This window comes from Symphalangus syndactylus, chromosome 5 (assembly GCF_028878055.3).
Source record: "Symphalangus syndactylus isolate Jambi chromosome 5, NHGRI_mSymSyn1-v2.1_pri, whole genome shotgun sequence".
In the NCBI taxonomy this organism is placed as follows: Eukaryota; Metazoa; Chordata; class Mammalia; order Primates; family Hylobatidae; genus Symphalangus; species Symphalangus syndactylus.
The window spans coordinates 111576638-111720816 of NC_072427.2; the positions used below are offsets into that span (position 1 = coordinate 111576638).

The 144179-nt window shown below is 39.4% G+C and overlaps 1 protein-coding gene across 5 annotated transcripts; it reads left to right on the forward strand.

Moving 5' to 3' along the window:
* Nucleotides 1–42379: 42379 nt before the first annotated feature.
* Nucleotides 42380–73674, forward strand: C5H21orf91 (chromosome 5 C21orf91 homolog). Of its 5 annotated transcripts, none has more exons than XM_063640655.1 (5): nucleotides 42380–42687; nucleotides 43938–44071; nucleotides 65485–66021; nucleotides 67335–67397; nucleotides 69046–73674. In XM_063640655.1, exons 1-5 carry the CDS (start codon nucleotides 42413–42415, stop codon nucleotides 69207–69209), a joined length of 1173 nt encoding a protein of 390 aa, XP_063496725.1. In that variant the 5' UTR covers nucleotides 42380–42412; the 3' UTR covers nucleotides 69210–73674. The 5 variants fall into 5 exon arrangements, with proteins under 5 accessions (XP_063496725.1, XP_055135308.1, XP_055135307.1 ...); XM_055279333.2 differs by having other exon boundaries at nucleotides 42595–42797; nucleotides 69043–73674; XM_055279332.2 differs by lacking the exon at nucleotides 42380–42687 and adding an exon at nucleotides 42826–42959 and having other exon boundaries at nucleotides 69043–73674.
* The last annotated feature ends 70505 nt before the right edge of the window (nucleotides 73675–144179 follow it).

Genomic DNA, 144179 nt, shown 5'->3' on the forward strand with positions numbered 1-144179 from the left:
TCCGTCTCAAAAAAAAAAAAAAAAAAGCTACCAAGATTGAGAGCTCTTGATGGGCCAAAATCCAAGAAAGGAGGATATTGCTGAGAGGTGAACCCGACAGTCAGGGTGACTTTTCCTCTTAGAGCATTTACTAATTCTAGTTGTAAGTTCAGAAGATGAGCAGAGCTTGCTATAGAGTGATAGAGCTGGGGAATAAAAGTTAAAGACTCATGAAGTGGCTAGGCACACTGGCTCACCCCTATAATCCCAACATTTTGGGAGGCCAAGATGGGAGGATCCCTTGAGCCCAGGAGTTGGAGACCAGACTAGACAATATGGCAAAACCTAGTCTCTATTAAAAAAAGAAAACAAGAATTAGCCAGGCATGTTGGCATGTGCCTGTAGTCCCAGGAACTCAGGAGGCTGAGGTGGAGGATCGCTTGAGCCTAGGAAGTGGAGGTTGCAGTAACCCACAATCTCTAAAAAAAAAATTAATAAATAAATAAAAAATGAAAAAAGTTAAAACACATACACACACACAAAGAAAGGGAGGCTTGGATGCTTTGATAAACTCCAAAGCTTTCAGTTGAGAAAATAAGGTACTTATGACTGCCCTTCTCCATTACTTATTGCATGTGCCTTTGTCTTTAACCAGCGCTCCAGATAGTCGTGGCCCTTCAACCAATAGGTGACTCAAAATCTTAGTCCTAATGTATAATACCTGAGCCATAGATTATTCTGCTTATAAAGTGATGTTTTAGCTTTTGTTAAATTGTACTATTGGGCATGGCTGTACTAGGAGGAAATTCAGAATATTATTTTAGCTCTATCATGCCTCTCTCTGTACCCACTGTGTAGTAAAATCCTTGACAGGATTAATTAGTTAACAACAAAACTTCCTTTTGCTCATTTACTCAGTGGCATGAAGAACTCTGAATGGGTAAGCTATAGTCTAAGCTTCAAATTTAAAGGAATCATTTGCCAAATATTCCAGAAGGAAACATTCTACTCTTCAATACTAAAATCTTCAAAGTGTGAAAGAGTGAGGATGGGGGGTAAAACATTTGCAAATAGATTATTAAGTGATTCACTTTCTCCTATTTAGGGAGAAACTCTACTCTCACTTCCAGCCTATTGTCTCCAAATGCATGTATTCAGTCTGTGGGAGATATAATACTGTATATTGATCCTTGGCTAAAAGGATATTACGAGACAGTCCTCTACTCGCAAGGGGTTGTGTCTAAGCTCTCCTATATGTGAGACTCCAATCGGCCATAGCTGTTTCTGAGCCTTGGGTATCTTAGACTTGTCAATCACCCTTCGCCTCACTTTTTTTTTTTTCACTGTAAAATACACTTCCTTGATCAGAGAAAGGCTGGGTGGAATATCACAACTGTGTATAAAATAGTCATTCCATGTACAGTGGTACTGAAAGAAGCAAAATTAGGAAGAAAGGCAAATTAAAATCTAAAGTGTCATAGCCTCCTCCTTGACAGAAGTCTCGCTGGCCTCCCTAGGGCATGGTATTGTATTACAAGCTCAGGGTTAATTGCTGTTTCTGGAAAGTACGCAAGGTCAGATTTTTTAGAAAAAGTCCATGTGTTAATGTCTGTCACCATATCCACTTTAATCAAGTACTAAGGAAATGGGAAAAAAGCAGACTGACATAAATAGTGAGTCATCTTGTCCACCTGATAATTAAAACCCTCATTCACTATAGCCTTTTGTTGGTCAGTTGCATAGACTATATTTAGTCACACTTAGAAACCCCATTCAGAGGGGTCCATACATAAGTGTCTTCCCCAAACACTTTGTGATCAATCTTACAATTCTGCTTCTTTTAGGTCCCTGACAATCTGATTATACCATTAACCACTGCCCATCAATCAGTACAGATACCTACCTCGGGCTTTCTACTACCTGACAAAGTGGACAATAAGATAAATTGTTTACATTTCTTTTCACTGGGAGAATTTCCATTTTGACTGTCCTTCAGGACCACTCCCGAGGGTGAAAGTAATGCCTCAGCAATCTATTTCTGGCTGGTACACAAATATGCAGAGCCATCCTTTTAAAAGAATCAAATGTTTTCCTCTTCAGTCAACTGATATGAAGAAATCCCCCCACAAGAACAGTGGCAGCAGGAGGAGGCAAGGTGAGTGTTCATAAAGTTATTTACGTAACTTACTTCTGCCTTCACAATTGGCGTGGACCTAATCCTGGATATTAGTGGAATCCACTTCCACTTGCTGATGAAGGACTTCTGACTGTGTCTAACTTCAGTGTTGGTTTCTAATTTTCCACTGCTAATAATTCTCTATCTTTCATCTTTGTGGGAAATAATCCAATCAGGCTCCACTCTATACCTCTGACTTCATCTCCTACTAGTATCACCCTGGTTCACTCCACTCCATGTGGCCAGTTAAGGTCCCAATCTTTTCTCTGGTCCTTTCTGCCTAGAATAGTCTACCCTTGGAGATGCACAAGGCTACTTTAATGCCTCCTTTCAGGCTATTACTCAAATGTGACATTCTCATTGACATCATCCCTGACAACCATTTTTTAAATTGTACCCTTCTACACCCTGGCAATCCTGATTTAAGCAGATTTGTTTTCTTCTTACTGTAAACAAAAATAAAATTTTAAGCCCCACCCCCAACCATCTGAATAGACCTCTCCTCTTGGCCAAGGGCATTCCAAAATTCACCTGAAAAACTAGCTCAGGCCATGATGGGAAGCAGGGGTCGAACATGCCTCATTAGTTCTTCCTCCCTTTTGGAATTCAGGAAGAGCCAACCAGAATTAACATCAACACAGATCTTAAGTCTGGTAAGAAATATATACAATCGATTCTCTCTGAAGCCTGCTACCTGGAGACATCATGCTGCATGATAAAACCTTGGTCTCCACAATCCCTTATCATAACCCAGACATTCCTTTTTATTGATAATAATTCTTTCAACCAATTGCCAATCAGAAAATTTTTAAATCTGCCTATGACCTGGAAGCCATGGCTCCAAGTTTTCCCACCTTTCCAGGTCGAACCAATGTAAATCATACATGTATTGATTGATGTATTATTTCTCCCTAAAATGTATAAAAGCAAGCTGTACCCCCAATAACCTTGAGTACATGTCATCAGGATCTCCTGAGGCTGTGTCACAAGTGCATGCCTAACTTTGGCTAAATTGAGACCTGTCTCAGATACTTTGGGGTTCATATTACATAGATAACCTTCTAAAATATTGTATATTTTAATGTATTTGTTCATTCTCTTTCTCCACTATAAGTTACATGAGAAAATTTTAATTTCCCTAGTTTATTGCTATATCTCCAGTACCTAAAATACTGTGTGTGAACATATTAGACATTTAATGAACATTTGAATGAATGAATGAATGAATGAAATTTTCTGTTCAACATCCTACCAGATTTTAAATTTTATTTAAGAGTATTCCATTGTGTGAAAAACCAACAATATTGCTTCATGAATTATATGCCTGATCTTATTCACTTACACTATTGAACATTCCCAATTTATTTTCTTCTCCACTTTTCTACATCTTTCCAATCTATATCTACTACAAAAAACTTTTGAGTGAGGAGAAATTGGTTCAATTTGCTCTTCTTTTCCAACATCTGCTGTTTTTTAGAATAATAATGCCACTGGTTGTTTCTGATTCAAACACAAAGTAAGGCTTTGTCTCCAAGACAAGTCAACCAAGCAAACAAACAATTAGAATTACTCTCAGCTCGAAGAGGCACATTGAATCCAGAATCTCAGTGAGTTGTCCCCATGATGCTAAAATCAGCCTGATCTAAAATCATCAGTTCCCTCTTTGGCCTACACATTCGGAATACACACACATACACGCAAACCTACAAGTCTGATATAAATTAACAAAGTTTTGCAATTTTTAGTGGGTATTCTGTCATCTTGCAAATTTGCGTTTAAATTGGCTCCCAGAACATGTTGGGATCTGACAACATTTAAGGCCTTAGAGACAAAGAAGAGGGTATGGATAGAACGAAAGACAAATTAGGGTCTCTGGTCAGGTAAATCTCTTAGATGAGCCTGTTTAAGGGCTTAAGAGTCTTTAAGCAAAGGGGAAAGAGCATCATCAGAAAGAGAAAGGTGGCTTTAGTTGCCAATAAAACTCATCGAGGAGTTGAAGTTCCTCCCATATAAGACTTTCATTCTCAGCATTCTATTTCTTCTTGATCAATGCGCAAACTTTATTTTTTTTGAGAGGTGATAAACATATTCTATATCTTGATCATGGTAGTAGTGATCATTACATAACTACAAGTGTTTGTCAAAACTCATAGGACTACACATTCAACAGGGCATATTTTATTGTATGTAACTTGTAACTCACTTTTTTAAACAAGAAAAAGTAAAGATTTTTTTAAATTTAATTTGATTTTGAGTTCCAGGATACATGTACAGGACGTGCAGGTTTGTTACAGAGATTAATGTGTGCCATGGTGATTTGCTGCACCCACATGCATTAGCTATTAAGCCCCACAAGCATTAGCTATTTATCCTGATGCTCTCCCTGTCCCCGTTGTTCCTCCGACCCACAGACCCCAGTGTTCATTGTTCCCCTCCCTCTGTCCATGTGTTCTCATTGTTCAGTTCCCACTTACAAGGGAGAACATGTGGCATTTGGTTTTCTGTTCCTGTGTTAGTTTGCTGAGGATAACGTCAATGCCCAAACTTTGTATCAGACACATGGCAAGGCTGTAAATTCAACTGACATTGAATTTTGGCAAACCAAAGACTCAGTTTTTGTGTGTGTATATTTTGGCTCTCTCAACCCAGTGACTGAAAGAAATGTGATGTTTCTTTAGCAAAAAAAAAAAAAAAAGTCACTGATTTTCAATCAATGCCTTAAGCAGGAAATGGTACAATGGCAAATTGTACAACTATAAATCTATTTCTTTAAAATATTTGGAAATTTTAACAATAAATACTATATACTACAAGTCTTATATAACTCATTTTACTATCCTCTAACAGAAGCTAATTGGTTCCTCAAAACTTTGCTTCGTTAGCACTACATTCCAGGGTGAATAATTTAATATACTGTGTCTCCTCTGCATACCATGTTAGAGACTCACTGTTTACTAGCTATAACTTTTGCTACCTTTAGTTCTGTTTCAGTCATCCCAACAATAATGCTACATAACATAACTAGATGGCTTAATATAATCACTTACGCTTTTTCTTTTAACTTCAGATTGACAGAAGTTGGCTAATCTAGCTTGAGTTTAACTAGGTCTTCAAATAATTTCACATACCTTTCATTTTCCTTTACCCACCAGCTAGCAGAGGCATATTTTCCTCATGGTGACAGCAGAAGTACAAGAGGCCAGGAAACCATTGCACAAACACATCTCAGCACTTTGCCCACATTATATCCACTAACATCTTACTAGCCAAAGCAAGTCACATGGTCAACTCCAACATCATGAAGCAGGGTAATATATTCTACCCACAGGAGGAGGAAAAAGAAAATGAATATTTGCTGAACAGTAATCTAAACTATCATAATTTCTAACAAGGCCAGATACACAATCCCAGATCTCCTCATTTCTTTGAATGTCTGTGCCTACAAAACTTCTCATTGAAATTTCTATAACAATACGGTTCTTAGTTGCAAACAACAGAAACTTACCTAGGGCTGATTTAGGTAGAAATGAAAATATGTTAAATTGCTAACAAATGCAACCAGGGAATTGAAACACTAGGCTTAGAGACTCAAAAAGTAACAGTGCATAAATCACAGCACAGTACAGATCTAGTCTTGTGTGAAGACATGGCTGCCCACTGCCTCTCAGCTCTAGGCCTACACTGCCCGATATGGGAGTCCCCAGCCACAATCAGCTACTGAGCATTTGAAACATGGCTAATGCAAATTCAGATGTACTCTAAGTGCAAAATACACACCAGATTACTAAAGTGCAAAGGAAATGATTATAAAAAAGCTCAATAATTTATTAAATGGATTACATGCTAAACTGATAGCATTTGGGATATTTGGGTGAAGAAAAATACATTCTTAAAATTAATTCTACTTGTTTCTTTACTTTTTTTAAAAAAAAATTATACTACTAGAAAGTTTTCAATGGCATGTGTGGCTTATATTACATTTCTTTGTTGTTGTTGTTGTTGTTTTTTTTTATTGAGACGGACTTTCACTCTTGTCACCCAGGCTGGAGTGCAGTGGTGCGATCTTGGCTCACTGCAAGCTCTGCTTCCCAGCTTCAAGTGATTCTCCTGCCTTAGCCTCCCCAGTAGCTGGGATTACAGGGATAAACCACCACGCCCTGCTAATTTTTGTATTTTTAGTACAGTCAGGGTTTCACCACATTGGCCAGGCTGCTCTTGAACTCCTAACCTCACATGATCCACCCGCCTCGGCCTCCCAAAGTGCTGGGATTACAGGCATGAGCCACCACTCCTGGCCTTATATTTTATTTCTGTTGGGCAGCACTGCCCTTCACACCGCAGCTTGTGTTGCTCACCCTGTGGACACTGGATTCTAGTAATTGCCATGGTCACTATCACCAATGTGGTCTCCAAAAACTGGAAGTTGTTAAAACAACTAACACCAACAGGCAAGAGTCTTCCCTAACTTGTCTTCTTTGCATTTCTACCTCCCAAACATAATCTAGGAAAGATCCATCTGCTTAGCCAAACCTGAGTCATATGTTAATACTATAGTTTCCAGAGGCTAACAGAGTGAATATATGGTGTTTCTATCTTCTAAGAAAGAGACAAACTCTTCCCTCCCACCAAGACTTATAAAGTGGAATTCCCCAGATACAGATGGTGGTTTTGACACAGAGAACTCAAATCTCAGTTTAAAAAAAAAATCACTTTTTGAACTAGTATTTCCTTTTTCATGACTATAAGAAACAGAAATATAGGCAAGATTTCTTTATAAAGATTTTTATCTTAGCTGGATTCCTCCAAAAGTAGACACAGAAATAGGTAGTTTATTTGTGAGATTATCCCAGAAGCATCAGTAGGGAGTTGTGAAAAGCAAAACAGGAAAGAAAATCCATTCAAAGATGCATTAATGAAGAGAGCAACTGGGGTTTGGTCCCTCTGGGACCTTTGGGACACTGTTTACAAGACACTTCAGTGTTGTGCTACCCTGAGGATGAAGATAATAGAAGGAAGGTTAATCCTGGGAATGTTAACTTCCTGGCACTTTCAACCCGCATGCGCATGTCGGAGCCAATAATAATCCCAAAAGACACGATCCCCAGTGCCATAGTCTCAAATGGAAAGCAATTAGAGTTATTTAAAGTTCATCCAGAATACTCTGTTGAGAATAGACTGAAGGGTAATCAAGCTGGAGCTGGAAGGCAAATTAGGAGGCTGTTGCAACAATGTGATAAAGAAGTGAGAGTGATTTGGATCAGGGTGGTAGCAGGGGAGCTACTGCAGACAGGGAGTGGGGACACTATTTTGAAAGCAGAGCAAACAGAATTTGCTGACAGATTAGATATGGGATGAGATAGAAAGAGAGGAGTCAAGAGCAACTCTGAGGTTTTTGTCCTGAGCAACTGGAAGAAGGGAATCCATTAATTGAGAAGAAGATAAGAGGAAAAGCAGGCTTAAGGTTAGGGGTGTGAAGTGAAGGGGAAAGTCAGGAGTTAGGTGATGGACATGTGGGTGGGCAATGAATGGGTCATGTGGATCTGGAGTTCAGAGGCAAGTTTGTGAGACTTCAGTATAGAGATGATATTTAAAACCATGGCCTAGATGCCATGCACCAATGCAGTGAGCACCAATAGAAGAATTCTAAGCCACTCTGGAAAATAGTCTGGCAATTCCTCTATACATAGAGTTACCATATGATTTGGCAATTCCCCTCCTAGGTATATATCCAAGACAAGTGAAAACATGTGTCCACACAAAATCTTGTGCATGAATATTTACAGAAGAAGAATTCACAGTAGCTAAAAGATGGAAACAATCCAAATTATCATCAACTGGTGAATGGATAAAGTATGGTATAGCTGTTCAATAGAATATTATTTCATAATCAAAAAGAATGAAGTAGGCCGGGCGCGGTGGCTCACGCTTGTAATCCCAGCACTTTGGGAGGCCGAGGCGGGCGGATCACGAGGTCAGGAGATCGAGACCACGGTGAAACCCCGTCTTTACTAAAAATACAAAAAAAAATTAGCCAGGCGTGGTGGCAGGCGCCTGTAGTCCCAGCTACTCGGAGAGGCTGAGGCAGGAGAATGGCGTGAACCCGGGAGGCGGAGCTTGCAGTGAGCCGAGATTGCGCCACTGCACTCCAGCCTGGGTGACAGAGCGAGTCTCCGTCTCAAAAAAAAAAGAAAAAAAAAAAAAAAGAATGAAGTACTTGTACATACAACAACGTGGATGAACCCTGAAAACACGTTAAACAAAAAAAGCCAGTCACAAAAACTAGAGTTGGGCCATAATACCAAAAGACATAATTCTAAGCACCATAATATCAGAAATCACAATCCTAAAAATTGAAAATTCTAAAAATATAATTCTGGAAAAAAATTTAATTCTTTAAAAGACATTTATTTATATTTGTAAAAAAGATTTATTTGAGCAACATATAAAAACATGACAGAATACTTCAAAATATACAATAAAATACATGATAAAGTTGTATAAAGTTGCCACTTTATACAATAAAATAGGCAACAATAACATTTTTATAAGCATAAGAACTCAGATATACTAACAATGGAAACATGGGTACAACAGTTATGGGCAGATGAACCATATTCATAAATAGGTCCAAAAGAAAATGTATAAACGCATATCACTATGGTTGGTAACTGTGCGCATCCAGTTTTATAACTGTGGTCATCTGAAATACCATGACAGATGACCTATGTCTTTTGATGAGATCGATAAGAAACCACAATGTGTCACCACTACATATGTAATCGCCTAGAGAGTTGAGATCTCAAGAAGTTTATCTTTCACAAATGCAGATGTACAAAAAGGACATCTCTTCATTTATTGAGGAATTTCAATGTTTTTATATACACGTGCAATGTTACACACAAGGTCAACATTGTGATAATGCACTTTCATGCAGTCAAATTTGCAAAAAAAAATTGCATAAAACAAATTAGAACACTCTAAAGTCTTTACACAAAAGACCACATATTATATGATTACATTTATATGAAATGTCCAAGATGGGTTTAAGGGGGATAATGAGAATGTTCTAAAATTGATTATGGTAATGGCTGAATAACTCTGAAATGCACTAAAAGCCCTTGAATTGTACACTTCAAATGGTTGATTTGTATGCCACGTGAATTACATCTCAATAATATCATTTTAAAGAGGAAAGTTCTAAGATTTGAGTCCTAGGGCCATTGACTATTTAGAGATTTGTGATACTTATTAAACATCCAAGATGAAATTCTGAATAGGAGTTTCAGTATGTAAATTTGAAGTTCAGGAGAGAGGTCTGGGCATAAGAAATCAATTTGAGAGTCCTTAATATATGGATAGTATTTAAAACCATTGTACTAGCTGAGATCACCTAGAAAGTGAGTGTGGAAAATACATAGAAGAGACCTGAGACATTGTTCAGGGCACACCAATGGTTAGAGGTTAGAAATAGATAAAAGGACAAGCAAATAAGCCTTAAAAGGAGGGGGCCAGTAAAGCAGGACCTTGACAGAGATCACCTCTGTCAAATGCTGCCAACAGTTCAAGTAAGATGAAAACTAACAACCATCATTGGTTTTAGCTATGTGAAAGTCAACAGCAATTTGACAAGAGCTGTTTTGTAAGAGGCACAAGAATGAATGCCTGATTAGAAAATGAGAGACAAGCAAATTGCAGATATCAAGTAGATATAACTATTGAAAAGAGTTGCCTTTTACAGGAGCAGAGAAGTGATCCAGTAACTGCAGGGGAATAAAGAGTCTGGAAAATTGTCTTCTCTCTTAAGATAGGAAAAATAATAGCATTTATAAGCTCATGGAAATGATCAAGCAATAGAGAAAACATGATGTTACAAGAAGAGAGATGCCTGCTGCTGATGTGATGTCCTCGAATACATGAGAGAGAATAGAAACTGGTGAAGGAGTGGAGAGGGCTGGAGTGTAGAGAGCTTGCTGCTAGTGAAAAGCAGAGTATGTGGGCACAGAGCAAGCGGGTGGGTAGCTATGCTGGCAGCAAAATGCAGGACATGTTTTCTAGTGGCTTTTATTATCCCAGTAAAATGGGAAACAAGGTCTCAGCAAAGAATAAGGAATGGGGAGGAGGTACTGAGGAAAGAGGAACAAGAAGAAAATAGCTCCGGCCAGGCGCCATGGCCCATGCTTGCAATCCCACAATCCCAGCACTTTGGAAGGTCAAGGTGGGCAGATTACTTGAGATCAAGAGTTCGAGGCCAGCTTGGCCAACATGGTGAGACCTTGTCTCTACTAAAAATACAAAAATTAGCCAGGCATGGTGGCACATGCCTGTAGTCACAACTATTGGGGAGGCTGAGGCACGAGAATCGCTTGAGCCTGGGAGGGAGAAGTTGCAGTGAGCTGAGATCGCACCACTGCATGCCAGCCCGGGTGACACAGTGTGACTGTGTCTCAAAAAAAATAAGAAGAAAAGAAAATAGTCACTGGGCGATGGGCAAGTGGAGGACTAGGAAAATGCAGTATGGTGCCAGGCATCCACTTGTGATTAATAACAATGAATTCAAAATTCAACCAGTCAGCAAGGTACTATTTTTTCCCAGGCACATTTAGTCACACAGAGACAGACCTTAATAAACTAAGAGTGAGATTTACCAAAATTGGAATTAACAAAATATGAACAAGTTCATAATTTTAAAAAGATAGGAAATTTTACATAGAGGTATATTATAGCATTCCCATAGAATAAAAACACACTAAAGACATGTATGGGTGGCTATGGTTTTACAGGCAGTTTTTATTTTCTTCCATATTCTCTAAATTTTTTTGCAAAAATCAAAATTAACCTATCTTAAGTCAATTAGTATTCAGGACTATCCCATATAACTAAAGAGAAAGTAGTAGAGCCAGGTCCCACAAGAAATTTAAATCTGAAAGCAATAAAACATGGCAATTCTCTTCATCTTTTCTCTCACTCAGTGTGTTGTCTCCTATGTATGTTTCCTTCTGGGCATCTGCATTCCCTTGGGTCCTTGTGCTTGACAAACAATGCATGGCCCTCAACATGGCTGCTCGTCTTAGCCCATATTCCCAGAAACCACCATCGCCTGACCGAATCTTTATTCTTCTTAGATAGAATCCACAAGAGACAAGCTAATTGGCTCAGCTTGGATCAAGATTCCCTGTTTTGTTCAATTAGCTGGAAACAGGAGTAGGAAGTCAACTAATCAAAACATGGCAGCCACTGGCCACTCAACCCCATTACTTCAGCCAAATACTGGGGAGAGAGAGGCAATTCCAATAAAACAGGCCAAGCAAGATCCCAAAAAATGTCTTATTATGACTTTCATAATAAGAACAAGTATTTTTAAATACATGAATAGATCAGGGGAGATAATAAAATATTAAAAACTTAGTTTCCTCTGGTCAAATATTTGTTCTCTGTTTCAGGTAGCTTTTCATAATTGTGATTTCTAGAAAGCTTCTGATGAGGGACTGTTAGTACAAGGCACCATATCTTTGCACAGAAGGAGTCTGGCAGGCATAAAATAATATTTAACAGTAAAATTTACATTTTTAGAAAACACGGAGAAGCCGAAATATATCCCTGACTGCAAAATGAAACTGTGGATGACATCAAAAATTCTGAGGATTTCCTCTTCAGTGAATGTCTAGTGAATACTTACTGTGTGTTATTAGACTTGTAAGTTAGATTGGAGGCAAAATAACAAGATAAAACTGAAAACTCAGTCTATTAGTGGCTCTTTATTTTTATTTATTTATTTATTTATTTTTTTTTTTTAATTGAGACAGACTGTCACTTTGTCACCCACGCTGGAGTGCAGTGGCATGATCTTGGCTCACTGCAACATCTGCCTCCCAGGCTCAAGCAATCCTCTTACCTCAGCCTCCAAGTAGCTGGGACTACAGGTGTGTACCACCATGCCTGGCTAATTTTTGTATTTTTTGTAGAGACAGGGTTTCACCATGTTGCCCCAGGCTGGTCTTGAACTCCTGAGCTCAAGTGATCTGCCCACCTTGCCCTCCTAAAATGCTGAGATTACAGGCGTGAGCCACACACCTGGCTGGCATTTTAAGATTATTTTTAATTGCACAAATCGTACACGATACATGTTTGTGTATTGAAAAATTCAAGTAAATACAGAAGCAAACACCCATGACTATCCCCAATTCTAAAGACTTTGCAGAGGAAAATATGGTTAACAGTTTGGGCTGAACTTTTCCAACTGTTTTTCTAGCTTAGGTTTATATTCTAAGTTCATTCTTAAGGCTTTTCTTTTTCATCTTTAAATTTGCCTTTCTTTATTTATGCTGATGACTTCCTGTCAGCATTCTTGGTAAGTTATATACTCCGGTGGCCTTGCATCCAGACCCTATAAAGATATTTTTAATAATATCCCAAAGATCCAATCTCTTAAGGCTCTCATATTTCACCTGTTTTTTAAAAGCAGACATTTTATGGACTGGTGAAGCAATCATTTAGAAACATACATCTCTGAAGCCATAATCATTTTATAATTTGTTCTGCCTCACAAACAACTGCAGCCAGTCTTCCAGGAGGACAATCCTTTAAACTAAATCTCCAGCATTAAAGCCGCTTACGGCTATTTCAGATAATGGGAGCTGTCCAGTCTGTGATGTGTTCAGTCCCTTTCATTTAGGGAGAATCTGCTGTACTAATATCGACTTGAAAATGAGCTCTGCACTAGAAATTCAGCAGTGAATGATGGAAATAAGTGAGCTTACAAAATTTATTGGAAATTTCTTTCTGAAGGTCAGAAAATATAACAAGCACAATAGCAAATGTGTATTTTTTTAAATATATATGCCACATTCTTATGAGACCCTGTTTTATGGCAGTACCCTTTCAAAAAAAAAAACTGATTAAAGATAACTCAAACAAAACCTACTTTGTAGATTTGTCTAAATTTCTGAAATAATAAATAAATACACAAGCCAAAAAAAAATCTCTGGACATTTCCCCCAAAAGGAAAAAAAACTCCCAAAAAATATGTTCTTTGTGGACCTCGTAATAAGTCATATTTGTGAAGAAACACACTCTGTCACTTAAGAGTATATCATCTTGAATACTATTGGAATTTTTATTATATTGTTTCCTCTTTAAATTGGAAATCATAATGTCTGTTTTGCAAGTATTGTTGAAAAATATGTTTGGGTTCCCCCAAAATTTATATGTTAAAAAGTAATTCCCAATGTGAAGGCATTAGGATGTGGGGCCTTCGAAAGGTGATTAGGTCATAAGGTTGGAGCTCTCATAGGGGGATTATGCCCTTTTAAGAGTCTGAAGAGACCAGAGATCTTCCCTTCCACCATGTGAGAAAACAGCAAGAAGGTACCATTCTATGAAACAGGAAATGAGCCTTCACCATATATCAAATGTGCTGGTGCCTTGGTCTTAGACTTCCCAGCCTCTAGAACTGTAAAAAATGAATTCTTGTTGTTTATAAACCACCCGATTTATGGGATTCTGTTATAGCAGCCTGAACAAAAGAAGACAATTGTACAATGTATGCATAGCAGAGGCTTTGCCATGTGCCTGGCCCATCACTGATTCCAGTTCCAACTGGTGACAGACAATTCCCACACATACTGGAAAAACTTTATGCCAGATGTTTGCCTTATTGCTCAGCTTTTCTGCCTCAGGACTCGTTCTGAAGCTATAAGATTCCTCAGCCTTATATAGGACAGTCCAGAAATGTTGCGGCACTAACATCCATGGGCGCAACCCTCAGCCAGTGAGAAATTGGGGTCAGTAAATAAATGCCTCCATCTTCTGTTCTTCAGAGGAACAATTCTGAAACTCATTCTATATGGCTCCCTGAGGGGTCCTTGGAATTGAGCTAGTTCTCCATAGCAATAACTGGCTCAATAATATATCTTTAATTGGCTTCCTGGAATCATTCCTCAAATAAATTATTTTCACCCAAATGCGTGTCTTAAGCTCTGCTAGAGGGAGAACCCAAACTAAGATATTAGTTAAAGTGCTTTTAATAGTGCCCTGTGGCCAGGTGTAGTGGCTCACGCCTGTAATCCCAGCACTTTGGGAGGCCAAGGCAGGTGGATCACGAGGTCAAGAGATCAAGACCATCTTGGCCAACATGGTCAAACCCCATCTCTACTAAAAATACAAAAATTAGCTGGGCGTGGTGGTGCACACCTGTAGTCCCAGCTACTTGGGAGGCTAAGGCAGGAGAATCGCTTGAACTCAGGAGGCAGAGGTTGCAGTGAGCCGAGATTGCGCCACTGCGCTCCAGCCTTCCAGCCTGGCGATAGAGCAAGACTCTGTCTCAAAAAAAAAAAAAGAGTCCAGTATAAAATTCATGGTTAGTACATGATGGTTTCCTTTCCTATGCCTCTTCAGTAGTGTCATTCTTTACTTGTGAATCAGATATCCAGATCTAAGCAATGACTCACTCTGGGAAGAAACAATGTCCTAAATATGGTAGCCTCCTGAGGCCACTGAGGACTTGAAATGCGGCCAATTCAAATTGAGAGGTGCTGACAGTGTAAGCTTTACAAGAGATTTCAAAAACTTAGAATAAAAAAAAGTAAAGTATCTCATGATATAATAATTTGTAGATTGATTAGTTGAAATAACACTGTGGATATATTGGGTGAAATAAAATGTAGTATTAACATTAATTCCACTTGTTTCTTCTCATGTTTTAAAATATGGCTACCCAAATTTTTTAAGTTATATTAAGGCTTGTATACACCTATTGGACAGTGCTGCTCTGAACATTACAGGAAAGAGTCATGGTGTGGAGAGAGAGAGAATATATGTGTGACTCAGAATATTCAACAAGATGTTTAATTGGTAAGCCACAGAAACAATTTAGGCGGATGTAAGAAAGACTTCATTAAAGATTAAAGGAGGCTCCAAAACCTGGCCCAAAGAATCAAGCTTGGAGGCTGCACAGTGGGTACAATTGTATAGAGATAGTCTGCAAAATACCTGCCATCATTTTTCTTCCTGAATCCACATCTCTTAACAATGTGACTTTGAAGTTCCTTCCATCAGGAGGTAGGATGTGTTTCTCTACCCTTTGATTTGGTGCTGGCCTTGTGACTTGCTTTGGCCAAAAGAATGTGGCAGAAGTGATGGTTCTATCAGTTCTGAATGTAGACTTCACAGGAGCTCTACTTCTTGGAACCCTGCTGACCTGTCATGTGAACGAGCCCAGGCTGGACTGTTTGGTGATAGGGACATGTGGTCTAGTCATTCCCATAGCCTCAGCTGATAGTCAGCCAAACCACAGAAACAGAGCTGCCTCAATGACCAGCAGCCAACTCTAAACACATGAATGAGCCCAGAGCTGTTCAGTTAAACCCAATTCAAACTGCTGTTTTCACAAGATCATAAATAAGCTAAATATAAGTTACTAAGTACTGAGATGACTTGTGTCAAAGATAAATCCAGACACTGGTTAAAGCACTAAGGATAAACTTTATTCAGTAATTATCATTGCAAAGGGAAAGAGGTTCCAACATGAACTGAACTTTGATTTGTGCAGAGGTGACTGGGCATATTAAAGGGACAATGAGGGAGTAAGGAAGGGGGAATGAGCAGGGGCTTAAGCAGAGACTGGTCTTGTTAATTGGTGCTTATCTAAAGGAAAAGCAAACTTCTTATACTTATATGGCAGAAGGCAGTGGTGTAAATTAGAGGCAAAGTGCCATGGGGCTGGGCACCAGCGGGGGAATTATTTCCCTGAATGTTAATTTTGGGTGGTAGAAGATCTACATCTCAAAGGGGAAGAGAAAGGAATTACAACTGCAAGCTTCCTAAACTACAACTGCTCTAAGAGGGGAGGGTTCAGGGTCCTGTTTATTACTGGTTTGGATTGGATCAGTCTTGAGCTTTCCAAGGTGAGCAGTTTAAGGGGCTAGGGTCATTCTACGAATGTAGCTTTGAGCTGCTAGAAACTGTATTAGTTTTTGCTCAAATATTTTAGTGTGGGAGTGGAGTACGGAAAATAGACAAAAATCATTTATGCTGAGAGTCTGCAGTTTCTATAAGCCTACACTGGGGCATGGTCAAAAAGAGAACTCAGAAGAGCTTATGTAAAGTTCAGTCAAGAAGAGAGTCTTTGCGACTTACCACTTATTTATGGGATGATCAGTTATGCAGCAAAATCTAAATAATACCATTTTTCAAATCACGCCACAGAACTGGTGCATTGGAAACCCCACCACCCCTCCTGCTAGACCCAGAAACTGCAGCTTGCATGGCTGACCTACTGATACTGAACATGGCACCACTACTAGGGTCTCTGAAAAGGGCATGTATCTCCCACCACGGCTGCCAAGCTCACCAGAATGGATTGTGTTTTGTTTTGATTTTTTTGGTATCACTACCCTCAATTCAAAGTCTAGGGAGTCTCCATCTAATTAATGGAACCTAAGTCGTGTGCTCATGCCCTAGTTTCACATTGGTATCTTTGGTTTCTACAATGGAAATCATTTCCCTTTAATAAAATAGAAAATTCTCCACTGCAGGAAGGGTGTTCAGATGCTGGGTCATCAAACCAAAAAACAAATGCTATTATGTATACTATAATATTTCATACCTTCATTGTTTACTGTTGCTGAGAACCATACCTAAACACTCTCCTTATCTTTCTCTATTTTAATAATTCCTCTTCATCTTCCCGGGGAAATTTTCTCTGGCTTCTGCCTTCCCCAGCCCTGGTTATATTAGAAAAATGCACAGAGGCATGAAACCTAGCAAAGTAATTAGGATTCCCATTGTTTCCCCAGTTCCTCATTGGTTCTTATCATCAAGAATCTTTCAACCTGAGTGACTGAAACCTCTCATTCATTCCCCAGTGCCTGGCATGGTGTCTGAAACATATTAAGACCTCAGTGTTTATTTCTACATAAATAAACTAGAGATTCATGAAATGAGAGGTCACTCTTATAAAATAGGTTGGTGTCAGATTATGCAGGATATAAATGCAACGTATCTCAGAGGCAACATAATGTCATTAAAGGTTTTTGTACTATTTATTAGAAAGATTCACCTATATTCAGTGTGTAGGATGCAAACAAGAGAGTGAGGCCAGAGCCCAGCCAGCAACCTACTGCAAAATGTAGTAGGCTGAGAGTAGAGGGGGCTAGCCACACTAATGGAAGAGAAGAGCCAGATGCATGAAATAAAATTAAGAAGATGTTGGAATCTGACTGGTTCTGAGATGGAGGGAGAGAAAGGAGTATGTTCATATATCATGACAAAAAAATTGAAATTTTTTTTTTAATTATGGTAATTTTCTTGTTTCCCAAAGACCTTTCCTTCATCCTGTTTATTCTAAGGTATTTTCAAACTCGGGAAAGGAAAAATTACTGCAGAACAGAATAAAAGGGATGCTGCAAGCTCCGCCTCCCGGGTTCACGCCATTCTCCTGCCTCAGCCTCCAGAGTACCTGGGACTACAGGTGCCCGCCACCACACCTAGCTAATTTTTTGTATTTTTAGTAGAGATGGAGTTTCACCACGTTAGCCAGGATGGTCTCGATCTCCTGACCTTGTGATCCACCCTCCTCGGCCTCCCACAGTGCTGGGATTACAGGCATGAGCCACCGCACCCAGCCCAATTGTATGTATTTTTATTACTGAGAGGTGAGTTCTTTCTAGACACTGGATACAAGTCCTTTGTCAAGCACATGTATTGTGAACATTTTTCTTCAGTTTGTGATTTGCTTTTCATTATTTTAACCATGTGTTTCAAGGAATAGAAGTTTTGAATTTTATAATCCAATAATTCAATTGTTTCTTTCATGGTTAGTGATTTCTATGTCCTGTTTAAGAAATATTTTCCTACCTCAAGGTCACAAAGTTATCGCCGTGTTTCTTTCTTCTGAAGGTTTACATACTGGAATGGCTAAAAATAAAGTTTGACAACACCTAATGCAAGCAAAGATGTGTGTATTAGTGCACAAAATGATATAGTAAAACGGAAACTACTTTGGAAAATTGTTTGGAAGGTTCTTACAATGTTAATCATGTACCTACTCTATGACCCAGAAATTCCACTCTAGGTATTTACTCAAGACAAGTGAAAACATGTCCACAAAAAGTTCATACAAAAATATTTATCACAGCCATATTCATAATAGCTTAAAACTGGAAATAGCATAATGGTCCAACAATAGGTAGGAGATTAACAAATTGTGGTATATTCATACATTGATGAATGAACTACTGATGTATATAATAGATCAATCACAAAAACATGTTGAGCAAAAGAAGACAGACACAGAAAAGACCATACACTTTATGATTCCATTTACATGAAGCTCAGAATAGGTAAAACTAATTGATATTGATGGAAATTAAGAGTCGTTATCTCAGGATGAGGAGAAAAGAGCCCAGGAAGGGGCATAAGGGAATTTACTATAAAGTGTTGGAAACGTTTTATATCTCAACAATGATGTAGCTTACCTTGTTACTGACAATGGTGTGGGGTTATATTGCTATTATAATGTTATGGTATATTCATTTTGTTATTGAACAGCATACTTAAAATCTATGCATTTTATCACATGAAAATTATACATTAAAAAATACATACCACATCACATTTTATAGGCACAAATATAAATTTGTCCTAAACGTGCATCGGCTAAGAGATGTGTACACTTTATGAAGTTCAGATATTAAGTCACAAGGCATTCTGATGGAAAAATGTCAAACTGGGAGAAATACTCTTAGGGTATGCCTGTATTTTCTGTATGCCTGGAAAGATCCGTCCTCATCTGCGCCTTTTTAGATGTAAATGGAGAGTCAAGATTTCACATTGGAGGTTGTTTCACTCTGGATTACATTTTAACTCACTAGGAATTCCTAACAGTGGGGCTGCATTCTGCCCTACAGTTGATCTGTTCTATTAGACAAATGCCAAGAGCTAATTCTATCTCTTCCTATAGTCATAAATACAAAATACAGTACAACAGGATTTTATTTATAAGACAAAAAGGTTGGAAAATAATTTTGTTAGCTAGTAAATTAAACGTAACAGACTTCATTTTATCAAGAACCAAAGAAAATGTGTCAATTGATCAGTAACTAATAAGATCTGCTAAACCTGTGACCTAGTCCTAATAGTATAAAAAAGACTGCATTATCTGTGGTTAAAGCATTAACAAAATCTTTTGTCCTATATGAACAAACTTGACCTTGGGTTAACTTTATAGCACTGTTTCCCTGGAGATCTGAAAAGGGTAGGATGAAAATATTGCTACTAGGCAATATTTCTTATGATAAAAAAATGACAAATTGCATCTGACAGGAGAGAAACTATATATAAACTATAAATACCTAGTGGGAAACCATAGCTTTGGGATCCCTGAGTGTGATGAATCTCACAGCTGGGCAGGCTCACTGCAGGGACTCTGGAATTGATGCCTCAAACATTGTAAGAAATATAGGATCTTATTGGAGACATGAGGCTTCTAAGCCAAGATAGACCATATAGATTTGCTTTCTGATTGGTGTGAGGACTTCTGCAAGAAGTCTTATTAAAAAGGGGTGCCTGATGCTGTCATTCTGGCATGCTGCATGGCTTGCCTTATGCTTTTCCAATTAAATCTGATGCGAAGTGTGCCCTATAGAGGTCCTGTGGGTCAGAATTTTCAGAGACTCCCTTGTGGGTATTGCAGTAACTCAGTACACAATAGGATCCCTAATACAGAATGGTGGTGAATAAATATGTCTTTCATGATTGATGGTAAAGTCATTGCTCTCAGAGTCATGTTCATGTCTGCCACCATGGAGATGAACCTTCAATGCCACAAGATAAAGCAGATATACAATAGTAAGAATGTCATGAACATAAGGTAATACATGAAATACTTGTGATCTCCTTAGAAGAAAGTGAGAAAGAAAAGTAGCTCAGAGCAGTCTGTGCTATGTAAGGTATGTAAAATTAATCAGGCCCAGAGAGACATGAGTATGAAACTTCAGCATGCTCCTGGTGCACCCATTCCCAGGGGCAATTATTTAAAGGCATTTTGTTCTTTCTTTGCTTCTCTGTAGTTTCCAGACTAGCTGATAAATTACCTAAAATGTTATCACAAGTTGCACAATGTGACCCTCACTATCTTTATGGTTCTAGAATTTGTGATACAAAGAACAATATGTGGCCGGGCGTGGTGGCTCACGCCTGTAATCCCGGCACTTTGGGAGGCTGAGGCGGGCGGATCACGAGGTCAGGAGATCGAGACCATCCTGGCTAACACGGTGAAACCCCGTCTCTACTAAAAATACAAAAAATTAGCCAGGCGAGGTGGCGGGCGCCTGTAGTCCCAGCTACCCGGGAGGCTGAGGCAGGAGAATGGCATGAACCCCGGGGGGCGGAGCCTGCAGTGAGCCAAGATTGTGCAACTGCACTCCAGCCTGGTTGAAAGAGCAAGACTCTGTCTCAAAAAAAAAAAAGAACAATATGTATAGCCAATCACTAGCTTATGTTATTTTAATGAACCAATGTAAGAAACACTCCTTTTTTCCTTTAAAATCCACTTGTAACTGCTACTAATGAAAGCATAAGATAAGGGCAGCTTGAATCTGTGACTCATGGGTTACGGTCCCCAAATTTGGCCCAAATAAATTTTCTACTTATATTAATTTTTCCCAAGTTTCTTTCTTTAGGTCAACATATCTGGTGTAGCTGTCAGGATTCAGAGCAACCTCCTTGCACCCTGGACCACCTAATGATCCCTCCTGGACTCAGCACTCAGCACTAGCACAAACCCACTGTCTTTCTCTGTCTCCACATCTTTCCCTGAGTACAAAAGGTGAGTCCTACTGAATCTGAACCTCTTTCTTCTCAGTTGAGGTCTAGGCTTTATTTGGGCTGGGCTTTTTTTGTTGTTGTTGTTTTTGTTTTTGTTTTTTTTAAAAAGACTGAAGGCTTTGGTCTCCATCTGTGAATGGGAGCTTCATGTGAAAACCTCTGCAAAGAACTACCTTCCCTACCTCTGCCCCATGGTAGGAGGTTCAGGTCATGGTGCAGCACACCACTCTGCAGAGAATTTCTGCCTTCTCTGCCTCTGCCTCATGGCAAGAGATTCAGGTTATGGCACTGGCAGTCTAACACTGCCAGTTTCCCTTTTTTTTGCCTGAAATTACATAAATTACATTCTTTTAAAATTGTAGCTGCTTCTTACTGCTTGTGATTCGCAATTGTCATTTTATTTGTTACCAATTCCTGCTAGTTTTAAGCCAAAAGGTGCATGAGGTTGAGCTCCCTCATCCTGAAATTTGAGAGAAACTTGCTACCTCCAAACTCAATTGGGTGCTATAGGTGACTAACGACTTTATGAAGATTCAGAACATTTGTTCAAAATGTATCACAGTATCATGGGTCCTGTCTGCAAGAACACTTGTGACGACTTTCAGCTCAGCCAGAAGGTATGTGCGAGGGCTGGTTGCCTGGCATCTTGAACACTCTGCCACCATAAGGTGATCAGAGATTATAAGACACATAAAAAGTAAGTCATGACTCTCTGGTGACTCTTTGAGAAGTGACACTCACAAAACAGCACACTTCAACCTGATACACTATCCTGGCCTTGGTCACATTTGAAAAGGAATTTCTAAAATTATGGGAAACTGCTCATCAAAACTGAGCTTTCCCTGAAGGGACAATCCCCCTTGCAAACACTAGCTGGATTTTCATGTAATACCTATGAAGCTCCATTTGGCAAATACCTACGTAAATGGACCCACATGACTCAAGATGACCCCCAAATGGCCATCACAATGGCAAAAATGAGGGTGATTTAAAATTCCTAATATATTTGCACACACAATTGAAAAATAAATCACATTTTAGAACCAAACAAATTGAACGAGAGGCCTACTTTCTGTCTGTCCTGGCTGAAATTTGATTATAAAGGATTTGAAAGTTTTTGTTTGCTAAACATCTATGGTTTAAAAGCAAGGCATTTCTGCTCCCTTTTAGATCCATTTCCAGGAATTTTTCCAGTCAACTAAAACTCCTAAAACTCGTTTTGTTTTTTGTTTTTTTTTTGTTTTTTTTTTGAGACAGAGTCTCGCTCTGTCGCCCGGGCTGGAGTGCAGTGGCGCAATCTCGGCTCACTGCAAGCTCCGCCTCCCGGGTTCACGCCATTCTCCTGCCTCAGCCTCCGAGTAGCTGGGACTACAGGCGCCCGCCACCGCGCCCGGCTAATTTTTTGTATTTTTTAGTAGAGACGGGGTTTCACCGTGGTCTCGATCTCCTGACCTCGTGATCCGCCCGCCTCGGCCTCCCAAAGTGCTGGGATTACAAGCGTGAGCCACCGCGCCCGGCTAAAACTCGTTTTTAATTGGATGCTTGCTCCCTCTGTTTGCTTCCTTTCTTGTTGGCATGATTTTTGCTGAGAAAAACATAAAACTTCATTGGCCTTTTAGAAAGTTCTCCCCAAATTGGCTCCTCTAAGACTTGCTCTTCCATTTCCTTCTACTCTGCTCCTCCTTCCCTTTACCATCTTTAGTGCCACATGAAGAAATCTAGAAGAGCCTTCTAACATCCCTGATATCCCTTGAGAAACACAGAAAAAAGGTGCCATGCGCACCCCTCGCTTGGACATTTTCTGTCATCCTTGTGGAGTTCTGAGAGTCATAGGAAGGTTCCTCTCAGGTCTAAAGCTTTGTTCTCTTCTGCATTGAGTTACCTGATTTTTTTTGGCTTTTGGAGTAACAGGGATTACCTTGTACTATCAGATGAAACTTGATCTTTCTGTGACCTCTTTGTAGCTGGCAAGTCACTGGCAAGAACTGCAGTTTTGGAAGTGGCTGACAGCAGTTACAATGAATGGTTATTACTGCAGAGGGCCACTCATTTCTTTGTGTCTTTAGATAAGAAAGGTGCAGTTTGAACATTTGGAAGATATAGAAACCCTCAACACCAAGGGATAAAACTCTTTTGGGAAACGGGCTGATCACAGAGGGGGCTGATGGCATTGGGTAACCACCGCCCCAGCCCCGGGAGAATGTCCTTGTTGAGAGTAGCACTGTGGAAACATTGTGTACCTCCGTCCCAAGGCACTTCCCTCTTTAGGGGACCCAGGATTTCGTGTAAAGATGAGATCCTTGATTTTTAAAGACCTTGATGCTCAGCCTCCTACAAACTGCTAATTTTTGTCAGGACTGTTTGTTAATGAGCTCCTCCTGGAGCTCAGTGGTCCAGTTAGAAAATGGAGACTAAATTAGAAGCTACCTATCTAAATGAAATTGTCCTCTTATAAAGTCCTGTGGTGAATGCTTATGCTTTTATGTTACCTTGGTATCCATTTTTAATCTTCCTCTAAGTAATATATCCAAACTCCTTAAATAATAATAAAGTTTAAATTCTCTCCCTGTGTTTTGAGATGTAAACTTGCTACCCTGGGGACCGATTAACTTGTTCCATTTACAGAGGTATAGTTTAATCCAACTGTCCTTTTAAACTGGAGAATTTTACCAGTCTCATGGCTGGAATTTTAAAATCAAAGTTATAAGATTTTATTTGTGTGTATCTGTATTTTTATGTGTACATGTGCACATGTCTGTGTTTGCATGTTGTCCACATGGTACCAAACTGACTTATAAAGAAATGAGTGTTCATAAATTAAGTAAATAAGACTAAACACTTTTCAAATTTGTAAGACCTTAGTAATCTTTGTAAACAAAACTAGTCTTTAAATTGTTGGCAAAACAGAATAGAAATGTCTTCAAGATTGACGAAATTAAATTTAATTTTAGATATTTTTACCTGGGTCTACAGGTAAGACAAATTTATACTGTCTTTGCTAGATGTTTTAAACATCCTAAAATGGTTGCTTCCATGATCTTTTTAAATACCTGCTTAATTGTTTGTGAGCCTATGTCTTTGGTTTTGAGCCTTTAGATTCTGAAATCTAGACAGGTGGCCATGGTGATGCCTGAAAACATGTGTATGTTGACAGCACTTAGGCCACCAGCTGCATGTCAGAGCCCAACCCAATGTGTCTTCCCTGGCCCAGTTGTGTCTTATAACCATGCTGGAGCAGGGTAAGAGTCTCTAGGTATTGTCTTCACAGCTATGTCCTTTGCCCTAGCTTCTGCACCTGATACGTAATTAAAATTTCTTACTTACTAGGTTTTTCAATGAAAATTAGAGTCACTAAGAGGTAAAATTATAGTTAATATGTAACTAAAACTACTAGATACAAAAGAATACTTTTGTATACACAGTACGTAAGAAAAGAAGGATGTGTTTTTTGGTAAAGAAGGTTATAAGAAAGGCAGGAGAATATGGTTTTGATTAAAGGAAAAGTAATTTTGCTTAGAGGTTATTTGAAGGTTATTTTAAATTAAAGGAATAAAAAAGCCAAATGGATATAGAAAGTTTGCGAAAGAAAGAATTAAATTGTAAGAGGTTATAAAAGTTTTATAGAAATCTTGTGTGGTTAAAGCTGATTGAGATTGGATAGATTTGTTTGTAAGGTTTTATTAAAATTACTTTCACCATTAATAATACAAAGGTAGAATTTGGTTTTCTCTTGTGAATAAGATTTTTGTATAGTATTAATAAGAGGTAGTAAAAGGATTTCATCTTTTGAGTAAACTGCAAAAAAAAAAAAAATAGGGAGAGAAGGAGAGAGAGATCCTATTGGTCTCATGCTGTCTTATTAAGTCTTGATGTTTAGAAAACTGAATCTCCTCTACCAAAGATAACGGATGTTTGTTTCATTTTGTTTTTTTGCTTTTTGAAATATTTTAATCATCACTTTGGCTAAATAAATGATTCCATTTTGATCCAAGGTTTTAAACCTTTAATATTTAATAAACTTCTCAAAATCAAATTTCAAATTCTAAATTAAGTCTTTTCATCAGGAACTAACTTCCCAAAAAGAATCCCTGGAAGTTCCAAAGAGAGATACTAGGCTTATTCAGTATGTAAAAAATCATACAGAAAACACCGTCAAATAAGAAATGACATTTAGCTTTGAGTTATATATGTATAAATGTGTTAGTGTGTCCCAAAATTGTATGAGATTACTAAAAATCTAATGTACCTTGGTATATGTTATCAGTCATAATTATGATTAGTATGTTGAATTGTAGGCAACAAAAAAAGAAAATGCACAAATTTCCTTGTCAATTGCATCTTTAACCATGGCCATTTTAATACTTATCTTATTTTTTCTTGGAAAGTTCCTTCCAGTCTTCCCAGTGACCAAGGAACCCATTTCACTAGACAAATAACTCAGTCCATTTGTAACATATGGTCAATTTTTCAGCATTTCCATTGGGCATACTACCCTCCATCTTCCAGACTAGTAGAACACACAAATGGGATAATAAGAAAATAAATTGACAAAGCTTATAGAAACGTTTAACTTTCCCTGGCCTAAGGCTCTTCCATTGTTATTGCTTAACTTACATTCTACCCAACTGGAAAACATCAGCTTTTTCCCTTTGACATGATACCAGGAAGCCCCATGTGCCTGGATGAAGGAGTCTATAAACCAGCTCTCCTTAAAGATGATATTCTTCATTATTGCCAAGGCATTAAAAAGCATTTCACTAAAAATTCTAAATTAATTGAGGATTCTTTTAACAGGAAGCTCTTGGGAGTTTATGATATCAAATATCATGGCTTCCAACTTTGAGATTTTTGGATTCCCTCTAATCATGTTGGAAGAAGCTATATCAAGTATTGCTTATCAATACTTGTGCAGCTAAACTCAAAGGCATTGACTCATGGATTTACATTTCTCATTTTAAAAAGGTAGCCCTGCATGAGTAGGCATCTTCCATCATCAGAGATCTCCAACTGAAGCTGACCTGCAGCCAGTCACCTGGTTCTTCAGACCAGGACAAGAAACTGAAACTCAGTTGAAAAAGATCACTCAAAAGGCTAAATGGCTACAAGACAACCCACGGTTGGAAAGACAGTCCCCTTACATGATTTATTTGACTGGTTACCTTCAGGTATAGGAGTATTTCTCACATTTGGATTTCAAATTGTTTAATTAGTAATTGTCCTTATTTGTGTCATACTTTTGATTCTTAAATCGATTATGCTTTGCATTTCTCTGTCTAAAGTGTTTGACAGAAACTAAACTCATGATAGCTAGATGCATAGAAATTATTCAACATGCCATACTTCCTTTATAAGTGGATGAAATCCTGAGACCCAATTCCTCTGTCCCTTTGTGTTGCCAGTTAATTTAGCCTAAGACTGCACTAAATTCTTAAGCTGTAGTGCCTCTCCTCTTTCCCGCCAACGTAGAGAGAGATTACCTGGGAATGAGCCTTCCTAGCAATGTGGGGAAAAGCTACATTTAAAATGTTGATTATCAATGCTTTCAGAAAAGGAAGATCTCAATCAAAAGGGGGAAATGAGAAGAAAAGTAGCTCAGAGATGTCTGAGCTATGTGAGGTATGTAAAATGTATTAGATCCAGAGAGACATGAGTATAAAACAGTCATGCCCCTGTACCCATGCCCAGGGGCAATTGTTTAAAGGCATTTTGTTCTTTCTTTCCTTCCTTGTAGTTTCCAGACTAGCTGACAAATTACCTAAAATGTTACCACAATTTGCCTAATATGACCCTCACCCATTATTTTCACGTTCCTGGAATTTGTGATACAAAGAACAACGTAGAGACAATCAATCACTTATGCTATTTTGACAACCCAATGTAAGAACTGCCCTTTTTTTTCCTTTGAAAGCCCACTTGTAACTGCTGCTAATCAAAGCATATATTCACGGCAACTTGAATCTGTGTCTCCTTGGTTGCAGTCCCCAAATTTGGCCCCATTAAATTCTCGACTTATGTTAATTTGCCTCAGTTTCTTTCTTTAGTTGACGAAAGGCACTATGAAAATCAAAATATTCTTTGGTATAGGCAGGGTTGCTAGATTTATTTCCTCTGAATTTTAATAACCTTTTTTTATTTCTAGATATGAGATAATCTATTTTTTGTTTCATCACAGATATATATATTAGTAGTTCCTCTTTTTAAAATTATAGGTTTACATGTATTAAATGTGACAATTTCCCCTCTATATCTGTTAAATATATTTATCCATAATATGTCACAGATCAAAACAAAGGGAACTGTCAAATACCATTAGAGAACTTGGTAATCACAAAGTAGACAAGAACAAAAAGTGGAAATTCCAAAATCATTCTAGAAAAGAGGAAAAAAATAGGGATACTTAAGACTTAAAGATATTAAAACAAACTTTAAATACATAAAGCAAACTAAGAGTAGCTCCTGAACAGCTTCCACGTGCATATAAATTAAACTACATTTATGCCTGTGGGAAAACAGTATATTACCTTTTCTTCCCACATAAACTTTCTAAACTTTTTTTGGCCCTTTAAATGGAATATATCATTTTCATTATTTGCTTATGAGATATACAGAAGGTACTGGGGAAGCGACAATGCAAGAGGCAGAAGCATTCTTGGCCCTCAGGAAACTTACATTCTACCAGGCAATACCAACATTGAATGAGCAATTACAAGTACAATACAAAAGGAGCTTATACTTGGGGAGCTAACCTCTCATGGAGGGATGAGATTTAAAACTATTTTTATTGCCATCTTATGTATTATTATTTATTTTTTTTTTTCCTTGAGACGGAGTCTCGCTCTGTCGCCCAGGCTGGAGTGCAGTGGCGCAATCTCGGCTCACTGCAAGCTCCGCCTCCCAGGTTCACGCCATTCTCCTGCCTCAGCCTCTCCCAGTAGCTGGGACTACAGGCGCCCGCCACCACGCCCGGCTAATTTTTTGTATTTTTAGTAGAGACGGGGTTTCACCGTGGTCTCGATCTCCTGACCTCGTGATCCGCCCGCCTCGGCCTCCCAAAGTGCTGGGATTACAAGCGTGAGCCACTGCGCCCGGCCCATCTTATGCATTATGAAGGAAACAGGGAAAGCTCAGGAAAGAATTACATTAAAACAACATTTGAAGAAGGGTAAAGCAGAAGGGGAAAACCACAGCTTTAGACTTGAAATAGACAACCTATTCCAGTCCAAGATTTCAGGTGCTTTCAAAAAGTAACTGAAATTTTATTTTCACTTAATTCCTTTATTTATATATATATATAAACCTGAAATTAAGCCAAAAAGCATGCTATGATACCCAAAAAAACTCACATCCTACTCAACCAACCAAAAGTGTTTAGGACTTAAATAGGACAAAAGATTTCAATAGCACTAACAGCTCAAGGAATGTATGTTAAACCTTTCGTTTTACATCCAGAAAATTAGAAAACTGGGCTAAATATTGTACATATCAGGTTTTAAAAATAATTTGTATGATTTAATTTTACCAAAGAAAGCTTACTCATTTAAAGACGTTTTTATACCAGCCCTTTATATCATCAGTGGAAACTGTTATTAAGAGGGAGTAGTATGGGGGCCGGGCGTGGTGGCTCATGCCTGTAATCCCAGCACTTTGGGAGGCCGAGGAGGGCAGATCATGACGTCAGGAGAACGAGACCATCCTGGCTAACACTGTGAAACACCATCTCTACTAAAAATACAAAAAATTAGCTGGGCATGGTGGCGGGAGCCTGGAGTCCCAGCTACTCGGGAGGCTGAGGCAGGAGAATGGCATGAACCCGGGAGGCGGAGCTTGTAATGAGCCGAGATTGTGCCACTGCACTCCAGCCTGGGCAACAGAGCAAGATTCCGTCTCAAAAAAAAAAAAAAAGAGGGAGTAGTATGAGATACAGAAATAGGATAAACCAAAATCTCACACTTAATCCTTTAGTGTTCATTGGATTTCAGAGTGAGTAAACTATTACTACAAACCACAGCAATGGGACAAAACACTGCTTTCTTTTAAAACTGCACATGTGCTTTGTTCCCTGAGAACCTCTGGTTTAGAGTTTTTGTACGGTAAGCCATTTCATTAAATGTGGTTAGATTCGCAGTCTAAGATCTTAAGTGACACACTCGATGACAACATTCTTATAAATTATAGCCAATTATATGGCAAGATCTCAGCTCACTGCCATCTCCGCCTCCCAAGTTCAAGGGATTCTCCTGCCTCAGCCTCCCAAGTAGCTGGGACTCCAGGTGTGTGCCACCATGCCCAGATAATTTTTGTATTTTGAGTAGAGGCAGAGTTTCACCATGTTGGCCACTCCTGACCCCAAGTGATCTACCTGCCTCAGCCTCCCAAAGTGCTGGGATTACAGGCGTGAGCCACTGCGCCTAGTCTTCTCTAGATAAACTTTCGATGAGCCTAATATGAAAAGTAGTCCAGTGAACCTAGTATTTTATGACATACTTTTTCATCCTAAGCATACATGTATTTGTCATTTGAATTCAAAGTATCAAAAAGGGGTGGGGAATACACAACATCTCTTACTCAGTTTGAGTTATAAAGCCCACATACTCATTTGGCCACTAACATTACCATTTGCAGATATTGAACAGCGTTGCAAATAAAATTGTTCAATATATCAATGACTAGGTAGGTGGCTTGGATTGATAAAGCTGTAGGGTTTTGTTTTTTTTTTAAAGACATACACACACAAAACTGTAGTTTCCCACAGGATAAAACTAAAATATTTAACAACCTGCAATTCTAATTTATTTTCCAGGCATACACACAAAATTGATCAAGAGCCTGTAGGAGCATATTTAAACAGCTACAATTCGATGTATGCATTCTAACCACAGTCAGAGTTCTACTTTTCTAAGTATTTAAGAACAACCTGTAAGTGGGCATAGAGAAGAAAGAAGCAAACTAGCAAGCTATCTTGCATTTAACTCTATATAATCTTCTCCACCTATGAGTTTATGTCTCAATAGATAGGAACTAAATAATATGGTCACAATTGCCTACATTGGTGCCACTTCTTCTGTGGCAACAGAAGAGAACCTCCCTCAAATGGTGAAGGATGGATAGGTGAAATCCATCTTCATATGCCTAGAGGACAAATTATCTGTCTAGGACACTTATCACAGAGCAAATGCTTACCATCATTCAAATTCAGTAGAACTAGTGGAACTCCTGTACAACTACTACTTGTTTACTGAATTTGTAATTGTTCCACTATTGTCAGTTCCATGAGGACATGCACAAACTGCATCTTTATCTTTTTACCTCTAGGTTTTGCATAGAGCCTAGTATATAGAAAATTTACTCAATAAATGAATGAATGGACAAATGGTTGAATGAGTTGCAGTGTGGTAGCAAATTAGTCTCAGTAGCTACTGAAAATACTGCTGCTGTATCAGGATGTTTTCAGGTACATCAACAAATGACAGAACAGTAAGCATATTATCTCATTTAAAAAGAAAATTATTCCAACATCAGAACAGGGATTCAATTATGTCATATGGGTTGAGATTCTTTCTGTCTTTCCCATCATTAAATCTCGGAATGTTAGCAATGTCTGCCTTCATGATCATAAGACAGGTGCTGAAGTTCCAACATCGTATCATCATAAGAATAAAAAATACTCACAGAATCCCAGCACTTTGGGAGGCTGAGGTGGGTGAATTGCCTGAGCTCAGGAGTTCGAGACCAGCCTAGGCAATGTGGCGAAACCCCATCTCTACACAAAATACAAAAATTAGCTGAGTGTGGTGATGCACACCTGTGGTCCCAGCTACTCGGAGGTTGAGGCAGAAGGATCACTTTAGCCCAGGATTTTGGGGCTACAGTGAGCTACAGTGATGTGCCACTGCACTCCAGCCAGGGTGACAGAGTAAGATCCTGTCTCTATCAAAAACAAAAACAAAAACAAAACCCACAGCAGAAAGGAAGGAGGTGAAAAGAAAACAAAATTTTTTCCAGAGATCCTTCATGCTACCATACTTTTGCTTATCCCTCACTGGCCAACATGCTTCACTTGTCCATTGTTAGACTGATCACCAACAAGAATAATGGAATTTCCATAATTGGCATAGAATAGGTCTCTATGGAGAGAACAGAGAAAAAACAGATGCACTCATCCTGCCCTACACTGCCAAATGAGCAAAGTAAAAATTCTATGTGCAATAGGAAAGAATAACTGTAACCTGCAGTATTTGCATAGCTGACATGTAGCACGATATATAGCAGATTCTGAAAAGTCAACATACTCTCAAATTATTCATTCACTCACATTACATAGATTTGTTGAGCACCTACCATGCAGCAGGCACTGTTCTCTATACCTGAGAGACATCAGAGAATATAACGTAACTTCTAAACCTCATGGAGTTTACATGCCAAAGGAGGAAGACAGATGATAAACAAATTAGTATAATAAATAATTATATGTTATATATCATTTCATATATATATTTATTTATTTATTTATATGAAAGTGACAAGTAGTGTTTAAAAAAAATCACGGTAAGCTGGGTCGAGGTGGAAGTTTCAAATAGGGTGATCAGAGAAGACCTCCTTGAAAAGTGACAATAATTTCAAGGAGAAGGGGCCAAAAATTAAGACACCCTCTCACCTGAAAAGCTGACTGATTCTGGATTTTAAATGGCAAAAGGTCAGATTATCGCCTTCCCAGTAAAGCCTAATTATCCAGATAGCCTCAAGATAGCTACTGTTAATGTGAAAGAACATGTCAGAGAAACAGCAAGGAAGCAAAAGCTGAAATACTATCTAGAACACATCCAGAAAATGTTTTGCTTGTGCTTACAGGCACCTTGGAAGCAAATAAACTTAGAATTTACTAAGATTGAGGAAACTGTGTTGCTAAAGAATCTATGAGCCAAGAACCAAATAGCCTTGTGACTCTATGGTCCTACGAACTAAGCTGTAAAATATATGCAGCTTTCAAGAGGAACAAATTCTCCAAAGCCCTCTTAGATCTGATCAAGAAGAATAACAGGCAAAGAAGTTACTTCCAGAGAGCACAGCAGGGGGCCAGAGACCAATGGACAAGAAGTTACTCCCATAAAGCAGAAATAAGGCCCAATCAAGGAAGTTCCTTCACTACTAAGACAGAGGTCTTTGACCCCCACCCTGTCTGGCTGGTTTCTATCAGTGCTATGGACCAGTGACTGCTGTGTTTCTCCTTCTTCTCTTTTCTGAATAGGAGTTTTAATTGCAGTTATCCTGTCTCTGGTCCACCATTTATTCTGGTGGGAGGAAGGGATGACAGAAAGAGAGGAAAAGTATTTTACCTTCAACTTATAGGTCACCAGATAACTAGGAGCTACCTATGGATGAGTGAGAGGACTGATCATCACCAATCAACGTACCTATGGATGCTGAGCTGGATGCAGCGGCTGAATATAACCTTGAGTTGTCTCCCTGGGGGAAGGGGTGAATGTGCTCCTTGGGGCTTGCCCAGAGAGAGGATGAGTATGAGAAGGATATACACAGAAACTTGGCAGCCAGAGTTTCAGGCTGTGGGAGAGACAGCTAGTCATCTACTAAAAATCATCCACTCGTTATTCCTAGGCACAAAAATAGGTTACATTTCCCCGTCTCCCTCACAGACTGATATAACCATGTGACTAAATTCTCAATAATGAAATGTGAAATACGAGTAGATGTGGTATGTGCCTGCCTCTTCAGGAATGGGCTTGTTAAGACAGGTGTGCTTCCTCCACACTACCCCACTTTCCAGTGGCTGAAATCTGGATGCAATCCTGACCTTGCACCAGATGACAAGGTCCTAGGGGATGGAAGAAACCTGGGTCCTTAAATCACCATGTGAAGGAGGGCTACTACCAACCTGGGGTATCTACCTTCAGTTATTACATGAGGGAAAAACCATTTCCTTGTTTATTAAGTCACTGAATTTCTAAGTCGGGGTTTATAACAATTTATCCTCCGCTAACACAAACATTTTGCTAATGTATAAATTATCTCCTATATATTTTAAGATGGCAAAAAAGAATATAATACACTTTGGAAGCCTTTCTTTCAAAATAGCTAAAATGTTTTCAGTTTTGAAACCTACATTTTCCAGTTATTTTGAAAACAAATACTATGGTGGGATCTCTTATTACAGACTATGGATAATGAATTATTAATATGCTTAACATATAAGATTTAGCAAAATAATGAAAAAAGCAAGAAATAAAAGTTATTGGCCAATGTGGTACTTAGACATTTTCATGGTGCTACAGCAATTGAAATGCAAATGTATTCCATTGCCATTAAAAACTCCTTTCCAAATGCAATTACTTAATGCCTTTCACTTATACTAAGCAGTAAATTTCTCAAGAGGAAGGACTTTGTTTTACTCTCTACTTTGTAACTAATACCCAGCACAGTATCTCACATATAATGTGCATTTAATAAATAATTACTGAATGAATAAATCAATGACTGATTGAATGAATTTCATTTTTCATTGGTTTTAGCTTTTGTGAAAAAACTGTTTAGTAGAAATTCAAAAAGCAGAAAAGCAAAAAAGTTGTACTTTTTTTTACTATCCTTAATGCTGTTAAATGGAACTAAATATGGCCTGAGAAAGCCCTCTATTTCCATACTTGAGTCCTATTGGATAAACCATAACCTAACATAGTAGGTAGACAAGACTGAAAACCTAACTTAGAAGAATGCTTCTGTAGCAATAGCTGAATCTCAGCCAATCCCAGCAGCCATACTTTGGCCACTCACACACTGCTTAATGTTCCAACTGTGTTCAAATAAGGCAAATGCCAAGCTGTAACCAATCCAGCTGTTTCTGTACCTCACTTCCATTTTCTGTATGTTGCTTTCTTTTTTTTCCTTTTTTTTTTTTTTTTTTGTCTATAAATTGCTCTGACCACGAGGCATCCCTGGAATCTCTATGAATCTGCTGTGATTCTGGAGGCTGCCTGATTTGCGAATCATTTTTTTCTTGCTCAATTAAACTCTGTTAAATTTAATTTGTCTAAAGTTTTTAACAATGCTATAATTCTCTCGTCATCAAACTTCAAAATTGTATCTCATTCAATGGGTACACCAATAGTAAACTCAGAAACATGTCTGGATTTTAATTTCTAGCTTGAGTATTCTGTACCCAAAGCCTGATACTTATACGATGGAATATAAAAATAAACCTCTGGTAAATTATGAAACAGACTTTTCTAACTTCAGACATCAATACTAAACTTTCCTTTTATCACCTTGAATTTAACAGGGGGGACTGTGCACATTACTGAAGACTAGATTTGGCTCACAGCAGAAACAAAAAAAATCGATAGCTTGGTAGTTAACTCCCAATCTTCTCCCAGAAATGCCAACACAGAATTTATCCACAGACTAGAAATATGTTTGCTTTGTTCTGCTTGCAAAACAAGACAATGGATCAGCAGACAGCTTACCCATAATGTCAGCATTACTAAAACTATAGGTAATAAATCCCTTTAATGCAAATATCTGTATCTCAAACTTTCAGAGGGATGCTTGTCTAAGCTTAAGAGGAGCCATAATTTTAAGAGTGATATTTTCTTCAGTGTTAAAGATTCCAAAAGAGCAGTGCTAGACTCCCTGTGTAGAATCTTATAAGGATTACACTTTTAGAAAATGGATGAATAAAACTGAAATAAGCCTGCCAGATTGTTCAATTTCAGTGGAAATCAAAAATAATTTTTAAGCAAATTATTATTATTATTTTTGAGAAAGAGTCTTGCTCTGACACCAGGCTGGAGTGCAGTGGCATGATCTCGGCTCACTGCAGCCTCTGCCTCCCAGGTTCAAGAGATTCCTCTGTTTCAGTCGCCCAAGTAGCTAGGACTACAGGTGTGCGCCACCACACCCAGCTAATTTTTTGTATTTTAATAGAGACGGGGTTTCACCATGTTGGCCAAGATGGTCTCCATCTCCTGACCTGGTGATCTACCTGGCTCAGCCTCCCAAAGTACTAGGATTACAGGTGTGAGCCAACATGCCCAACCTCAAACATATTCTTTAATCCAGCATTTCATCTAAGATTAAAAATTTAATTGTCAGTGTTTATTAATCAATTTTAATTTTTAATGTGATTCATTCATTTAAAAAATATTAAGCACTGCAGTAGAGATTGCTTGCGTAAATTGCAATATCTATGCTCCCTCTTTTAGAAGCCCTGACTTTTAGCTGGCCATATGGTCATCTGGAATAAAGATGTGGTCCCCAAGCCCCCACCTCAGTTTGAGTCTAGGAGATGGAGATTGCAGTAAATCAAGATTGCACTACTGAACTCAAGCCTGGGTGACAGAGCAACTCTGTCTCATGGAAAAAAAAACAAAGCAAAATGCACGCCTAAGAACTTTGAAGATCAGAGTCACCACACTCACCCTAGCTGCTCAATTCTAGACTTCAACATAAGAGAAAAAAATAAAGTCCAACTTTTTTTTTTTTTTTTTGAGACAAGGTCTCACTCTGTTGCCCAGGCTGGAGTTCAGTGTCATGATCCCAGCTAACTGCAGCCTTGACCTCCCGTACTCAAGCAATCCTCCCACCTCATCCTCCTGAGTAGCTGGTACTACAGGGCTGCGCCACCACACCCGGCTAATTCTTTTGGTATTCTTTTGTAGAGATGGGGTTTCACCATGTTGCCCAGGCTGGTTATGAATTCTTGGGCTCAAGTGACCCTCCTGCCTCAGCCTTCCAAAGTGCTGGGATTACAGGCATGAGCCAGCATGTCTGCCCATGTCCAACTTTTTATGTCACTGTTACTTGGGGATTTTTATATTACTTGCAGTGAAACTTAATCCTACTGGATTCAAACACAAATTATAAGATATTATAATTTGTAAGTGTTAAATACAAGATGAGTAAGGCAGAGTTGCTGCATACAAATCAGCTTAAAATTTAGCAATAAATAATGATGTAGAAAGAGTACCAGACTAGATTATGACAGACAGATTTTTCCTGTTTAATAGGTTTCAAACCAATTCCCCTCCTCTGGTAAGAGCAACCACTTTCCTTTTGGGAAACTTGTCTTCCATATCTTGAGATCAAATTTTAATTCCTATACCCCCACTCCTGAGCCAACTTCAATTATCTGGGAATGGAGGAAGAGCTGGAAATGTAATAGAGCCTGGCCAATTAAAGTACTAGCAATTGTGATTGATTCAGAGACAAGCATATGAATCACATTTGGCCATTCAGAATCCCGCTGTATTAATCAGCTATCACTGCAAAATGTTGCATAATTGTACAACCCCCAACTCAGTACTTGTATTAATCTGTTCTCACATTGCTATTAAAAACTACCTGAGACTGGGTAGTTTATAAAGAAAAGATGTTTAATTGACTCACAGTACCACAGGCTGAACAGGAAGCATGGCTGGAGAGGCCACAAGAAACTTACAATCATGGTGGAAGGTGAAGGGGAAGCAAGCACATCTTCACATAGTGACAGGAGACAGAGAGTGCAAAGGGGAAAATGCTACACACTTTCAACCATATATCATGAGAACTCACTATCACAAGAACAGCAAGAGGGAAATCCACCTCCATGATCTAATAACCTCCCACACGGCCCTTTCCCCAACATTGGGGATTAGAATTCAACATGAGATTTGGGTGGCGACACAGAGCCAAACCATATCAGTACTTTAATAGCCAACATCATGGATCTATAGGTCAGCTGGGGCAACCCAGCGTTAGGCTGCAAGTTGGACCCTTCAATCTGTTTGATCTCTACATCTCTCTCATCTTTCTTGGACCAGCAAATACCTGGATGAAGGTCTTCTTGTGACATATGACAGAGATAAAGAAGCCAAGCTAAAGCACACAAGCACATTTAAGGTCTCTGCTCATTGTCATGCATTAATATTTTTTTGGGATGGGGAAATATATTCTGCTCACTACAGTGAACTATAAGGTCATATGTAAGAGAAAGGGGGTGAAGAAGTGGAAATAATAATTCAGTCAATCAGTCACACCATCTTGAATTTCCAGTAGCTTCAGGATCATGGTACCAGAAGGCTTTGAGCCTGGGGCTACATATGCCAATCTTCCTGGCTAAATGGAAAAAGCACCTCTCTAATTGGAGAGAATTAGATAACATAGGAGGAGAAACAAATAGGTGAGAGATGGGTGGATGGATATATCGAATATACTAAATCCTTTATTTTAAAAATGGGGCCATGTCAGAAAAACATACTAAAAATAGTAGTGGTATGAGCAAGCATTGTGGGAATTCAGGAAAGTAAAAGGATTAGAGATATTTTTGTAGCAGACATTCATTTGAATTGGACTTTAAATGATGAGAAAAATGTTCACCACTGTAGAGGTAATGCAATGATTTTCAGAAAAAAACATTATGCGATCTCTCTAACAGACATTGTTGGTCTCCCTCACGGAGACCTACTAGGGCAGCGCAGATGGGAAATGGGGGGTTGGAGCCCCCACACAAAGTCCCCTCTGTGATACTGCCTAGTGGAGCTGTGATAAGAGGGCCACTGTCCTCCAGACCCCAGAATGGTAGATCCACTGACAGCTTTCACCTTGCACCTGGAAAAGCCATAGGCACTCAAAGCCAGCTCATGAAAGCAGCCTCAGGGGCTGTACCTTGCAGAGCCGTGTAGGCAGAGCTGCCCAAGACCTTGGGAGCCCACCTCTTGCATCAGCGTGCCCTGGATGTGAGACATGGAGTCAAAGGAGTTTATTTTGGAGCTTTAAGATTTAATGGCTGCCCCGCTGGATTTCAGACTTACATGAGGCCTGTAACCCCTTTATTTTGGCCAATTTCTCCCTTTTGGAATGGGAGTATTTACCCAAAGTCTATATCCGCATTGTATGTTGGAAACAACTAACTTGCTTTTGATTTTACAGGCTCATAGGCAGAAGGGACTTGTCTCAGATGAAACTTTGGACTTGGGCTTTTGAATTAATGCTGGAATGAGTTAAGACTTTCGGGGACTGTTGGGAAGGCATGGGTGTGATTTTAGATGTGAAAAGGACATGAGATTTGGGAGGGGCCAGGGTGGAATGATATGGTTTGGCTCTGTGTGCTCACACAAATTTCATCCTGAATTGTGATCTTCACATGTCAAGGGAGGGGCCTGGTGGGAGGTGATTGAATCATGAGGGTAGACTTTTCCTTTGCTGTTCTCGTTATAATGAGTGAGTTCTCATGAGATCTGGTTGTTTGAAAGTGGGTGGCACTTCCTCCTTTGCTCTGTCTGTCTCCCCTTCTCCACCATGATAAGACATGCTTTCTTCCCCTTTGCCTTCCGCCATAGTTGTAAGTTTCCTACGGCCTCCTATTCTATCCATGCTTCCTGTGCAGCCTGTGGAACTGTGAGTCAATTAAACCTATTTTCTTCATAAATTATCTAGTCTCAGGTAGTTCTTTAGAGCAGTGTGAAAATGGACTAATATAGCTGTTATTACAAAATAGTCAAAATATTTAAAAAATTAAAGTTTATTCATTAAAAAAATTATAGTAAGCTAAGGTTAATTATTGATGAAAGAAAAATTTATAAAATAAACAGTGTAGTGTACATGTACCGTGTTTATAAAGTCTACAGTGATTTTTAGTAACGTCCTAGGCCTTCATATTCAGTCACCATTTACTCACTGACCCACTCACAGCAACTTTTACTCCTGCAGGCTCCATTAATAATCAGTGCCTGATATACCATTTTTTTCTTTTATACAGTATTTTTACTATACCTTTAGTATGTCTAGATACATAAATACTTACCATTGCCTTATAATTGCCTACAGTATTCAGTACAGTCACATGCTGTACAGGTTCAAAGCCTAGGTCTTTGAATAGTCAAGGATTTTACCTTTAACTAACTACAATTCTTACTAATTTAGTAAGTCAGTGAAGTGTGCAAAAATGTGTTATAAACTATAAAGTGATATACAATGACTAGTTTTGTAATTAGCTCTTGGCCTAACCAGACATTACTTTGACTTTAGGCTTAGTTAGGAATCTGTATTAATCTGTTCTCCCACTGCTGATAAAGACATACCCGAGACTGGGCAATTTACAAAAGAAAGAGATTTAATGGACTTAACAGTTCCAATTGGCCAGGGAGGCCTCACTATCATGGTGGAAGGTGAAAAGCACATCTTGCATGGCAGCAGACAACCAAACTCTAGAAAATATGAATTCTAGGACACTGAAACACAGACAGTACAAACATCTGATCCATAATAAGAAAGAAACAAATGAGAGGAGACCTATGATTACCCTGATTTTACACCTGGAAGTACTTTCGGACCGTGGTCCACATAAGGAAATCCAAGCAAAGTTGCTCTGGGGAGAAAAAGATTTGAGTTTGGGAAGTCTAAGACGGGCTGGAATTTGCAATAAAGAGTGACAGAAAGGAAAAACTATACCTAGAAAGAGTTTCAGAATACTCTTGAAGTCTTTGGCTGAATACTAAGCTGTGCATGTATAGGGCGAGACTTTACAGAAAATTTAAATACCAGGGCAAAAAAATAACTATCCCTGAAAGAACAATTACCGGGGAACTACAAACTGAACACCTGCTGGAACTCACAGGGACAGGAGTCATTTGAGTTTTAATCAACTAGAGTGCAGAATCTTTGTTAAATACCCATGACACACAATAGAGGGTCTAAGAAGCCACTCTTCAAGGACTGGACTAAGATATCCATATTACAAAATGATAGTGTAGACCCTCACAAGGTTTACAAACAAGTCTCTAAAGACGCAAGCTGATCAGCCACTAGAGTAACATCTTCCCAAAATAAATCTCAATCTTCTTTAAAAATTTCGACATTCAATCTTTTCAATGCTGGCATAACTAATACAAGTTTAATGGCTTGAAACAACACCCATTTATTATCTCACAGTTCTGTAGGTAAAAATTCCAGTACAGCATGATTCACTGGAATCCTCTATTTAGAATCTCATAAGGCTGAAATCAAAGTGTTGGGAGATTGTTCAAATGAGCTTCCCAATCCATGCATGCTGTTGGCTGAATTCTGTTCCTTGCAGTTTAAAGACTGTGGCTCCCATTTCCTTGCTGGCTACCAGCTGGAGACCAGTGTTTGCTCCTAGAGCAATGGTGGGTCAAGTCCCTCTCATGCTTCCAATCACTTTGACTTTCTGTTTGCTACATTTCTCTGAGATTACTTGGAGAAAGACCTCTGGTTATAAGGGTTCATGTGATTAGATTGGGCTCGCCCCAATAATCCAGGAAAACCTATTTTAAAGTTTATAACTTTAATTATATCTACAAAGTCTCTTTTGCTATGTTACATACATATTCAAAAGATCCAAGAATTAGGGTGTGGACATCTTTTTCTTTTTCTTTTTCTTTTTTTTTTTTTGAGACAGAGTCTTACTCTGTCACCCAGGCTGGAGTGAAGTCACACTATCTCAGCTCACACAACATCCACCTCTAGGACTCAAGCCAGTCTCCCACCTCAGCCTTCTGAGTAGATGGGACTACAGGCATGCACCACCATGCCTGGCTAATTTTTGTGGGGTTTTTTGGTAGAGATGGGGCTTCACGATGTTGCCCAGGCTAGTCTCGAACACCTAGACTCAAACGGTCAGCCCACCTCAGCCTCCCAAAGTGCTAAGATTACAGGTATGAGCCCCCATGCCCCACTGATCCCCAGCGTCGGAGGTGAAGCTTGGTTGCAGAGCGGGGAGCAAGGGGTTGGAGCTCAGTTATGGATCCCTGATGAATGGCTTGGTGCCATTCTCTAGGGTGTGAATCAATTCCCACTCTTAATTCCCAATGGAACTAGTTTTTAAATAAAATAAAATAAAAAATAAAAAAAAGAGAGAGCAAGCTTGGAATTTCCTCCCCTCTCTCTCTTGCTTGCTCTCCGGCCACATGATCTCTGCACACACTGGCTCTCCTTTGCCTCCTATCATGAATAGAATCAGCCTGAGGCCATCACCAGAAGCAGATGCTGGCACCATGCTTCTTGTACAGCCTCCAGAACCATGAGCCAAATAAACCTCTTTTCTATATAAATTATCCAGCCTTAGGTATTCCTTTACAGGAACACAAACTGACTAAGACAAGCAGTAAAAAGAAACCACTGTTACAAAATACCATCATGAATCTCAAAAACATGCTGAATGACAATAGCCAATCACAAATGAACACACACTGCTTAATTCTATGTATATGAATTCCTATAACAGACAAAACTAAAACACTTAGTCATATAAATTAGATCCCATGTTGAAGGAGCTTGACCAGGAAGGAACAGAAAGAAATGTTGGGGCGGTGGAAATGTTCTGTATCATCACTGGGGTGGTGGTTACTCAAGTGTATATATTTGCCAAAACTCATCAAATAATGCTTTTAAAATGGGAGCATTTTATTTCTGTAAATTATTCTTTGATTTTTAAAAAAAAGCTAACAACAAGAGAGAAAAGTTTTAAGAATAGCAAGTAAACAATGTGAAATGCCATAGGAATGAAGACGATTCTGAGAATTGAAAAGAACTTGTTTCAATTTTTAAATTTTAGTGATTTTAGAACACTTTTATTGAATCCCTTTAAAAGAGTCCTTTTTAAAAGAATCCTTTTTATTGAAAAGATGGGTAGAATCCAAGATGCAAGATATTTTAGTCGTAGTTACCTAGAATGAGAAATTCGAAGAGAAAAAGCACAGGCTTTTCATTTCAATTAGTGCATCTCAAACTTCGATGAACATAGGAATCTCCTGGGGGTCTTGTTAAAGTGCAAGTATTGATTTAGGAAATCTCGAGTGGGGCCTGAGATTCTACATTTCTAACAGGAAACCAGGTAATGTCAATTTTGCTTGTTCATCTACTACAATTTAGGTGGCAAGGACACAGATGGCTCCTGCGAGGCACAAATGCCATAATTGGAGTGCTAATTTGGCCCAGAAGTTTCCAAGATCTAGAGAGTCCATTCTTACCATCAGTTCAAGAATGCCTACATGTAGATTGACAGGCCAGCTCTCTTTCTATGTGAGTGCAACCAGAACACATACATATGATGCTGTAGAAAATAACATGGATCTTAGGTCAGTAGCCTTGGGTTCAAGTCCCCTTTTTCTAACCAACTGTGATAACCTGGGTCAATTACTCGTAGGCTGCAATATGAGAGAACAGTTCCTGTTTCTCCTCTGTAGGTTACTGTGAGGACTACAATAGAAAATGTAAGTGAAAGTACTGCATGAACCATACCCTAAAAAAACCAGAATAGCTTAAACAAAAGTCAAGCAAAGAATTTGAGAACCAAGCAGGACCTAAAAGTAAGAGGTGGGGCTTCGGGATTTTCCCCGTGGGCGTTGAGGGATGTACCATATTGGGGGCACGGGCGCCCCACAACAAATAATCTATTTAAAAAGCTTCTGTATTTGAAATTATGCCTCTATCATGACACCTGAATATGAACTTTTCCTTCGTTGGATACTTCAACTGGCACTTACCTATAAGTTCAGTGGCAGTATTCTGCTTCTTTCTCCTGAAGTCAAAGTGCCACCCACGCACCTCTCCAGTTCTGCCATCCACCCGCGGCTTTCCTACCCCCGCCGCCTGCGGCCCCCGCCCCGGGGCCGTAGTTTGCACTATGCTGAAGGGAGAGGTGGAACGGATTCGTCTATCTACGCACCTCGACCAGGGGGGTGTGAGGAGCTACGTTCCAGAGAACGGTAAGAAACTCCGGCCAGGACACACGGGATCACAGAAGAACTCGAGGCGAAGGTGCGGCGTCGGTGCAGGAGCGGAGGGGCGGGCCCACAGCAGCCCTGCGAGCGCGCAGGTAAGCCCGCGGCCGCGCCACCCTCCCTGCAGCCTTTACGGGATGGCGCCGGCGGGAGAGGGCGGGGCCAGGCGCGCGGCGGCCGCCTCTGCTGCGGCCGGAAACAATAGTGGAGGAACCCGAGCCGCGCGGAACGGCGGTGGTGGCCCGCGGAGCCGGACGGTAAAGACCCCGAAGCCCTGCTCCCATCCCACCTGAGCCCCGACCCCCAGTCCCATCGTCCCGCCTCCTTCGAGTTCCCAGCCCCGTGGCCCCTCGCGCTGCTGCGCTCCAGGCGCCCCGACGGACAGACCGACGGAGAGACGGTCTTGGGTCCGCGACTCTCTGGGGGCGGCCGCGCGCCCCCAACGCCGAAGGCCGGGCCAGGATCCGGCTCCTCGAGACGCTGAGGCTGGGCGGACCGGCCGCCGTGGCCCTTGGACGCTTTCTTCCCTCTGGGAGGAATCCCGGAGCGATGGGACGAGGCTCTCCCGCCCGCCAGGCTCCAGGATGCCGCGGCTCTCCCAGCTCTGGCTTGGGCCCCTCCGGCGGTGCCCGGCCGGTACCGTGAAGCCACCGCTCGGCCTTCGGTGTAGTTGCCCCGGACACGGCGGGACGCTCTCCCCGGGTATTCGGTACCCACGTGCATTTTGCCGCCACCAACCTCCGTTCGATGCGAAGCTTCGCAACTCCGAGTTCGCGAGGCGCATCTGAGGTTCCCCCAATGAAGTTAGCAAAGCAATGTCCCGTGCAGATCGTTTTTCCTGTTTCTCACAGCGTTAACTAGGTTGACAGAACCTGGTAGCTGAAAAGGCCTCGCTGCTAAGCCCTCTGATTATTCGAGGTTGGGGGACGAAGGAGGAGGACTAGAATGCCCGAAAACCTCTTTCTTTCAGGTTCCCTTAACCCAATCAACTATAGGACAAAAAAGACACGGACATAGTGTCACCTATGGCCTGGCTTTAAGTTTTACTACTCTTTGTGTCTTTCCACAGGAAAAGTGCAATGTTGAAGTGCAAGTATGGCGATGCTTGTTTGATGGAGCTTTTGCTTTAGATGAGCTGAACAGCTTCCTTATTTCCTAGAAGTTCCCAGTAAAGGGAACTACTCCAAAGGCAGGTTCTTGAAATGGTGTAACTTTCCTTTTCTGTTTCTTAATAGGGGCACTATGAACGAAGAGGAGCAGTTTGTAAACATTGATTTGAATGATGACAACATTTGCAGTGTTTGTAAACTGGGAACAGACAAAGAAACACTCTCCTTCTGCCACATTTGTTTTGAGCTAAATATTGAGGGTAAGGACACAGTATAGTTTTGATCTTATGGAATGAATTTAACATAGCTGCTTTATACTGATTGTAAGGTAAAACTAAAATATCTTCAATGATTGGAAATTGTGCTAAGTATGAATAGTGTAGAGATTTGTTAAAGATAAGGTTTCTGGAAATGAAGGTGCAGTTAACAGAGTTACAAATTTAAGAGAAATCTTTTTTTTTTAAAGACCCCTGCAACAACCCCATTTTTCCTAATACAGAAATAAGTATGAGTGTTGACTGGGAAACGTGTTTTCTGGTTTGAGAGCTTATTGAATTGTCAGATTTTAACAGACGTGTGTGTTTTTCATAAAAAGTAACAACAATTTTTTCATTCTTTCGAGCCTGTTATGCAAGTATTTGAGTGAGATGAGCCCGAACTCTTTTCTCACCAGTATGATCTTATTATCTGGAAAAATACTTTAAAATTTTTAGATTAACCTCTTTTCAGTGATCACACACACTGTTAGTAATTTTTAAAAACTGCAAAGGTTTTTAAAATTCTTTTAATAATGTCCCTAAGATATATGAAGAAAAATTCTCCAAATCCAAAAAGAAACCCAAGAAAAAAACCCTATTGGAAGGATTTATTTGGATTGGTGCAGTTAGTGTTGTCATATTAAAATTGATTTTTGGTTTAGATATTTATGAGTCATACTAAAAAAAAATCCTTAATATTCCTGCAAAAAAAAATTTGGCCTGTAATTTGCGTTTTGAGTTGTAACATATCAGTAGAGAGACTTTATTAAACCTCTAGATTTTGGACAGTTTCAAAATAGTTCTTTCCTTTTTTCTGTATTATATATTTGAAGTTTTTCATGATCTTTATTTTCTATTTGCTAAGTATGGGGTATGAAATGTTTTTATTGTTTAAAAAAATATAGTGGGGGATTATATAACTTGAAATTCCTGTTAGGACTTGTTATTCAGAAATTATTATGGTCACCAAACAGTATGTGATGGAAGATTATGGATTTCTTGTGGATTACATAGAATATCTATAACTTTGGCTTTAATAAATGTAGTGATTATAGCTAATTTCAAAAGATGACATAACAGGAACAGTGGTGTATTCCTACAATCTCAGCTACTCCAGAGGTTACGGTGAGAGGATTGCTTGAGCCTAGGAGTTCAAGTCCAGTTTGGGCTACATAGCAAGACCCCATCTCTAAAAAAATAAATAAAAATAAAAGGATATCTTAAAAATAAGTTTCTTTTACAGTACTTAAATCATGCTAGGGTGAAAATCCAAATTTATGTTCTTTGGAAATAGAGTTGGCTTGTATATTGTTGATACGTTGTAGAATTTTAATTTTAGATGGGTAAAGACATTAGAAATTATCTAGTCCAAACCCTGTATTTTACCTTTAAGGAAACAGCCAAAAAGTTGGACTGCCCGGGGTTGCTGTAGTGGTGATGGCAAGCTGTTGTTATGTGCCAGGCACTGTGCTACACCCCTTATATGGATTGTCTTATTTAACTCAAGATAGCTTTGGAATGACTACTGTCATTTTCTATTTTAAATGTGATAGAACTGAACCTTGGAGACCTAAGAAATACAGTTTGAAGTCACAGAGCTCATAATTGACGGTCCTGGACTTTAAAGCCTGGCAGTCTGGTTCTAGTATATGTGATCTTAATACCATTGATCTACTGTCAATAGTTATTTTATATCAATAGGGCTGATGTTCTAATCCTAATTGGTTATCCTTGCTATTCTCTCAGCCAGCTTTTTCTAACCAGTGTTTGCTGGCAAATCATCATTAACGGAGTTCATGCCATGATCGAATTTTTCCACAGAAACCTAAATTTTCGTAATTGCTTTTCTAGCTTTTTAAAATAAGCCTTTTAACTGGTTCTCAGTCATTATATGGAGAATATACAAATATTACCTCAGGTACTGTACATCTCTTAACATTTCAGCTCTGATAATATCTCAGCATGTAAGCATGGAATAAATCCTTTGTTTTTGAAACCATAGTTCCCTTCAGTGTAAAAGACAATTCTCAATTTGAATTAGAACTATTTCATTTAATACTCTATGTATATTCAGGGTTTCATATATTAAAATCCCAATTTAATCTTTGTAAGAAAAATTGGAATCAAATAATTTCTTCTCTATCTGGTGTCAGTTCTCAGCTCTCACAAATACACATTTTCATTTTCACTACAGCGATCAGCTAGTGTATTACAACTTTTTTGTTTGATAGAAGATTATTGTAGACTGGCGCAGTAGCTCACGCCTGTAATCCCAACACTTTGGGAGGCCAAGGCAGGTGGATCACCTGAGGTCGGGAGTTTGGGACCAGCCTGACCAACATGGAGAAACCCAGTCTCTACTAAAAATACAAAATTAACCAGGCGTGGTGGCACATGCCTGTAATCTCAGCTACTCGGGAGGCTGAGGCAAGAGAATTGCCTGAACCCAGGAGGTGGAGGTTGCAGTGAGGTGAGATTGTGCCATCGCACTCCATCCTGGGCAACAAGAGCGAAACTCCGTCTCAAAAAAAAAAAAAATTATTTTAGAAAAGAGGAGGGAAATGAGCATCTTGAATTGCACAAAATTTTAGTTTTTATATCAGTATACAGGTCTTTAGAAATCAGTGGGGGAAAAAAGTCATAATAATTACATACTAGAAAAATAACAAGGTATATTTGTTGTCGGTAAATCTTTTAAAATGTTTTTGAAGTTTTCTTTCCTCTACCAAGTTCCCAACACGATGCCTGTCAATAGACTAGAATGTAAGAGGGGCTTTTTAAAAATGACATTTAACTTTACTAGTTTAGTGTAAATTTTTTTGTAGTTTGGTAGTATTGCAGTTGCCTGATTTCTTAGCTTTATAATTGCTAACTTTGGTCTAAAGCACTCTTCTCCGAGAAGAGGCTGAGTAAAAATAAATTCTCTTGAGGAATAATAACAAGCTAGTTTTGAGTACATACATTTGTGGTAAACAATAATAGTATTTTCTACTTTTTGGATTGTTGGTTACATCAAATCAACACTGGTTTCCTAATCAACTAGCCTCTTGTTTAAAAGCTGTGTGCATGCATACGTTTATAAAATGAAGACAAAGGAAGGAAGAAATAACAAAAGACAATCTAATCTTGTTGAACAGATTTTGTATTGTATTGTGGGCATGGCTCTAAGTTGGCTTTTTCTCTGACTTTACAATAATGAAAAGGAAAGAGGAGCCTAAATTTTATATACTTCCAAGCCACAGGTGATATGCTTTAAGGACCTGAGAAACACACTTTGAGGACTCAGATATTTTTAAATGTTCACAAGGTTGATTTTTTTTTAACCTATGCTTCACCATTTGATATGGTTTGGATTTGTGTCCCCACCCAAATCTCATGTTGAAATGTAATCCCCAGTGTTCTAGGCAGAGACTGCTATTAGGTGATCGGATCATGGAGGTGGAATTCACATGAATGGATTAGCACCATCCCCTCAGTGCTGTTCTCATGATAGTCAGTGACTGAGTTATCGTGAGATCTGGTTGTTTAAAAATGTGTAGCACCTCCCCCCCTCACTCTCTTCCTCCTACTCTCTAGCCAATTGAGATGCTGGCTCCCTCTTTGCCTTCTGCCCTGATTGTAAGTTCCCTGAGGCCTCCGCAGAAGCTGATGCTACCGTGCTTCTTGTACAGCCTGCGGAATTGTGAGCCAGTTAAACCTCTTTTCTTTATAAATTACCCTGTCTCTGGTATTTCTTTATAGCAATGCAAGAATGGACTAATACACCATTAAAATAAATTGTCTACTTCTCAGATTAGGAGACAGATGCATAAACTTCCTAAATACTTACAGCCTTGACCCTAAGACACTATGAACTTTTTCATACATATTAGTGATCAAATACTCTAAAATGCATCATAGTTCAAATTGCTAAAATCTCTAAAGATATTTAATGACCAACTCACTACCATTCCCTAAGGAATGGCAAAGAGGAAGGCAGCCCAGGGTGGTTAGGAGCCAGTAATGAAACTCAACTGTAAGGTAACAAAGCCCAAAGTGAGACCTGAGCAGGAAAAGATCCAGGGTTTCAATACTGTTGGTTCATACTATCAGTTTTCATCTTGTACCAAAATAGTGTACAAATAATTCTTAGAGCATTTCTCTCTTCCTATAATTGGCTTGCTTTCTTTTCCATAGAGAAAAACCCCCCTTTTTTTAAGCTAGCTTAGCTTAGTTTAGTTTTTTTTCCTTTATTTTATTAAAATAAGGGTTTCACTATGTTGCTTAGGCTGACCTCGAGCAGTTCTCCCACCTCAGTCTCCCAGGAAGCTGAGATTACAGGTGTGCATCACCTTACACCTGGCTAAAACTTTTTTATGAGATTGGACCAATTCCTGTTATACAGGTTGAGCATTCAAAATCGAAAATCTAAAACTTTTTGAACACCTACATAATGCTCAAAGGAGATGCTCATTGGAGCATTTCGGATTTTAGATTTTTGTTATTTGGAATCCTCAACCAGTAAGTATAATACAAATATTCTAAAATCTGAAATTGGAAACAGTTCTGGTCTCAAGTATTTCAGATAAGAGATACTCAATCTGTACTAAACAAAGTTTTCAGTGTAAGTTGACCTTGCTAGTTGATGAGTAAGTATGTATCTGGCTGCTCTCTCTCTAGTGCCTCTTGGACTACTTTCAATTAGTTCTTTCTAGAACCATTCTAGAAGGAGACCCAAAGTCAGCTCCTTAGCAATCTTTCCAGCAGGAAAAATCTGTAATCTTGGTTAAGTCGTAGGTGAATTAGTGCCTACGTTTAATCTTACTGTTCCTTGATTCTCCATGTCTTTACCATATGCTGTTTGTGGTCAGTAGTCAGGGAACAATTTGAATCTCAATATGAAATTCTTGATTTGGTTTGGAAGTTAGAACTCGTTGTTTATTACTCGAAGAGGACATAAACTGTTCCTCTATGTCCTGCTTCTGACACACTAACTTTTTTCCACTTAAATAAGGGGCCCCACCACTCGTGATCAGGAAGCTGTAAAGAGCTAATTCAATCTGGCATTAGCCTCTTTCTCATTTCCCATCCTGTAATGGCAAACATCATGTATTAACTAAAAGTTGCACTTTGAAGTATAAAGCCTAATGGGAATTCTGAACTTTAGCTTGGTGATCTTTAATATTCTTATCTTAGTCTATTTTGAGCTGCTATAACAGAATAGCTGAGACTGGGTAATTTATAAAGAACACAGATTTATTTCTTAGTTCCGGAGGTTGAGGGCCCTGTATTTGGGCAAGGGTCTTCATGCTGCATCATCCCATGGCAGAAGGCAGGAAGTCAAGAGAGAGCTAAACTCACTTTTATGATAAAAGTGGTTTTTTTTGTTTTCTTTTGTTTTTTTTCCAAGATGGAGTCTCGCTCTGTCACCCAGGCTGGAGTGCAGTGGTGCAATCTCGCCTCACTGCAAGCTCCACCTCCTAGGTTCACACCATTCTCTTGCTTCAGCCTCCTGAGTAGCTGGGACTACAGGCGCCCGCCACCATGCCTGGCTAATTTTTTGTATTTTTAGCAGAGACGGGGTTTCACCATGTTAGCCAGGATGGTCTCAATCTGCTGACCTCGTGATGCGCCCACCTCGGCCTCCCGAAGTGCTGGGATTACAGGCGTGAGCCACTGCGCCCGGCCAACAGTGGTTTCTTACGAAAGTTATCTCAAGATAACTAACCCACTCCTACGATAATGACATTGCTTCATTCATTTGGTCAGAGCCCTCATTACCAAATCACCTATTAGACCCCTCCCAACACTGTTGCTTTAAGGATTGTTTCCAAAACATGAACTTTGAGGGACACGTTCACACCATAGCAACTTGAAAATAAAGGCTTAAGGTTTTTTTTTTTCTTAACTTCCTTTTAGTATCATTTAGTTTGAACACTTTAAAAATGGCTCTGGTAGTAATACTTTATTTGAACAGGAGTAGGGATAGGTGAGAGTAAAAGTAGGCTTAATTGGTGATAAGTTTAAATAGTAGAATATTTTTAAAGAAAAATCATTGAAACTAGGCTAACAATATCTGGTAAAGACTTGTGATTTAACTAACAACCCATATATGAGGAGCCAGTTTCCAGACTTTTATCCCTGTCCTGTTGATGGTAGCCTCATTTTTTTTTCCTCCCGCCTAACTTTATTAGGGTGTCTAGGGTGCGTTTAAAATTTAGATCACACTTAAATTTTGGTTGTGAAGATACTTCCTCTGCAACAGAGGAGTATGTATGTTCATAATGATGATCTTGAGTGCTTTTTAATTCAGTGATAAAAATATGTTATGGCTGGGCGCGGTGGCTCACGCTTGTAATCCCAGCACTTTGGGAGGCCGAGGCGGGCGGATCATGAGGTCAGGAGATCGAGACCATGGTGAAACCCCGTCTCTACTAAAAATGCAAAAAAAAAAATTAGCCGGGTGTGGTGGCGGGCGCCTGTAGTCCCAGCTACTCAAGAGGCTGAGGCAGGAGAATGGCGTGAACCCGGGAGGCGGAGCTTGCAGTGAGCCGAGATTGCACCACTGCACTCCAGCCTGGGCGACAGAGCAAGACTCCGTCAAAAAAAAAAAAAAAATGTTATTTTAAATCAGTGATTTAAAATTGAAAACAAGCAGAGTGTATAAGCCAGAATATCCTATTAATAAGAATATCATAATTACAAATTAAAATGATTAGAATACATAGAAATGACTTTCTGGTTCAGAGTCATAGTTCATTTATCCCAATAGTCTGACAGATGAAAAGAAATGTTTTATGAGATATATGAAAACAACTTAAATCTAAATTGAACGTCTTTACTACTTGGATCAAAAATATTCTCAAAGATACAGTTTTTATGTTGAAATAACTTACAATAACTGTTACTGAAAAACTAATAAAGAGACATCACCTGTCCAGAAAGGATTATTTGCCTTTATGAAGTATAATAGACACTAAAAGTGTAATTTTTCTTATTACATGCAAATAATAATGGCCTGTAAAGAAAGAAGACAAAGATAGATTTAGCTCTACTCTAGCGGAAGTGAAGTGTCACCCTCTAGTTGGAAGAAACTAGTCCACCTTATGCTCAGTAAATATTTAGGGAATTTATGCTTTTAGGTAAGTCTCTTATCTAAATAATAGTTGGATATTATTTACCAGGTATTGTACACTTTACATGCAGCTTAAAATTTTATTCTTAATACAACTATATGAAGTAGGTTCTGTGTTATCCCAGTTTGATGAATAAGGAAAGTGAGTAGAGAGTCTGGGTAACTATTCCAAAAATCACAAAGGTTAGAGACCTAGGGTCTCTGATTCCAAAATGTCCAGGTGCTTAAATTTCTGCTTCCAAAGAAAATGACATGGACTCTTGGGAATTTAGGAGCTATTAAGTAACTTTTAGGCAAGATTGGAAATGAATTACACAAATGTGAATATTCAAGCAAGGACTAAAGTTTGGGTCCTAAGACATGCTTAATTTTTAAATAATTTCTACTCATGATATTTAATGAATACACATTCTGTGGAATAGCCAAAAATACTCATTTCTGATAACCTAAGAGAGTGGAGTGATGCAATTTCCATATAGATTGTAATCTAAACAGTAATATGCCAACATAATAGTTTTGAGAAATTTTTATTGGATTAGTGTTAATCAGATGGGAGGAACTAGGAAGAAAAAGGACACACAAGACAGTCTTGTTGCTGGACCTTACCCAGAAGAAGTATGCGGATGTCAGCTGGTAGTGAAACAGTGATTCTAACACTGCTGTCTGTCCTTCCACCATCCAAGTAAAGCAGACTAGCATATTTATCCTGATTAGCCGTTCTTTCAAGAGAGAGAACAGGATTATGGGTGAGTGGAAGCAGACAGTGTGAGCACAGGTGAAGATGTCAGCACCAATCCTGAAATTGCGTAGCAGCTCCCTTTTGCTTATCAGCCTCAATAGCTGATGCTGGGACAACCAGAGAGAAAAGAAAGTGTTCATTAATGTTGAGCTTCCTAGTTTCTGAATTTTAGAAGATAATGAGCATTAAACTTAACTATGTCAACAGAACATTTTAGAAATATTTAGAACATATTTAGAAATACTGTTCCTCTGTTTACAGTTCAAAATTAAAACTTAAAATTTTTTCAATGTTTATTACTGAATATAAATTAAAAACAACATAATTATATTTGTATAGCACTTTAGAGGTTGGAAGGTGATTTTGCTGTTACATTTAATCACCATATTATGGGAAATGAGCATTAAATGTGAATTTTAAATAAGGCAAGACATGAAAAATGTATGAGTGATTGAAATCAAAGTAGCTAAGTTGCAGAGTTATCAAAATGTTAACCACAGTTCTGGTTGGAGTGAATTTAAATTATTCTAATTCAATTTGTCATACCATCTGTTAAGAATCTGATAAGGAGAATAAACCCATTAAACTCTGAGCTTTGGATTTATCGTTTTAACAAGGGGACAGTGTCTCTTCTTTATAAATAATTTTCAATTAATATATCTATTTCTGGTAGCTCTTTGCTCTTACTGTCTTGAGTTGTACAACAGTAAGGCAAAATGATGATTTGTGTGTACCCATAAATCTGAATCTCAAAATGAAAGCTCTGTGGTTGATTTCACCATAATTTTAAACATATTCCTTCAGTAAATACTAACTGAGCAACTACTAAGTGTCAGAAATTCTCTAGTAGCTAGAGATAATGGAGTTAGCAAAAATAAACAAATCCCCAACATATGAGGCTTACATGAGAGGAGGAAAAAGACAATAGAATAAATAAATTGTATGGCGTATTGGAATGTAATACAGGATTATTTGCCACTATGAAGTATAATAATAGACACTAAAAGCGCCTTCCAGTTTCTGAAGTGCTATACAAATATACTTAACGACATTTTTAATATCTGTCCTAAACATATTACTGGTGGAATAATATCTACCATGAACTTAATGAATGATAATTGCTACTCTGTTTTGAAAATTAGAGCCCATACATTGAGGAAATCTGGTTGTGTTATTTGGGAGGAGTGTTTCAAGATTAACATGGAATACTCCTTCATTCATACGTTTATACTGCTGTCTTCAAATATTAAAGAGGATCTTCAGTATCTTTAAGTATTTTAGACAGTAGAAAATACTTCAAAGTTTTTATATTACTGTTTACTCTGAGGACATTTGCTTAATATCCTTCATAATTTTGACCATGTTAATTTGGCTGAACTAATTATTTTCCATTTATCCTGATAAATCAACATTTTCATTATTGTATTAGTTCTCACATTGCTGTAAAGAACTACCTGAGACTGGATAATTTATGAAGAAAGAGGTTTAATTTTCTCACAGCTCTGCAGGCTGTACAGGAAGCATGGCTGGGGAGGCCACAGAAAACGTAACAATTATACCAGAAGGTGAAGGAATGTCTTGATGGCCAAAGAAGGAGGAAGAGAGAGAGAAGAAGGTGCTACATACTTTTAAACAACCATATCTTGTGAGAACTCACTATCATGAGAACTGCAAGGGGGACATCCGCCCCATGATCTAATCACCTCCCACCAAGCCCCTCCTCCAATATTGGGGCTTACAGTTTAACCTGAGATTTGGGTGGGGACAAATCCAAACCATATCATTCTGTTTCTGGCCCCTCCCAAATCTCATGTCCTTCTCGTATTGGAAAATACAATCATCCCTTATCGACAGTCCCTCATAGACTTAACTCATTTTAGCATCAATTCAAAAGTCCACAGTCCAAAGTCTCATCTGAGACAAAGCAAGTCCTTTCTGTCTCTAAGCCTCTAAAAAACAAGTTAGTTACTTCCAAGATACAGTGAGGTTACATCACAGACTGGGGTTATGTGCCTGCAGGTTTTCCAGGAGCACAGTGAAAGCTGTCAGTGAATCTAGCATTCTGGAGTCTGGAGTACGGTGACCCTCTTCCCACAGCTCCACTAGGCAGTGCCACAGTGGGGCCTCTTTGTGGGGGCTCCAACCCCACATTTCCCATTTGCACTGCCTTAGTAGAGGTTCTCCATGAGGGCTCCACCCCTGTAAGCAGACTTCTGCCTGGACATCCAGGCATTTCCATACATCCTCTGAAATCTAGGTAGAGGCTCCCAAGCCTCAACTCTTGCCCTCTGCACACCTGTAGGGTTAACACCATGTGGAAGCCCCCAAGGCTTACAGCTTGCACTCCCTGGAGCAGAGGCCTGAGACATATCCTGGGCCCTTTTAGCCATGGCTGGAGCTGAAGTGGCTGGGACATGAGCAGTGTCTCAAGGTTATGCAGGGCAGCAGGGCCCTGGGCCCAGGCCATGAAACCATTCTTTCCTCCTAGGCCTCTGGGCCTGTGATGGGAAGGGCTGCAACAAAGGTCTCTGAAATGCCTTCAAGGCATTTTCCCCATTGTCTTGGCTATTCAGCTCCTCTTTACTGCAGCTAGCTTGAATTCCTCCCCAAAAATGGGCTTTTCTTTTCTACCACATGGTCAGGCTGCAAATTTTCTGAAGTCTTATACTCTACTTCCCTTTTAAATATAAGTTCCAGTTTCACATCATCTCTTCGTTCACATTTATGACCATACTCTGTTAGAAGCAGCCAGGCCACATCTTGAACACTTTACCGCTGAGAAATTTCTTCCACCAGATAGCCTAAATCATCACTCTCAAGTTCAAAGGTCCACAGATCCCTTGACCAGGGGTACAGTGCCACCAGTCTCTTTGGTAAAGCATAGCAAGAGTGACCTTTACTCCAGTTCCCAATAAATTTATCATCTCCATCTGAGACAACCTGGACTTCATTGTCCATATCACTGTCAGCATTTTGGGCACAACAATTTAACAAGTGTCTAGTAAGTTCCGAACTTTGCCTTATCATCCTGTCTTCTTCTGAGCCCTCCAAACTGTTCCAACCTCTGCGCATTATCCAGTTCTAAAGTCACTTCCACATTTTCAGATATCTTTATAGCAATGCCCCATTCCCAGTACCAATTTTCTGTATTGGTTCTTGCATTGCTATAAAGAACTACCTGAGATTGGGTCACGATTCCGCAGGCTGTATAGGAAGCATAGCTGGGGAGGCCTCAGAAAACTTATAACCATGACAGAAGGTGAAGGGGAAGCAGGCACATCTTACATGGCTGGAGAAGGAGGAAGAGAGAAGGGGGAGGTGTTACACGCTTTTGAACAACCAGATTTTGTGAGATTCACTATCATGAGAACAGCAAGGAGGAAGTTTGCTCCCATGATCCAGTCACCTCCTACCAGCGCCCTCCTCCAACATTGCGTATTACAATTTGACGTGATATTTGGGTGGGAACACAAATCGAAACCATATCAATTTTATTTCTACTACACAGTAGAATAAATACAGTATAGATAAAATATAATCCCTACGTATTAGAAAGTTCTCCAGAAAAGTCAGTTTTAGATTACCAGGTTATTTATTAACAAAATTGTATTAGATAAATATCAGTCATAGATATTCTGGGAAATCTCAGTTCTCAATTGAGAGTGAATATGGACCAATTTAATTTCTTTCACACTTCTTACAGCCTCTGTCTTTTCTGCCTCTCACTCTTTTTTTTTTTTTTTGAGATGGAGCCTTGTTCTGTTGCCCAGGCTGGAGTGCAGTGACCAATGACAGGATCTTGGCTCACTGCAACCTCTGCCTCCCAGGTTCAAGTGATTCTCCTTCTTCAGCCTCCCAAGTAGCTGGGATTACAGGTACCTGCCACCACGCCCAGCTCATTTTTATATTTTTAGTAGAGATGGGATTTCACCATGTTGGCCAGGCTGATCTCAAACTCCTTATCTCAGGGTGATCCACCTGCCTTGGCCTCCCAAAGTGTTGGGATTACAGGCATGAGCCACTGTGCCCAGCCTCCCCCTCTTAATTCATCTATTTACCCTCTCCTCCGTTTTTTTTTTTGTTTGTTTTTTTTTACCAGCTCATCAGCTTGGCAACCTACAGTTATTTTCTATGTAACCTGGCAGATTGGCCAAAAGAATGATTAGCATATCAGAAATGTTCATGTCCCCCATTTTAAAAGAAAAAGTCAAGGAAAAAAACTTTTCCCTTTTTTCCTTAAGCCATAGTTCTTTAAAGAGAAGTTCATTTAGGGTCTCTTATTTCTCCTCCCAGTTATTATTCATGCCCTCTAATTTGCCACCCTCTTTTGCTCTCACCAGCAATCACCTAGCTATCTAGGCAATAAACAGGTTCGTGTTACTGTAATTTTCAAAGTCTGACGTCTTGTTTCTAAGAAAATAGATCACTTTCTCAGAACTTAAGTTGAGCAGGTGGCAGTTCAGGAGATGAAGGGCAAAGAGACAGAGTTATCACATTTCTTGCTTTCAAACCCTAAATTTGCTTTGTCATAATTGTGTGCCTTCATTCATCTGGTTATTATTATGAAGGCATTTTTAAGGCTATCTTGTTTAAGTAACATCTTTTTAACCTTGTCTATCATTAGGAAACTTTGTTGTTTTTGTTTTGCTGTAAGTTGTTGTCTCTGTATGCCCCATGTAAGTGGATATTTAAAACTAGTAATTCAGTTACAGTTAATTTGAATAGCTTTTTAGGTGTGTTATGACAATTTCATGCACAAAAATTTTTTAAGAATAAATATCAGTACATTCACTTAAATCCTTTAGGGGAATATGGAACAAGTAGAGGGTTACTTGGGTCCATTGAATTATTGGCTTAAAATTTTTTCTAACATAATATTAAACCTTATAGTCCAAATTTGATTTGTTTTACCAGAAAAACAAATTTACCTTTCTATATCGTGCTATTGTGAGTGTAATATCCCATATTAATATATCAGTACACTGGCTGGGCATGGTGGCTCACGCCTGTAATCCCAGCACTTTGGGAGGCCGAGGTGGGTGGATCAACTGAGATCAGGAGTTTGAGACCAGCCTGGCCAACATGGTGAAACCCTGTCTTTACTAAAAATACTGGGAGTTTAGTAGTTTACAAAAACTACCCATGTGTGGTGGTGGGTGCCTGTAATCCCAGATGCCCAGGAGGCTGAGGCAGGAGAATCGCTTGAACCTGGGAGGCAGAGGTTGCAGTGAGCCGAGATCGCGCCATTGCACTCCAGCCTGGGTGACAAAAGCAAAACTCCATCTAAAATAAACAAATAAATAAATAGATATATATGTATACACGTATACATATATATATACACACACATATACATATATACGTATATATGTATACGTATATATATACGTATATATACGTGTATATATGTATACGTGTATATACGTATATATACGTATGTATATATGTATACGTATATATATACGTATGTATATACGTGATACGTATATGTGTACGTATATATATACGTGCGCACGTATATATATATACGTGCGTACGTATATATATATACGTGCGTACGTATATATATACGTGTGTACGTATGTATATACGTGTATATATATATATACACACACACATATATATGTACGGTTTTAAAAGAAATGGTGATAGCTTGTATCCATGTTCTCTTTCCAAGTACCCTTTTGCTTAGTTACCTGTGGACAAGCTGCCTTGTCCAATTCAGTAGCCTAGCCACATTGAATTCATTTAAATTAAAATTAAAACTAGTTCTTCAGTCAGACTAGCTACATTTCAGATGCTAAATAGCGATTTGTGGCTACTGGCTACCTTATTGCATAGCTCAGTTATACATACAACTTGTCCATCATCACAGAAAGTTCTGTTGAGCATTGCTGTTAAAAAACAGGTAGCTACATTAAGGAGTAGAATTGAGTTTGGATTAGTTTTGTGCCTTTTTAGTAATAAACAGTTGTTATGTATGTGTGTTTCCCCAACTTTCCAACTGTTAGAATAAAAAAGTAGAATTCACGGAGAGATGTTTTATTTTTGAAAAGTCATTTGCAATGTATACATCTATCAGTAAAAGATCTCACTTCTGCTCTGGTCTCCTTGGTTGAGGGTGAGGTTTATCATTGTCTCCCTGAACTCTTAGCTCATTGAAATTTTCCTTTACAATTCATTTATTAGATTAAGCTGCTTTGATTAACTGCTTTAATCCTTAGCACACACAGGAACTTTAAAATGGCATGCACATCTCTAAGCTGAAATCTGCCATCTAAAGGCCACCACCTGTTGATAAATCTTTCTTTAGGGCAGTAATTCTCAAAATGTGGGAAAGCAAGTTTCTGAACCCATCTGTATGTTGGCTTCATGTGGTTGCCAATATTCCATCGGCTACCAAGGCAGAGATAAGCAGTTACCTTTTACTTTTAAACGGTATGTTGCGTACTTTGAATATGGCAGACTCTATTTAGTTATTTAAGTGGCTCCTGAGTTAGCTAAAGGCATGAGGACGAGGAAATGAAGTACTCTTTATCACAGTACTTTCTAAGGCACCTAGGACAACTGATAAAAAATTTTAAGAGGCAGAAGCCTGTCTTTTTGTGGGAAGTAGATACTCCAACTATTCATCCTTGCCTTCCCACTTTTAGTCTAATCTTCTGCCTTGGTCACATGATAGGATAGACAAACTGAGCATCCTCCCACTCAGTGGCAGTGCTTGGCAATAGATATAATGGTAACAACTTCTTGAATTATGGCTTGGCTACTGCTTGCTCATCAAATGCGTAGTAGTCTAGTCGCATTGAGCACGAAACCATCACTGGGGCAAGTAGTATTTACACTGCAGCAATCCAGCCTAGTCTCAGTACAGTACAGGACATGGATTTGGAGCCTGCAGGGTCACAGGTACAAGTGCTTTCATTAAGGAAATAATAAGAACTATTTGGAATTGAAGAGTACATACCCAGTTTAGCAGCCAGTTCCTGCCAGATCCTCTCATTTTGTTTTTAATTTTTCTCTTTAAAATATTTGTGGGCTAAACAGAACTTAACCTGCAGTATGGATCCAGCTCTCAGCCCGTGGGAGTGCCACTTCTACCCACAGGGCTTTTCCTTTATTCCTTTTATCAGGAATGGTTGTCTGCGCCTCAAAAACAAGTAACATTTTAATCCATTGTCTTTCCTAATAAGATGGAATTTGGCTACCCTCCCATTTTTACAGTGAACACTTGCTTAAAGAAGCACAAGATTACTGTTACTTAATATGGACAACACATACATATTCAAGTACCTATACTACGTTTCTTAGCATCCAGGATAAGATCATCACAAAAAGAAAAACACCTTTAATCTTGGAAAATTATTTGGGCTGCGCCAAATGTGAGCCTCCATAAAAAACTTTTTTTTCTTTTTTTTAAGGCACAGGGTCTCACTCTGTTGCCCAGGCTAGATAGAGTGTTGAGGCGCAGTCGCGGCTCTGCGCAGCCTGCGCCTCGCTGGCCCAAGCGATCCTCCCACCTAAGTAGCTGGGACTACAGGTGCATGCACCATGCTGGGCTAATTTTTGTATTTTTTCTAGAGACCAGGTTTCACCATGTTGCCCAGACAACTCTCGAACTCCTGGGGTCAAGCAGGCCCCTGGCTTGGCCTCCCAAAGTGCTGGGATTATAGCCATGAGCCACCACACCTGGCCAAAAAATATTTTGAAGCAATACTGCATGTATTGTTGCACAAATACATTTATCATGTTTTAAGGCAATGTGCTTAAAATTTTTTCACAGCATATTAACTGGAAAATTAATTTTTTTGCCTTATTTAAACATTAAGAAAGAACACATAAACCCACCATTTAGCAAACCTGTACTCCCAGTTCCCTAATTCTGCTCTAAGTTTGAGGTAAAAGTTGGAGTGCTTGCTTTCTTAATGCTTTCGAATCTCCTCCTGATGTGATACTGCATATTACAACTTCACATCCACTGATGGTTGTATTATATTTGCTCTCCTTGTGGAGCACCAAATTATGTAAAGCCAGTCCTTTGGTTGGGAAATGGAATATGTAATCAAATTCAAAACATAGTCTAATTGACCACAGAAAGTGTAAGGGAGTCAGATGACATGATTCAAGAATGTGTGAAGTATAAAGGCATTCAGCATCAGAGTAGACAGCTGAGAGACAGTGCTATTTGACAGGACCAGCTGGTGAATCATCAGGAAAAGATTGCCTAGCTTACTCATTACTACCAAGTTATAAATCAAGTCTTCTTCAAGAGGCTAGGGGTAAAAGCAGAGGATCATGGGACGTGGTAGAAATTTAAGCATTTTGATATTTGTGGTTATTTTTTTAGTGCCATTTGGAGTATTATTTTTGTTAGAAAAAAATTGTTCCTACAATCGGTGAATTAAGTACAATCTAATCATTCTTTTAAAAGAGTAACAGTGGGCCAGGCACAGTGGCTCACGCCACTGTGATCCCAGGATTACATGCCACATGTAATCCCAGCACTTTGCTAGGCTGAGGCAGGTGGATCACCTGAGGTTGGGAGTCTGAGACCAGCCTGACTAACATGGTGAAACTCCATCTCTACTAAAAACACAAAAATTAACCAGGTGTGCTGGTGTGTGCCTATAGTCCCAGCTACTTGGAGGGCTGGGGTATGATGATTGCTTGAACCCAGGAGGCAGAGGTTGCAGTGAGCTGAGATTGTAACACTGCACTCCAGCCTGGGCAACAAGGCGAGACTCCGTCTCAAAAAAATAAGAGTAATGATGGTAACTAGAGCTAAACATCTAAACATTTGAGTAGTCTTTGCACTTTTAGGATGGATTTAACCAAGTTTTCTTAAAGCAATTTATTTTAAAGAGGAACTTAAAGGATAGAGGTGGGGATAGCATGCCAGATGGGTTAGAGGGAGGATTTCAAAGTATAGAATAATAGTATAAAAACTCAGATAAAATGGGAAAAGATAAAAGAAAAATAAAATTATTGAATAGGAACAGCTTTTTAAAATACTACTATTCATACAGAAATATAGCCTATATATATTTCTAAATAGCCTCTAACGAGAAGAAACCCATACTTTTTTTTTTTTTTAATACTTTAAGTTCTGGGATACATGTGCAGAACGTGCAGGTTACATAGGTATACACATGCCATGGTGGTTTGCTGCACCTATCAACCCATCACCTACATTAGGTATTTCTCCTAATGCTATCTATCCCTCCCCTAGCCCCCCACCCCCCGACAGGCCCCAGTTTGTGACGTTCCTAGCCCCCTACTTCCCGACAGGCCCCAGTGTGTGATGTTCCCTTCCGTGTGTCCATGTGTTCTCATTGTTCAACTCCCACTTACGAATAAGAACATATGGTGTTTGGTTTTCTGTTCCTGTGTTAGACATGAACTCATCCTTTTTTATGGCTGCATAATATTCCATGGTGTATGTGTACCACGTTTTCTTTATCCAGTCTGTCTTTCATGGGCATTTGTGTTGGTTCCATGTCTTTGCTATTGTGAGTAGTGCTGCAGTAAACATACGTGTGCATGTGTCTTTATAGTAGAATGATTTTTAATCCTTTGGGTATACACCCAGTAATGAGATTGCTGGGTCAAATGGTATTTCTAGTTCTAGATCCTTGAGGAATCACAACACTGTCTTCCACAATGGTTGGACTAATTTACAATCCCACCAACAATGTAAAAGCGTTCCTATTTCTCCACATCCTCTCCAATATCTGTTAAGAAACCCATACTTTAAAAAAAAATAAGATTAAGACTTCTGGTTGCCAATTAAGGTCTTGGTTCTCTAATAATGACTTTATGATTTAAAAAAAAGTGACATGGATATCTTTGAAGTATCTTAAAGATGTTTTTATAATAGGAAGTTAATTACGTTAGCCTTCAAAATTTTTATTAGCAAGCAAGTTGTAGTACAATCTTGGTTGAACTGGTGTGGAAATTCTTGTAACTCAGCTCCTCAAAAGTATCAACTGATTGTGTTGCATTTAGATTTATTCCCTTTCAAAAGCTGCTTAGGAAACAAATTAGTGCTCAGAGCTGTTTACGCTTATAAATGCAGTTAAAATTGAAAAGTCAGTTGGGAAACTCACTGGGATCTCTTGAAATAGCAATGGTTGTTTCTGCTATAATAATTTGAACTGATGAGGTAGAAAAAACAAATCACTTCAAGAGTTTATAAAATGATATGTATATTACTGATGCAAATTAAGTGAGCTACTCACATTATTTTCTAGATTAAAAAGTCATTTTTTTCAAGTATATGAAGTAGTCAGTGTATTACAGAAGTTTTTGTTTCCTATGCTACTGCCGCACAGGATATTTTAAAATATGTTTATAAAACAAATGTTTCTAATTGAACTTTAAAACTCAGTCAGGTTTTTAAATTTTAGTATGACTGATGTAACTAAGAAATTAGAGGTATGTATCTAGATGAATGAGCTACAGTTAACATAAAACCATCTTCTTGTATATTTTCTGTATGTAAATTTCTATTTAAAAATATATATTTGAGTAAAAATTCATTATTTTCTTTGACAGATTGAATGATGCCACAGGAATGCCATTTCTGTATCAGTGCCACTGATATGTTCTTTAGACTAATAGCCCATTAGACTAAATATAGGAGTAACTTCACTGAAAGATGCCTTTAATTACCCGCTGAGCAGCCTGGCAGAATGCAAATTCTAGTTCCCTTGCTAGGAGGGACCTTGCAAGGGACCTTGAGTGATAATTGATTTGTTTTTGGTGTTTTAAAATATATTTTTAATTTTCTTTTATGCATTTAACTACTTTTGAGTACCCACTATGTGCCAGGCATTTTGACACTGAGAATATACGAGTAAGATAGACATGGTCCGTATTTTTCACAGAACCTACATTTTGTCGGGAGATACAGGCCACGAAAGAGGCAATTGTAAAATCTAGTGTGATAAACTAACCCAGATGTTTGGGTTAGATAAGGCTTCTTAGGGGAAATGAGAACTAGACAGGAGGTGATGATGATCATGACCCACATTTGTAGTGGGAGTGGTGCTGGAGTGTAGCAGAAGGATTTCAGATGTTGTAGGTGCTAGATTTTATGGGGGAGAAATCTGTCAAGACGGTCAGCAAAACCTCTGGGATTGCGGGGAGTGAAGAGCTTTCAAGGAGGACACCCAGGTTTCTTCCTTGAGCAGTTGGTGATGCCAGATTCAGTAAGGGGATCAGCTGTGGAGTTGTGTGGTGAGAGAGATAAAGGAGTTAAATGTTCAGTAAGGTGAGTTCAAGGAGCCAATAGGTACATCTAAGTGGAAATTATATTACATGAATCATTAAGAAGAAACAGTAGATAAACTTTACAAGTCCTCATTATTCTTCAAATAGATATCTATTATATTGACCTGTTGTAGCTCTCTAGAGCTATGTACTCTAGTACATCAGAAAATTAGTTATTTAATGTAATTACTTTTTCAACTTGTTTTAATATAATTTCTGGAGTTTCTGTATAAATACTAAAAACCCCACAAAATTTAACAATAAATATTAATTACTTTCCATAGCCTAGTTCACAACCTTTTTTATATGCTAAAGAATTTCATTGCTACATAGAGCTGAGGCAGTGCACTGAGAATGAGACCATTTACGGTTTTGAGGGATTAGCTAACCATCTGTTGGCAACAAGACCTAAAAGAGTTTGCAGAGGGTAGGGGAGCTCTTTAATAAATGTTCCAGTTAGTAATAGGCAAGCTTCAGGTTCTCTCTGCATACCAGTGTTTCCCAGAAAACTAAGCATTGGAATCAGATAGCAGAATGGAACCATTTTTCCTTTGGTGTATAACTTGTGATAACTACTGTTTTGTCTTCTTATCTAAAAAGCGTAATAATAAAACTTTTAATAAAGCAGGGCTTGTGAGCTTCCTTTTTATATCAATTTCCCATTTTTAAAGATGTATACTCTATTATCAAATAAAGCTTTGAGATTTATAATTTACATATTCTAATGTTGCTGGAAATTTGACCTAATCAGATAACAACTGGTAGAAATGTATACATGCTCACAATTGCAGTACAAGGAGCAAAGTGATAAATAAAATGTATATTAAATTCTTTTTAAGTTTCTAGCAATGGTTGTGCTCATTGGAAGAAAGAAGGCTCAGATACTTGAGTTTACCTCATGAGAGCAGTTGTTTACATGTGCTTATAATATTAATGTGTTTTAGAGATGTGTTCACATAGCTTACAGTAACTGTTGAGGGAACTGATAACCAATTTAACACTTGGTTTTGACAGTCTCCTCAAGTCCCACCATTGGCTGATATTATATATATTTTTAAAAACATTAATATTCACAAGTATGTGAATACTTTATTTCATACCATTAAAGTACAAATGTTTCATTATCTTTCTTTTAGCCAGACTTTGGAGTTCAAATAAAATAACTATGAGTTCAATTTTCAAAGCAAAGGATGAATTATGAAATGTATTTTTTTCTGATGAATCAGCTAAAACTTTTTTAAAACTAGCTCCTGAGTGGCTCTCCGCTTACTCCATTTAAAAAGCTAAGCAGATTTAAACTGGTTAGTTCTGGCAGACATAAATTTTCGGGTCCACATTCCTAATTCACCTTCAGTATAAAAGTAGCGCTGTTTGACTTTAATAATATGGCTTGACCTTATAAAAATGTGTGAATATATTCTGTATTTTGAAATGTATTAGATATTTGAAAATGTTTTATATTTTTATAATTTTTATATTTTTAAAAAACAATTGAGGTAGCATACTTACACTCTACTAAGTTGAGAGATATAAAAATAATATTTCTGTTATTTATAGTATATAATGAACATTTGTGAGTTGAGGAATTACTGGCTGTTGGATCTTGGCAGATTGAATTTACTGCTATATGAAAAATGTGTATAATGCATTTCTTTTAGAAAATAAAATTATCTTGATAAGGTTTTAGTAACTATAAAATGGAAATGTGAAAAATGTTAGATGCTTTGATTTTCTTAAAAAATAAATGTAAATAGCTTATTGAATTTTTGACTTATTTATTTGCATTTTTCTGGTTCTGGTTTTTTTTTTTTTTTCCAATAAACATAACATAATTTAAGAACATGATTTACTGTGTTTTAGGGAGGAAAACTTGTTGAGTATTTCTGTTATTGAACCTCATAATATTATAGATATTTTTGCAAGTGTGTACTTCAGAAGGTTTCATGAAGAAAGCACTATAATGTAAAGGCCAAAAATCTGTAAAGGTAAATTTCTGGGTTCAGTAGTATTTTTTTTATATTGTGCAGTAACATCTCTGGACTAGGATTAAAATTGAATAATTCAGTTCTTAGAAAGATTTTGCTATCCATAAGAATTTAATATTACTGAATATTAAATTGAAGCAGAAATTATTAAGCCACATTGTATACTAATACTAATATTCTTTAGCATTTTTCCTCTAATTCACAGACTATCAGGGACTCTGTGATTTTACTAAGATTTGTATGTTCTTAAAATGACTTATAGAAGACAAAATTTCTCAAGTCTTTTGTTTCTCTTTTTTTTCCATAGGGGTACCAAAGTCTGATCTCTTGCACACCAAATCATTAAGGGGCCATAAAGACTGCTTTGAAAAATACCATTTAATTGCAAACCAGGGTTGTCCTCGATCTAAGCTTTCAAGAAGTACTTATGAAGAAGTTAAAACCATTTTGAGTAAGAAGATAAACTGGATTGTGCAGTATGCACAAAATAAGGATCTGGATTCAGATTCTGAATGTTCCAAAAAACCCCAGCATCATCTGTTTAATTTCAGGCATAAGCCAGAAGAAAAATTACTCCCACAGTTTGACTCCCAAGTACCAAAATATTCTGCAAAATGGATAGATGGAAGTGCATGTGGCATCTCTAACTGTACACAAAGAATTTTGGAGCAGAGGGAAAATACAGACTTTGGACTTGCTATGTTACAAGATTCAGGTGCCACTTTATGTCATAACAGTGTATTGTGGCCTCATAGTCACAACCAGGCACAGAAAAAAGAAGAGACAATCTCTAGTTCAGAGGCTAATGTCCAGACCCAGTATCCACATTACAGCAGAGAAGAATGTAAGTAAAATGGGGAGAAAAGTAAAAGTTGGGTGGTTTGGGATTTTTGTACATTTGTATAGATGTGTAATGGGTCAAGAATTTTGCTGTGGAATCGTAGATTTGGGAAACATTGTATTTAACAGGTTCACCTTAGCAAAAATAAGACATCTTAAAATTTTTCATTAACTGGGATTCTGTCTTCTAAGCATTGAAGTTAAGCAATTTCCATGTTTGTTTTGCCATTTAAAATGATTACACTAAATGGAATCAACAAACTGTGAACTGGAGCATCTAGGACTCGTATAGTTTTTAGAAGTACAGCTTCGTCTGTTGGCTAATACACATTGTCATGTTGCTGATCCCTGCAAGACTAATTGACTGGTGGTGGCATTTCAGAAGCAAAAATCTGACATTTTACTAAAGGCCAAAGGTAATGTGTGCACTTACTGTAAAGTTAGAAAAGGTGACTCATTCTCTCTACATCTATTTCTACAAAAATTTACAGAAGCTGAGGTGATTTAAATTGTCTTGAAATCATGTTTTCAGAGCCAGAAGGGACCTCTGGTATCTTGTTATACAACTTCTTGATTCTAAATGTGAATTATTTAAGATTGTATATCTAGATAGACAAATTGATTTTTCAAACTGCAGGTTATAAACTGTGTAATGCTTAATCAAAATAAGCTTAATGGGTAGTGACTAACACTTTTTAAAAACTGAAACAGAATAGGAGATATCAGAATTCATTGGACTTACTACTATTTTTTGGTGAAACTTTTGTTTCATTGGAGGGTGTTGATGTACTGGGAGTGATAAAAAATATGTTTCTGGCCAGGCACAATGGCTCACACCTATAATCCCAGCACTTTGGGAGGTCAAGGTGGGAGGATCACTGGAGCCCAGGAGTTCAAGACCAGCCTAGACAATACAGGGAGACCCCGTCTCTACAAAAAATAAAAAAATTAGGTGTGGTGGCACATGCTTATGGTTCCAGCTCCTAGGGAGGCTGAGGTGAGAGGAATCACTTGAGCCCAGGAGGTTGAGGCAACAGTGAGCCATTGATCGCACCACTGCACTCCCACCTGGGTGACAAAGTGAGACCCTGTCTCAAAAAAGAATAAAAATAAAATTTTCTTACCATGGGTTGTGGTCAGGGTTTGAAAACTTCTACTCCACACTTAACAGCGTTCATGGTTGAATACTGGAGTACTGCTGAATGTTGTGTTGGCAGTTAAGTGCTGATTTTTAAAAATAGGATATTGTGTTGGTGATGTAAGCAGCATGTTTTCCTAGGTTGTTGTGGTAATAGTGAATACATTTTCATGTTTCAGTGAATTCGATGACTCTTGGTGAGGTAGAGCAACTGAATGCAAAGCTCCTACAGCAAATCCAGGGTAAGAATCACTGTCAATGCTTTTTTGTGTGTGAAAAATTTTGACATAGAAAATCACCTATGTTAGGACACCATTGGCTTTATCTACATTTAAATTTGGAAATGAGATATTCTAACCTGTTAGAGTTTCCAGAGCAAAAAGAATAAGAAACAACTTTCAATTGCAGAGGAAGTACATTTTTCCTTTTTTTTTTTTTTTTTTTTTTTTTTTTTTTTTTTTTTGCGACAGAATCTTGCTTTATCACCCTAGCTGGAGTGCAGTGGTGGTCCTCCCGAGTAGCTGGGACTTACTGTCATGGTGCGCCACCAGCTAATTTTGTATTTTGTTATAGGGACGGGGTTTCATCATGTTGCCCAGGCTGATCTCGAGCTCCTGGGCTCAAACAGTCCTCCTGCCTCAACCTCCCAAAGAGCTGGCATTACAGGTGTGAGCCACTGTGCCTGGCCACATTTTTCTTTTCTAAGTGAAAATGGAAACTACAACCTCTTACTGACATTTTATTGACTACCCACTATTGCACCAGGCACTATGTGGGAGTCCTCCCAAACAGTTCTTTAAGGCATGTGATATTAGTCTTTTTTGTTAAATTATAAACAATTTCAAACATACATAAAAGTAGTGAGACTAGTATAGTGAACCCTTTAAGCCATCTTCACCAGCTTCAACTGTTATCAAAGGCATAATAATAATCATCTCTACTTGCATCCATTCCCATTGCACTACCCGTAGCATGGATTATTTTCAAACAAATCCTAGCTAACACATTGTTTTTTGTCCATAGATAGTTAAGGATTTCCTCTAAAAGATAACTTTAAAAAATAGTCACAGTCTCATTATCACACCATTTAAAGTTAATAATTCCTTAACATCATCAAGTATAATGCTAACACTAACATTTAATGTTCAGATTCCCCAGTTGTCTCCTTTTAAATTTATTTCCTTTTAGATGAGAAAATTGTACTTCAGAGATGTTAAGTTGCCTACAGAGATCATGAATCCAATCAGTAGCAGATCAAGGATTTAAACTCCAAAGCTTAACCACACAGCCTCTCAGAATAATAAAAATAATCACAATAATAGTTGTAGTAGAAATTTATGAGTACTTTACAAATATGATCTCATTTAATTTTTACAGTAGCCTGGTGAAGTGCTTACTATCATTATTAATGTTACACAGAAAAGGAAATTGAAACCAAAAGTTGCTTGCCTGAGCCACGTAAGAGTAGGAACAAGGATTCAAAACTCTTGGTAGTCTGATTCCAAAGCCTCTTAGAGGGGGTTCCAGACCTGAATACTAACAGGCACTTCTTGTCCATAAATCACATTATATACTAATTGAATCTGTTTATAGATTCTGATTGAGAAAAGTAGCTCAGCTACAGTAGCAACCACCATTTTTGCTGTGTATCTCTGTAGTCACTTGATGGAGAAGAGCCAAATTCCATTTGGCTATGTAAAGTATACAGATGCCTAGGATGATCAGAACTGATATGCTTTGTAGAGAACAGAACTGTTTCCTTGGTATCAAATCAGTTTCATTGTGACTCTTTGCCCAATGCATAGATTTCAGTTAGAGTTCTTGAAATATAAATCATAGCACCAGCTTTCTGCATACTAAAAATGAAAGTTTTTAAATCTTTTACAGAAGTTTTTGAAGAGTTAACACACCAAGTGCAAGAAAAAGATTCTTTGGCCTCACAGCTCCATGTCCGCCACGTTGCCATCGAACAGCTTCTGAAGAACTATTCTAAGTTACCATGTCTGCAAGTAGGGCGAACAGGAATGAAGTCCCACCTACCCATAAACAACTGACCTAAACAGACTTACTTTGTATGCCCTACCCTTTATTGGTCTCCCAGACATGCAAACTTTGAAGAAGTTTGAAGAAAGTTGTGGTCCATTTTTTTATGGTCATTAAATTTGCCAAACATAAGGCAGTATTTAACATCTCTGTCAAATAAAGCAGATCATTATACTCTAGTCTTCTAGGGCTAATCATTTTGGCTCATTTGGGGACTCTTTTTTCCCAGAATTACTAAACAAATTTTATCACATGTGACTACTTAAATATACTGTTATAGTGTCATTTTATTAAACATTTTAATGTAATTCACCTGTCAAAACAACAGATTAACTCCTTAGTCTAAACTACTAGAGATAATTTTTAAGAGGGAAATGGAATTCATATTACCTCTTATGAGCAATATTTTAATATAAAAATTTTATATGTAAAAATGCTATTTTAGGTACTTTGCCATTCTCTTTATAAATGTGTATTTGAGTGGTTCTGTATATTTATTTCCACTATCATGTGTGAATATGTTCACCCATATTTCAGGTCACTGCATTTTATTCTCTTAATACAATGTTTTTACAACGGTTACCTTGCTTTCCAAAGATAAATGTATTTTGGATTAGAAATCTAGTTGAGTTTTAATTTCTAATACCTCTTATAAAAGAGGAATTAATAACTTTTTAAAGCAGTATTCAAATAAATAAAATACATTATTTTGTTTTCTAACAAAAGCAGTTCTTAGTTCAGGAAGAAAAGACTAATCTGGCTTCTCTATCAGTTTGTCTCCATAGAAATGAAAGCCTCCTCTGCTTCTTTCATTATTAGCTTCACACCAATGACTGATGCATTAGAATTTGGACAGAGTAAGTCAAGCCTCACTTCCAATTCAAATATAATGTCTATCTTCAAATTGAATGTGCTGTGAAATTGTTCTGTCTTTGAAAAAAAAAGTAAGATTATTTTGTGTGCCACTTTGGGTAAAGTTTCAAGAATACTTAAACTGTCCAAATTGTATTATCACCATCATTGAACTTAGTACACAAACAAAGCATTGTGAGGTATTTTTCTAAACTTTAGACTCTATAGAGAAATACAGGATTGCTTGACCGAAGAAAAGCAAAACTCCTAATTAAAAAAAAATAAGCCTATGTATTAAGAGAATGTTCTCGTAAGTTGCCTATGATGCTTCCAAAGAGTTTTTATCTAACAGATTGTCCCAAACAGCTAGATAAGTTTTAATAATGTATTATAGTAAAAGCTATAACCAATGCAGAATTAAAATGGGCTCTAAATTCTGTTTTTAACTCATGTTTAGAATGTATTTATGAGGTAGATCCTTGCTTAAAAGTATCTGCAGAAAAGCCCAGTAACTTGGCAGCTTCATGCATAAAGATATAAATGACATTTGCCTTAAATTTGGCAGCCTACCCTGGCTTGGGTCAGATTTTATTCTTGAACACAAGAAAGTATTTAAGCAAAGAAACACTTCAATTTAATTGAAAACAACTTTTTGTAATGCTAACATGTTAAATTGGCCTGAGGGTATTAATTGATGTTTCTTGATTTTGTTTTTTCTTTGAAGTATAGCATTACCTTTTGGAGGGAATTTTTGAAAGATGCTTTCGATTTCTCTCAATTCTTTAAGTCATGCAAAATGAATTTAAAATCCAGGGAGTATGGATGCATTGCCTTAGTTTTGATGAGCTTTAAATTAAATGTGTGCAATATCAAAATATTCAAACTTACAAGTTGGGTAAATACATTTCCTGATTATGCCAGTATCTTAGTGCTTAATTGTTGCCACATTTTCAAATTTGAATTTACTCTTTTTTGGCGTAATTCAGTAAGATTGTTAACAGCCAGTGTGTTTGCACACATTTGGGTTTGTGTTTAGATGGGTTAGGGACAGTCATAAAAGTTGGGGTTATGTTGCATTTGATATCAGTAGTAGCATATTTCCAGAATATGAGCCATAAGTTGCAGTCCTGAATACAACAGTGTTATCCAAAGAAAGGAGTTTCTGACAAATACATAGCTTTACTAATGAGTACGGAACAAGTGGATGAAAGTGTGCATGTAGTAAGGTCTTAAGTGGGGACTCTGATTTATTCCATTTAGATATTTCTACTTAAGCTCTAAAAAGGAGAGGTGCTCTTAAAAAAAACTTTGTGGTGCTGGTACTCACACTACTTTATTTGGATGAATTCCTAGTAAAAAAATTTTTTGTTGAAGTATTTTGCACAGCAGTTTATCCAAGTATTTGGTAAACTTATAATTTAGTCCTATGTAAGTTTCCTGAATCGAATATGCAATTACTGTGTATGCAAATATAAGTATCAGGTACAGAGTTGAGTTCTAACAAGAGAACATGAAATATCACAAATATTGTTTTCCACACTTGGCTGTTCTCTACAGTTGTTAGTAATTTTTGAGAATGTTTTGAACCATATCTCATGTACTGCTGTTTAAAAAGTGGCAAAACAGACTGCCAGTCATCCATTACTAAATTTTCAGAGCTTATATGATTAAGGGGAGTGAGATAAGACTAATCTTTTTCACGTTCAGTTTTATAATTTGACACGTTAAATTGAGTTTTAAAAATGAGAAAAGTGTTTTTGACCGCACAGTTTATTCTCTTTAAAGTTCAGCCTTATAATTAAGCTAAAAATCAATTATGTTTTACTTTGAGATTATCATCTTACCCTTTGATCCTCATATTAATATCTAAATTAGTCTTTTTTAAAAGGCATGCACTCGAGACTCCAGTAATAGATGATTCAGGCAGCAGAATAGTGTTTTGTTGTGTCATTGACTATGCACAATGGTGGAACAAAGACACGTTCTTAGTTTTTCAAAATACATGTTCATTTTACCACAAAGTGCCCATTTTTATATACATTTAAGGATTATTTTTTCAATGTCAAGTTCATGTTAGTGATTTCAGAAATATAGTCAAAATATATAGTCAAATATATCTGGACAGGCATCTGGAGATTTGGTTTTTCATTTTACCATATTCTTTATGACTGAAAATGGTTTTGTGTTTTCTTTATGTTGTTTATATATAATTTTTTACCTTAGTGTTTACACTGGTAAGGCTTGTTAGTCCATTTTTGTGGTTTTTTTAAAGTAAGCTTTTAGATCTATTATTTTTTTAATGTTTCCCAGTTTGGGTTTTGTTTTGTTTTGGAAGAATCTGCTTTCATTATTAAATTATAAAATGTAAATGCTCTAAAGTAGGAATTTTTTAAGAGTAAATTATTTGTGTAGCTTATTAGGAGGTTCAGGTTAGTGACCATAAAGTGGTTTACTTGTACCTGAAAATTTTAAATGGTACCATGTAAAATTCTTGTATTGTCACTTTTTCTGACGTATGCCAGTTCATTTACAGACAAATGTTGTTACTAAGTGCTTATTAAGAAGTGTAATACGCTATAAAAAAAGTTAATACTTTTTGTTCAGATGTAAAGCAAAGATAATTGATGTCGTTTCAGTGTATGATTGTATTTTTAACTTTACATTGGTGGGAGTAACTATTTGAGGAAATTTGTGGTGAAAATTAGTAAGAGATAAAACCCCCAACAGTTTATTCTTACCAAGTAAAGTTTTGTGGTCATGGGGCAGGGAAGAGTGTTATTTACCAGAATACTAAAGCCCTCCCACAAAATAAAGGTAACTTGGAGGAGGGTTATAATGCTTGCATCTCAGTATTTTCATTTCACTTCATCCTTTCATAATTGCCCTTATTATGGTGCAGTCTAACCTATTAAGCAACTTCTGGCTATGGTAACATTGATATGAACCATATTAAGTCTCCAAAACATCTAGTTTGTAACATACACTTTCCCTGTTCTTTTTAGTTTGAGTCCACGTTACTAATACATTTTAATAATATTTAATTATTTCACAATTTTAATTTACCAAAGTAAACAAACAAAAAATCATGAAGATGAGTATTGCCCTCCCCCTAAAAATGTTTAAAGATTAGTTGAACTTCCCTCAACTACACCTAAAGCAAAGGGGAATTTTAGTAAGTGTGTGTACGTTGTTTCTTTCAGACACATCTAGAATGTTTTTCTTTCACCGTACCTCCAAAAGAGGCAATTTAGAAAGTATTAAGAAGTGACTTGTTCAGTTCCATTTTGTGTGTGTGTGTGTGTGTGTGCACGCGCACGCACACGCGCGCACGCGTTAACCTTGCTTTAAAACAGTAGCATATACTATGGTCATTGAACTTAATCTCTCTGGTGTTAGAAATTTACTTTACAAAATTGTGTTGGCTTTTGGAAAAAGAAAATGAAACTGTTGTGGTAAAAACCAAGTTCGTTTCAAAAAAGTATTTAGACAATTATTTGGCTGTTATATTTTCTTTGAAAACTGCAATAATTTATATATTTGTATTGCTCTGCTTGGGAACTGTATATATGCTTGTCTACTATTTTTAATTTTACAACAATAAAATAAGTATTTTGTTATCTGCTAGCTTAAGTGGATGCTTTTAAAAGTAGCTATATTTTTTTAAATAGTAGGTCTATATGAAGGGTTTTGCTTTGCAGGTTTAGGGAGTCTATAAATGATCTTATCTGACAATTTCTTGTAATAATCTTATCTCTGATATTTAATATTCTCTGTCTCCCAACAATACAGAAGCAGGAAATAAGATGCCTGTGACTTACTAGATGTGTATGCAATTTTTTTTAATTGGGGTGTAATTTATATATAGGAAGCACACAAGCGTTTTACTGTATTGTTTGAGTTTTAACAAATGTATGCAACTGTATAGCCATCACTTCCTTTGGTTCCCTTCACAGTCACTTCATTTTCCATTTCCCTTCCACTGATTGTTCTGATCCTTTTTTTTTTTTTTTTTTTTGAGATGGAGTCTTACTCTGTTGTCCAGGCTGGAGTACAGTGGCACGATTTCAACTCACTGCAACCTCCACCTCCCAGGTTAAAGCGATTCTCCTGCCTCATCCTCCTGAGTAGCTAGGATTACAGGGTGCACACCACCATGCCTGGCTAATTTTTGCATTTTTAGTAGAGACGGGGTTTTGCCTTGTTGCCCAGGCTGGTCTTGAACTCCTGACCTCAGGTGATCTGCCTGCCTCAGCCTCCCAAAGTGCTAGGATTACAGGTGTGAGCCACTGCGCCTGGCCTGATTGTTCTGATCTTTATTACTGTACTTTGCATTTGCCTGCATTAAAAACTTTACATAAATGTAGTCATATAGCATATGCTCATTTGCTCCAGGCTTTTTTCATTCCATTGGATGTTCTTAAAATTCATCCATGTTAGCTCAAAGACCAGTAATAGTTCATAGTTCATTTCCTTTTTTTTTTTTTTTGGCTGAGTACTGCTCCTTTGTATGAATATATCATAATTTAATTATTCACCTGTCGATGGACATTTGAGTTGTTTTTAGTTTGGGGCTTATATGAATATGAATATTTTTAAATCGGCTTAAAAAATATTAAAATAGGAATACAACAAAATATTCAAGGTCACTTTTAGTTAGCATTACGAATCTGAATATTACATTACCAGTTTTTTTTCCACAAATGATTTTTAAAGTCATTTATATGATGCTTTTATGGCAACAAGCAGTTTAAAACTAGGAAACAGATGATTTTACAAAAGATCAGAGGCAAATTACAAAATAAGGACTGCTTGAGAATTGAAACATTTCGTGGGGTACTAGAAGAATCTGTCGTTTTTGAAAGTCTCTTCAAAGTCTAATAGTCATACTGCTTTGTTTTTCAGGAGAGGAAATGGAGACCAAGAGTCTGGTTTGGAACGAGTACCAGACTACAAATGAAGTTCTCCTGTTTAGCTTTAACTAAGTGGCATCAAGAGAAATTGTAACTTTTCTAAGCCTGAATTTCTTAGGCTTTGCTCATGCTCAGTTTCCCAGCCTTCTTGGGAATTTTCAAACTATTTGTAAAATGGTTTGCTCTCCCCTAATTTTTAATGTCATCATAGGACCAGAAATTCTTTGCAGGTGTCTCAGAGGCTGACAAGTCATACGTGAATGATGGATAGAATAGGAAGGGGAGCTGCAGGCAGAACAAGGCCTGTTTTATATATTGATACTCTAAATTCATAAAAAGCTGTTCGAAAGGTTTTGCTTTTAGAATCTGATAAAAGTGATGCATTGGATCCTTGCAAATTTACGTCTTTGGGTTTTATTTTCTATTTTTGATTTTGGTTTTGTGGTTTTTTGCTGTTCTTCCACATCTGAATCCCTTTCTAGTGTTTGGATGGCACAAGTCACCACCTCTAGAAGCAAAAACTTCAACCTCCTGTGTATCTGAGGCACCTCGCCCTGACTGGTAAAGCAAAGAAACTGGATAGGAGAAGGCCTGTGTTGAGGGCATCAATGGCTAACTATCAGCAGGGACAACAGCCGTTACCCCATATCCAGTAAGTACAACAGGTAAGTTCCTGACATCTGGTGTTTGAATAGCCATTGCTTTGTGTACATTAGACTGTGATCCTAGTAGTTGATTACATCACCTTTGTTCCTGCATGGTTTCCCAGCCTTCTGGGTGATCTCTCCCCATTGAATAAATTCCTTTATAGCCTAAGTCAACCAGTTGCTTTCTCTAGCTTGCAACTCAGAACTCTTGTTAAAACTAACCTCTTCCACTGGGTCTATGTCCTGTGTTCTACTCTGAGATCTTATCAAATTCATTTCCAGAGGTGAACTGCTAAGAGCCAATGCATATCTAAACTAACCCTCTGCCACATGGGCTGCCTTTTGAGTCACCTGAATCTGATGGGAAGATTCTGAAGAGAAATTAAACCTCTTGGTAATGCAGATGTCAGTTTTCCTGTTAAGAATGTGCTTTAGGATGGGCACGTTGGCTCATGCCTGTAATCCCAGCACTTTGGGAAGCCAAGGCCGGTAGATTGCTTAAGTCCAGGAGTTCGAGACCAGCCTGGGCGATGTAGCAAGACTCTGTATGTACAAAAAATATAAAAATTAGCCTGGCATGGTGGCATAGGCCTGTAGTCCCAGCTACTTGGTGGGGCAGAGACTGAGGTGGGAGGATAGCTTGAGCCCAAGAGGTCAAGGCTGCAGTGAGCCGTGATTGTGCCACTGCAGTCTAGCCTGAGTGACAGAGCAAGACCTTGTCTCAAAAAAAAAAAAAAAAAAAGAGAGAGAAAAAAAGGAAACCACTGCTCCAAACCATAAACTGCCCCGGAATTTACTTCCCAAAAGATGTGGTAATGCTACTTTCCTGCTGAGACCTTTCTAGATTATCACTGCCTACAAAATAAAAGCCAGTCCCCACAGTTTAACATTTAAAGCCTTCACCATTTGGCATCCATTTATTTTCCATTTTAAATCTTTCATCAATTTTCAGATTTCGTTATGTTGCCAGAAACTCCACCAAACCCTGTAAGTCTTTGGGTCTAAGAGATATAAAATCCAACAAGACTCTGTTGGTCAACTGGAAAGTTTTCTGCCAAGAGATTGAAAGAATAAGGATTGAATAATGTTCATTGTATCTAGCAACCAGAAATTCATGGAGTACAGTTTTAATGGACCTGTGGGAGCAAAAGTAGATCAACACAGATTGTAATATGGATGCAAGGTAGTACCATGATTTGAATGTGTTCCCTGAAGTTCATGTGTTGGAAACTTAATCTCAAAAGCAACAGCATTGAGAGGTGGAGTCTACTAGGAGGTGATTAAGTCATGAAGACTCTGCCCTCACGGATGAATTAATGTTATGGACGGAGTGGGTTAGTTATCATGAGAGTGCCTTTGTTATAAAAGCAAGTTCAGCCCCCTCTTGTTTGCTTGCTCACATCCTCTTTTGCTCTTTCCACCATGTTATCACACAGCATGAAGTCTTGCTATCTTGCCAGATGCTATCACCATGTCCTTGGACTTCCCAACCTCCAGGACTGTAAGCCAAATCAATAACGGTTTGTTATTAATTATCCATTCTGTAGTATTCTGTTATAGCAACATAAAATAGACTAACATAGGTAGGATAGTGGATTTGAGGTATGACGTCTTTAAAATTTTATGAAGTGAAGTTGAGGCAAAGAGGATGTTGAGTCCAAGGTTATTTTTTTAAGGTTGGGAAGTACTTGAACATGAATAAATACTAAGAGGACAGAGCCAGTAGAAAGGCTAACGATAGAGAGGTAGCAATAATCAAAGGAGCCCGGTTTGAAGACACAGAACAGAGTATCACACTGAGAATGACTTGTCTTTGAAGAGGTTTAGGATTACCTCAGGTTTTGACACTAGAGAATGTAAAACTACAGATGAACGTATTTGAATCAGATTTGTTGGAGAGTAAGTTGAGAAAGTACTTAAATGGCTGCCTCTATTTTCTATGAGAAAGACAAAAAAGATAATGGGGTCAGAGACTCAAGGGAAGTGGTAAAGTGCTGAATAGCTACTACTTGAGGAATGAGAAGGGTCCTGACCATCAGAGGAGGGGTTCAGAAGAGGTGGAAATGAGGAACCATGACTCACCATTGGTTAAGGTTGCCTGAATTTGCTTTCTGATTTTGTTGCTGTAAAGAAGAGGTGCTTAGAAGAGTGAAAATGAGCGACCATGACCGTTTAGAAGAGGTGGAAATGAGGGACCATGACTCACCACTGGCTGAGGTTGTCAGAATTTGCATTTGGATTTTATTGCTGTAAAGAACAAGAGGGAATATTTTTGAAATGGGAGTAAACTAAACTGAAAGCACTACTGAAAATAGATTAGAATCTGAAACTGAGATAAATTTGTGGCTCAAAAATAAAATTTACAAAACCAATAGATGAAATTTCTAGTGTGGGATAGATGAGAAATATGAAAAGCTACTGCAAATGGCATGTGGGAAAAATATGAATACTACAGTCTTAGTTTTTTCAAGCAATAATTTTATTTGTTCTGTCAGTATTTGGTGCGATGGCAAGGGTGGACTAAGACTCTTGTGAAAACCAAGCCCTTATAGGTCAGTTGGTATCCAGCTTCACCAGAGGGAAGTCAAGAAATCTTTAACCTAGATAAGAGGTTTATAAGAGGATGGTCAGTACAGTGTACAGAACGTAGAAGAAAACCATAGCATAGCTAACGCAAGAGTTTCCGATCTGTAACTTAGCAAAGAAAAGGCAGTGTGAATAGAGAAGGGCTATTGTAGAGGAAAGAGGCAACTGAACTGAAAAGTGATTAAGGCAGAAGAGGAAGTTGTAATGAGCAAGATGATTGCTAAACCGACATGCAGGAACTTCTAATCTTCTGCCACAACTAAGCACTTCTTTACCTCTCTTAGCCTCTGTTTTCTCATCTGTAAAAAATGAAATGGAACTTTATGATCTTTAGGGGACCTTCCAGCTCTAACATTCTACAAGTATAATGAATTTTAAGAAAGCTATAGTGGAAAATCTCCCAAGCCCCTGTATGAACAGCAGAACTGAGCTGAAAGGGCACAAAGAAAATGTGGTTTCATTTTAAGAGGAAACTGTGAGGTGCTGTTATAGCAAAGCTATTTCTGTGATCACCTGTGACAAAAGAGAAAAGAGAGCTGAGTCAGCCTGGCTCCTGTTATAAGCAGCTACACAATCCTCTGCATACTGTTTAAGAGCATCTATGTTGTAGAAAGAAAAAGAGGTCTATATATTTTGGCATCTTGTTACTCTCTCACATTCCATATTAGGGAAACTATTGGGAGAGAATGTTCTCTTAGGAGTAACAGTGGGATGGTTCTCCCACACAATCAGAAGTTGGGTCACCTCCAGCACAGTTCCTAAAGGCTGGCTCCTGTGTGTGGAAACAGAGACACATAAAGGCAATGTGGTAAGCTAGTTAATAGGATAGAATTTATTCATCAATAAAATTGTTCTTTGTTCTGAGATTATGTCTTTCCTATGGGAATAGTAAATTTTTCTTTCTTTCATGAAGTGATGACAATAGATGGTAGATTTTCATTTTTGTTTATTTGTTTAGTTTTAAGTCCTTGGTGAAATTAAAACCACAATCTTGTATTGGTCTATTAGGGTTCTCCAGAGAAACAAAACAATGTATATATGTGGAGAGAGAAAGATTGGTTTAATTCCCTAAACCAGCTCTGGGGGCTGGCAAGTCTGAAACCTGCAGGGCAGGCTGGATGGGTGGAAACTCCGAGAGTTGATGCTGCAGTCTTGAGTCTGAAGTCAGGTCAGAGGCAGAATTCCTTCCTCTTCAGGGGACCTCAGTCTTTTCAGACCTTCGACTGATAGGACAAGGCCCACCCACATTATAGAGAGTAATCTGCTTTACTCAAAGCCTACTGATTTAAATGTTAATCATATCTAAAAACTACTTTCAAAGCAACACCTAGACTGGTTTTGACAAAACAACTGGGCATCATATTTTCCATTTTATTTCAATTTTATTTTAATACTCCATGAATTTAACAAGTCTGGAAACCATGAATCTGGCACTATTTTATCCAAACAGTTGTCTCTGAGCAGCACAATCCTAAATCCTCTACTTGGATCATCACAATCTCCAAAGAAAGAAGTGCATGTAAGAAGCTCTTCCACTATTCTGAAGTTTGCCATGTGTTCTAAAAGGGCTTAGAGGAACAGCTTATTATTTTTTAGAATAATCCTTTGTATAACAAAAATACAAGTTATTTCATTTGTGGTGTTATTTTTTTCCTGTTAATCTAGTGTTCAATCAGAAATTATTTGAAGACTGAGTGTCATACAAAAAGTAAAAGACTCAATGCCTCTAATAATTCAATATCCAATAATTTTAGATAAATTATTAAAGAGTGTTTGAATGTTGAACATTTGGCTTGTTCCTCTCTTATTCTCCTTGCTCCCTCCCTCTGTACCCCACAAACACCTATCCAGAAAATCATCTGGTATAAGAGAAGGATCCTCCTGAATCCCATCTACCACCAACCCACAGCATATGTTTCCTTGAAAAAGTTTAAATAGTCCCATCTATTGGAAGAGCTCTAGGGTTCCCCAAGACTAACTGGGTAAATAACCAAGTTGCTGGCCATCTTGCTGTGGACAAGCTTGTTCCTTTTTGTCCTGATCAGATAGCTCTGAAACTAGAAAAGACAGCACCTGGGCCTCCTGCTAAGTTTCTCTTCACTGTTCCTGCCTACTGCTTCTCACAAAAGCCCCAGAAAAATGTGGGGACCCAGTGAACTGCTGTTGTCCTATAGAGACAATGGGGCACCTCCCTTGCTTAAAATGCAGAGGGAGTTGAGCTAGTGACATGCAAAACCACATTTCCTTTGCTGCCTCCATCTCTTCTCATCTTCATACCTGTGTGAATAAAGTATGGGGAAATAGACTCACATCTTGCAGGACTACACTGCTTTTCATCAAAGTATGGAAGAAATTTCTATCCCAGATGGACACAGATTGGTCTCATCTCAGATGACAAAGTGAACCAGCATGTGGGATATATAAATATCATAGGAAAGTACTAAAAATGTAGAGCTAGAGGGACCTTCAGGAGTCTTGTAGCTTTTATTTGATTTGATTTGGTTTGGTTTGGTTTTAGCAGAGGTCTTTGTTTTTTAAAAAAAAATCCTTCAAGAATTAAAAAATGTGAAATATATAGGAAATAGAGCTGCTGCTGCTCTGCTCGAAAGACAATGGAGATTATTCGACCACAGTCCCCTTTGTATCCCTCTCAGTGACAATCCCCTAGTTTCCCAAACCTTCTATCATGAGCCTCTGAGGCAGCTATGAGAGACTAGCAGGCCCCTGGTTACCTGCAAAGCACCTTTTAGAAACTGCTTGTTTACTCTGATACCTTTAGGTGGCCTAAGTCAGTTTAGAAACTTCCAAACATTCTATACCTTGTTAGCCACAGAGGCAAAGACAAGCACCAAATCTCCTGATTCCATTTCCAAAGCTCCCATGACCTGACACCACTCCCAACTGGGCTTCTAATTTTTATTTTTATTACATAAGATCTTCTTTCTAATGGAGTTGTAAGCTATTTCTCCACACTCTGCCGGACCACAGAAACAGCCAGGAGAGGACTATACGGTTGGAAAAGAATAGGCAGCACAAGTTTTCTAGGGAATCCAGAAGTAGCTTAGATAATCTTCATCCTGAAAGTCAACCAAGACTATGGGAAGAGTAATACCAGTAGAACTTGCATGACAAATGCTGCTTTACATCAAAAAGCCAGTTTCAGCAATATTTGTTTATAGGAAATTTCAAAGCTTACATCTATTGCGATTATCTGGTGGAGGGTGTGAGAATAGCTTACCCTGCTGCTCCTGACTAGATCTCCAAAGTAAAGCAGCTCAAGTTATATATTATAGTCATATGTTCAAGGGCCTGTGGGTACTGTGTGGCTAGGATTTTCTGGTCAACAGAAGAAAATCACAGCAATATGTACAAAAGCCCCCAGATGTCCCTTATCAGATTAGCATCTCTTGTGCAGAAATATAATTTTTGGCACTGTATCCTAGAACCAAAGAGAAAGCTAAGGTAAATGGAATAGCAGATAAGCTCATAAGAAGCCAAATTCCAATCTCAGACCTGAACGAATTTGAAATGGAAGCTCAGTTAGATACAAAGAATTTTAGAACAAGATCTGAAACTTAGTTAAGTAGCCCTCTTAGTCATTACCACTAACTTGGTGCTTATTAGAAGTAAAAGGAGGACCTATCCAATTACCGGTGCTTGGTTTCCTGTTGTGCTAATGAACAGGAAAACAGACTACCGCTAAGAAAGAATCCATGCGTGTGAGCAGCCTGCGGCTTAGCCACATGTCTGGGTATGCTGAATTGTTCTGATCAGTCAACTTAGGTAAAATCTCATTACTGGTAGATGCCAGAAATAGCACCAGCAAAATCCCCTAAGAAAACCCCAAAATGGAGTTTATGCTATTCCTTCCCCTTTCCTTCTGGAACAATTCCATCCTAGAGCTATCAGGTGCAACAAGCAAGGTTAGGGTTAATCCTCATTCACAGGGGCATGGTGAGGTGTGTTTGAGCTGGAGCAAACCAGGAGGGCCTAGCATGGGGTGGGTGGGGAGGTCTGATGCAGGCTGTCAGATCTGGAGTGGGAGGAGGAGGGCACCCATGGGGGTAGCAGGGAGCGGGAGATTGGGGGTGGGGTGCCAGAGCCTCAGTGGGCGGAGGAAGCATCAGCAGGGGGAAAGGTTATAAACAAAAATGAGGCAGATGTCTCAATTAGTAGAGGTTTATTAAGCCAAAGTTTGAGGATGACCCAGGAAAAACACAAGTCACAGGAGCATCTGTAACCTGGGCTTTCCGAAGAGGGTTTGAGGAACTCATTACTTAAGCGGAAAAAGCAAGCAGGGGGGGAAAGGGAAGATGGGTAGGCAGTGAAACAAATAGTTACATCCTTGTGAGGCTGTAACTAGCACTAAAGGAATCTATGTTTTACATAAAAGAACGTGAACATTTGAAAAGAGAAAGGAAAAAGTCAATTATGCATCCATCTCAGAGTAGGCGCAGGAGTGGTTCACGTCTTGTACTTGTTCTGTACCTTGGAAGATAAGCTCGTAATTGACATGGTCAGGGTGAGATTTAACAGAACTCGGTTTTAGGAGTTAAACTTAGGTGGTAGAACCAAGGTTACAATTGGCATGTGTTGGTTTTATAGGGGAATATGTATCCTGAAAGATTTTGGAGCTAACAAGGAATTTCCTTGAGAGCAATCTGTGAAGGGGGCCATCTGGGGAGGTATATGGCCTTTTGCCGTGTTGGGAACCTGGCTTACGTACAATGCTATAACATAGGATTGTGAAATGACAGCTATCTGTTTGAGGAAAAAGGAAGGCAATATTTGCATGACTCAGTTCCCAGGCTTAACTTTCCTTGTGGCATAGTGAGTTTGAGGTCCCAAGATTCTGATTTCTTTTTCAGGGACAAAGTGGCAACACGGGGTTGGTTATATAGGAAGGAATTTAATTAAATTAAATATAATAAGAATTTGGGCAGTTAGTTTCTCATTCCTCAAGGAGTTACAAATATGAAAGAGAAGAGAACCAGAATGAACCCTGTGAGTCTGGTTGCAATTGAAGATAATGGGGTAAATGCATGATTTTCAATAGATAGATAAGATGCAAACCTAGATACACACAGATGTAAATGTGCCTTTGTGCTTGGCCATTGAGAAGGGGGTCTGGGAGAGTGACCCCAACAAAAGCGATGAGTAACAACTAGAGCCCAAATACTGCTTTCTAAAAACCGTTCTCCACTAAATCTGGGCCCCTTTTGGAGAAACGATTGACTTTGGGATACAAGATAAGTCGAATATGTTTTTGTTCCAGAAAGCACAGAAAGTACTAAAAAGTCCAGAAGTACTACAAAAAGATGGGGACATGTCAAAATAACAGAGAACTATATTGAAGGAGTCCCCACTAGCCAAATCAGAGGCAATGTAAGCACCCAAATACTTAGTGAATCCATTGAATAAAATAGGAAAATCTGTGTGATGAAATGAATACATAAATTGAGTTTTTCATAAGAGATGAACTATTTACATAATCTCAAAATACATCCTTCCAAATAATTATTAATTACAAAAGGGAAAGAATTACTTTTTGGTGGAGAAGCCTGACAGACCCAACTCTAATCAAGTGATCAACGTTGATGTTAGGCAGTGAGGATGAGGACGGGGTAAGAAAAGATGTGAGACTGCTAAATATTTTCCTTAAGAAAATACAATTTGGGCTGGGCATGGTGGCTCATGCCTGTAATCCCAGCACTTTGGGAGGCCAAGGCAGGCAGATCACCTGAGGTCAGAAGTTCAAGACCAGCCTGGCCAACATGGTGAAACCCCATCTCTGCTAAAAATACAAAATTAGCTGGGTGTGGTAGTGGGCACCTGTAATCCCAGCTACTTGGGAGGCTGAGGCAGGAGAATCGCTTGAACCCGGGAGAGGGAGGTTGTAGTGAGCCGAGATTGAGCCATTGCACTCCAGCCTGGGCGACAAGAGCGAAACTCCATCTCAAAAAAAAAAAAAAAAAAAAAAAGATACAATTTGACCTTTAAAGACAATATGAATGTATAACTGTGGTAAAATATATATATATAAAATATTTAAAAAATTTTTTTAAATCTTTGTTATTCTTAGGTCTTACTCATTGAAAGAAAACAAATAACAAATATTATCAATTAGGACTATCCAATCATAACACAGTGCTTGAAACAAAATATAAATGGAAAAGCTTTTACTAAGAAAAAAAATCATACAATGGCTCCCAAATTGAGAAATCCTTGATCCTTCATCAAATGATTGATCCTTAGAGTTTCAAATGTTAGCAAGTTGAAAGAAGCTACTTTAAATTGCTAAAATAAATACTATCATTAGTATTCACAAATTCTTGATCCTTGATCATCAAAGTTTCAAATGTTAGCAGTTTGAAATCATTAGTTATTATAAGTGATAAAATACTCTCTAGCATTTGTGGAGTTTTACTCAAAGGCAAGCTTTGTTCTTTATGTTTTGTAGACATCATGACATTTAGTTTTCACAATTTCTTTATGAGGTAGGTACAATTATCTCCATTCTACAGATGAGGAAACAGGTGCAGAGAATTTAAGAATCTAGCCCGTCATACTATTAGAGGGGTGAACCCAGGTAGTTTAACTCTTATGCCTGTGTATGTAATCGTTACACTGACTATTTTAATCCTTAATTCTAACCCTTAGTTCTATTCCTTCTCACATGGAATCAATCATCTATGATCTATTAATGTTGTCCCCCAAATCATCTCTGGGACCTCAGTCCCTGTGTACTTTGGCTGGAGTAATAGATTATTTTTAAAAGTAGAGGTTTATTTTAGAGATAATCTTGCTTATCTAATTTCCGCATATTGCAGACTTGCTGCAGTTTTACATCCAGTTCACTGATCAACTATCAAACTGAAGGATAGCTTGTCACTGCATCTGCAGTGACTCACTTGCCTTGGGGAAAAATACATGTCACACATTTACATTTTGTCTTTTAAGTGAGGAAACTTCATGGTCTACAGAACACAGTAAGATTCTTGAAAACTAAAACAATAAATCCAGTGCTGATTGTGATCAGTGATGAATACCTTGCATCACTTATGAAAATGTACAGCTTCTGGAGGTGTTTTCCTGGTCTTGGGGCTGGTGATTGTGATCATTATAACTACTGATGAGTTACCAAATTCCAAAGTCCCCCACAGATGGCTTGTGTAAACAGAGCCTGTAATAAGCTATCCTGTAGAGACATTTCTTTGAGAAGGTTTTTAACTGCTAACTATAGCACCAGTGATCTTAAAACTTTCACTAATAGAGGCTTCAACATTTGAATGAGAGGTCACTCTGGGACAGTGTGGTGAGAGTGGTCGCTAAGGAGAGATTAATTGGGAGCCACCTACAATGGTCTAAATGGCCCCTCCTCAATGAAGGGAGGCAGAGACATTTCTGTGAAGTGAGACTGCCCATATGTAGACATATATACATACATACATACGTTTGCCAAAATGATGTATTTGAGCCAGCATATTAGGTTCTTTTTTTGCTTTTCTGGGTGGCAGTAGTACAAAAGAAGGAGCAACTAGACTAAAAGTCCAAAGGACATGGGAATAAATAATAATAATACATAATAATAAAATGCTATACAAAAACCACCAAGTGCCATGAGTTGTTCTAATACTTTACAATCATTAAATGAGTTCATCCTCTTAACAAACCTCAAAAGTGGAAACTGTTACTTTACAGATGGGAAACAAAGGCACACATTTGCATTGATGAAATTATTCTATTATAAGGGGTGGAGCTGGGATTTGAGACAGCCCTTCTGGCTAACAGAGTCTAGCTCCAACTTCCAGTAAGTCTAGTATCTATTGACAAAATGTACTGTTCTTATCGCCTCTTATGACTTATCCCATTTGTTTGGGTTTTTAAGCATCAGCAAATTTGCCTTGCAAGCTGCTCTTGTGCTAAAGAGTTATCTATATGAAAGGAGAAATTATACATTCAAATAGTCATGTGATATTAATTAAACAAACCAGATCATAGATCGAATTTGCTGTTCATAGATGATCTTTTAGTTTAAAAAGTAGGAGACTATAAAAGTGCTGTTTCTTCAGCTATCATTCAAAGGCCTATTCATAAATCTATCCCTGGGTCATAAAAACTCCTATTTTATAACAGGCACATAAACAGATGCCTCCCATAATTCAATGGTTCTGCACCCCATTCTATTCATTACCAACAGTGTAAAATGCTTCTCTTAAAAAACAGACAACAGGAGTGGCTGGCAAGATGGCCAAACAGGAACAGCTCTGGTCTGCAGCTCCCAGAGAGATCAGTTGCAGAAGGCAGGTGATTTCTGCATTTCCAACTGAGGTACCCGGCTCATCTCATTAAGACTGGTTAGACAGTGGGTGCAGCCCACGGAAGGCGAGCTGAAGCAAGGTGGGGCGTCACCTTAGCTGGGAAGTGCAACGGGTCGGGGAACTCCCTCCCCTAGCCACAGGAAGTCATGAAGGACTGTACCATGAGTAACAGTGCACTCTGGCCCGATACTACGCTTTTCCCATGATCTTCACAACCCAAAGACCAGGAGATTCCCTCTGGTACCTGTACCACCAGGACCCAGGGTTTCAAGCACAAAACTGGGCGGCCGTTTGGGCAGACACCAAGCTAGCTGCAGGAGTAGTTTTTCATACCCCAGTGGCACCTGGAATGCCAGCGAGACAGAACCATTCACTCCCCTGGAAAGGGGGCTGAAGCCAGGGAGCCAAGTGGTCTAGTTCAGCAGATCCTACTCCCACAGAGCCCAGCAAGCTAAGATCCACTGGCTTGAAATTCTCACTGCTAGCACAGCAGTCTGAAGTCGACCTGGGACACTCGAGTTTGGTGGAGGGAGGGGTGTCCGCCATTACTGTGGGTTCAGTAGGTGGTTTTCCCCTCATAGTGTAAGCAAAGCCTCTCAGAAGTTCAAACTGGGTTGAGCCCACCACAGCTCGGCAAAGCTGCTACAGCCAGCCTGCTTCTCTAGATTCCTCCTCTCTGGTCAGGGCATCTTGAAAGAAAGGCAGCAGCCCCAGTCAGGAGCTTATAAATAAAACTCCCATCTCCCTGGGACAGAGCACCTGGGGGAAGGGGCGGCTGTGGGCACAGCTTCAGCAGACTTAAACATTCCTGCCTGCTGGCTCTCAAGAGAGCAGCGGACCTCCTAGCACAGTGCTCAAGCTCTGCTAAAGAACAGATGCCCTCCTCAAATGGGTCCCTGACCCCTGTGCCTTCTGACTGGGAGACACCTCCCCGCAGAAGTCGACAGAGACCTCATACAGGAGAGCTCCAGCTGGCATCTGGCGGGTGCCCCTCTGGGACAAAGCTTCCAGAGGAAGGAGCAGACAGCAATCTTTGCTCTTCTGCAGCCTCTGCTGGTGATACCCAGGCAAACAGGGTCTGGAGTGGACCCCCAGCAAACTCCAGCAGACCTGCAGCAGAGGGACTGACAGTTAGAAGGAAAACTAACAAACAGAAAGGAATAGCATCAACAAAAAGGACATCCACACGGAAACCCCATCTGAAGGTCACCAACATTAAAGACCGAAGGTAGATAACTCCATGAAGATGAGGAAAAAACAGTTCAAAAAGGCTGAAAATTCCAAAAACCAGAAGCCTCTCCTCCTCCAAAGGATCACAACTCCTCTCTAGCAAAGGAACAAAACTGGATGGAGAATGAGTTTGACGAATTGACAGAAGTAGGCTTCAGAGGTGGGTAACAACAAACTCCTCCAAGCTAAAGGAGCATGTTCTAACCCAATGCAAGGAAGCTGAGAACCTTGAAAAAAGGTTAGAGGAATTGCTAACTAGAATAACCAGTTAAGAGAAGAACATAAATGACCTGATGGAACTGAAAAACACAGCACAAGAACTTTGTGAGCATACACAAATATCAATAGCTGAATCCATCAAGCAGAAGAAAAGACATGAGACTGAAGATCAACTCAATGAAATAAAGTGTGAAGACAAGATTAGAGAAAAAGGAATGAAAAGGAACGAACAAAGACTCCAAGAAATATGGGACTATGTGAAAAGACCAAACCTCCATTTGATTGGTGTACCTGAAAGTGACGGGGAAAATGGAACCAAGTTGGAAAACACTCTTCAGGATATTATCCAGGAGAACTTCCCCAATCTAGCAAGGCAGGCCAACATTCAAATTCAGGATATACAGAGCACACCACAAAGATACTCCTCGAGAAGAGCAACCCCAAGACTCATAATTATCAGATTCACCAAGGTTGAGATGAAGGAAAAAATGTTAAGGGTAGCCAGAGAGAAAGGTCAGGTTGCCCACAAAGGGAAGCACATCAGACTAACAGCTGATCTCTCTGCAGAAACCCTACAAGCCAGAAGAGAGTGGGGGCCAATATTCAACATTCTTAAAGAAAAGAATTTTCAACCCAGAATTTCATATCCAGCCAAACTAAGCTTCATAAGCGAAGGAGAAATAAAATCCTTTACAGACATGCAAATGCTGAAATATTTTGTCACCACCTGGCCTGCCTTACAGGAGCTCCTAAAGGAAGCACTAAATGTGGAAAGGAAAAACCGGTACCAGCCACTGCAATAACATACCAAATTGTAAAGACCATTGACACTATGAAGAAACCGCATCAACTAACGGGCAAAATAACCAGCTAGCATCATAATGACAAGATCAAATTTATACATAACAATATTGACCTTAAATGTAAACGGGCTAAATGCCCCAATTAAAAGACACAGACTGGCAAATTGGATAAAAAGTCAAGACCCATCGGTGTGGTGTATTCAGGAGACCCATCTCATGTGCAAAGATGCACATAGGCTCAAAATAAAGGGATGGAGGAATATTTACCAAGCAAATGAAAAGAAAAAAAAACAGCAGAGGTTGCAATCCTAGTCTCTGATAAAACAGACTTTAAACCAACAAAGATTTTAAAAAATGACAAAGAAGGGCATTACATAATGGTAAAGGCATCAATGCAACAACAAGAAGTAACTATCCTAAATATATAGGCACCCAATACAGGAGCATTCAGGTTCATAAAGCAGCTTCTTAAAGAAATACAAAGAGACTTAGACTCCCACATAATAATGGTGGGAGACTTTAACACCCCACTGTCAATATTAGATCAACGAGACAGAAAATTAACAAGGATATTTAGGACTTGAACTCAGCCCTGGACCAAGCAGACCTAATAGACATCTACAGAACTCTCCACCCCAAATCAACAGAATATACATTCTTCTCAGCACCACATCGCACTTATTCTAAAATTGACCACATAATTGGAAGTAAAACCATCCTCAGGAAATGCAGAAGAACGGAAATCATAACAAATAGTCTCTCAGACCACAGTGCAATCAAATTAGAACTCAGGATTAAGAAACTCACTCAAAACCACACAACTGCATGGAAACTGAACCACCAGCTCCTGAATGACTACTGGGTAAATAACAAAATTAAGGCAGAAATAAATAAGTTCTTTGAAACCAACGAGAACAAAGACATGATGTACCAGAATCTCTGGGACACAGCTAAAGCACTGTTTAGAGGGGAATTTATAGCACCAAATGCCCACAGGAGAAAGCAGGAAAGAACTAAAATCAACACACTAACATTGCAATTAAAAGAACTAGAGAAGCAAGAGCAAACACATTCAAAAGCTAGCAGAAGACAAGAAATAACTAAGATCAGAGCAGAACTGAAGGAGACAGATACATGAAAAGCCCTTCAAAAAATCAATGAATCCAGGAGCTGTTTTTTTTAAAAGATTAACAAAATAGACTGCTAGCCAGACTAATAAAGAAGAAAAGAGAAAAGAATCAAATAGACACAATAAAAACTGATAAAGGGGATATCACCACTGATCCCACAGAAATACAAACTACCATCAGAGAATACTATAAACACCTCTATGCAAATAAACTAGAAAATTTAGAAGAAATGGATAAATTCCTGGACACATACACCCTCCCAAGACTAAACCAGGAAGAAGTCAAATCCCTGAATAGACCAATAACAAGTTCTGAAATTGAGGCAGCAATTAATAGCCTACCAACCAAAACAAGCCCAGGACCAACCACACAGATTCACGGCCGAATTCTACCAGAGGTAAAAAGAGGAGCTAGTACCATTCCTTCTGAAACTACTCCAAACAATAGAAAAAGAGGGACTCCTTCCTAACTAATTTTATGAGGTAAGTGTCATCCTGATACCAAAACCTGAGAGAGCCACAACAAAAAAAGAAAATTTCACACCAATATCCCTGATGAACATCGACATGAAAATCCTCAATAAAATACTGGCAAACTGAATCCAGCAACAGATCAAAAAGCTTATCCACCATGATCGAATCGGCTTCATCCCTGGGATGCAAGGCTGGTTCAACATATGCAAATGAATCAATGTAATCCATCACATAAACAGAACCAATGGCAAAAACCACATGATTATCTTAATAGATGCAGAAAAGGCCTTTGATAAAATTCAACACCCATTCATGCTAAAAACTTAGGTATTGATGAAAAGAATCTCAAAATAATAAGAACTATTTATGACAAACCCACAGACAATATCATACTGAATGGGCAAAAGCTGGAAGCATTCCCTCTGAAAACTGGCACAAGGTAAGGATGCCCTCTCTCACCACTCCTATTCAACATAGTATTGGAAGTTCTGGCCAGGGCAATCAGGCAAGAGAAAGAAATAAAGGGTATTCAAATAGAAGAAAGAAAGTCAAATTACTCTGTTTGCAGATGACATGATTGTCTATTTAGAAAACCCCATCGTCTCAGCCCAAAATCTCCTGAAGCTGATAAGCAACTTCAGAAAAGTCTCAGGATACAAAATCAACATGCAAAAATCAAAAATCACAAGCATTCCTATACACCAAAAATAGAAAAACAGACAGCCAAATCATGAGTGAACTCCTATTCACAATTGCTACAAAGTGAATAAAATACCTGAGAATACAACTTGTAAGATATGTGAAGGACCTCTTCAAGGAGAACTATGAACCACTGCTCAAGGAAATAAGAGAGGACACAAACAAATGGAAAAACATCGCATGCTCATGGATAGGAAGAATCAATATTGTGAAAATGGCCATATTGCCCAAAGTAATTTATAGATTTAATGCCATCCCCATCAAGCTAACACTGACTTTCTTCAAAGAATTAGAAAAAGCTACTTTAAATTTCATACAGAACCAAAAAAGAGCCCACATAGCCTAGACAATCCTAGGCAAAAAGAACAAAGCTGGAGGCATCACACTACCTGACTTCAAACTATACTACAAGGCTACAGTAACCAAAACAGCATGGTACTGTTACCAAAACAGATATATAGACCAATGGAACAGAACAGAGGCCTCAAAAGTAATGCCACACATCTACAACCATCTGATCTTTGACAAAGCTGATAAAAACAAGCAATGGGGAAAGGATCCCCTATTTAATAAATGGTGTTGGGAAAACTGGCTAGCCATATGCAGAAAGCTGAAACTGGACCCCTTCCTTACACCTTATATGAAAATTAACTCAAGATGGATTAAAGACTTAAACATAAGACCTAAAACCATAAAAACCCTAGAAGAAAACCTAGGCAATACCATTCAGGACATAGGAGTGGGCAAAGACTTCATAACTAAAACACCAAAAGCAATGGCAACAAAAGCCAAAATTGACAAATGGGATCTAATTAAACTAAAGAGCTTCTGCATAGCAAAAGAAACTATCATCAGAGTGAACAGGCAACCTACACAATGGGAGAAAAATTTTGCAATCTATCCATCTGACAAAGGGCTAATATCCAGAATCTACAAAGAATTTAAACAAATTTTAAGAAAAAAACAATCCCATCAAAACGTGGATGAAGGATATGAACAGATGTTTCTCAAAAGAACATATTTATGCGTCCAATAAACATATAAAAAAAGCACATCATCACTGGTCATTAGAGAAATGCAAATCAAAACCACAATATGATACCATCTCACTCAAATTAGAATGACGATCATTAAAAAGGAAACAACTGATGCTGGAGAGGATGTGGAGAAATAGGAACACTTTTACATTGTTGGTGGGAGTGTAAATTAGTTCAACCATTGTGGAAGACAGTGGTGATTCCTCAAGGATCTAGAACCAGAAATACTATTTGACCTAGGAATCCCATTACTGGGTATATACTCAAAGGATTATAAATCATTCTACTATAAAGACACACGCACAGGTATGTTTACTGCGGCACTATTCACAATAGCAAAGACTTGGAACCAACCCAAATGCCCATCAATAATAGACTGGATAAAGAAAATGTGGCATATATACACTATGTGTACATGTGAATACTATACAGCTGTATAAAAGGATGAGTTCATGTCCTTTGCAGGGACATTGATGAAGCTGGAAACCACCATTCTCAGCAAACTAACACAGGAACAGAAAACCAAACACTGCATGTTCTCACTCATAAGTGGGAGTTGAACAGTGAGAACACATAGACACAGGGAGGGGCCTGTCGGGGGTCGGGGGCTAGGGGAGGGATAGCATTAGGAGAAATAGCTAATGTAGATGATGAGGTCAATGGGTGCAGCAAACCACCATGGCACGTGTATACCTATGTAACAAACCTGCACATTCTGCACATGTGTTCCAGAACTTAAAGTATAATTTAAAAAAAAAAAAATGAAAAAAACAACAAAAAAAACTATGCTGCAATCACTGTATACTTAACCCCACTGGTATCCAAGAGTGTTTTCTCTCCTTTGAGTAAGCTCTAGAAGCACTGTTCAACTCAATCATAACTCTTGCAATGTTGTATCATGTGACATTAACAATCAACACAAATAATATTCAGAAATTAAACCGAGTGAAAGCAGTGGAGTGTGCTGAATGAGACAGGCCCCAGGGCGTTTGCAGAGCTTGAGTGTCTAGCACCCTATTCTCAGCAAAAATGCCTGTAAAGTCAATTTGCCTTATAATTTCACAGCTCCACTTCCACCAAGGTTCAACTTCAGGATTCCATTTCTTAACCCAGAGCGAGAACATATCCGACCGTAGCTGTTTCTCTGCCCGCAGATTTTATGGGGACAGTGAACAAGAGTATATTATGCTATTAAATCCCAACCAGGCAGTAAATTACAGGGAGGAAAACAAAAGCAAATTCTGCTGAGTAGGAAGATTTTTTTTTTTTTTTTTTCATAGGAAGAGGTAAGCTGGAGAGATCTTTTTATTTTTATTTTTATTTTTATTTATTTATTTTTTTTATTATACTTTAGGGTTTTAGGGTACATGTGCACAATGTGCAGGTTTGTTACATATGTATCCATGTGCCATGTTGATTTCCTGCACCCATTAACTCGTCATTTAGCATTAGGTGTATCTCCTAATGCTATCACTCCCCCCTCCCCCCACCCCACAACAGTCCCCAGAGCGTGATGTTCCCCTTCCTGTGTCCATGAGTTCTCATTGTTCAATTCCCACCTATGAGTGAGAACATGCGGTGTTTGGTTTTTTGTCCTTGCGATAGTTTACTGAGAATGATGTTTTCCAGTTTCATCCATGTCCCTACAAAGGACACGAACTCATCATTTTTTATGGCTGCATAGTATTCCATGGTGTATATGTGCCACATTTTCTTAATCCAGTCTATCGTTGTTGGACATTTGGGTTGGTTCCAACTCTTTGCTATTGTGAATAGTGCCGCAATAAACATACGTGTGCATGTGTCTTTATAGCAGCATGATTTATAGTCCTTTGGGTATATACCCAGTAATGGGATGGCTGGGTCAAATGGTATTTCTAGTTCTAGATCCCTGAGGAATCGCCACACTGACTTCCACAATGGTTGAACTAGTTTACAGTCCCACCAACAGTGTAAAAGTGTTCCTATTTCTCCACATCCTCTCCAGCACCTGTTGTTTCCTGATTTTTTAATGATGGCCATTCTAACTGGTGTGAGATGGTATCTCACTGTGGTTTTGATTTGCATTTCTCTGATGGCCAGTGATGAGGAGCATTTCTTCATGTGTTTTTTGGCTGCAAAAATGTCTTCTTTTGAGAAGTGTCTGTTCATGTCCTCTGCCCACTTTTTGATGGGGTTGTTTGTTTTTTTCTTGTAAATTTGTTTGAGTTCATTGTAGATTCTGGATATTAGCCCTTTGTCAGATGAGTAGGTTGAGAAAATTTTCTCCCATTGTGTAGGTTGCCTGTTCACTCTGATGATAGTTTCTTTTGCTGTGCAGAAGCTCTTTAGTTTAATGAGATCCCATTTGTCGATTTTGGCTTTTGTTGCCATTGCTTTTGGTGTTTTAGACATGAAGTCCTTGCCCATGCCTATGTCCTGAATGGCATTGCCTAGGTTTTCTTGTAGGATTTTAATGGTTTTAGGTCTAACATATAAGTCTTTAATCCATCTTGAATTAATTTTTGTATAAGGTGTAAGGAAGGGATCCAGTTTCAGCTTTCTACATATGGCTAGCCAGTTTTCCCAGCACCATTTATTAAATAGGGAATCCTTTCCCCATTTCTTGTTTTTGTCAGGTTTGTCAAAGATCAGATAGTTGTAGATATGCGGCATCATTTCTGAGGGCTCTGTTCTGTTCCATTGATCTATGTCTCTGTTGTGGTACCAGTACCATGCTGTTTTGGTTACTGTAGCCTTGTAGTATAGTTTAAAGTCAGGTAGCGTGATGCCTCCAGCTTTGTTCTTTTGGCTTAGGATTGACTTGGCGATGCGGGCTCTTTTTTGGTTCCATATGAACTTTAAAGTAGTTTTTTCCAATTCTGTGAAGAAAGTCACTGGTAGCTTGATGGGGATGGCATTGAATCTATAAATTACCTTGGGCAGTATGGCCATTTTCACGATATTGATTCTTCCAATCCATGAGCATGGAATGTTCTTCCATTTGTTTGTATCCTCTTTTATTTCATTGAGCAGTGGTTTGTAGTTCTCCTTGAAGAGGTCCTTCACATCCCTTGTAAGTTGGATTCCTAGGTATTTTATTCTCTTTGAAGCAATTGTGAATGGGAGTTCACTCATGATTTGGCTCTCTGTTTGTCTGTGATTGGTGTACAAGAATGCTTGTGATTTTTGTACATTAATTTTGTATCCTGAGACTTTGCTGAAGTTGCTAATCAGCCTAAGGAGATTTTGGGCTGAGACAATGGGGTTTTCTAGATATACAATCATGTCATCTGCAAACAGGGACAATTTGACTTCCTCTTTTCCTAATTGAATACCCTTTATTTCCTTCTCCTGCCTGATTGCTCTGGCCAGAACTTCCAGCACTATGTTGAATAGGAGTGGTGAGAGAGGGCATCCCTGTCTTGTGCCAGTTTTCAGAGGGAATGCTTCCAGTTTTTGCCCATTCAGTATGATATTGGCTGTGGGTTTTTTGTAGATAGCTCTTATTATTTGGAGATACGTCCCATCAATACCTAATTTATTGAGAGTTTTTAGCATGAAGGGTTGTTGAATTTTGTCAAGGTCTTTTCTGCATCTATTGAGATAATCATGTGGTTTTTGTCTTTGGTTCTGTTTATATGCTGGATTACATTTATTGATTTGCGTATGTTAAACCAGCCTTGCATCCCAGGGATGAAGCCCACTTGATCATGGTGGATAAGCTTTTTGATGTGCTGCTGGATTCGGTTTGCCAGTATTTTATTGAGGATTTTTGCATCAATGTTCATCAAGGATATTGGTCTGAAATTCTCTTTTTTGGTTATGTCTCTGCCAGGTTTTGGTATCAGGACGATGCTGGCTTCGTAAAATGTGTTAGGGAGGATTCCCTCTTTTTCTATCGATTGGAATAGTTTCAGAAGGAATGGTACCAGTTCCTCCTTGTACCTCTGGTAGAATTCAGCTGTGAATCCATCAGGTCCTGGACTCTTTTTGGTTGGTAAGCTATTGATTATTGCCACAATTTCAGAACCTGTTATTGGTCTATTCAGAGATTCAACTTCTTCCTGGTTTAGTCTTGGGAGGGTGTATTTGTCGAGGAATTTATCCATTTCTTCTAGATTTTCTAGTTTATTTGCATAGAGGTGTTTGTAGTATTCTCTGATGGTAGATTGTATTTCTGTGGGATCGGTGGTGATATCCCCTTTTTCGTTTTTTATTGCATCTATTTGATTCTTCTCTCTTTTCTTCTTTATTAGTCTTGCTAGCGGTCCATCAATTTTGTTGATCTTTTCAAAAAACCAGCTCCTGGATTCATTAATTTTTTGAAGGGTTTTTTGTGTCTCTATTTCCTTCAGTTCTGCTCTGATTTTAGTTATTTCTAGCCTTCTGCTAGCTTTTGAATGTGTTTGCTCTTGCTTTTCTAGTTCTTTTAATTGTGATGTTAGGGTGTCAATTTTGGATCTTTCCTGCTTTCTCTTGTGGGCATTTAGTGCTATAAATTTCCCTCTACACACTGCTTTGAACGTGTCCCAGAGATTCTGGTATGTTGTGTCTTTGTTCTCGTTGGTTTCAAAGAACATCTTTATTTCTGCCTTCATTTCATTATGTACCCAATAGTCATTCAGGAGCAGGTTGTTCAGTTTCCATGTAGTTGAGCGGTTTTGACTGAGTTTCTTAATCCTGAGTTCTAGTTTGATTGCACTGTGGTCTGAGAGACAGTTTGTTATAATCTCTGTTCTTTTACATTTGCTGAGAAGAGCTTTACTTCCAACTATGTGGTCAATTTTGGAATAGGTGTGGTGTGGTGCTGAAAAAAATGTATATTCTGTTGATTTGGGGTGGAGAGTTCTGTAGATGTCTATTAGGTCCACTTTATGTAGAGCTGAGTTCAATTCCTGGATATCCTTGTTAACTTTCTGTCTCGTTGATCTGTCTAATGCTGACAGTGGGGTGTTAAAATCTCCCATTATTATTGTGTGGGAGTTTAAGTCCCTTTGTAGGTCACTGAGGACTTGCTTTATGAATCTGGGTGCTCCTGTGTTGGGTGCATATATATTTAGGATAGTTAGCTCTTCTTGTTGAATTGATCCCTTTACCATTATATAATGGCCTTCTTTGTCTCTTTTGATCTTTGTTGGTTTAAAGTCTATTTTATCAGAGACTAGGATTGCAACCCCTGCCTTTTTTTGTTTTCCAGTTGCTTGATAGATCTTCCTCCATCCCTTTATTTTGAGTCTATGTGTGTCTCTGCACGTGAGATGGGTTTCCTGAATACAGCACACTGATGGGTCCTGACTCCTTATCCAGTTTGCCAGTCTGTGTCTTTTGATTGGAGCATTTAGCCCATTTACATTTAACGTGAATATTGTTATGTGTGAATCTGATCCTGTCATTATGATGTTAGTTGGTTATTTTGCTCGTTAGTTGCTATAGTTTCTTCCTAGCCTCGATGGTCTTTACAATTTGGCATGTTTTTGCAGGGGCTGGTACCGGTTGTTCCTTTCCATGTTTAGTGCTTCCTTCAGGAGCTCTTTTAGGGCAGGCCTGGTGGTGACAAAATCACTCAGTGTTTGCTTGTCTGTAAAGTATTTTATTTCTCCTTCACTTATGAAGCTTAGTTTGGCGGGATAGGAAATTCTGGGTTGAAAATTCTTTTCTTTAAGAATGTTGAATATCGGCCCCCACTCTCTTCTGGCTTGTAGAGTTTCTGCTGAGAGATCAGCTGTTAGTCTGATGGGCTTCCCTTTGTGGGTAACCCGACCTTTCTCTCTGGCTGCCCTTAACATTTTTTCCTTCATTTCAACTTTGGTGAATCTGACAATTATGTGTCTTGGAGTTGCCCTTCTCGAGGAGTATCTTTGTGGCGTTCTCTGTATTTCCTGAATCTGAATGCTGGCCTGCCTTGCTAGATTGGGGAAGTTCTCCTGGATAATATCTTGCAGAGTGTTTTCCAACTTGGTTCCATTCTCCCCATCATTTTCAGGTACACCAATCAGACGTAGGTTTGGTCTTTTCACATAGTCCCAAATTTCTTGGAGGCTTTGTTCATTTCTTTTTATTCTTTTTTCTCTAAACTTCCCTTCTCTCTTCATTTCATTCATTTCATCTTCTATCAGCGATACCCTTTCTTCCAGTTGATCGCATCTGCTACTGAGGCTTCTGCATTCTTCGCGTAGTTCTCGAAACTTGGCTTTCAGCTCCATCATCTCCTTTAAGCCCTTCTCTCCATTGGTTATTCTAGTTATCCATTCTTCTAATTTTTTTTCAAAGTTTTTAACTTCTTTGCTATTGATTTGAATTTCCTCTCGTAGCACAGAGTAGTTTGATCGTCTGAAGCCTTCTTCTCTCAACTCATCAAAGTCATCCTCCATCCAGCTTTGTTCCGTTGCTGGTGAGGAACTGCGTTCCTTTGGAGGAGGAGAGGTGCTCTGTTTTTTAGGGTTTCCAGTTTTTTTGGTCTGTTTTTTCCCCATCTTTGTGGTTTTGTCTACTTTTTGTCTTCGATGATGGTGATGTACAGATGGGTTTTTGGTGTGGATGTCCTTTCTGTTTGTTAATTTTCCTTCTACCAGACAAGACCCTCAGCTGCAGGTCTGTTGGAGTTTACTAGAGGTCCACTCCAGACCCTGTTTGGCTGGGTGTCAGCACCGGTGGCGCAGAACAGCGGATTTTCGTGAGACCACAAATTCAGCTGTCTGATAGTTCCTCTGAAAGTTTTGTCTCAGAGGAGTACCCGGTTGAATGAGGTGTCAGTCTGTCCCTACTGGGGGGGTGTCTCCCAGTTAGGCTGCTTAGGGGTGAGGGACCCACTTTAGGAGGCAGTCTGTCCGTTCTCACATCTCCAGCTGCATGCTGGGAGAACCACTACTCTCTTCAAAGCTGTCAGTCAGAGAGGGACATTTAAGGCTGTGGAGGTTCTTGCTGAGTTTTTGGTTGTCTGTGCCCTGCCCCCAGAGGTGGAGCCTACAGAGGCAGGCGGGCCTCCTTGAGCTGTGGTGGGCTCCACCCAGTTCGAGCTTCCTGGCTGCTTTGTTTACCTAAGCAAGCCTGGGCAATGGCGGGCGCCCCTCCCCCAGCCTCGTTGCCTCCTTGCAGGGTGATCTCAGACTGCTGTGCTAGCAATCAGCAAGACTCTGTGGGCATAGGACCCTCCGAGCCAGGTGCGGGACACAATCTCCTAGTGTGCCGTTTTCCAGGCCCGTTGGAAAAGCGCAGTATTAGGACGGGACTGACCCGATATTCCAGGTGCCGTCTGTTTCCCCTTTCTTTGACTAGGAAAGGGAACTCCCTGACCCCTTGCGCTTCCCGAGTGAGGCAATGCCTCGCCCTGCTTCGGCTCACGCACAGTGCGCTTCACCAACTGTCCTGAACCCACTGTTAGGCACTGCCTAGTGAGATGAAACCGGTACCTCAAACAGAAATGCAGAAATCACCCGTCTTCTGTGTCGCTGGGGCTGGGAGCTGGAGACTGGAGCTGTTCCTATTCGGCCATCTTGGCTCCACCCCCCAGGAAGATTTTTTTATGTGAATGATTATACCTTATTCTGAGTGAGCAAATAAAATATTGAAACATTACTTAAGAATTTGTCATCCTGATTCATTTTTATTTTGCCTTTAGTTTAGCAATAAAAGGAGTATTTGAAAGAAATAGTTTCCACATGGGGGAAAGTAAGTTGACAGGACAATAGTAGCCTAGGAGTTATAAGAGTTGCCAAATGAAACCTGTTTCAGTAACTACGGATTTTTTTTAAATCCATGGACAAACATGCAGAGGAGAGAATCAAACTCAAATATTTCAACATTCTCAGTGTTCCTGAGACTATGGAGTGTTGGCAGCATCGTCTCTTCAGCAACATGTGCTTCAAATTTTTCAGGGGGTGGCAGTGAGGAAGGAGGCAGGCAGAGCAATGCTATAAAATAGACAAAAATCAGTCTTTGCCCCATTTGGGGGGTGACCAATGATGGTTCTTGGGGACACTGAGAGTGTTTGCCTCCCATCAAACCTATTTCTATGATTTTTCCAACCCACTCCTCCCAAAATGGGAGCAGAATTTGGCAGATGAAGTCCACAGCATCTTTGTACCAAACAGGAAAGCACAGAACTCAGTAGTTTTCCTGCTTTCTTTGATAATGACACAAGCTATCCACCATTGCATGTGTCATGTTATGGAAACAAACAATAAACCCATGCCTGTGATATTCCCAGACCTACCCACCCACTCCCTAATATTCAAAATAATCTTGAGGGAATAAAATGGAAGCAATGTCATGAGATGGGAATTAATGTTTTAATTTGGTAGATAGAGAACTTGAGGTTCTAAGAACTTGCTGTTTTCAAGTTCACAGAAGTTCAAGTCCTTCAGGGGTTCTATTGTAGCGATTTTGAGAACATAGGAAAGTTTTTCAAGGTTAGGGACATTCATTTCAAGAATTCTAGATCTTAGGGAGCCTCCCTCTTTAACAAGTTCTCAGACTCTGAAGAATTGGAAGGATTAAACTTTACACCTAATTTTTTTCTTTAAAAAAGGTCAAATTAAAATTTTCCTAAAATTGTAACAGTCATAGAAGTCCTCAATGTCACATGGTTTCTTTAGAAACAGATTCCCTTCCACCCTCTAGAGAGATGGTTAGGGAAGCTGTTTGCATTACAAATGACTACCAGCAAATATTTTCATCAGAAGACAAGGGAATCTCACTAGAAATTCAGGAAATCAGGGATATGGAAAGGTCTATATGTTTCCAAGATAGCTCACCTTTAATTTTGTGGAGAAAACAAATTTGCTCTTGCTCAAGAGAGTTCTATAAAACAAACCTTTCCAAGGATTTTTTTTTTTTTTTTTTTAAAGAAAGTGGAAAAAAAGCAGAAACTAGTATATGGGGACAGTGAGGACAGAAATTGTGTTCCTTAATTAAAATATTAATGAGCAGTCTGCTCACCACAACAAATGTAACTATGCAGTCAAAACAGACATGTCTTGAAGTGGGAGACAGCCAAGCATCTGAAAGGAAAAAAAACAAAGCAGGGAAATAGAAACATGTGCTGCACCCAAACATTTCTTAGGCCATCTCCTAAATCCCAGTATTTTCATCTGCCAGGTCTGGAGGGAACATTAGAGATTCTTCCATTCTGACCAACACGCTCAGAAGTAGTGTGAAGCTGTTTTCAGGGAGCCCATCCACCACTTCTGGAGACACTTGCTTTTCAGGTGCACCCTCTGTGTGGAATCTGTGTCAGCTCCCCAGGCAGAGAGCAGGGGCTCCTCGTCTATGTTCCAGAGCCCTTCTTCCCAGCGCTCTTTTGCTATGTGCCGCAATTGCATTATTATTTTTTACTACTTTACAACATGAGCACTAGTTGATAAGACGATAAGAACCTTTTGCCGGCCGGGCGCGGTGGCTCACGCTTGTAATCCCAGCACTTTGGGAGGCCGAGGCGGGCGGATCACGAGGTCAAGAGATCGAGACCACGGTGAAACCCTGTCTCTACTAAAAAATACAAAAAAATTAGCCGGGCGTGGTGGCAGGTGCCTGTAGTGCCAGCTACTCGGAGAGGCTGAGGCAGGAGAATGGCTTGAACCCGGGAAGCGGAGCTTGCAGTGAGCCGAGATTGCGCCACTGCACTCCAGCCTGGGCGACAGAGCGAGACTCCGTCTCAAAAAAAAAGAACCGTTTGCCAATGTATTGCAATGGACTAAATGTTTGTGACCCACTCTCCGAAATTCTTATGTTGAAATCCTAATCCTTGATATGGTTGTATTAGGAGGGAGGGCCTTTGGGAGGTGATTAGGCCATGAGGGTGGAGCTCTTATGGCTAAGAATAGTGCTCTTATAAAAATGACCCCAGAGAGCTCTCTCCTCTTTCTGCCATGTGAGGATACAGCCAGAAGCTGGCAGTCTGTAATCCAGAAGAGCATCCTCACTGGAACGCCACCATGATGGCACCCTGATCTCAACTTCCAGCCTCCAGAACTGTGGGACACAAATTTGTTGTTTAGAAGCCCCCCCAGTCTATGGTACTTGGTTATAGCCGTTCAAGCTTAAATAGTGGTGTTACGATCCTGACTTGTAAATGGGTGTCAGTACATGGATTGCTCAATTAGATGTTACATTAATGCATGAGGAAAATAAGATCCAGACGTGTTAATTGACTTACCCAGATCATGCAGCTGTGTATCAAATTAAATCTCCTCAAAAGCCTCAAAAAATTTCTGGACGTATAATCCAGCAAAGGGTTTTATCCTAACAAGAAAAACAACATAATACACTCAATCTTAGCCAAAAGGCCAAAAAGTGATGAAAAACTTCATAATGAAGCTGGCATAACCATAGTCCAGAACCCAAATGTCTGCTTCAAATTAGCTGTATTCTCTTTTAATATTTAAACAATAACCCTGCGCTCACTGTGCTCAACAATGCGGAGAGAATTTGAAGCTTCTGAGTGAATGCAAAAAGCAATTCCATTCAGTGTTTCAACATGTGTGTACCCCTTTGTGTCCTGTGAACGAGGACACAGAGATGAATGAGGTGGATCTTGGCCCCTGAGGAGCCTGTCATCTACCGAGCACTTAATGCAGAAGCCAGGGATTCCTTTATTTTTTTAAATAAATACAATTTTTCAAGAAAAAAATTTTCCACAGAAAAATAGTAGATATAATTTATTTATTTTTATTTTTTTGTTTTTTTGAGACGGAGTCTCGCTCTGTCACCCAGGTTTGAGTGCAGTGGCGTGATCTCAGCTCACTGCAAGCACCGCCTCCCGGGTTCATGCCATTCTCCTGCCTCAGCCTCCTGAGTAGCTGGGACTACAGGCCCCCGCCACCACGCCCGGCTAATTTTTTTGTATTTTTAGTAGAGACGGGGTTTCACTGTGTTGGTCAGGATGGTCTTGATCTCCTGACCTCGTGATCCTCCTGCTTTGGCCTCCCAAAGTGCTGGGATTACAGGCGTGAGCCACTGCACCCGGCCGATATAATTTATTTTTTGAAAAGTTAAAGAGAAGTTGAAGAAGAAGACACACTAAAGGAAGAGAACAAGAGTGATTCCAAGTTCTGGTACTCTACCTAGGGGGGCCTTGCTGCTCTCAGGCAGCCTGGAGCTTGTCAGTGCTCTTCATTGCTTTGGGACAAATGGGGGTGTTGTCAGTGTCCTTGTCCTTGTCATTCTTTCTTAATCCATCATATCCCCCATGTGCTGAGCAACATGCCAAAACTTCACGGGGAGTTTCCTGCTTTGTGTTCCAGGAAACTCCCAAATTCCCAGCTGATGCTGATGCTACAGGTTCAGACACCAGATGTTGAGGCACCCTCCTTCCCCACCCCAAAAAAGCAACACTCTCACAATGTGGAGAGAAAGAAGAGCCAGGAAAGCCATCTCTAACACCATCTTCCTACTTCTCTATCTATTCATGCACCATCCAACTCCTCCCGCCTTTGCCCAGTGCCTTTCCCTGCCATCTACTGTCTCTTGCAGAATGGCTGAAAGCCCTACACAGCCAAGTTCAGAGCAAATTCATGGAACGCAACCTGGGCAGCCACACAGAGTCCTGTGCTCAGTAGGCCCCATGCTTAACATTCTCCCGTTGCCACCTTGAAATTCTTAATCATGTTTTTATTATGATTTTAATTATAATGTATTTATTTTATAAATATATTCTTTATAAATTAGATTATAAATTAGATATTTTTAAATTACTTATAATTTAATTATAACTATTATTTCCCCTCATTTTTATTTTCCCCTCATTTTTATTTTCCATGATGATCCACAAATTATGTTCTAATGACCCCAGCCTTTTGAAATCTAGGCATCGGGACTGCACAGGTTTTATATCAGCACAGCGCCTGAGCTGTATGTGGTTTTTGCTATCCCAGGCATTATCACAGCAGAGTACTGAAGTCCAAATAGCAGCTGAGCTGTAGGTGCTACTGTTCTTCCTCTGAAAGTTAAGGACCATGATGAAAGAATTTTTTTTGGATTCCATCACAGGTTCAAGGGAGCAACAATTTCCAAACATGCCAGCCATGAAGGTTGGTCTTCCTGTCAATCACAGTCCATTGATACATTGGCAGAATCAGATCTGTTCCTGAGGTCTATCAAACATCCTCCTGGGTAAACAGATCAGAGCTAATTAAACAAAAGTGACTCGGCAACAATCCTGTTAGCACACACACACACAATTACAATAGACTGCTATACAGTCACAACGGCTCTCAAAATCTGGTGGCTGAACAGCATCAACACCCACTGGGAATTTGTTAGAAAAGTACAATCTCAGATCTACCAAATCAAATTCTGGGGATGGGGCCTAACAACCTGTGTTTTACCAAGTTACCAAGGCGGTTCTGATGTCACTAAGAACCACTGGCTTATGCATGAAAGAAACAAGAGTTTCCAGCTGCAAATATGTAGTATCAATTACGATTAATGTCCTTCACCATTTGACCTACTAAGGAAACACATATTGATTCATTCAGTCATTTACTTCCATCAAAATTCTTTTTATCCATATATTAAACACATATAGGAGTGTGTGTGTGAGAGTGTGTGTGTGTTTAGTTTAAGCCTCAGAAGTGAGCCAGGCACTGCAATGGATATAAGGTTAATGGTATGTGTCATAAAAGGGTTTATAATCCAATGCAGGGGAATGAAAGAGTCAAATTCATAAACATGAATAACTGCCCGGAATTCTGGGTGAGAAGTACCAGAAAATATAATATGTGTTTGACCCAGGAAAGAGATTACATAGAACTTGTTGAAGCATTGTTAGGGAAAACTTAAGGAAAGTTTTCTTCTACAACTACTGATTATTCTACAATTCTAGTTATTCTACAACTAGGATTTTGATGAATAGACATGGGGAAGAGAAACGTACAGGCACAGGAAGAGCATAAAGGCATGAGATGGAAAAGAAAAGAGTGTTTCCAGATAAGCATATAATTCCATTGCCTTGGAGTGTGGATTCTGTGGGAAGGATTAATCTGGGAATAAACCAGAATAACAGTGTGGGGCCAACTTCTGGAGTAAGGGCCTTGAGTGTGAGGCAGAATTTGGACTTCCCAGAATGAGAGTGAGAGCTGTGTTCTGAGCCCTGTTTGGGGGCGGGTCTCAGCTTCCTGTTCAGTTTTGGCCACATTTGGACTGTGTGATTCCAGGGAAAAGCATCTAAGCAATCTGTGATGCCATTCTGACAAAGAGAAAAATGTATTTGTCCGTTTATTTCACAGGTAAAGTGAGATAGGCAGAAACAAGTTTACAGTCATTTGGAGACAGAGCCACGTTGCTGGCCCACCTCGTGAGACTAGAGGATTCTTCAGGCCTTTGCCAGGTGATGCATAGCATGCTATTCATAAATCGACTTTTTATTCTTTCACATCACACTCCTTCTTGAGGACAGGATTTTTTGGGTGATATATTTTGTTCATTTTTTTTTAAGTCAAGAGTAATTTGTAGTTTGGAAAGTTTTCCTGAGCAAGGGTGTGTTTAATCTTCCGCTTTTAGCCACCAGACTTCCAGCTCATCTCTCTCCACCCTCATCTCCTGCACGGTGTTATGGATGGGGTAATAGGCAGCTGCCAGCCTGTCTAAATCCAGGGACAAGAGCCATCTATGATAACACGATGGGCCCTGAGGCAAGGGAGGAATGTCATTTGTTAACTACCTTTCTAGCTATTTCTGCCTGATTCATTACACTCACTCTTTCGCAAAGAAATATGCACAGACAGATTACAATAAGCAAAACAGCCCATTAAAAAATATGTATGTGCTTGGAAAAAAATTGATTTCTTTTGAATGTTAGTTCTTGAGGGCAAAACCATCTATGATGCTGTACAGCACTCAAATGACATAAACTAATTTGAAGCTTTGAAGGCCTCATTTAAAAAGCAATACAAAAATAGCCAGGGGAATGTAAAATAGTGCTACTTCTATGGACAGCAAGTTGGCAATACCCATCACAACCTAAAATCCAGTAAAATGTGAGCCAAAAGTTATACTTATAGGGCTTTATCATACTGGAAACTTGGCTCTGTAAAAGGTTGGCCAATAAAGTATTGTTTGTAATAACAATTTTTCAAAAGAATTAGAAGCAACAAGAATGACGTGAATAGGGAACTGGTTAAGTAAAGTATAGCCATAGAGTACTTGGCGATCAGAGCAAAGAATAAGGAAGCACTTTATCCCCTTAGCTATGGAGAAAGCTTCATAATATACAGTTTGTGACAAATGAAAATGACAGCACAATGTGATCAGGATTTTACAATTAAAAAACCAGAAAAAAATGTCTGTAATCTCAGAACTCTGGGAGGCCAAGGTGGGAGGATCACTTGAGTCCAGGAGTTTGAAACTACAATGAGCTATGACTCCGCCACTGCACTCCAGCCTGGGTGACAGAGTGAGACCCTATCTCAAAAAGAAGACAAATCAGAAAAAAAAAGAGTTTATATGTGTTTTTATTTACAAAAAAAATACACCAAAATATATGGCTACAAAAGAAACATAACCTTGGCAGCTTCCAAGGAAGACAACTAAGGGGCTAGGACATGAGTTGGGAGAGACCACATTGCATACGTTTTTCATTCTTTTAGATTTAGAGCTGCATAAATGTATTATCTATTAAAAGGTAAGTGTATTAAAATGAGAATTTTAAACAGATTTTTTAAAATAACCTGGACAGCAGAACAAGACCCCAACTCTAAATAAATTGCCGAAAATATAAACTAGAAGTTCTAATTTCTCTTAATCATTCTGAAAGACTTCAGTTTTGAAGTTGTTTTTCCTAAAAGCTCAGTGTAACTTTTACATTCTAAAAAAAAAAACAAAAAAAATGGGATGATCCTGCTAAGAAAAATGGAAATATCCAAATATCCTTCTTTACCTTTACCCCAAAGAGACAAAGCCATAAGCCAGTTCCTTAGTTCATTTGGGCTGCTACAACAAAATACAATAAGCTCTGTGGCTTTTAAACTACAGAAATGTATTTCTCACAGTTCTGGAGGCTGGCCAGTCCAAGAGCGAGATGTTGGCAGATTTTTTATTGATAAGGGTCTGCTTCCTGGTTCATAAACTGCGTCTTTGCACAGCATCCTCACATGGTGGAAGGGGTGAAGAGTCTCTCTCCGACTCTTTTTATATGAGCATCAATTCCATTTGTGAGGTCTCCACCCCCATGATGTAATCACCTCCCAAAGGTCCCACCTTCAAATACCTTGGAGGTTAAGATTGACCTATAAATTTTAGGGGGACACAAACTTTTAGACTACAGCAGTCAAGGAAGAAAATCACTGACATAATGATCATGACAAAGGAGGACAATATGTAAAAGTGTGAAAGGGAAGGGCACATTAAGCCCAGTTATTTATCTTTCTTTCCCTTGTTTCAGAAAAATAGTCATTGGACTTAGTAAATTATATGTAACACAAAAATGCAATGTCTATAAAAATAAACCAGTTGCTCAATAAAAATTAACTATTCACTAAGTAGATACACAATATTTTTACAATGAAATCAAAGAGAAAGTCAGCACATGTGACCTTGTAAAGAAGACACATGCCCTGTAATGAATAAACAACATCTTCACACTAATGATTATAAGTTCCCAGAGAGGTTACTTAGAATATATTTAAATGTAGGCAGAGGTCATAATAACAGAACATAACTGAGTAAAAGCCATTGTACAAGAGACCAAAGCAAAGGAATTCAAATGAGCAGCCCTGTGATTATCTGTTTAAGGATGGATTTCAGATCATCTGAGAAAATAAAGGACTATGTATTCTTATAAACTGTCCTCCATAAATATTACTCTTCTCAGTGGACTTTTGCATGATACTGAGTGGCTGTGAATTAATGTTATACTTCCTGACAAGTGCCTGGAGATATTATCAGGTGCTGCTGTGGGACAGAATGATGGGTTTTAATCATCAGCAAAGTTAGCACTGAATTAACATCCTTTAACAAAAGCTGAAGAGCCTTTCCGTGTGACATGGGAATAGAAGATGTAGCTACTTCTGCATAAAGGTGAACTGATGAGAGGGCCAAGCTTTCCCTTAAGAACATTTTAGGCTCATTTCAACATATGCATAAATGAGAAATTGGTCAAAATTTGACCAAAGTTTAATATTTTTGCCTGAAATAAATCAAGCCAAGCAAGTGTTATCAAAAGTCCACCTTAGTCACCTTTTTAAAGCCAGAACACCACCCAGAGAACATTTAGATTTGAGCAAATGACTTTATGGTGAAGGACTAAAAATAAACTGGTTACAAAATGTATGTCTTGATAACTAAATCAGTTGACTTGCAGTACATGGGTGTAAGCAAAAAAACAGTTAAATGTTAGTGGATGCTTAAATAAGAAAGCTGATTTGGCTATATTTTAGCTGAAGTTATTCTTTCTGGCAATATATCAGTTAGAATAAGCTTCACCCTCATTTAACAGAAGAACCAAAATAACAGTGGCTGAATAAGAGAGAATTTTATTTCTCTCTTATATAAAAGAAGTCTAAAGATAGGCAATTCAGGACTGGTGCAATGGCTCCATAATTATCAGGGACCAAGGTTCCTCCTCCCCTTTTTCTGAACATGCTGGTTGGTTTCCATCTTCAAGGTCATCTACATGGTCCAAGATGGCAGCCATGGCCTTTGCAAATATGCCTGCTTCACAAGTATGAAGAGGGGAGAAGAAAGGGGGCACAACTCTCAACTGAGTGTTGGGGAACTATAATTTAAAAAACAAATATTCTCTCAATCCAGAAATCCTCTCCACAAAAGTGATAGAGGAAGAAAGCTCTTTTATTTTTGAATAAGCGTGAAACCAGAATGTAATGCACATCACAGGCAATCTGATAAAAGATTGCACAGAGAGAAATCTCACCCTTCATACACCCAAACACATACAACCTGTTGCATACATGTTCTCAAGATAAATCATAACTAGTCTTCAAATGAGAGGTCTTGACAGCACCATTTTATTACACTTAGTTTATCCTAAATGTACCTGGTAATTGTAGTGACCATCTGCATAAGTTAACTGACTTTACACAAAGGAAAAATAAACTTCTCATATTGTTTGGACAGGAGGTAGTTTTACAACTTGGAGTCAGGCTAAAATTACTCCCCTACTCTCCTACCGAAACTAAGAGATAGGAAGCTATCTTCCTTGAATGTTTACATTCAAAGAAGATGGTTCCTTCCTGAGTTCTTGAGAAAGGCATTCTAGGGTCACGTTGACAAAGGGCCTATCTACTTTTCAAAACAATTTACATACATTTCTAAGAGAGCAGAAAGTACTTGCAGTTATAAGTTTCCGAAGTAAACACTCTAAGGAAAAGGAGGAGAGTGATGTTATCTTCCCTTACTTTTAAGAGGGAGACGCTAAGACTCTTTGGTCTGTATTTGTCTAAGATGAGTCAATTCCCTTTAAGGAACATTTTTAGAAACCTCACATAAAAATTTCCCTTTGGGCCAGGCACGTTGGCTCACATCTGTAATCCCAGCCCGTTGGGATTATATATTTCAAGACATCATGTTATACATGATAAATATGTACAATTTTATCTGCAAATTTTAAAAAATAAATTTTTTAATGTCATGATGGAGAGAATGTTTTCCTAGGAATGAACTTGTTTTAATCCACTGTGTGATATCAGCTGACCCAGTAAGAGGCCATTCTTACTGCTGCACTACATAGGAGTCACTTCTATTGACGTTAGTAACCAGTGATCTTCCCATTTACAATAGTGTAGGGGCAGAAAAATGTGATACATTTTCTCACACATCATAAGGGTCACAGCTGACACTCCTTTAACAAAAGGCAGGTTAACAAGAGAAAAGTGTAACAAATGTATTTAACTGAAGTTTTAGGTAACACAGGAACCTTCAGAAATGAAGCCCCAAAGACCCAGGGCTCAGGTCCAATGAAGAGTGGACAGCTGTGGAGAAATGTGATTAGACAATGGACACGATCTAATGGTAATAGACTGAGAGGTGCCTTAATTCATTTGTGTTGCAGTAAAGAAATACCTGAGGCTGGGTAATTTATAAAGAAATTGTGGCTCACAGTTCTGCTGGCCGTGCCAGAAGCATAGCACAAGCATCTGCTCTGGCAGGAGTGTCAGGCTGCTTCCACTCATGGCAGAAGGCAAAGGCGACCCGAAGTGTACAGAGGTCACACAGCAGGACAGGAGGCAAGAGGGAGAGAGGAGGCGGTATCAGGCTCTTTTCAACAAACAGTTGTTTTGGGAGCTAAGAGTGAGAACTCACTCACTCCTATGAGAATGGCACCAAGTCACTCATGAGGGATCCACCCTCATGGCCCAAACACCTCTTACCACACCCCACTTTCAACATTGGAATCAAATTTCAACATGAGACTCAGTGGAGCCAAACAAACTATATCCAAACCACAGCAGGGGGGAAACCAGCAGGCCTCTCTGTTCAGACACTTCTTGATTTCTCTGTGAGGGATGCCTTTTGCCCAGATATAGGGGAGGACCTGCATCTAATAAGGGTCTTAAGGGAGAAGGGAGAGAGTGGCATTTATAGGTTTTATGATTTGATTTGGGGTAGAGGGGTTCAAGTTTTTATGACCTACCTTGGGGAAGAGGAATTCTGGTTTTTAAGACTCACTTAGATTTAGGGGAGACAGAGGAACAGGAGGATGGGAGAAGGTCAGAAAGAGCTTGCTTCTGAGGCCTTTCCAATTTCCTTTAGTCCAAAGTATTCAGCCTGCCAAGGTGCCATACTATGGGGTATTGTGTTCCAAGCCCCAGCAATAGCAACAAAAATTATAGAATACTTAGAAATTATCTTAATAAGAAATGAACAAGAACTAAAGGTAGACAATTTTGAAACCCTCTCAAGGACACAAAAGAAGGATCAATCAAAACTAGGCATGGTGGTGCGTACCTGTAATCCCAGCTACTCAGGAGGCTGAGGCAGGAGAATCACTTGTACCTGGGAGGCAGAGGCTGCCGTGAGCTGAGATCGAGCCACTGCACTCTAGTCTGGGTGACAGAGCAAGACTCCATCTCAAGACAAAAAAAAAAAAAAGAAAGTCATACTTTTTGTTAGAATGAGAAAAAAAATGACACCAAAAAAATTTTAATTATCCACAGTCTTTTATTCTCTTAATACAACTTCAATAAAATAAGGTTTTTTAAACTAGACAAGTTAACACTGACATTCATTTGAGAAGATAAATAAGCAAAAACAACCAGGAAAATTATCACAATGAAGAGCAACGCAGGAGGATTGGCCCTTCTAGATATGGACATATAACAACACCTTAACAGTTAAACAGCTGACACATGAATAAACAGACAAGCCAAGTCATAGAATAGGATGTCTAAAACTAGACCAAAATTCATAAGCAGGCCAGGCTGGATGGCTCACGCCTGTAATCCCAGCACTTTTGGAGCCCGAGGTGGGAGGATTGCGTGAGCCCAGGAGTTTGAGACCAGCCTGGGCAACACACTGAAACCCTGTCTCTACTAAAAATACAAAAGTTAGCCTGGCATGGTGATGTGGGCTTGTAGTCCCAGCTACTTGGAAGGCTGAGGTGGGAGAATCACCTGAGCTCAGCAAGTCGAGGGTGCAGTGAGCCGAGATCGTGCCACTGCACACTCCAGGCTTGGTGACAGAGAAAAATCTTGTCTCAAAAAAATAAAAATAAAAATAAGCAGCCTGGGCACGGTGGATCATGTCTCTAATCCCAGCACTTTGGGAGGCAGAGGTGGGAGCATTCCTTGAACCCAGGAGTGGAGTTGGAGACCAGCTGGGGCAACACAGACCCTGTCACTACAAAAAATTTAAAAATTAGCCAGTCACGGTGGCACATGCCTGTGGTGCCAGCTACTCAGGAGGCGGAGTGGGGAAGATCACTTGAGCCCAGAAGGTAGAGGCTGCAGTGAGTTGTAATTACACCTCTGCACTTCAAGCTGGGTGACAAAGTGAGACCCCTTCTCAAAAATCAGTCAATCAATCAATAATAAGCAAATTTAGTAAATGTTAAGGATGGCAATTCACATCAATAGGGAAGACAGAATATTTAATATATGCTGTTGGGACAACTGGGTAGCCATGTGGAAAAATGGTAAAATAGAAAACAAATTTTACAATGTACACCTGGAAAAATTTTTAAGGAATAAAAAATTGGGATTAAGAAAAGGAAGCCAGCAGGTGCAGTGGCTCACACTGGTAATCCCAGCCCTTTGGGAGCACGGGGTTGATGGGACATTTGAGCTCAGGAGTTCAAGACCAGCCTCGGCAATAGAGTGAGACCCCATCTCTAGAAAAAAAAAATTTAAAAATTAGCTAAGCATGGCCACACCTGTAGTCCCAGCTACTTTGGAGGTTGAGGCGGGAGGATTGCTTGAGCCCAGGGAGTCAAGGTTGCAGTGAGCCATGATTGTGCCACTGCACTCCAGCCTGAGTGACAGAGCAAGATCCTGTATCAAAAAAAAAAAAAAAAGAGGCCATCAACGTACTAAAAAAAAAAAAAACCATAGGCAGACATTTCCAACTGTGACTCCATTATCAAGAAGTTACACAAAATGGATAAACTCAACTCTGTAATCACAACTTTTATGTAAAAACCAAAATAAACCAGAAAATAAAAAATAAACACCTATAAGCAAAAATAAAATTAAATGATAAATTGGAAAGGATATTGCAAGTTTATATTGTAGACAAAGAATCAGTATCTCTAAAATATAAGGTACATTTCAACAAATAAGAAAAAAGCTATTTAAAGTGATAAATGATAAAGAATAATTCACAAAAAAAGGAAATATAAAAGGATCTTAACTATATGAAAAAGATGTATAATCTCACCCATAAGTGATACAGATTAAAACTACATTGAGTTGCTCATTGTTTCCTGTTAAATGGATAAAAACTCAAAAGTTTGATAATACACTGTGTCGATTAAACTGTGGAAAAAGTCAACACTCCCACAATGCTAGTGGGGCTGTAACTTGGCATATTTACTAATGGAATGTAATTAGACATCTACAAGAATAAAAACATTCATAATATAGCTTTGGAATTAGCAATTCCAGTTTCAAAATTTTATTCTACAGAAGTACTTGGCCATCTGTCAAATAATATATGTCACAGTTATTATGTCATATAAAGCATTATTTGTAATCACATAAAATTGGAAACAACTCAAAATTCTATGCAGCTATAAAAAGAATACAGAGGCTATTTATGTACTGTTATATAATTATCTTCAAGATATAGTAATAAATATGAAATAAAACAAGATGTAGAACAATCGGTATAGGATGCTGCCTGCCATTTGCGTAAAAAGGGCAGAAAAGTAACATTAGTATCTGCCTATATATTAACTGAGTTCCTTTCTATTTCTCTCCCACTCCCTGTTTGTATTCCTGTCTCCCTCCCTCACCTCCAACCTCCTCCAGGCACACACACACAACATATGTACCTACATACATACAAGGCACATGTATATATGTTCACATATGTGTATGTTGTAGGATCAGAAAGGTATGATACATTTTATAACAAAAGACAGGTTAACAAGGAAAAGGCATAACAAGTGCATTAATCAAAGTTTTATATGACATGAGAGTCTTCAGAAATGAAAATCCAAAGACCCAGGGAAAACTGTTTCTTTTTATGCTTAGTTTTGATGAAGCGTGGACAGCAGTGTGGAAATGTGACTGCACAAAAGGGTATGATTTAATGGTAGTAGACGGAGGCAGGAAACCCAGCCCGGCCTGTCTGTTCAGATTCTTCTTGACTTCTCCATGTAGCAATCCATCCTCCCGGGTATGGGGCAGGACCTCTCTGGAATGAGGGTCTTCAAGAGAGAAGGGATAGAGTGACCTTCCTAGGTTTTATGGCTTGATTTGGAAGAGAGGGATTCTAGTTTCTAAGATCTGCCTTGGGCAAGAGAAATTCTGGTTACTATAACTCAGTTTAGGGGAGGAAGAGGGGTGGAAGACAGGAGAGCAGCAGAGGGTCAGAGAGACCTTGGTTCTGAGGCCTTTCCAATGTCCTTCATTTTAAAGTATGCCAAAGCACCATACTTTGAACTCCAACAATCTACATATATACATACACGCATGCATATACACACACATAAATTGAAAATCTCTAAGTTAATGGAATAAATGTTACCCTATTAGAAAGATGGTGACAACTAAGGCAGCATAGGACAGGGGTGGAAAGGAGCCTGCTCACTGGATAGATTGTATAGGTGTTTCTAACCAGGTGGATTCATTAATATTTTTAAAGTAACAAAAATTTTACAAAGCAGGGTGTCTCTAGTGGGCACATGCAACTTAGGCCACAATTAAGTCTGTTATGAGTTAAAATTGAAAAATAGTCAATTAAAATCATAAATGCTTACGTTTCTCCTGAAACAGTCCTACACCTCATTGTTTAAATGCCCAGTAGGAGAAGCTCTGTGCCTAAAGCCTTTTCATTGAATATTTATCTGGGAAGCTCAGACTTGGAGTATATCAGGAAGGCAACAGGCATATGATTTGGATGCAGTACCATTTAGTTAACATATTTATAATTTAGTAAAAGGGCTGCCCTACTACCAAATGTGATCAATTACTTTCTCAATTCAATCAGATGGAGTCACATTGGTAGAACTGATCTTAAAATCATTTTTTCTATTGGACAGGATCTGGCCACTCGTATTTAGAATATTCCCAGGGTACATTCTTTGAGATTTTTAAATTATGTATGAAATAGAAAGGAGCATAAATCGGACCCTGTCTGAAAGCAGCTCAGAATCTAGAAAGTTCTGGCAATGCACTTATTGTATTTGGTAAAAGCCTTCTGAAAACTGAGACTTTATAAACCCTTATAATTTATAATTCAGGTAATCATTTCACAGAATTTGCCCACATTACTAGATCCTATCATCTTTCTTTGTGAATTATTTATATACGAGTTTCTGTTTTCTAAGTCAACACAAAGTTCCACGTGAAAAATGTGAATGCAGTAGGATGCCTGTGCAGGAGCCAACAGGATGCTTGACATGGTTTAAAAATAAATTAGGGAAAGTCACCGGGAAGCAAGCAAGTCTTCTCCATTGCAGGAAGGATTTGAGTGATCTTTCTTAATTAGTAAATGTGGAGAGAATAGGCCTGATGGCGTGAGTGCAGGGCTCCAGAGCGTGAAAAAGAGTTTTTGTTATTCCAGCAAAGGTCTAGTGATTCAAGGAAACACAAGGTAACCAAAGCTGTCACTTGGGAGGAAATGGATCTACTTACATAAAGAATCTAGAGCTTTCTGGGAAGAAGGATATCAACAGTCCAACTCTGTTCCCAGAACCTTGAGGTTAGGAAAATTCTGTCAGGGTCAACAGTCACCTGGAGGGGAGGTCAGTCTAGCTGGAGACCAGGGTCCAAGAAAGAATTTGGTGCTGCATCCAAAGCATACGCCTGTTCCCTTCCTGATATACTCCGAGTCTGAGCTTCCCAGATAAAGGTGTAAGAAGTTGTTGTTGGGCGAGGGAGAAACACTGGTTTGAGCACAGTGGGAAATTGATGTTAGACACACAGGCCAGGCCCAGAATCTGGCCTCAGCAGTTGTGTTTGGAAAATAAGCCCTCAGCCTGGGATGTGCACCAAAAGAATTCTGTAAGCCAGTGGTGCCATCAGTGTCTAATGGTGCCTGGAAAATCCGGTGTTTGCAAATAGGACTTACCTGGCTGGAGCGGGTCATTAAGAAGGAGGTTCTGGATTGCCTGCTAATAGGGCAACTGGAAACCAGAGAGGCAAACTGAACAAATAAGAAGATGCAAGTATCTTCCCCTAGTTTAGGAAGCCACTTGATGTAGCGATGCAAGCTTGAAAACATTGATTTTGGGTTTTTTACATCAGCTCACTCAGCTAGCTGCGCTTCCTCGTTTCCCAGGTATTGAGAAAGGGTCAAACTCCAGTGCCTTCAGGCACGAGGCTAGCAAAACAATTGTCATATAATAAGAAACACTTGTGTTACAGCTCAGAAACTGATACCCTCAAATATGCTGCTTTAAACCTCAAACCGAGAGCACCTGGCAAGCAGCAAATGCAGGTAAGGGCTTTCTCTGATCTTGCCTTATCTGACTGAGGGAAGTTCCCCAGAAAAATAGCAACCACAAAAGATTAACTCACAGAAAGAGAATAACAGTCTGATACCTCCTTCAGAGAAACTTGTACCACTGGCTATCATCTATTCTTCTGAGGGCTGCTGCCAAAGAGACTTGATCTGCATAATAAGACAGGCTTTACTCGCTGTACAGTTCCTCCTCTTGCCCCCATAGCTTGTTGCCACCACCCTCCAGGGCACCCTAGCTTCAATTCCTTTCTGTGTGACATAACAACTTTAGTCATCTGGTCTTTCTTTGACTCTTATATTTTGTGAGGCTTCTGTTCAATTGCAAGTAACGAATTGTATGCTTTTTCTTCTGTCAATCTGCCTACTATCAGTTTGTTCCAGAGACCCAAATTATTGAAACTTAAGAGAGTACAGAGAAAGTTTAAAACTGGAGAGTGTACTTCTCTTCCAAGGGAATCTAAATTTAATGTTTTACAATCTGAGCTGATTAAGACAAAAACAGTTAATTTGTCTACAGCTTGAATTCAGCCCCTCAACTGTTAACTTCGATACTGTACAACCCCACTGTGGCTACAGCTGGTTTTAAATTATTCAAATCTGTTTCTGGGAAGATAAAAACTGCCTTCCCATGGTCACTAAGGAGGAATTTTAAAGGATCTTATAAGGAACAGTAAACATTTTATTAAGCTATAAGTCAGGTCTAAGCTCTAGGTCCTAAAGACCCCGAAATGACTAAGCCAAGTTGCCTCCTCAGTGAGCTCCTGGACACATATTCAACATTGCCAACATCATTTGTTCAGTTTTCTGTCCCCTTGAATCATTAGAAATGCTTCCCTGTAACAGTGTTGGATAAATCCAATTTTACCTTCTTTAAAGCTAGATTTTATGTAATATTTAGGAGACATTTTTACTGTAAGAATTAGAAGCCATTGATACTGTTGTCCACTTTCCCATGGCAGGGTTAAACACATGTTACCCCAAAGCTGAAGGAATTTAAGAAAACCACAGAAGTAGAAAGGTCACTCTGATCTTGCCCTACCCTTTTTCCCTGGAGCAGGCCATACACCCTCCCCATACCCACAGGAAAGGAACATCCTTTTATCTGAAGACACAGGGACACAAAAAAGAATCTGAACAAATAGACTTTACTAAGTTTTCCTCCATTGATTACATTTAGTTTAAACCCTCTTTGTCCTATCATATTTCTGTGACTGTCTACTCTTGATCAAACCTACTGTAAAAAGCATTCAAGTTTAATTTTTTCTTTGGGTCTTCATTTCCTCATGAAGGCTCCCATATCATGTCAAACTTTAATTGGTATGGCTTTTCTCTTATTAATGTTAGGGCTCAGAAAATAACACCCCCAAATGAGGGCCTCAACAGCAGCCTCAGAAGCAAAAGTTTTTCTCTGCCCTACTATCTCTCAGTCCCATTTTCCCTGGAGACTAGCCATAGAAACTAGAATCCCTCTTCCCCACGGTGGGTCTTAGAAACCAGAACCCCTGGCCAGGCGCAGTGGCTCACGCCTGTAATCCCAGCACTTTGGGAGGCCGAGGCGGGCAGATCACGAGGTCAGGAGATCAAGACCATCCTGGCTAACACAGAGAAACCCCGTCTCTACTAAAAATACAAAAAAATTAGCCGGGCGTGGTGGTGGGTGCCTGTAGTCCCAGCTACTCGGGAGGCTGAGGCAGGAGAATGGCGTGAACCCGGGAGGTGGAGCTTGCAGTGAGCCGAGATCGCGCCACTGCACTGCAGCCTGGGCGACAGAGCGAGACTCTGTCTCAAAAAAAAAAAAAAAAAAGAAACCAGAACCCCTTCTCCCCAAAGTTAGTTACAAAGCGTCAAATGATTATTCTAATTTTCCCTCTGCCTTTCTGTGTAAAAACTGATCACAAAGAAATTATCTGACCTACGTTGTTTGACTACACGTCATAAGACCCCCGTTCCAGAAAGGATCCTGCCCCATACCCAGAAGAAAGGAATGTGTGCTCGGACAGGCCGAGAAGAATCTAGACAGTTGGGGCTTGCTGAGTTTCCCCACTCAGCCTATTTACATTAGATTCTATCCTTTTTGTCGAATCACATTTCTTTCTTTCTTTTTTTTTTTTTTTTTTGAGACAAACTGTCAGTCTGTCACCCAGGCTGGAGTGCAGTGGCACAATCTCAGCTCACTGCAACCTCCATCTCCCAGGTTCAAGCAATCCTCCTGCCTCAGCCTCCCAAGTAGCTGGGATTATTATAGGCGCCCACCACCACAACTGGCTAATTTTTGTATTTTTAGAAGAGACAGGATTTCACTATTTTGGCTAGCCTGGTCCTGAACTCCTTTTTTTTTTTTTTTGAGACGGAGTTTCGCTCTGTCGCCCAGGCTGGAGTGCAGTGGTGTGATCTCGGCTGACTGCAAGCTCTGCCTCCCGGGTTCACGCCGTTCTTCTGCCTTAGCCTCCCCAGTGGCTGTTACTACAGGTACACGCTACCATGCCCGGCTAATTTTTTTTTTTTTTTGTATTTTTAGTAGAGATGGAGTTTCACCATGTTAGCCACGATGGTCTTGATCTCCTAACCTCGTGAGCCGCCCACCTTGGCCTCCCAAAGTGCTGGGATTACAGGCGTGAGCCACTGCGCCTGGCCCCAAACTTCTGACCTCAAGTGATCCGCCCGCCTCAGCCTCCCAAAATGCTGGGATTACAGGCGTGAGCCACCACACCCAGCCATCAATCACATTTCTACATGGCTATCTAACTTTGTTAAATCTAAACATAAAAATGGACAATTTCTCCTCTAGCTCTTCATTCTGAAGATTCATGTATACACATTAAGTAAATTTGAAGCTGGGCACGGGTCACACCCAATTGCCATCAATTTTGGGAGGCCGAAGCAGGAGGATCCCTTGAGCCCAGAAGTTCAAGACTAGCCTGGGCAGCACAGAGAGACCCCCTATCTAGAAAAAATATAAAAAATTAGTCAGGCATGGTCCCTGTGGCCTGAGCTACTTGGAAGGCTGAGGTGAGAGGATCACTGAAGCCCCGGAGGTTGAGGCTGCAGTGAGCCAAGATCATGCCATTGCACTCCAACCTGGACAACAGAGCAAGACACTGTCTTAAAAAATAAATAAATAAATGTTTATTTTATTAATCAATCTGCCTCATGTCAGAGATTTCGAGCAAAAATTTAGGGGGCCAAGGGCCTTGGCTTCTGTAGTGTGGTGTTACAAATGGGATCACCAAACCTGCTCTGCTCTTCTAGAAGCTACAAAGAAGAGAACCCAAGAACCTGACACACCAGCAAAAGGATAAGAATTTTTCTACCAGTCAGACTCCCACCCTCTATGTATAATCTGGTTGAGCAGCCAATGAAAATGACCACTTGTCTCCTCTGCAAAGTTTTCATTAGCGGAAGAAAAACATTTGCATATGACTGGTCTTGGTATAGTGACTCTGGTGTACCTTTCAGTACTTTGTGGTATGATTATTCATATTGTCTGAAATAAATTTAATGACTTTTTTTGTTAGAAACATTGCTGATTCTTTTAATGTTTGGTTTTCCAGGGTAAAGAGAATTTTTTTTCTTTTAAGCTATTTATAGCTTAAAACAAATTGGGTAAAATACATATTTGCAAGCAAAATGAAGGCATTTTTCTCTCTCTACCAGATTTCTCCAGAATTTTAAACGATCTGTGAGTATTCTTAATTTATGGCTATATAGTTATTTGCATAAATTCATTAAGAATCTGTTTTCTTTTGTAACAGGACACAATTGAAAACACTGGTTTTTTACTAAGGCTTTGACTGGAGTGGCGTATGACCAGACTGCTTTGAGGAACTGAAGTGAATTAATAGAAATGATAAAAAGCCCCTTCAAAATACTGGCCTCGTACCTTGCCTAAGCAATTTCTTCACAAAATTTCTGACCTGTGGTAAGTAAAGAATGTCACTTTCTTGACAGGCCCAGGAACCTCAAGTTATTTTGGGAACTCAAGAAGAGAAGAATTTACGCAATTTATACAGGTATCTGCAGGCACAAATAAATTATCGGCTTGGCTAACCTAGAGAGTCTTTTAAAAGTCTAATTTGAGGTTTCATATTTTAAAAGTTTCAGCAAAGCCAATTTAAACGAGCCTATATGACCAATCACTATTCTTGCTGCACTTTATGCAAATCATCAGGCCAAGTATAATAAGAGTAAAACTTGTTTTGCAAATAAATTGGTTGTATTATGATTCATCCTTAGTAAAAATGGGAAACCAGAGAGAAAGAAATTGTTTCAGAAAAAACTATAGTACAGCTATTATTAGATTATAACCTCATCTATTGCTTTTCAGTTTTTATTGTTTATCTACAATTTGGACTCAATCCTGAACTCTCCTGTAGTTATAAGTCTATAACTAATGTTTCTCATTTTTCCCCATATGTCTGACTTGGAATCACTGAAATCAAAACTGCTTTTTCCTAAAGCCCCACGAGCTGAAGCTAGACAACTTGATATAAATTTTAAGAGAAATCACTATAGCAACTAAATATCCAAACAGTCTTCACGCTTGTTGATGTATTGACTACGCAGAAAGTTTCCCGGAATATCTGATGTAAACTGCAAACTAGATTGCCACTATCTTCTCTGACTTCATCTGAACGTGCTTCAAGCTCAGCATCTAAAAATCCTCTCAACTGGCTGACCTCTGGACTAAAAAACTGAGTTTATAGTTTGTTCTAACCATTAACTCTGGCTTTTCTTTGATATTGCATAGAAGTTCCTCTTACTGAATATCCAGTTGCTCAAATCACAGAGGACTGACTTTGGGGGAAGCCCATGGACAACAGCACTGCCTCATTCACTGTTAACTATTTAACTGGACTGGCCTATTCTCTGGGCTGAAAAACGGGTTTAATAGCTTATAAGACAATCCAGCAACTCTATTTCTGGACTATGAAACTTCTTGGGAAAGTTTCACAATGGGGAATGTTGTGGATCAGAAAACAACAGCCCAAAATGAAGGCCTCAGCAGCAGCCTCAGAAGCAAGTTTTCCTCTGACCTTCTCCTGCCCTGCTATCTCTCAGTCCCATTCTTTCCCAAGGCCAAGCCATAGAAACTAGAATCCTTCTTCCTTCCGGTGGGTCTTAGAACCAGAACCCTTCGCCCCCAAATTAGTCATAAAACCTAAAACTATTATTCTAATATTCCCTCCACCTTTCTGTGTAAAACTAGCCATAAAGAAACTATCTGACCTACCTTGTTTGACTGTAGGTCATAAGATCCCATTCCAGAGAGGGCCCTTCCCCATACTGGGAAGAAAGGAATGTTTGCTCAGAGAGGCTGCGAAGAACCTATACGGGGCTTGCTGGATTTTCTGCTCTGTCTATTAACATTAGAGTCTACTCTTTTTGTTCAATCCTGTTTCTATATGGCTGTCCATAGTTTGTTAAACCTAAGCGTAAAAATGGACAATTTCTTCTGTATCTTTTGGTCTTCATTCTGAAAGCTCTCGTGTATACATGTTAAATAAATTTGTATGCCTTTTGTTTTATTAACCAATCTGCCTTATGTTGGTAATTTTCAGCAAAACATTTTGGAGCCAAGGGCCTTATAGGGGCCTCATCCATGAATCTAAGATGAGTAGAAAAAGATTTTCTTCCCCTCCGCCTACTCACACCTTACCCTGTTTGTGCCTTCTGTCACTTAAACCTTTAGACACCCAGACATGCCAACTTACCTCTCTGACTGTGTCTTCTGCACTATGAACCCAGAAGAGTTTCCAGCCCATGGTGTGTTTTTCATGCACTCCATAATTTGTTTTTGTTTTTGTTTTTTTGAGACGGAGTCTCGCTCTGTCGCCCAGGCTGGAGTGCAGTGGCGCGATCTCGGCTCACTGCAAGCTCCGCCTCCCGGGTTCACGCCATTCTCCTGCCTCAGCCTCTCTGAGTAGCTGGGACTACAGGCGCCCACCACCACGCCCGGCTAATGTTTTGTATTTTTAGTAGAGACGGGGTTTCACCGTGGTCTCGATTTCCTGACCTCGTGATCCGCCCGCCTCGGCCTCCCAAAGTGCTGGGATTACAAGCGTGAGCCACCGCGCCCGGCCCATGCACTCCATAATTTGAACTGAGTTCTGCTGGCCTGGAATTCTGGTTACCCTTCCTGGCCTTTTTCTGTGTCTCTTGATAGACACTCAAATCTTTGATAATTAAATTCATTAAATCCAGACCTAGTTTCCTGGATTCCAAATCTTGCCTTCTCTCTAGCTTGGCTTGATATTTTGCCTTTGATTTCCTTTCTGTAAGCTTGGTGCCCCTCCCGCACTTTTCTCTTCTGTGAACAGACGTTTCTGTACTAAGAAGTAATTTCTTTTCTGCACTCTCAGCTCCTCTCATTCCCTCCCTTCCCTGCTTCTTCTCAGTTTGTCCCATCTTCTTGCTACTCATAATTATCCTGATACTTTTGAAGGTACCCTTCCGTAGAGCTGCTTTTATTAAGTGAAGAAATTTAGAGTGTAAAAGTAGAATAGTAAAAGACATGAATCATATACTGAAACTTCATCTTTTAGAGAAAATGTAATCCTCATAATTCTTTTAAAAGGATAAGGCATCAATTGGAAGATTTTGGCTGCAGAATAAAATCCTTCCTATACCTAGCTTGTTCTCCCTACTCTGTTCCCCCATTTTTAGACCCCAAATCACCAGTTTTCCTTTCATCGAAGAAAAAATATCCATATAATTATATGGTTATATGATAGACCATTTTCAGTCACTTAATCACTTAATTCTTACCAAAGAAGTTTCTATTTCCTCTAACAATTTATTTCATGTGTGATTTCCACTTTGAGTATTTCATTTTAATTAATGAAATTCATCTTCATTCCTGAAGTCACAGGACCTCCCCAACCACCTGTACCTTCTGTTTCACATGCAATTACTTCTTACTAAATTCCTGAGGAGCATAGTGATTCAGGCTCAATAGACATTTCCTTTAAAAATACATTTTTAAGCATAGATAACCTGACAAAGCATTGAATATTTCTAAATCTGCTTTCCAAATGTATGTGTTTTAGAGATGGGAGTGGTAAAAGGGAAAGGTCAAACTGAAAATTATTCCCAGTCATCTTGATTCTGCATTTGTCACATGAGTATCCTTTGGCAAAATTCTAGAATTCCAACACTTGTAAACATGGGACAGGGCTACTCAAATGCCAGTCGACTGAACCTTGTGTTTTACTTTTGAGTTGATTGCTATACTACTTTGCAAACTCAGAAAATGATGCCCCAAAGCATGGCATTGTGGTATGCTGAGTACTTTGAACTAAGGAAAATGGAAAGACCTCAGAAGCAGCGCAGAACCAAAAATCTCTCTGACCTTCTCCTGTCTCCCATCCCTCTTTCTGCTTCAAAGCAAGTAATAGAAACCAGAATTCCTCTTTCCTTTTTTTTTAATTTTTTATTTTAAAAAATATACTTAAATAGAGAAAAGATCTCACCATGTTGCTCAGGCTGGTTCTGAACTGTTGGCCTCAAGTGATCCTCCTGCCTTAGCCTCCCAAAGTGTTGGGATTACAAGCATGAGCTATCACACCAACCCCAGGATTCTTCTCTTACTTAAGGTGTGTCATAGAAACTAGAACTCTCTTCAAAGCAAACCATAAAACCCAGAAAGGTTACTCTCTGCCTTCTCCTTTCTTCCTTGAAGACCCTCATTCCAGAGGAGTTCTGCCCCATACAGTGGGATTCAGGGGAAATGCTACCAAGAGACATCTAGAAGGATCTGAACAGACAGACCTTGCTGTGTTTCCCCCCTCAGTCTATTACCACTAGATGTACTCTTTTTGTTCAATCACATTTCTACGTGGCTGTCCATTCTTCATCAAACCTAAGCATCAAAGTAGGCCATTTTCCCCGGCTCACTGAGTCATCACTTCTGAAGTGTCCTGTGTCACATAAAACTTTGGTTAAATAAATTTGTTATGCTTTTCTCTTGTTAACCTGTTTTTGTTACAGGAGTGTTGATTGTTACCCTTATAATTGATTTTTAAAAAAGGGATCACATCTTTCTGCCCCTAAACTACTCATACAATAGTAGTTTCGCTTGTTTCAAAACTGATACATTTCTTAAAATCATAATCCATTTTGTTACTAAATTAATAAAGCTACTACATAAATATGAATAGTGCTGGAGGCCAAGCCAATTCCAGTTTTTCACAAATTACTATCCACCCTTCCTGAGTCAGTGTTTAACACACTTTCCACACAACCATTATTGTGTGACGATTTAGTTCTAAGGCAGAGGAAGAAACCCATTCAACCCTCCACAATGAATAAGGTGGTTTACCATGTGAATTCCTACAGGAAAACACATTTAGAGTTCCAGTTCATGCTCTATCTGGAATGTCCGTAAGCCCAGAGTTACGAAACTCAACTCTGCTCCAGCATCAAGAAAAGAGGGGTGACAAGACCAGTTAGCGCCAGGAGTGGCACTAGGAAAGGGGGAGGTGGCAGGCATGTGTGAAGGGTATGAACAGCCACAGGATTTTGTCAGCTGGACCAACAGAATAAGAAAGTCCCCAACACCAGGGAGGGAGGGGAGCACCATGGCAGCAGCAACAGGAAAGTGCACATAAGAGAGGTGTTAAATCAAACTAAATTTAAGCTTTAGAAGGCTCCATATGAGCCCTACATGACAACCTGCGACTTAACTTAGTAGGGAAACAAACTGAAAACCTGACTTAGGAATTTGCCTTTGTAACAAACAGCTGAGTCTCGGCCAATCACAGCAGCCAGCTTCAGTCAGTCACAGGTGGCCAGCTATTCAAACCAGGTTCAACAGGCAAATACCAAGCTTTAACTAGTTGAGCTGTCTGTATACCTCCTTCCATCTTCTGTTCTTCAATTACCTTTTTTTTGTCCGTAAACTAACCAGCCATGTGGCAGCCTCAGGAGTCTTTCATTACCTGTTCTGGTTCTGAGGATTGCCCGACACACAGATAGTTCTTTGCTCAATTAAATGCTGTTACATTTAATTTGTCTAAAGCTTTCTTTTAACAGATGTTTATAAGACAGACGTTCATAAGCAAGAGAATGTAACTCTACTTGCCTTTAAATACTTGTTATGAAGAAGTTATATTTGGAAAGTTCTAAGAAAGCTGCAATCACTTGCTTTTGCCGGAAACTGCCTTGTGGCCTGGCATCCTGGGAATTTGCTTGGCTTTTTGTGGCCGCCATCCAAAACTGGGAACCACAAGTCAAAGGTAAATATAAGCTAAAATTACATGACTTCCCTTCCTTGTTTATGCATTTCTGCCGAATAGGGACATTTTAGCAGTAATATTGCATTTATTAGGAGGATAGACTGTCACAGCAAGTCAATCATAGCTGTAATAAAAACACAGAAACATTCTTATGCGTTTTTCCACAATTCATTATGTTCAGTTGGGATAAACCTCGGGATCCTAGTTACCTAATACTATGAATAGGTATAATTGCACTTTACCTCTAAATGTGAGTAGATATACGTAGAGATGACAGAAATGTGTTAGTTATATGCAATAGCTTCCAAAGAACAACATCTAGATTTCTGGCTCCAAAAGGAAATTTGTCAAGATTAAACTTAAAACCAGTTTTATAACTTAAAATGAAAACTATTCCTCTAGAAATAGTCAAGGGAAAATACATAATGTTTTCAAAGGGGAGAGACTCATAATCAAACATATCAACATTCATGAAAATGGAAGGCAAAGGAATAGAAATGTTAAGTGCAGACACATTGGAGGCTTCAACATAAGAGTCAAGTGTTTAGAAGAAACCTTTATCGCATCTAAATCAGAGAGTCTAAATCTTTTAAAAATTTCTACCAAAACTGACAATTGTTCTTTTCTCTTCATGTAAAATTCATCTTTCAGAAGCATGCAACCCTTCTCACAGTTGTTACAGTTAACTGCGTTTGGATATCAGTTTGAGAATATAACTACTGGCCAGACACTGGTGGCTCATGCCTGTAATCCCAGCACTTTGGGAGGCCAAGGCAGGCGGATCATGAGGGCAAGAGATTGAGACCATCCTGGCCAACATTGTGAAATGCCATCTCTACTAAAAATACAAAAATTAGCTGGGCATGGTGGCGCGCACCTGTAGTCCCAGCTACTTGGGAGGCTGAGGCAGGAGAAATGCTTGAGCCCAGGAGGTGAAGGTTGCAGTGAGCCGAGATCGCACCACTGCACTCCAGCCTGGGCGACAGTGTGAGACTCTGTCTGGAAAAAAAAAAAAAAGAAAAAAGAATATAACTACTTATGCAGGTATGTAACAAAATCAAGGTTGTTGGTTACAGCCAGTCATTTTTCTGTGAGTAATCCCAGGCATGCTTAATTCTCTACATAAGTATCATAACTTGTTAAACTACAACACCCAGTGCCTTCTACTGTGGGCCCTCGCTTAGGGTAGATAAGAGGAATAGAGAAAACTAAATTCCGAGTATACTATCAAAAAGAAACTGCTACATTTTCCTATAGGTTGCAGCTATTTTACAGTGCAATATAGAGCAGGCATCAATAATATGTGTATACTAAAAGAAAACTTGTGCACTAAGAAGAAAAACCAGGGCCAAATGCAGTGGCTCACACCTATAGTCCCAGCACTTTGGGAGGCTGAGATGGGAGGATCACTTGATCTAGGAGTTCAAGACCAGCCTGGGCAACATAGTGAGACCCAATCTCTACAAAGCATTAAAAATTAGCTGGGCCTGGTGGTGTACACCTATAGTACTAGCTATTCAGGAAGCTGAAGTGAGAGAATCACTTCAAGAGTTGGAGGCTTCAGTGAGCCATGATCACACCACTGCACTCCAGCCTGGATAACAGAGAGAGACTCCGTATCAAAAACAACAGGTAATAGATCCTTCCACCATTTACTTGCCATATTTCGTAACTCATATGAATTTTCTGTTCCTCCGTAATGTGGTTATGAGAGGTTCTAGGATGTGTACATCTTTGAAATGGTTAAGAAATTTATTTACAAACTATTTAACAAGGAGTTAAATACCAAGGGAAATACAAACAAGCGCATGAACAATCACAAAAAAGGATGATTTACTAAAGGGAAAGTTAGAGTTCTATGGACACACAGTGGAGAAAACCAACCCAAATTAGTAGAAGAGGAATTCAGGAAGATTTTCCTGGGGGTTGAACGAGAGCATAGTATCCTAAAGGAGGAAAAGGAGGGGGATTTGGAGAGTGTTGACTGAAGGCCTTGAGAAGAGAAAGCAAAACCAGGGAATCCTCCAGAGACTAAAAGGAGTGACTGCAGTGTCAATGATGAGAGAGATGGGAAGGACAAGGGGGAAAAGCAGGTGGAGAGATGGCGAATAAGGACAGCAGGAGGGAATGCAACGAGCTCTGACCGGGGAAATAAGGGTGAACCAGATGTAGCGGAGCTACATCTATTATCAGCAATTTTCTCCAGAATTTTGACTGCCCTCAAGGAAAGAAAAATGAAGCCAATGAAAAGCTTAAAGCATGTAGAACTGATACAAAGAGAATTATGTCTCAGAAATATCACTCTAGCTTTGTCGGAGATTATGAATTAGTCCAGGAGAAAAGCAGAAGTGGCTTGTACCAGACCCTGCCAATAGACATAGAAAGAAATTGATGGAATAGAGATGGATTTAAGAAGGTTCAGCAGAGTGTGGTGACGACGGGGCTGTGAGGCTGAAGGAAGAGAGAGTTGGGCAGGGGGATTATTGAGAAGTAGAGAAATAATGGTCAGTAAAAAGATACATGGTCAGAGGAAAGCCAAGTGTAGAAAAAGGAGTGTGTGGACAAAGATTAAGTTTTAATACACCAAGTGCCCTCTGAGATGTTGTCTTTAGAGGCCAGGACAAGATTTGCAGAGCCGGACCTTAAAAGAAAGACAGATACTGAGAGCTACCCATAGACTGGATTTGAGCATTTAGCTAAAAGAGCTCTTGAAAGAAGGGATCCTGAAATTTAATCAGAATTAAGCTCTCTTCAGTCATAGTTTTCTCTATTTAGATATTTTTTCTTAAGTATAGGAGAGAGAGAGAGAGATAGAGTGTGTTTTGATGGGAATTTTGTATAATCAAGACCTTGGATAGCCAGAAAGAAATAACACACTAAATTTTTTTGTAAGTCTAATGCCACACAAGATGGATATCTTTGTTTGAAATAGTAAAAACAAAATTTGCTAGCCGGCCCTTTCCCAGATCTTTCTCAACTTGAAAAGTAAATATAGAAATAAATAGGTTAATTCCTGTCTCAATCAAAATACTGCTTTCTCCTTATTGTATCTGGGGACTGAAACTATAGGTCAGCATCCAAGAAAAGATTTTGGTCTCCCTGTTCATCTACACTTTTCCTTAAGATTCTAAATTCACCAAGTCTCATCTCTTTTCTCATGTATAATTCACATTTGCTTTTGTAATAGTCCTCTGTTCCTCTTCCCCTCTCTCCTTTCCTTCCTACCTCCCTCCCTCAATCTAAAAAAACAATAACAACAAAACAGTCCCAATGTGTTGAGGATTTGCTGATCAGTTCACTGTGGTATGAGGCTGTCAATGGACAGTTTTTCTAAAATATACTCTTTTCTGTTCAACTGGACTAGACACTCGTCTATCTGTTATCAAGTTCCAGACTCACAACCCAGTGCTTTTTAGACATCTTTCCAGAATGAATGTGACAAAGAAGCAGCAGAGAGCAGCTCAGTCTTCTCCAGAGGTATCAGGACAAAGATAGGAGGCTGAATGCATTGTTGTGATTCTCAAAGGTACCTCATAGAACTTGAGTAAGCAATTCTACTCTACAACAGGGGCATGCTAACTAGAACAGCAGTTAGAGTTGATAAGGCAATCAAATTGAAAAACGAGGTTTATTCTCTCGCACACACTGCATTTTTATTCCGAATTACCCTTTTCATTAAAAATAAAATCCTCCCCCAGTATGGGCTGGAACTGTGTCCCCGTCTAAATCTCATGTTGAAATGTAATCCCCAGTGCTGGAGGTGGGGCCTGGTGAGAGGTGATTAGCTCATGGGGGCAGTTTCTCATGGTTTATCACCATCCCCCTTGGAGCTGTCATTGCAATAGTGAGATCTGCTTGTTTAAAAGTGTGTGGCACCTCCCTCCTCTCTCTCTTCCTCCTGCTCTAGCCATGTGAAGCACTGGCTCCCCTTTTGCCTTCTGCCATGACAGGAATCTTCCAGAGGCCTCCCCAGAAGCAGAAGCTGCCATGCTTCCCGGACGGTCTGCAGAACCATGAGCCAATTAAATCTCTTTTCTTTATAAATTACCCAGTCTCAGGTATTTCTTTACAGCAATGTGAGAACAGACTAATACACCTCCCCCTACCTTGATCACCCCGATCTAATCATGAAAACACAAACTCAAACAGAGGAACCTTCTACAAAATACCTGGCCAGTATTCCTTGAATTTGTCAAGGTCATGACAAATAAAGACTGAGAAAGTATTCAGAACAGAACAGACTAAAAGACATGGCAACAAATGCAATATTATCGCCTGCATTGGATCCTCGAAGAGAAAAGGGACATTCATGGAAAAACTAGTGACATCCAAATAACCTAAGTAGTAGTAAAGTACCAATTTGGGGTTTTAGTTTTGACAAATCTGTCATGAGAATGTAAATGGTTAACATTAGAGAAACTGATTGAGGGGTATAGAGAAACTCACTACTTATTTTGCTAATTCTCTATTAATCTTAGCTTATTCTAAAATAAAAAGTTTATGTACAAAATAAGAAATAAAACCTTCATCTTATTTTCTCCCCTCTGGCAGCTGCAATACTAAAATATAAAATAACATTTTATATTATGCAATGTATTCATCTCTGATCTATATAATTTTATTTAATACTCAGAGCAGCTACATGTGTTGCCAGGCTTGATATTATCGCCCTTATTTTACATGTGAGGAAATGGAAGTTTTGAGAGGTGGTGACTTGTGCATATTTCACTGTGTTGGTTAGGGCACGGGCTAAGCTATTTTTAGAAGAAGATCTCAAAAATGCAATAGCTCAAAAAAAATTATTCCTTATTTTTCTCTCCTGAAACAGTCAAAAGATATCATGAAATTGAGGGTCCAGGCTGCTATCTTGCTGTTCCCTTGGGTTTGCCCATGTTATTAGGTAAAAACAGGATCCACCACATCTGCACGCCAGCCCAGAGAGAAGGGGAAAGAAGATTAGGAAGCAGCGTCTTATTGTTAAGGACACTGTACACAATTGCCCACATCATTTTAATTCGCAACCCATTAACCAAACTTAGCCACACAGCTACTCCTAACCTAAAGAAGCCTGGGGAATGTAGTCCAGCTGGGGAACTACAACTCAAGAAGAAAAAGAGAGATAATTATGGGGACAATTAACCAAATCTACATTTCCAGGCATCTTAGAAGTGGAAGGGAGCCTTTAATCAAGACCTTCTGATTTCAGGTTTGATGCTATGCCACTTGCCTGTTGAATATACATTTGTACTCTACTCATCTACATATAAAAGTAAAACAAACAGTAAATGCAGCTATTTTTTTATTTTACTTAATATCTTTTTATAACGAAATTTGCTGGTTAATAAAAATATTGAATTATTAATCATTTCTTTTTGGGTCATATCCTTCTGATGTTCATGTATTTTGTGACATCAATTTAAATATGTGAATACCTTCTGGAATGCATATCCAGCGTAGCACTGTGTTTAACATTTCTCTTAGAGAAAGACTAAGGTACTGGGCAGAAGGCCAAACAGGGCACAGCTGCTCCGTGCTCTGTTGGCTTCTTTTGTCAATTACTATGTGATCTTAGAAAAACTATTTATCTGATCTTTTCAGGATTCAATCCAGATTTTGTAGGAACTAAAGATTATACATGATTTAGAGACTCTCTTTAAGAAAAATACCCAATTAGTAATCTAAAATTAAGTATAAAGGGAAATACTTATATGATAAATAAAATCAGAGCAATTAAAAAAATTAAATACAGGCCAGGCGCGGTGGCTCATGCTTGTAATCCCAGCACTTTGGGAGGCCGAGGTGGGTGGATCACGAGGTCAGGAGATCGAGACCACGGTGAAACCCCGTCTCTACTAAAAATACAAAAAATTAGCCTGGCGAGGTGGCGGGCGCCCAGCTACTCGGGAGGCTGAGGCAGGAGAATGGCGTGAACCCGGGAGGCGGAGCTTGCAGTGAGCCGAGATCGCGCCACTGCACTCCAGCCTGGGCGACAGCGAGACTCCGTCTCAAAAAAAAAAAAAAAAAAATTAAATACAAAAAATTAGCCAGGTGTGGCCGGGCGTGGTGGCTCACACCTGTAATCCCAGCACTTTGGGAGGCCAAGGCGGGCGGATCACGAGGTCAGGAGATCAAGACCATCCTGGCCAACACGGAGAAACCCTGTCTCTACTAAAAATACAAAAAAATTAGCCAGGCTTGGTGGCAGGCACCTGTAGTCCCAGCTACTCGGAGAGGCTGAGGCAGGAGAATGGCGTGAACCCGGGAGGCGGAGCTTGCAGTGAGCTGAGATTGTGCCACTGCACTCCAGCCTGGGCGACACAGCAAGACTCCATCTCAAAAAAAAAAAATTAGCCAGATGTGGTGGTGATGGGTCTATAGCCCCAGCTACTCAGGAGGCTGAGGTGGAAATCACTTGAGCCCCTGAGATCAAGGCTGCAGTGAGCGAAGATCATGCCACTGCACCCCTGCCTGGGTGTCAGAGTGAGACCCGGTCTCAGGATAAATAAATAAATAAATAAAATATTTCAAAATAAAAAAAATTAAGAAGTTGATAAAAGCCACAAATACCAAGAAATTCTGAAAAATAAGATGTTTTTATTCTGCCTGACGTAATACTTTTCACACTACATTTTTTGCTACATATTCATTGATATATTTATATGGTAACAGTTTCATAATATTTTCTAAAAGGAGTTAAAAAATTAGTTTTAACATGACTGACTGAAATTGCTTTTCTAATATTATAGTTGGGATTTATTTTTTAAAAGTAACTTCACATTTAGATGTACTTGTATTTCTACGACTCGTTTTACTTTATAAACACAAGAATTATAGTACATTCTGTTTTGTCAGATTCCCATCAAAAAAAGAAAAATGGGGCACTTATCATTACAATGTGCTGCAAAAGGGAAGCTCCACTTTAATGAGGCTTCAAAAACAAGTGACTTCTTTGCTTGCAATTTTGCACATTTGATAACCAGAAAAATTTTCCCCAAACTAGTTTTTAATGCCCTCCATTCCAAGCTTTCTTTCTCCTCTGCTAACAGAACCAGATTCCATGAGACACATCTGGGAATTACTCCCACCTCGGAACAACTAGCCACAACTTAACCATACATGGAAGTGACCAGAAGCCCCCAAATGTATTCTGCTCTGTCTAAACGCATCTGCAACTCAACTTCCCTCAGCCAATTGCCAAAAATGCCCAGTGTCACCCAGCATGAGGTGAACCATGATGAAGGGGAAGTCAGAAAGTAAAGAGATTGCACCAGTCTGAAGATTGCAGTTTCTCTTGTAAAGTTTACAACAATATGTGATGATGTGATCACATTCTTAGGGTCCCTCCCAGAGTCTTAGCTGGATCCTGTGCTACTGAAAACAGCATGGTACTGACATAAAAATAGACACATTGACCAATGGAACAGGACAGAGAGCACAGAAATAAACCCATGCATTTATAGTCAACTGATTTTCAACAAAGGTGCCAAGAACACCCAATGGAAAAAGGATACGCTCTTCAATAAATGACATTGAGAAAACTGGACACTCATATGCAGAAAAATGAAATTGGACCTTTGTCTTACACCACATACAAAAATCAACTCAGAATGGATTAAAGACTTAAAACATAAGACCTGAAACTATAAAGCTACTAGAAGGAAACATAGGGGAAAAGCTCCACCACATTGATCTGGGCAATGATTTATTGGATACACAGAGGCAACAAAAGCAGAAACAGACAAATGGGATTGCATCAAATTTACGAGCTTAAGCTTTTTTTTCTCTCTTTTTTTTTTTGAGACGGAGTCTCGCTCTGTCACCCAGGCTGGAGTGCAGTGGTGCGATCTCGGCTCATGCAAGCTCCAGCCTCCCAGGTTCATGCCGTTCTCCTGCCTCAGCCTCCCGAGTAGCTGGGACTATAGGCGCCCGCCACTACGCCCGGCTAATTTTTTGTATTTTTTAGTAGAGACAGGGTTTCACCGTGTTAGCCAGGACGGTCTCGATCTCCTGACCTCGTGATCCGCCCATATTGGCCTCTCAAAGTGCTGGGATTACAGGCGTGAGCCACCGCACCCGGCCTCTTTTTTTTAACATATGAAAAAGGGATAATATTGGCCTATCTTATGGAAAGGCTCCAGTGGGGTACATATAAGTAAACAGTTTGAAAATGAAACTCTTGGGAAAATAGGTACAGGTCGACTTGCCATCTCCCAAACCTATCATCTCAGTAAATGTAAACGTAAGTAACTTTCTGGTTTATCACACTATCTGTGCTCTTTTCCTTTTATCCCCACTTATTTTTATTTATTTTTTTGAGACAGAGTCTTGCTCTGTTGCCCAGGCTGGAGTGCAGTGGTGTGATCTCGGCTCACTGCAACCTCCGCTTCCCGGGTTCAAGCGATTCTCCTGCCTCAGCCTCCTGAGTAGCTGGGATTACTGGCACGTGCCACTGCTGCCAGGCTAATTTTTGTATTTTTAGTAGAGACAAGGTTTCACCATGTTGGCCAGAATAGTCTCGATCTCCTGACCTCGTGATCCCCCCCACTCAGCCCCAAAGTGCTGGGATTACAGGCATGAGCCACCGTGCCTGGCCTTTATCCCCACTTTTATGTAGAATTCTGTGATCTCCTTCCTCCCACCTGCCTTATATTTTTTTCTTTTAATTTTCTGCTTTTTCTCTTCCGTCTGTTTTCCACCCTCCAGCCCCTTTCCTCTCACCCAATCTCCAATTCCTATTGTTTGTGTCCACTTATGTGCTAGCAGAGCTGCTCCCTTGGCCTTTTCTAAGCTGCTTTTCATACCTTTAAAACCTCCAGATGCTGGGAAATGCCATCAATCCAGAAGAGAAATGCAGCCACGTGATGCCTCAGTTACCAGAAGAGACTGCAGGGTGACCCTGTCTGATTACCAGCCTCAACTTACAAAATACAGCCAATGATGAAATTCATGGCAGGCAAATTCCCTGTTCAAGGTGGAGCAACAGCATAATGGATGGGCCAGCAGCGATGGATAGCCCCTCTGAATTTTGGTTCGTGGGTTTCCTCCAGCAAGGACTGAGCTGTCCCAGAGATAACACTCTACCAGGGGCTGGGCTCTGGGCTGAATGCTTGCTTAGGGATAACACCCTCATTACTCAGTAAAGCAAATTATTATTGACAATGTAAGGTTTTAGTTCATTTTGGTAATTTTTAAATTAAGCAGACAGTCTGGCACATGGATCAAGATTCCTAGAACTCTAAAAGATTCTCTCTTCCAAAGTATTAGTGAAACATAGAATTAAAGTAAAATGAAAGATTTACATATAGGATTTATATATAGAAGCTTCATAATCCTATTTGTCATCTGTTCGTTCTTTTTGGGAAATAACTATGACAGCTCACTATAATCTTAATCCTGCATAGTCGTTTGCTTTCTATTTTAATACATGACCCTATTTTAGTATTAGGAAATGAATTAGAAATCTAAATATGAAAAAAGTTGGGTGACTTTAATATGCCTAATAACATTATCTCATTAATCCTCATGTTGTTTCTGAAAGATGTATGCAATATATTTTATCTCCACTTTACAGAATGTGAAACCAAGATATCCCAAAGCATTTTAACACACTTAAGGTCACACAGTGGTTCAGTGATACAGTCAGAAATAGAAGCTAGTTTTTCTAACAAGAAAGCCACTGAAAATTAATCAGAAACACAGCAAGTCCACTCTTTCTTTGATGACTAGAAAATTTGTCTGAAGGTGAATACTGATTTGGGAAGGAATAAAGTCTTCATGGCTGGTGACTTATTATCTTTAGAAGATTTTCAATCCAAAAACCTGTAACATAACTTGTAATCCTCACTTAGATTTGGTACATTACAGCAAAGATAGCTTAAAAAAAAAAAAACCCTATAAAGAAAATCTGATTCTTCCCCACCTATCTCACTTATAAAATTCAGAGAGTCGTTCCTGTGGAAAACAGAATCCATAGATCCCAATCAAAAAGTATGTAGCTAGCTGGTATGGTGGCATGCACCTGTAGCTCCAGCTACTTGGGAGGCTGGGCTGGGAAGATCTCTTGAGCCCAGAAGTTCAAGGCTACAATGAGCTATGATCACACCACTGCACTCCAGCCTAGGCAACAGAGCAAGACCCCATCAGAAAAAAGGAAGGAAGGAAGGAAGGAAGGGAGGGAGTGAGGGAGGGAGGGAGGGAGGGAGGGAGGGAAGGAGGGAGGGAGGAAGGGAGGAAGGGAGGAAGGGAGGAAAGAAGGCAGGCAGGCAGGCAGGCAGGCAAGAAGTTCCAATTCATAGTTCCAGACTCTGTAAGAAGACAGTGGGACAGTGGAGTATTTTGGAAGTAGGACTCAATTACATCCTAGGGCTTCTGTTCCTGGTTCTGGAGCTGACATCATCAAGGATGAATAATAATAAAGGCCACATCTACATAAAAAGGTTATGGCAAAAATCATTCCTTTATCCTCAGTGCTTGGCTTACCCAGATGACCAGGTAATTAATGCAAAATCATTGACTGTAAAGGGGAAGGATATGTGAATAATTAATGATATCATATGTGTCATTCTCACTCTGCCCCAACTTAACTCCACCTGGAGACAATCCTAATATTCCTGGATTATTTCAGGTTTTTTCCACTACTTAAATGTTTTTTCAACCAGGAGATTTCTTCCACCTTCCTTCAACAAAAAGAATTTCTCTGGTTGGGTGTGGAGGCTCACGCCTGTAATCCCAGCTCTTTGGGAGGCCAAGGTGGGTGGATCACTTGAGGTCAGGAGTGTGAGACCAGCCTGGCCAACATGACGAAACTTCTTCTCTACTAAAAATACAAAAATTAGCTGGGTGTGGTGGCACACACCTATAATCCCAGCTACTCGGGAGGGTAAGGCAGGAGAATCACTTGAACCTGGGAGGCAGAGGTTGCAGTGAGCTGAGATTGCACCACTGCATTCCAGCCTGGGCAAAACAGTGAGACTCCATCTCAAAAAAAAAAAAAAAAGGAATTTCTCATCTTTATGAATACCAAGGTCATACATTTGCAACTGCCATCACATTGCTTTGATTGAACAGATAACCACCAGTTCAATGCTTTTCCAATTTTATTGAGTATAATGATCACCAAGGGTATATGTCAAACACAGATTCTCAGGCCCCCAGTGATTCTGGTTCCTATAGAAGGATGGGACTCACCATTAAACAAGAACCAGGTATTTCAAGCACCACTTTTAGGGAAAGGAAGTTCTTTATAATGACCTTATTCCACAGATAAAGATATTAAGGCTCCAAAAGTTTCTCACCCAAGGCAACCGATTCATCCATTTAGTCAGTCATGCAGCCATTTAACAAAAACTGATTATGAGTATACATGCTCCAATGCTATTGGTTTGCACAGAACTGGAGCTTGGTGTGGTCCCCAGCCCATTGCTATTTCTACTTTGCCTGCTGCAATATGTTATCGAACTTCAAAACAACATGCAAGGCTGGCAGGGGGTGGACTTAAGAAAGGTTTTATGGAGCAGGTAGTATTTGGAATCAACTTTAAAGGGTGGATAAAATTTCAGCCAGCCCGATATGTAACGGGGAACTGGGCCAGCAAAGATATTGACAATGGTACAAGGGCTTGTGTTCAGAACCGCAGATTGCACCCAGAGGACCAAATAAGTGAATCAACCATAGCACAGCGGTGATGCAGCTCAGTGTTCCCCATTCAGCATATTTCAGAAGGCCACATGTATCTCCTAAGCAGTTCTCACTGCCACATTTAAGTTTGTTGGAATTCCAGGCTGGAGTGCAGAGGCGCCGTCTCGGCTCACTGCAAGCTCCGCCTCCCAGGTTCACGCCATTCTCCTGCCTCAGCCTCCTGAGTAGCTGGGACTACAGGCGCCCGCCACTACGCCTGGCTAATTTTTTGTATTTTTAGTAGAGACGGGATTTCACCATGTTAGCCAGGATGGTCTCGATCTCCTGACCTTGGGATCCACCCACCTCAGCCTCCCAAAGTGCTAGGATTACAGGCGTGAGCCACTGCGCCCGGCCGAATTGATTTTAACAGTAAATAAATAAATAAACAACATCTATTATACCAACTTTTCAAATAAGGAAACTGAGTCATGCAGAGATAAAATTACCCAAGGCCCTTGCTCAAAAATAAACATGAACATTTACGAAATCGAACTGATTTTGATACATGCAATAGAACATATTTGAATTATAGGACATTGCCATTTTTCTAGGTCAAAATTGTTGCATATAGGGAATTCCATGTGGCTTATCCTAATACATTCCCATCCCATCTTGTCTTTACATGTGTTTCTTACTCAATTGTTGCTGATCAGATGTTTATGCCGGAAGTATAACTGAGTCTTATCTTTCTGTTGCTCTGGAATCTTTTTCCAGATACTAATTCTAACAAATCAAAATGTTCTATATTAAAACAGCAACTTGTCTTTCTTTCTATTTGTTTCAATCAGTTCTGCTTGACAAAGAGTTTAAACCAAAAGAGGCTCGGTAAAACGTGGCCCTCCTTGACAACTAAATTAGACTAATAAGCCTTTATAGGACTCAACCTTAGCAGGAAGAACTGAGATTGACTAACCAGCCTCCAAGCTTCTGTGAGAACAAGGACAGATCTCGCAGCAAAGTAACAGAAAAAAGTCTGTAAACTTAATCTCTAACTTCTTTAATAAAAGCAGGATCCAAGAGTAAATTTTCTCCCCTTAGAATGTTTGGGAATCAGAGTATCCTAAAAGAAACTATGTTGGCTCTCCCATCAGTTCGATAAGTAAGACTATGCTAAGAAAAGTTTAATTTGATTGTCATCTTATTAGCACCATACCGCATTGAATGGTACCATTTTTTACTGTCCCACCAGATTGCTTTGAGTAAGTTCCATGACGCCAGGGCTGTCTCTGTCTTATTCAGCTCCTCATAACCAATGACTGGCACAGTACCCTATATTAAATAGAGGTCAACAAATACTCTGGAAAGGATAAATATTGTTATTAAAGTAGGAGTTGATGTAGTCATAGTACAAACAATTGCTGGTTTTCTAATCCCAATTTAACAAAAACTGGCTATGTGATTCTGAACAAGTCATTTAAATTCTCTGTGCCTCCTTTTACCTAATGAGTAAAAGAGGGAATTGGAATCAAATCCCTCTTCATCTCTATAATTCTAACGCACATAAGAAAGTGTGATTGAGTTACTCTTGTGAACAGTGTAGTTAACATTTCTGTTCTATTCCCCTGTGTGTTCATTCATCTTCTCCATGCTTACCTAAAAGCACACCAGGGAAGGGCAGGGAATGCAGAATTAGGAAGCAAATTACAAGAATTCTCAGGATTCTCCTTGAAGTATCTTTGCTTCTTTGACTACGTGAGATTTTACAATAGCAAGGCTCATAGGAACAAAGCCTCTGTATGCACAAGTTATGTTCTCTTTGTGTATTGTCTGATTTCATTTGGGGATAATTTCTCAATCCTATTTCCTTCCATAAGGTCTATATCGTGTTCATCACAATTTAGTAAAAATGATATTCTCTCTATGTAAAAACAATAGAAATTTTTCATTGAAAGGTGGTTTCTCCCCAGTGGAAGGAGATCAGGTAATAGCATCTTCTTAGCAAGGTCAGACTTTTGGAGCTTCGCTTCAAATGAATAAACTTATTGTCCCCAAGAACTGAAAATCTAACCCTCTGTCCTTGTGGAGAGATACATCTCCCAAAGGGTAAAAGGCATAAGTCCTAGGATTATACTGTATTCTGAAAGAAGGGAAGGAGGCCCCGAACACCACAGCTTTTAACCCTCTATTCCTTTCTACAAGGTTATATATAAGTTGGATCAAAAGGACTATAATCCATGGGAAAGGGAAAAGAGGGGAGAAAACACAAAGACGAGTACCTGGCACTCTCCATGTCTACTCATCTAACAGAAAAAAAGGCTGCCAACTCCAAACATACGTCTTTGTGTCCAGGCAGATAACAGAAAGAGAACTTAGCCTCTTAGTTTCTCAGTGAAGTTTGAACTACATATTTAAATTGGCAATACATTTTGGGTCACTTAGTTGTAGCATTTATTAAACAATTATGAAGAAAATACCACCACGTTGGGAGGCCAAGGCAGGTGGATCACTTGAGTTCAGGAGATCAAGACCAGCCTGGGAAACATGGTGAAACGCTGTCTCTACAAAAAATACAAAAATTAGCTGGGTGTAGTGGTGCATGCCTGTAGTCTCAGCTACTTAGGAGGCTGAGGTGGGAGGATCACTTGAACCTGGGAAGTTGAGGCAGTGAGACGTGATTATGCCACTCCAACCTGGGTGACAAAACATGACTTTGTCTCCAAAAAAAAAGAAAAAGAAAAAAAACCCACCATCATCTTGGTCAGTGATTTAGAATGCTACATACCTGATGTTTCCATGATTTATTGCTCTGTAATAGATCAATTCAAACATTAGCAGCCTAAAGCAGTACTTGTTTTATTATATCTTAAGATCTTGTGTATCAGGAATTCAGGCAGGACTCACCTGGGCAATTTTTCCACTCCGTGCGGCATTGACTGAGGTTGCTCAGGTGTTTGGCTGGCAGATATGTTGCGCGGAGGATCCAATGTGGCTTCATGCCCATGTCTGGCACCCTGGCAGGGATGACTGGCAGGCTGGGCTCAACTGGGGCCATGGACCAGAGCACCCATGCTGGCCTCTCCGGCATGAGGCCTCAGGTAGTTGCACTTCTCACATGGCTTAGGGCTCTTAAAGAAAGTTTTCTAAGAACCAGAATAGAACCTGCTAATTCCTTAAAGGCTGGGCTCGACAGGTAGTACGATATTATTTCCGCCATTTTCTACTGTCAAAGCAGTCACTGAGCCACACATTTTCAATGCAAAAGGCCATAGACGTCCCACCCCCATCCAATCTCCTGATGGAAAGGAAATCAAAGAACTTGTAACCATCCTTAAAGTGCCATATCTGCCAAGGTTCCTACAAGGTCACACTTCTTGGAAGGACCAAATCTGTAATTCGGCAAGTCAACCTACAAAAAAGTACAAGAGGCCTGCCAGAAAGGGAGGGGTGGGAAACATTAAAACCAATGCCAGGATGGAGGGGTGTGAAGGTAAAGGGAAAAAGTCTGCAGCATAAGCACTATGTAATCCTGAGTCCGTTACACTAATACTGGAGACAGGAATGCCCTGAGTGAAGAGAAGACCAGCAGAGTTAAGCACAGAATATTAAGATAGGTAAGTATGATACTAGGAAATGTCAGTGATTTTGTCCTCTGATCCTCCTGGTGAGGAAACTGGGGTCACAATTGCTTTCAGGAGATGAGGGCTCTGAAAAACAGAAAGATATAGAAGTAGAGTTACAACACTTAGAGATTTGTTATCAAATTATCAAAGCTTCCCTGCTCAAGAACTTAATGAAAACAACTTTAATATGTTCTAAAGAAACATTAATAACTCTTACACTTTTTTCCCTTCATATAAGTGAATATGCATGAGCCATACAGATTCCCCTTCAAAATGGAGGCACTCATTCCCCCAGGGACCGGGAGTGTTGGTGGCTGATGGTTCTCAGCCCAGAGTTTCTCCCTGGGACTCACTCTATTCTGAAGAGAGTTGCTTCGACAGGCAGCCCTCATCTAACGACTGGTCCTCCCGATGGAATTGCCTGATGCCTTTTTTGATGACTGCATCGCAGTTTAACTCCTTCCTTTGTATAATGGTACCTCCTCTCCCCTCGAAGAGTTGAACCCAAGAGCACTCCCTAATAAGATTTTGCACAAAAATTCTCATCTCGGACTTTGTTTCCTAAGAAACTCATTCTAAAACATAAGTATAGCAGCAATTGGGTAGCAACAGCAATGAAAGGTATCTGTGTCTACTTTGGAAGTCCTGGGAGTGACCAGGTTAGACTGAACTAGCCACGTAAGGGACTGGCTGATTATACTGCCCCATTAGGGAAGCCTTGGAATAGCAACCACATAACAGTGGGAAATGGCTCTGAATGCTTCCTTGGGGTGGAGCCTTGTTCTTTATTCTATTCATGTGTTGGCAAACTGGCTCTATAGGGAAAAATGGGGTCCCAACATATATATATATATATATATCCTTTGCCAGTTTCTGTGGTGTAAATTTTCCTACTGTGGCTGATTTCAAGCTACCAGCTGTTTAACTGGGCTCATCAATTTCCTAAATATTTAACAATCAGCTCTTGTGGATCTCCAGCACGCTGCATGTACGCATACTGTCCTTTTCAGACCTGCTTAGACCAGGACAGCATCAGGCTCACAGGCAGCAAATATGATGATATGGGCCTGTTAGTGGCCTAGGCTTGTGGCGTGAGAATCAGAAAAAGACAACATTGTGATTAAACAAAGCAATAAAATTTGAATGCAAGGTATATGGAGAATACGAGCAGCAGACACCAGGGAGTAAAAGCTAAGAAGGCAGCCAGCAGATGCAGTGATGCCACAGAAACCAGAAAGCGATGGAAACTGTGAACGAGCACTTCATAGTGGGAGAGAACAAGCAGTGGCAAAAACAGAAATTGAAAGATACTCCAGGTAATGCAGGGATAGGAAGAACAGCTGAGCTGTCTTAGTGGTGGAGCCACACACCAGAGAGCAATCAACTTGCAATATTGACAGAGTGACAAAAGCTGCCTCAAGAGCTGCATTTAACTCCAGGCAACCTTGTAGTGCTCTGCTGTCTGAGTGGACTGCCTACCCAGCTAAGATCCCATCTACCTAATTTCCACATACAACCTTACAATCAAGCCCCTGCTATTTGAAATAACCAGAGAGGCTCTCTCTTGCTTGCAGAGACATGATTTTATTAACCCCACGTCATCATCTGAGCTCAGCAGCCACAAGGCAGAAACAAACCCAGAGTGTGTGCAAAGGTTGCTAACAACATCAGAAGCAATCCAGAATAGAAGCAGCAGAATCTCTGCTGAACAGTCAGGGGAAACCAAAGCCATTTTCTTATAGAGAGTCTAAACATCCACAGGGCAACTTAATTAAATCATCCTTTTACCCTGTTAGTAAAGGAAAAGGCTGTTCAGAACTCGGTACCACTGACTCATTCATTCAACAAATATTTATTTATTTATTTACTCATTCATTCATTCATTCATTTATTTTTAAGGAAACAACACACAGGGGTGAAATGCCTCCAGCCAAAGAAGGTAAGGGATAGAGGTGTCTTACCACTATGGAGCGTATCCAAGTCATGTGGCAGCAGCGAATCCAAAGAGTCTGCAACAAACTCGTTTCTTGCCTCCTAGGAGGAAAGAATTCGGCGGAGGGGCATAAAACAGAGGACGAGACGAAGGCAAATTTTAGAGCAGGAGTGAATGGTGACCGGCGCCTGTAGTCCCAGCTACTCTGGAGGCTGAGGCAGGAGAATGGCGTGAACCCGGTAGGCAGAGCTTGCAGTGAGCCAAGATGGCGCCACTGCACTCCAGCCTGGGCGAGAGAGCGAGACTCCGTCAAAATAAAAAAAAAGTTTTTGACCACAAATTGCAGGAAGTAACATACAATTGGAAGAGGGCCAAGTGGGCGACTTGAGAGATCCAAGTGCCTCAAGAAATATTTATTAAGTGTCTCATCTGAAAACCCCATGCTGTGTGGGTTCTGGGGATGCAATGGCAATCAGAAACAGTCAGACACTCCATCATGGAGCCAGTGGTCTTGGGGGAGACAAATATTCGATTTTAAAAATATGCACAGAAAACATGGAACTCAACTATGCTAAGTGCTAAGGAGAGACACAGAGTTCCCTGAGACTTCGCACTGGAATTGGGGGAATTTGGCCTAGTCAGGGAGGTCAGAGAAGACTTCCCCGAGAAGAGATAATAATTGAGATCTGAACAACGGGTTCAAGTGAAGAGAGGAGGAAAGAGTGTTGAGGAAAGCCAGGAACAACATGTGCAAAAGCATATGCCAAGGGAGCATGGAAACTGGCAAACCTTCGGATTCAAACAGAGTTTTGGACCATCAACCTTTGTACCACGTGGGAGCTCATCAGAAACGCAGACTCTCAGGCACAATTCCAGATTGACTTAACCAGAATCTGCATTTTAACAAGATTCCCTAGCAATCTGTACACATTTTAAAATTTGAGAGACTGAAAGAAGACCAATGTGGTTGGAGCTAAGGAAGTGAGGGGTGGGGCATGGTGTGAGCCGAGGCTGGACAGGTGGGTAAAGTCCACCACCCGGAGTTTCATCAGCCATGTTGAGGAGTTTGGCTTTATTTTTTTATTTTTATTTTTATTTTTATTTTTTTTAAGAGATGAGTTATGTTGCCCAGGATGGCCTGAAACTCCTGGGCTCAAGCAGATGGGCTCAAGAGATGCTCCTGCCTCAGCCTCACAAGTAGTTGGGACTACAGGCACGTGCCACTGGGCCCAACTCAAGTTTGGCTTTATTCTAAAAATATTGGAAAGTCATTGAAGTGTTTTAAGTCAGGGCAGGGAGGGAGGTTGTAGGAGGAAATCTAACCTTAGAGTAGTAACTCATTAGACAGAATGAGAATTAAATGTGATTTGCATTTAGAAGGCTATTACAGATGTCCAGGCAGGAGAATATGAGAATTTGGACTCCAGAGATGAAGGCAGAGGTGGGATTGGAAAAAAAAAAAAAAAAAAGGAATGGATGTGAGACGTATTCAAAAAATAAAGTCTGCAAGACTTGATAATTGTTTGGATTTGGGAATGGGCGGATGTGATAACATATAAAATGCTTTCAGACTTGCACAAATGATTTTCGTGGTTTTTCTTGATTTTCATTG

Excerpts from the sequence above, each read along its gene's own strand:
- C5H21orf91 (XM_063640655.1), top strand. The coding sequence starts at position 42,413 with ATGACACCTGAATATGAACTTTTCCTTCGTTGGATACTTCAACTGGCA. Across the intron at positions 44,072-65,484 it reads TTTTGAGCTAAATATTGAGG|GGGTACCAAAGTCTGATCTC; the intron begins GTAAGGACACAG and ends TTTTTTCCATAG. Across the intron at positions 67,398-69,045 it reads GCTCCTACAGCAAATCCAGG|TTTTTGAAGAGTTAACACAC; the intron begins GTAAGAATCACT and ends CTTTTACAGAAG.